This window comes from Megascapheus bottae, unplaced genomic scaffold, assembly GCF_031878675.1.
Source record: "Megascapheus bottae isolate mThoBot1 unplaced genomic scaffold, mThoBot2.hap1 HAP1_SCAFFOLD_40, whole genome shotgun sequence".
NCBI classification, from domain to species: Eukaryota; Metazoa; Chordata; class Mammalia; order Rodentia; family Geomyidae; genus Megascapheus; species Megascapheus bottae.
The window spans coordinates 2,407,911-2,552,089 of NW_028327715.1; the positions used below are offsets into that span (position 1 = coordinate 2,407,911).

A 144,179-nucleotide genomic window follows, 5' to 3' on the forward strand; every position below is an offset into this window, starting at 1 on the left:
TCTATGCATAATTAAATGTATGTAAGTTCAGTCACACATTAAGGATAGTGTCTGAAATGAAAGTGATTAGGATTACAGAACTTTATTTTACGTATTGATGACACTGCAGGGCCTTTGATATATTTCTAAGATTCTGGGGCTGTAATATCTGTAGATAACTTTCTAAAATCTTAGGTGTTTTCAAGAAGAAATATCAAGAATTCTTTTTGTTCCTAATTTAGTGTGGTGGCCAAAAGAAATTTAGTGTTTTGTTGTAAGATTCAGCAGGTTAAACGTTCTGGTGACTCTGTTGTTTCTAGTTAGAGGATAAGACAAGTTAAAGGTGGTCTCTCTGTCTGTTTGTCTGTCTGTGTGCCTGTCTGTGTGTCTGTCTCTGTGTGTGTCTGTTTGTCTCACTCCCTCTCTCTCTCTCTCTTTCTCACACACTGTCTCTCTGTCTGTCTCTCTGTCTGTCTGTCTCTCTCTCTGTCTCTCTCTCAATGAATGAGTAAAGGCTGATCATTAGGGGCTTTTTAATTTGTTATGTATTTTCCTAAAATGCTTTACTGATAAGGTGCGTTTTTGGCCCCAATCAAAAATTTGCCCAATTATGTGATGGATGTCTATCTCAAGCGATGATGATGATGATGAAAAGACCAGCAAATCTCTTCCTGCCCATGTTCATCCTTGATGTGTCTCATTTCATTGCTGTGAGAAGGAGGCTGGCTAAAATAGAATGACTTAACTAGGTTTTCAGATGTTCATGGGAGATGTGACAGCTGAAGAAAGCTCCCTCATAGCATTTGTGATTTATTTAGGGAATGAGAAGTCTTTTACCATCAAGTCAGGGTTGGAATTTTATGTGAAAGGCAAATATTACTAAATAGCCAAAGCATGTCTCTGTGTTAGTTTCCACATATATTCTGTAGTTTAAGGTGAATAACTTATGAACTACCAATCCTATTATTAATCAGAGAGGCTGGACAGACAGAGGAAGCAAGGAGGGGAGAGAGGAAGCAGAAATGTAGATGGTTAATCAGCTCCATTTCCTTCATAGCAAGGGAAATGGAACATCAGGAAACCCAAGAAAACAGTGTAAACAGTGCTTTAGGGTCATAGGAAAAGAACTCCTTGTGAATCTTGCATAAGTTTTTATTTAGCACAGGTAATCATTTCATTGGAGAGAGAGGCCTCATTTCTGGGAAATACCCCCTTACATATGTAGTATATGTAGAGTTCGTTTTCTGGGTATTATAGCAATTTGAGAAGAAAAGTCTCTTTAGAAACTTCCATAGTATTTGACTGTGCATAATTTAATGGTTCATGTTGATAATGAGGAGTAGAATACACATACATTGACAGATGAGAGCGATTTGTTGTCAGATACTCAAATGTAGACCGATTTGTGTAGAAAGCTGTACAGAGACTAAATACCATGTGTGTGGGAACCCTTTGGAAGGTCAGGGAAGTGAAATTTTTCTGTGCCATTCCGTGTTTTCACAAATTGGGTAAAGAATTGAGGCTCCTGTAAGGAGAGGGAATTGTCAATGTCCTGGTGAACAATGAAGTGTTCTCTCTTTCTGGCCTGCCACCCATTGGTCTAATCTGAGAGTAAGTCAGTAAAGACATCTAGGATTACTGAAGGTAATGAGGGAATAGAAGGAACAGAGGAAGCAGAATATTACCTATGATCTCAAGTTGAGTTCCCTTGAAGAGTATTGTATTGAAATTCATACATGATGTCAAGAGGTACTATGGTAGGGGTACTGGGAAAAATTCTTCTACCTTGCATGAAACCGGTCCATATTTAATTTCCTGAACAGATTCAACTGTATTTCTGTTGTATTACTGTATTACTGCTTTTCATTTGGTTCTGGTCTCTTTGTTCACACCGGAGTACCAGAGCAAAGAGGGAACAGAGGAGCTGGAGATGGAGCTGTAGCTCAAGTGGCAGAACCTGTTCCTAGGATGAATGCAGTTATGGTTTTAGTACCCAGCCTGCAGAAAAAGTTTGATTTCCTCTACAGTTTCCAACTCAATTTTCTGTGTCTTTTTTTTTACTTACATTTTAGGGATGACACAACCTTAACTGCCATTGCGGTTTGTGACTCGAGCATTAAAATTTGGTGAGTTACCTGTCATCTGAATGTAAATTCATTTGTGGTGTGAGTTTAGTACACAGTCTATATGACGGCTGATCATTGTCTTCATTATTCCTCCTCCTGTATTGAAACTAAATAGAAAATGACAGCATCTGGCAGCAGATACTTGGTCATGGTCTACTGTGAATTCAAACATAGCAACCGTATCTTTATTTACCTATTCTCTACCTTATTTACTTATTGCCTACATGCAACTTTTACTGAGCCAATGGAGGTAAGAATCACAGTCAGGCACAGTGAGGTGGTCTCCGTGTTTCTGAGGTGAAAGAGCTGGTGGGCCTCTTTCATTCTCCAGAAATCTGATACTTGGCCAGGCCCACTGACAGTTATGATGAGAGTCCAGCTTCTAGGCTGTTGTTCCTTGTCCTTTGGTGAGAAGCAGTTAAGAATACAGCCAAGTATGTGAAAAGAAGGAGGGAGAAGAGCAGACTGAGAAAGCTGAAAATCACATTGTATAGTGGATTGATTTCTTCTGAAGTGAGTTACATGTACAAATGAACTAACGCATACCAATAAACTGTGTGTTAGGTTTACTAAGAGAGAAAAATTATTTGACCATGCATAAAAGCTTTCTTTTGTAGAGGTAAAAATATAAGTTCCTGCAAAACGAATTTCCTTTCTAGGGAAAAAAATGGAAATACCTTGTTCCTTTAGCTAAATATGTAAAAGTTTCAATTTCTACAAATTTGTCAGTGTTAGATTAACTTACTACCTTGAGTAAAAAAGTAAAACTATGATTGCACATGGTATTTGACTGTATATAATTGAATTCTCTTTAGCTTGGATAAGAATGACCCAACAGAATTTGGGACAGAAGAATTCAAGCAAAGGTCAGATATCTATAAATAGAAAAACATACATAAATATATATGTTATGAAACAGACTGATCATTTCTGGGTAGTTTCCAAATATTGTCAGTGTACCTTCTGTCTGTCATATTACTCCTTTTCATTTTGATGAGTAAATGAGAAATGAGTTCCACAAAATGTTTTGCTATTTTAGGTAGCAGTGAAGGAAAACCCCTAACCCCCCCACTCACATTGCCAGTGTATAAGATCCTACTACAACTGGTTGTGTTCCTTTGGTCTGGTGGCAATGAAATATAATCCTTTGCATTTATTTCGTGCCATAACAGTTTCTTCACAGGTGAAGAAATACAAGTGTCAGATCAAAGTGACTACAAGTTTGTTCGGGCCTTTCCATATTTTATTGGCTATGTCCAGTTCTTTGATGGGTATACTCTTTCTCCATATCTATTCTTTTCATTGTGACCTTCAAGCCAACTTTTCAAAACTGTGGTTCTAAGGTTTGTGACACTGTGAATACTTTATGGACACCATTTATATTGTATAGACAGATGACTCCACGGCGTTATGACAAGCTCCTTACTGCTCACACCTGTGAATACAGGGTTTGTGAATAAATTTATGTTTGCAATGAAAGAGATAGGAGACTAAGAGAGAGAGTGTGTGTCCACATGTGTGCTTTAGGTAAAGGGTCTCCAAATCAGGTTTCTAGGATTAATCTATTTTCTTGCTTATCATTGGGCCTCTGCTTCTTGATCCACACATGAAGTGCACCCTTTTGTTGATTCAGTGGAGATGTACTTCTGCAGAAAGGAATACCCTGGATGGCTTTCTATTGCTAACCTGTCATATTTTCCCCATCTGTAAACCAAAGGTCTGCACATCTATCTAAAATTCTGTTGAAAGCTTAATGGGAAGGGTCATTGATCAGGCAAGCCTCGGCATGAAGGATCAACATGCCATGATCATGGGAGTAGCAAGGACAGTGCTCTGAGTTCTGACCTCAGGAAAAGAAGGGTTGACAGAGACAGAAGACCTAGACACATAGTACATTTGACAGACCACCTGTGTAGAAAAACAAGGCCACAGTTTTCTAACCGAGTAGTGTTAGAACATTGTATCATTCCCTCCCACATTTTCCCACTTAATTTTTATATGTTTTGATATGTCCACAACAAGGACAGCAACTTAACAACTGTTATTGTTCCTTCAAATGAAGACATAAGTAGTGTGCGAACTGATTTTTTTTTTTTGGTCGTGACAAGGTATAGAGGGGTTACACTTACATTCGTCAGGTAATAGGAAGATTACTTGTCACAAATTGATTCCTCTTTTTCATGTTTTTTCCCAGTTCTTTTCCCCACCCCCTCCCAATCATCTTGTCTTCCCTCCTTTCCTTTCCTATTTCAAATAACCAAATAAGAATATATACAATATACCAGATAATAAAGTCAGATACAGTCCCAATAGGAAATTAACCATAAAGAGGAAAAAGGAAAAGAGAAATAACATAGTACCTTAAAAACAACAATCACACAAAATAAAGCTCTTGGTTCCATTTTTTAAAGTTCCTTTCATTTAGTGTGAATTGATTTTTTTGTCATCAAGTGATAAATCAGAATTGGACAGTGGTGACTTTTCAGGATACAAAGGACTACCTATGAATATCATATGTAATCCAGATGTGTTTTGAAACTAAGCAGGATATGAAGAGCAGATCAAAAGAGAGTGGTTCATGGAGTGCTGTGATGTCAAGAACTAGCACTTAGAATCCCTAGGTGCCTGTCAGCTACTCACAATGAGCCAAGGTTGCAGGGAATCCTTTTCTGAAACAAAAAGGTACTCTCAGTTGTCTGTAGTTCCCAGGAGGTAAGACACTGATAAAACACCAGCACAATGCAAGGGACATTTCACAATCCCTCTAACCTCACTGGCAATGCCTTATCTGAATACTATTTCATCTTACATATCTGGAATGTCAGCTTGACTACCACATCAAAGTTAGTGTGTTTTGCAATACTATCAATTTTTTCCCATTTCCTTTAAGTAAGTTAAACTTTCTTTCTTGGTTTATCAGTCCTCTGATTGATCAATTACTTATCAGTTAACTTTCATATCTTACTATAATCTCTAATATCTTTAGTATTTTTGTAGCTCTATGTCCTTAAATAAGATACACTGCTGCTGTCATCCTAGCTACTCAGCAGGCAGAGATCTGAGGATCACAGTTCAAAACCAGCCCTGGCCTGTGAGACTCTTTGAGTCTCTTACATCCAGTTAACCACTAGCAAAACCATAAGTGGTGCTGTGACTCTAGGGACAGGGTAGTAGTAGCCTTGAGCTGAAGAGCTCATAGAAAGTGCCCAGGCCTAGTGTTGAAGCCACATGAATTGAAAAAAGTAAGATACACTTTTGATTTCAATTTTGTTTTTTGATTTCTTCAGACTAGGTTAGTAGCTCAGCATCTGATCTTCTGATAGAATATATATTCTTCAGCTAAAAGATGAAATGTTTTCAAGTGTCTTCTAAACAAATTTGGACTGTAGTAAACTTTGATGTTTTTTGATTGATATTTTTTGTCTAACTGATCTTTCCTTACTAGCAATGGATAGAATGCATCTAATGTCATTCAAGTGTATGTCTCCTTGAAGATTTCATGCTGTTGGTTTTATAGAAGAGCAGTTTCCTGCCCTATATACCTATATTGTTACAATGACTATTCATGGTTGTTGTTTTTTTGTCGGTCCTGGGGCTTGAACTCAAGGCCTGGGCAATGTGCTTGGACTTTCTCAAGGCTAGAGCTCTTCCACTTGAACCATAACACCATTTCTGGCTTTTTTCTATGTACATGGTACAGAGGAATCGAAACCAAGTCTTTCTGCATGCTTGCCAGCACTCTACCACTAGGCTAACCTCCCTTCCCCCCCCTTTTAATACACTTATTTGAAATAGAGAAGAGGAGGGGGAAAACAAGATGGGGTTTCTATTTTTGTTAGTTTTATATATTTTAACCTGAGTTCTCCATAAAGAAAGTCTAGAGACAAGAACTTATGACTAATTTCCTTCTTTGGGAATAACACCTCAGAAAAGCAGAAATCAGGAGATATCTGTGCTGCCATGGTTGTTTATTTGATATAGTTCACAAAATTTCCTGCCAGTCTTGATACTTTTCCACTGTTTACTGCGCTTTTCTTTTAACTGTGTAACAAGAATTTTCTGTCATTGCTTACATTTGATTGTTTTCCAGAAATAAATTCCTCCATTCCATACTCACTCATGAAATGCATGTTTAGTGGGCAGTGTATCATTGAGTCAAGGTTAAATTAATTATATTTTAACCATTAAAACCTTTGGCATCTTTCATTAAAGAGAATAGTCCGTATCACCCAAATTCTGCTTGATCATAAGAGACATATTGCTCACATTTCTTTTTCTTTACTGTATCCTTGTTTCTTTCCCCCTTTGTTGTTTGAAGAAAGTGTAGAGAAAGTTTTATTCTCTTCTTCTTTGTGTATCTGGCCTATCAATTTACTCTTTACTACTGGCAGTAGTTAACTTAATGAGCAACAGGAAGCATATGGTAAAAGACTTAATAATCAGTAAAACCTGTGTGGGTGCAGTATTTACACTCTAACTTTCCAAGTGATACATGCCTTCATGTGCATATATGGTAATACTAAGAAACTGTTGTTGAGGGACAGTTCCACTATTAGTAATCATTAACAGCATACTTTCATTTGAATCAAACTGATGACCTAGCTTCATTTATCTACTGATTTTAATTACTTATATGTATACTGAAGTATGAAGTATCAGCGTTATAGCAGTAGAGAAAATTGATCACTTCATGTATAAAGTAGGTAGCTATTTGACTGAAATTGTATAGTATAGTTGTGCCTTATGATGATACTTTCTTATCCTGGAAGAAGTGTCTGTAGAATGTTATGTGGGATCTAGAATTGAAATGTGAGTTCAAATCTAGGAAGACTCTCTGAATATATATATATATATATATATACATATACATATCCACACATATTTCTAAAGGTAGCATGAAGGAAAGAAATATATTTGTGCATACACCAATAGATGTCAAAATGTGAAATAAGAAATATGGGAAGCAACCAAAACACAGGCATGGCAGCCCAGCTACTGAGAGACAAATGCACATCTTTCTTCCTTCTTTATAACAACTAGGGTAAGAGAGGAATAGGTCATGGGGAGAATTTCTTCTAGTCATTATGTCAGCTACACTTCACAAGATGTTACAAATGCAGTCAACCAAAGGATAGAATCCTTTCTGGAACAAAGCAGTGGCATTCTAAATAGGAATATCGGCAGGAAACCCTATGAGATTCTTATCCAGTTTACTTCCCGAAAGCCAGAAGTATGGCTCAAGTGGTAGTGTATTCGTCTTAATAGAGAAAGCTAAAGTAGAACACCCAGGCCCTAAGAGGAAACCCAATAGTACCTGCAGAGAAACATAATAAGAAAGAGAAAGAAGGAAGTCCACCTCCCTAGCAGAGACAGTCACATGCTTGATGTGAATGGATGGAAAGAGATATTCCAAGAATGGCACCCAAAAGGAAGCAAATGTAATTGTACTCCTATCTGGCAAAGAAAACTTGAAAGTATTACAACATGAAAGTCATTTCATTTTGCTAAAGACACTGCAATGATTAACAACAAAAAGGCAACTAATCCTCAATGCACCCAATTTGACACAACAGACATCGCTGAACATAAATGAGTTGATGGATCCCAACCATATTAGATCCTTTCCAAAGAATCCACAAGAAACCAGATTTAACTGAAGACCCAGAGCCAAAGGTAGCACATATCTGCAGAATATTCCATCCAGCAGTCCCAGAATAAGTATCATCCAGGCAACCCCAAGCTTTCCCCTAAGGAAATAATATTTAGAGCATAGAGGCAGCATTATTCTCTTTTTTCCTTTTCCTTTCTCTAATACTCCTCCGTAGTAATTATTCAAAGAGGTTTCTTGGCAGAGTCTAAAGGAAGTCTTAACAGGACATATAAGAAAAGATAATATTACCATGTGCTATCATACTATGGTGGAATTCAACTAGAAATAGACATGGAAGTAAACAATAGAAAAAATTAAAATACATAGAAATGGAACAAAAATCTGAATGTTTAATGGGTTATGGAAGAAAGAAAGGAGGGACATGTAATCAAATGTAGAAAATCATGGGAGCCTCTGACTATATATTTTGGTTTCATTCTTTAGCGATACTTTATCTGATACCTCAACTGAACTTGACAAAGGAACCAACAATGAAGGGAAAGGTCCAAATAAACATACAATGTCACCCATGTGTATTTATGCATATTTACATGTATGTAACTACAGTCATCCATGAAAGGACAGTCACAGAAAAGAAAGTAATTGAGATTAAGGACCTGTAAGTATAGATGACAATTGAAGGTCTTTGATATTTTTCTAATTTACTTTGGCCATAATATCAGTAGTTCCTTTCTAAAATGTTAGCTATTTCTAAGAAGAAATATCAAGAATGTTTCTTGTTCCTAATCTATTTTAATGGCCAAAAACAATTTAATGTTTTGCTGTAAGATTTAGCAGGTTAAGAAACTTCTTTCTATTGAATTTGTTTTCTCTAGCTAGAGGATAAAACAACTTAGATGTGTTTTCTCCCTCTCCCTCTCTCTCTTCCTCCCTCTCTCCCTCCCTCCATTCCTCCAGAATGAATGAGTAAAGGCTGGTCATTACTGGGTTTTAATTTGATATGTATTATCCAAAAATGCCTTACCTCTAAGTTCACGTTCAGGCCTAAACAAAAATTTACACAGTTATGTGCTGGATGTCTATTTCAAGAGATGGTGATGAAAATACCAGAGAATCTTTTCATGCCGTATTCATCCCTGATGTGTCTCCTTCAATTGCTGTGGGAAGGAGACTGGTTAAAACATAAGGGCATATAATGTGAAGCTAATTGAAAGGACCACCAGGATAGTGAAACAAAAGCCATATAATGAATGATTGTTGTCCTTAATGTACTATGTTGTCTCTCATCTCCTTTGCTGTCCCTTGGTTATCTCATATTGGTATAGTATCTCACTTTGTTATCTGATATATTGAATTTATTAGTATTTGGATATTTGAAATTTGATAGGGAAGGGGGGAAAACCAACACGGGTGGGGGGTGTGGGGGGGAGGGAAATGGGTACCAAGACATGTGAAAGGGTATCAATGTATGTGAATTAATGCACCTTCTATCTGGAAAATATCATGTAACCCTTTCACTAATTACAATAAAAAAAGAAAATAAAAGAAAATAAAATATAATGACTAGGATATCAGATGTTCATGGGAGACGTGACAGCTGAAGACACCTCCCTCATACCATTTGTGATTTATTTAGGGGATGAGAAGGCTTTTACCATCAAGTGAGGGTTAGAATTGTATGTGAATGTGAAATAATACTAAATAGTAAAAGCATGTCTGTGCAATCATTCCAACATATATTCTGGATATTAATATGAATAACTCATGAAATACAAATCCTTTTTATCACTCAGAGAGGCTGGATGGATAGAGAACAATAGTGCCAGCATGGAGGGAAGAGAGAAAGCAGAAATGTAGGTGGTAGATCAGCTTGATTAATTCCAAAGCAAGGGAAATGGAAGATAAGGAAACCCACAAAACAGTGCTACCAGTGGTTTAGGTTCATAGGAAAAGAATTTGTCAGTCTTGCATAAGTGATTGTTTAGCACAGGTGAACATTTCATTGAAGTGAGAGGCCATATTTTTAGGAAAGCACACGAAATACCCCCTTGCATATACAGTATATGTAGTTAGTTTTCAGGCAGTTATAGCTATTTGGGGAGAAAAAGTAGGTTTTGGAATTCTCACAGCATTTGACTGTGTGCAATTTTGACTGTGTGATGTTGATAATAACTAGCAGGGTGCACATGGATGCACACAAGCAGCCCTAAGTGGTCAGATACCCAAATGTCGACAGACTTGTGTAGAAAGCTGTACAGAGACTAAGCACCATGTTTGTGGGAACCATTGGGAAAGTCAGGGAAGTGCAATTTTTTGTGCCATTCTTTCTTTTTTCAAATTGGGTGAAGGATTGAGATTCCAGTAAGGAGAGGGAGTTCTCACTGTCCTGGTTAGCAGTGGAGAGTTCTCTGCTTCTGGCCTGCCACCCATTGGTACTCTCTGCAAGTAAGTCAGTAAAGACATCCACGATTATTGAAAATAAGAAGGGAATAGAAGGAACAGAGGAAGCAGAATATTGGCTGTGACCTCCGGGTTGAACTCCCTTGAATTGCATTGCATTGAAAGTCATACAAGATGGCATTAGGTACTGTGGTAGGGGGAACAATTCTTCTATCTTGTGTGAAAACTTTACTTTTCTAAGTTCCATATTTAAGTTCCTGAAGAGATTCAAATCCATTCTATTGTAAAATGGAAATACTGCTTTTCATTTAAGTACAGGTCTCCTACTTCACACCATAGTACCAGAGCAAATAGCTAGAGGGAACAGAAGAGCTGGAGATGGCGATGTAGCTCAAGTGGCAGAGCATGTTCCTCAGATGAACACAGTTATGGTTTTAGTACACAGCCTTGTAGAAATAGTTTGATTTCTTCTAAATGTTCCAACTGATTTTCTGGGGCTGATTTTATATTATTTTATTTTTTAGAGATGACACAGCATTAACTGCCATTGCAGTTTGTGACCCAAGCATTAACATTTGGTGAGTTAAAATTTTCTGTCATCTGAGTGTAAATTCACTTCTAGGGTGAGGTTAGTACCCAATCTATATGATAGCTGATCAGTGTCCTCATGTATTCCTTCTCTTGTATTGAAACTAAATTGAAAATGATAGCGTCAGGCAGCAGATACTTGGTCATGGTATACTGTGAAGTAAAACATAGTAACCGTACCCTTATTTACCTATTCTCTCCCTTATTTACCTATTTCCTACATGCAACGTGTACTGAGACAATGGAGGAGAGAATCCCAGTCAGGAACAATGAGGTGGTCTCAGTGTTTCTGAGGTGAAAATGTTGGTGGGCCTCTTACCTTCTCTAGAAATCTGGTACTTAGTAGACAGGCTCATTTTCAGGTCTGATGAGAGTCCAGCTTTTAGGCTGCAGTTTCTTGTCTTTTGGTGAGAAGCAGTTAAGAAATCAGCCAAGTTAGTGAAAGGAAGGAGAGAGAAGAGCAGACTTAGAAAGCTGAAAATCAGATTGTATAATGGATTGAGTTCTTCTGAAGTGAGTTGCATGTACAATTAAACTACATGATACCAATAATCAGTGTGTTAGGTTTAGTAAGAGAGAAAAATTCTTTGACCGTGCATAAAAGCTTTCTTTTGAAGTGATAAATATGTAAAAGTTTCCATTTCTACAAATTTGTTAGTGTTAGGTTAACTTACTACCTTAAGTAAAAAAGTAAAACTATGATGGCACTTGGTAGTGGCTGTATATAATTTAATGCTTTTAGCTTGGATAAAAATGATCCAGGAGAATTTGGGACAGAAGAATTCAAGCAAAGGTCAGATATAGACATATAGATCAACGTGTATAAGTATATGTTAGGAAACATATTGATCATTTCTGGGAAATTTCCAAGTATTGTCAGTGTATCTTCTGTCTGTCATATTATTCCTTTTTCATTTTGATGAATAAATGAGAAATGAGTTGCACAAAAGTGTTTTGCTATTGTAGGGAGCAGTGTATTAGGTTTACTAAGAGAGAAAAATTCTTTGACCATGCATAAAAGATTTCTTTTGAAATGATAAAATGCAACTCCCCTACGCCAAATTAAATTCCTTTGTTCATTTAGCTAAATATGTAAAAGTTTTGATTTCTACAAATTTGTTAGTCTTAGATTAACTTACTACACTGAGTGAAAACGTAAAACTATGATTGCACCTGATATTTGATTATCTATAATTTAATTCTCTTTAGCTTGGATAAAAATGACCCACCAGATCTTGGGACGGAAGAATTCAAGCAAAGGTCAGATATCTACAAGAAGATAAACATACATAAATATAAATGATATGAAACAGATTAATCATTTCTGGGTAGTTTCCAAATATTGTCGGTGTACCTTCTGTCTGTCAGATTGCTCCTTTTCCATTTTGATGAATAAATGAGAAATGAGTTGCACAAAAGTGTTTTGCTATTGTAGGGAGCAGTGAAGGGAAACGCCTAAAACCCCCCACATTGCCAGTGTATGAGATCCTACTGCAACTGGTTGTGTTCCTTTGGTCTGATGGCAAAGACACAGAATCCTATGCATTTATTTCCTGCCATAACAATTTCTTCACAGGTGAAGAAATACAAGTGTCAGATCGAAGTGGCTACATGTTTGTTCGGTCCTTTCCATATTCTGTTGGCTATGTCCAGTTTTTTGATGACTATAAACTTTCTGTAGGCCTAGACCTTAAATTATACATATTATTTTCATTGTGCATTAATGCCAACTTTTCAAAACTGTGGTTGTAAGGTTTGTGACAGTGCGAGTACTTTATGGGCACCATTTCTATTGGATAGACAGATGGCTCCACAGCATTATGTCAAGCTCCTTACTGCTCACATCTGTGAATACAGGTTTCGTGAATAAATTTATGTTTACAATGAAAGAGGTAGGAGACAGAGAGATAGAGATCGATCATGTCCACACGTGTGTGGCAGAGTCGCAATACTCTGATACTATGGCTTCAAGTCAGGGCTCCAGGAATATTTTACTTTCTTGTTTATCACTGAATCTCTTCTTCCTCATTCACACATGCAATGCATTTTGCTCATTCAGTGGAGATGGACTTCTGCCAGAAGGAATACTCTGGATGGCGTCATATTGCTGTCCTCGGCTGTTCACCCCCACTGTAGACAGAATCATACCTGTGAACCCAAGTCTACACATCCATCTACCATTCTGGTGAAATCCTAAGGGGAAGTGTCATTGAACAGGCAAGCCTTAGGTAGGAGGGATCACCATGCCATCACCATAGGAGTTGCAAGGACAGGGCTCTGAATTCAGAGTTCAGTACTGGAGAGAAGTTTTGGCAGAGACAGAGGAGATAGAGGCATAGTACATTTGACAGAGCATCTGTGTAGCATGCACAAGCTATAGTTTTCTAACCTAATATTGTTATAAATACAACATTCCTTCCCACATTGTCCTACTTAGTTTTTATATGTTTCAATTTGTCCACAGCAAAGGCAGCAACTTAACCACGGCTGTTGTTCATTCAAACGAAGACATCAGTACTGCGTGAGTTAATTTTTTTTTTATTTTGGGGATCATGTATAGAGTGCTTACACTTATTTTCCTCAGATAGTAGGTGAATTTCTTCTCACACATTGATAGCCCTGTTTATGTTTTCATCTCATTTCCCTTCCCCTACACCTTTGCAATCAACTTGCTTTATCCCCTCCCTCTCCTATTTCAAATAAACATATGTAATATTCCAGGTAACTTTTCAGATTCAATAACAATATGAGATTAACAATTAAGGGGAAAAAGGAAAAGAGAAATAACATAGTACATTTAGAACAACTATCACACAAGGTAAAGCTCTTGTTTCTGTATTCTAGAGTTTTTTTTTCATTTATTGTAAGTTGATTCATTTTTCATCTAATTGATAAATCATTTTGGAAAATGATGGCTTTTCAGAGCACAGAGGACTGCCTGTTCATATCACACAAAATCATGACATGTTTTCAAACTAAGTAGAAAATGATAGAGCAGATCAAAAGACAGTGGTTCTTGGTGTGCTGTGAAGACAAATCCTAGCACCCAAAACCCTTAGATTAGCATTTCTCATTATAGGCCCTAATTGTCACCATACCATGAACAAAGGAGTAGCAAGGACAGGGCTCTGGGGTGAGATCTCAGTAGTGGCAGGAGTGGCAGGGACAAAAATGTTAGAGATGAAGCTCTGTTGGCAGCATTTTTGTGTTGCATTCACAAGACCTTAGTTTCCTAACTTAATGTTCTGGAAAAAAAATGCATGATTAATTCCCACATTTTCCCAGTTAATTATTGTGTGTTTTTAATATGTCCACAGTGAGGATAGTGGCTTAAGAGCTGTTATAGTTCATTCCAATGAAGACATCAGTAGTTGGTGAGTTGATTTTTTTTGTCATGTACGTTATCACTTACTCGTTTTGCACAATGATATCTTCAGGGTACACAAGCACTGCTTATCAATATTGAATGTAATCATGATGTGTTTTGAAACTCAATAGAAATGATAGAACCTGTCCAAAGACACTCGCTCATGGTGTGCTATGAAGGCAACGACTAGCACCCAAATTCTTAGATTATCACGGTGCCTGTCAGCTACTCCGAATGTGGCAAGGGACTTGGGAATCCTTTGCTGAAACCAAAAGGTAGGCCTAGCACCAGTAGCTAAGAGGTGATCCTTCCTTCTTTTGAATGCTTAAACCCTGAAAAGCCCACATTCATACTGAGAGGGAGCCTTACTTCTAGACTGCTTTTTCTTATTCCTATCTGAAGAGCAGGAGCAGCAGCAGGGAATATTAGCTGATAATTAGATGATATGTAAGTCTTGAGTTCTTCTGAAGTGAGTTGAACCTGAACAAGACGTCATTATCTACTAGAGTAGGTAGATTTGTTGGGTTATGGTATACTTTTCTTTCTCCATCTCTCTCACTTTTTATTTTTTATTTTTTATTTTGGTAATTCGTTGGCTTGAACTGGGTGCTGTTCCTAAGTTCTTCAGCTCAGGGCTATTAGTGCTCTACCGCTTGTGCCACAGCGCCACCTTGGGTTTTCTGGTGGTAAATTGGACATAAGAGTCATGGATTTTCATGGCTGGGTTGGCTTTGAACCATGGTGCTCAGATCTCAGCCCCTGAGAGATTTGTGGATCACTTTCTTTTCTAATACCATTGAAGCGTTGGAGAAAGACTCAGTCATGACAATATGCTTCAAGTACATTGTTAACATTAGTAACATATTCCTCTAGAAAACATGACGTTTCCAACTTGTGAGTCTGTAATTGATTGGACCAAAGGAGCAGATCCGATGTGCAGAAAAGTAAAAGAAACAAAAATAGAGGCTACCGAGTCTGCACAGAACTGCATGTATAAGATCAAGATCATGCATGCATCCCTGATAGTTCAGAGCCCTGTCATTGTGAAATTAGTGTCTACAATGGCACTGTGTCTTGCTCTGCCACCATGCAAGTCTTGTTCTTATCCAAGTCTGTTACACACTGAAAAGGCTCGACCTCATGCCACACATAGTATTCGAGCAAGGTAGATATTTATAATGATGGCAATAAAAAGTTGGCACAAGGAGTGGAGAACCTGGAACTTAACTAGGAAGAAAGAGGAAATTTGGACTGAGAAAACAGAGGGCCATTAGGCAGAAAACACAAAAATGTAAGAGCACTGCTTTCACTTAGTTGTAAGTCCCGAACATAAAGATTTTGTTCTATCTACTTGTCTCAGATTAAATTTTTCCCTTCCCCTCATACTCACACTTATTTGCATGGAAAAGTGGTTGATAAGTTTCAAAGTGATGGATTGACATGGGAATAAATGTTCAATAGAGGGACTACACAAAAGTTCCTTGCTCCAACAGTCACTCTGATGATTTCCCCAGCATGTGAATGGAGGACACTGAAGTTTTCAGAACAGAAATGAGTCTGTAGCTACTTTTTCTCATCTAACTGTAGTTACTTGGAAAAACTGGAGGTTTTGATTAGATGTGAGGAAGGTCATGGATAGTCGAAGAGCCCGCCTTCCCCTTAGTGATTTGAGGCCAAATTTCTTTGGTGGCTTGGTGAGTAATGTGGTTGTTTTCTCTTTTGGAGATGACCTTGCACCTGTCCTCCTTAATGACACACTGAACTAGAAACACACTCACTCCCAGAATGCCAGTCATGCTAACTGTCATTTTTGTGTCATCAAGTGTATTTCTTCATGGTCTGAAACTGTAAGGTTGCATTTATTTCAAATCAACGTGAGAAGAGAACCAGTTATAGGGAAAAACAGTGCATGAATGTAGGACCTGCATCAGAATTTGACCCAGAATTTGAACTCCTCCGTATTCATGTGATATGTGACCATAGGTGTTTTTGTTACTTTAGCACAACTGCACATGATCCTTGTCCAGCACCTGATGATGGCAATGAGACAAAAAGGTAAGATATAAACCAAGACAAGTGTAGAGGTGGAAGTTTATGTTCATATTATATATATATATATGTACAGACACATGTACTCATAAGTATGCACATACACATGGCTGGAGCTGAGCACTTGGACACAAAGAAACACCAACACCATGAAAGGACTGGTGGTAGGCGTGATGCAGCGCATGGCAGAAAGTAAAGATCCTGTGTTGGAACACCAGTGCTGCTAGGAAAATGAAAGAAGCATACATCAGGAAGGGTCAGCCTGTCACACATGCCTCTCACATGGCTGTGTGGTGAGTGGAAGTTGGATGTGATCTCATTTAGAAGCCTGCTTGGGAAGGCACTTATCTCAAGCCGTATCATTTTTATTCTAATTAAATGGTGACCCAATTCACTTATCTTCTGATTTTAGCTACTAATATGTATGGTGTCATATGAAGTAGCAATATGACATGAGCAGTGAAAATCGATTGGTTCATATGTAATCAGTTTTTTGACTGAAAGTTTATGCTAAAAGAATCCTTTGTGGAGCAAAGTCGAGGATCACACATAAGCTCTTCTTTAACCAGTCCTAGGTCATCTTGTGAGCCTGTCTGCCTAATTCCACATTATGGTGAGATTTTTATGAATATGACGACACTTTTTCTTCCTATGGCATTTTGTCATCAGAGTCATCTAGTTTGGTTTCTCTTCAGATTGTATAAATCTTTCACTTTTTAATAAAGATACTTTTATAATACTATTTTCTGAGGTCCTCATTGCTAGCCTATAAAGTCCTATTGTAGTAAAAATAAGAAGTTCAACAATACATCTTTCGGCATTTTGCTGCTGCTGTTAATCCATGGTCTCAAGATACTCTGAGCTCTCCTGGAATGATCTTTCTTCTCCTGCGTTCAGTGTGCATTGATTACAGGCATGCAGAACTATAACCAGGTTGAAATCTTCTGTCTTCACAGGCCTGATATGATCAATTAGAATCATTTTCTAGAATAGATGACATGGTAGATTGCTACGTGCAAAGATTAGAAGATCAGCTTGCTAGTTAAACATTAATTATAACTAACTTGACCCAAACTGACATGGTTTCTTTTGCATTCCTTTTTATTCTTTAGCAAAACTGAAGTAGAAACCAAAAGAGTACCTACAAGTGGATTACCAAATAAAATGTAAGATAGAAAATAGAGTGTGTATGTGTGTGTGTGTGTGTGTGTGTGTGTGTAAAGAAGCAAACACGGAGATCACTGTATTGGCATCCAAGTGTCCATAGATTCCTTTTCAACACTGTTCTTAAAGTCTTCTCACAATTAAGATTTTTTAAAGAATTATTCTTTATTTTTCAAAGAATTTTATTTTGAAAAGGTATACAGACTTGTTTATTTGCCTCATATTCAGAACAAAAAGAGCCAGGGCCCCACCCACTGATGCTGGCTGAGATGGAAGTGTAGCATTCCTGCCATTCTTACTGGCCCACAGCAATGGGAGAAAAGCCTGCTGTCAGGAGCTATAGCTCCTTAGTGTTCTGAGGCAGGTAGTGGCATAGGCTTTCTCATGTTTTCTGGGGTTCCGTGTCTTCACACTTGGTTATTTTTAAATTAGCTGCACTGCTCCAGAAGCAATCAGAGGAACAATACTGGATCGAGTGTTGGGAGTCCTCATCCAATCCATCTGCTCATCTTATTAGGGTTCTACCAAACTATTTTATTGCTGTTCTTTTACTCTCAGAAACACATACGAGTCTGGATCTAGTTTGGTAACTGCCCTCTAGAGGTCCACCTTCTGTAAGTTGGGAGGCATGTGCTTTAAGGTGACATTTTTAAGATAAGTGTCCTTGTGAGCCATGTGCTCTTTGGTGAAGGGAAATTCCTCTGGAGAAAGGCTGCAAGGTTCCCCTTCAGGATCCTGTCTTCTCCTTCTCTAGAATGTGAGGGAAAAACTTCTCTATCATTGTGAGTCAATACTGCAAACAGCTGCTAAGGACATAACGGCTTCTTTCCATCTCCATTTGACGTATACTAACTTTCAGATCTCCCTTTTTGGCTCTTTTGAGATTTTCTTCCATGTGATCCAGCTGTTCTGTGATGCATTCTACAATTTCACACTTGCTTTCCAGAAGTTCAGGAGCAAATTTTGCATCCTCCAGGCCTGCTCCAGCCTTTCAATGAGCTCTGCAAGAGTTAGGACCACCTCCTCACTGAGTCTTGCCCTATGAAATCCAGTTCCTCTGTCATCTTCTCTGAAACCAGGAACCTCACCTCCCGCCATCCAACTCCCGCATTCCTGCACCAAGATTTTGTTTTTAACTTTAGACTCTAGATATATTTATGGCTATTTTCCCCATATATTTATATATCTTAGTTTACTCTAGAACATGACAAGACAGCTTCCCCCCAGTAAAACCCTGTCCTAGGTAAATTTGCTTTACTTAGGTAGCAAGAGGATAACATTAAACATGGAAGCTTTAATTTGTGGCACTGAATGATGGCCTAAACAGGGCACCCTTCAGAAGGTACAATTAATGACCCACCTAGCTTTTCAGCAATACAAGCATGTTGAGGTCTTCCAGCCCATTTGCTTGACATTCGTGCTTTATGCCTTGAAGCTTCTTTGTAATGGCATGGAGTTCACACAGATCATTTGACTTTTTTTGCTCCCACAAAAATATCAACTCTTCTAGAATTTGTGGTTTCAAAGCTTGCATCATACAAAGCATAGTGACAACCTGTTTCAGGAAGCACTCCCCCAAAATGCTTGAAAGGATCAGTTATGGTAACACCAACATCTCCATCCAAAATTACTTTGCCTTCTTCAACAATGATGTAAGTTTTGTCTGCAATGAGACAAAAAAGGACAACCTTCTTCCTTTTCTTGCTTTATTCTGGTGTGGAGAATTTTTAAACTTCCATGTCATAGAAAATGTGACACACTTAAGCAACTTGCACTCTAGAGGCCATCTTGGCTGGGGTGGTCACAGGGACTGGAAGGGCTGGGAAGGGAGAAGGCCAGTGTCTAGACTTCAGAGCATTTTCCTCACTGAAGCGGGCATTACGATCTTTACAGACTATTCCTCTGTCTTTGGTTTGAGATAGGATATGTGTAGCAAGTCATTTAAGTGTCTAGCATGGGCAAGTTCTTGGGTCCAATCCCCATTACAATGCAAGAGAAAGACAATTGGACAAAGGGAAGACATAAAGGATGAAGACACAGAAGAAAAAGAGTAGGGGGAGAAAGTGGCAGGAAGAGGAGAAGAAGGGGGAGGAGGGCAGGGGGGAGTGATTTTCTTATTGAGGGAATCATCATTCCTACATTTGTCACTTAGATACTTCATGTGGACTCTCTCAGGGAGATTAAAGTTCTCTTAAGTTTTACAAAGCAGTAGTGATTTAATTATTTTATTTGGAGGTAATAGGATGTAGGAGGCTCCACTGTTTTCTGAAGACTCTTTAGCAGAAAACAATGAAACTAAAATCCTAGAAGTATTCATTATCCTGCCAGAGTGCTTCTGCTATGGTGCTTCTACCAAGTGAAGTGAGGGCCACAATTCTAATCCCAAGGATCAAGCTCCTGCCTCAGGACTATGGTTTCTGAATCCTATCTGAGACAGAAGCTTCAAGATGATGCTGAAGAATGGATGAGATGAAGGAATCAGCAAACTGGGAGGATTGAGGGCATTTACACCTCCAAACTGCAGCTGATTGAAAAGACAAATCAATGTTGTCACTGACATTTGATTTGATTGTGAATGCCACAACTCAAGTCTTGAGTCATCTCACTTTACAGTTAATGTATTTCATTAAAAAATTATCAAGTATCACTGAGTGCCATTAGCTGACCCCTGCAATCCTAGCTATTCAGGAGGCTGAGATTTGAGGACTGCAGTTCAAAGTCACCAAAGCACAAAACTCCAGGAGCCTCTAATTAATCATCAGAAAACTGGAAGTGCAGCTATGGCTCCAGGAGCATAGCACAAGCTTTGAGCTGAAGACTTCTGGGAGAGCAACCAAGCCCTGAGTATAAGACTCTGGACCAACGCCCACCGCATTCTCCCCAAAAATCAAGTATCAAGCCAGGTGAAGGAAAAAGAAGGAAAGAAAAAAGACAGACAGAGAGAGACAGATAGAGACAGACAGAGAGACAGAGACAGAGAGATGGAGAAAGGGAGGGAAGAAGGAAGGATGGAAGGAAGGGAGTGAAACTAAGAAAGAAAGGAAATAAACGAAAAAAAATAAACAACTGGTCTGAGTGGGTGGTCTACTATTAGATTGCCTATCTAGCACACAGGAAACCCTAGGTTTGATTCCTAGGTACTACATGCACATAGAAAAACTCAGAAGTGCTGCTATAGTGGTAGGTTGTGGTAGAGGGATAGATTGCAACAGCTCAAGGACAGTGCCCACACCCTGAGTTCAAGACCCAGGACTAGAAGGACAAAACCAACTAAACAAAGCAAAACAGCCGAAAAACTCAATGTTCAGTGTTTCATCTCTGTGAAGACATATCGAGACTTTATAGGGCTGTGAGAGAAGCTCCATCAGGAATGATGAAGGAACTTGTGAAGGCCTGGGGCACCCACCTAACATAGAGACAACACTACCTGAGAGGGAAGAGCACTTGTAGGATTCTTAGCTTCACTGAACTTTCTGAAGTCACCTCTGCTTCCTGCCTACCACTACCTCATGCTGTTCCAAATGCGATTGTCTTTATGTAGCCACCACAAGAAGAGTCTTATATCTAAACAAATGATAAATTCCAGGAGACAGGAGACTCACCTAAGAATTCTCCATGTGTGTGTTTTTATATATACATATATATATATATATATTTATATATTGGCACTGCTTTGCTGAAATTATGGAATCATATATACTATGTACCTCATGAATACTATACACCTGGTACTTTTTACCTCAGTCAAGGTAGACGACACAGATTCTGGGCAATGGTGTCTCATGCCTGTAATGATCAGTACTGTTGAGATCTCATGAAGACCATGGTTCAAAGACAGCATAGGCAGGAAATGTATGAGATTGTGATTTCCATTTAACTTGCAAAAAGCTGAAAGTATGGCTCAAGTGGTAGAGTACCAGAATTGATAGAAAAACCTAAGGAAGAGCAACCAATCCCTAAGATGAAGCCCTAGTAGTTCCAGCACAAAAATATCCTCAAAAGAAGTTCACCTCCTTAGCAAAGACAAGTACAGGTTGAAGTGAAAGGATGGAAAAAGGTATTCCCGGAATGGAGCTGAAAAGGAAGAAAATGAAAATGTATTTCTATGTAACAAAGAAAACTTGAAAATAATACAAGATGAAAGTGACTTCATGTGGCTAAAGATACTGCAATGATTAGCAACAAAAAGGCAGCTAAGCCTCAATGCACCCAATTTCACACAACAGACACCGCTGCACATAAATGAGGAGATGGATCCCAACCATGTTAGATCCTCTCCATAGAATCCACAACCGATTCAACCGATGACATATAGCCAATGGAAGCACATATCTGCCTAATATTCCACTCAACAGTCACAGAATAAGTATCATCCCAGCACTCCTCAAGCTTTCTCCAAAGGAAATATTTACAGCACAAAGGCAGAATTGTTCTTTTCTTCTCTATTACAATGTAATTATACAAATGGTTTTCTCTCTAGAGTATAAAGGAAGTCTTAATAGATACACATAAGAAATGATTGGGGGAGCTCTGTTTAGTCTTTTGAAGAAATGCCATACTGCTTTCCGTAGTGGTTGAACGAATTTGAACTCCCACCAACAGTGGAGTAATGATCCCTCCTGTCCACATCCTCTCCAGCATCTGTTGTTATTAGATTTCTCAATCACGGCCATTCTAACTGGAGTGAGGTGGAACCTTAGAGTTGTTTTGATTTGCATTTCTTTTATGGCCAGAGATGTCGTGCATTTCTTCATGTGTCCATAGGCCATTCATATTTCTTCTTCAGAGAACACTCTTAAGTCTTTGGTTCGTCTGTTTACTAGATGGTTGTTTCTTTGTAGATTAGTTTTGAAATGATTCATTTCTTTGAGCTGTTGATACATTTTAGATATGAGGCCTTTGTCTGTTGCATGGTTAGTGAAGATCTTCTCCCACTCTGTAGGTTGTCTAGTTAATTTTCTAGCTATGTCCTTTGCCATACAGAAGCTCTGCAGTTTAACGCAGTCCTACTTATCTAGACATAGAGCTCCCCTATGATCCAGCAATTCCACTACTTGGCATCTGCCCAATCGTCCAGAAACAAGGACATACTAAAGTCACTAGCACAACGATGTTCATTGCAGCACTAGTTACCATAGCAAAGAATGGAACCAACCCAGATGCCCCTCAGTTGATGAGTGGATCAACAAGATGTGGTATTTATACACAATGGAATTCTATGCTGCTGTCAGGAAGAACAACATCGCCCCATTTGGAAGGAAATGGAAACACTTAGGAAAAAATCATATTAAGTGAAGTAAGTCAGACTCAAAGGAACATAGGCTCTATGGTGTCCCTCATTTGTCATAATCAGTAGAAACCTTGAGCTCCCCTAGTAGAGATATACAATAGAACAAAACCTAGATACATAAGCCCATGTTGTATGACACTAAATGAAAGGACCTCCAGGATATAGAAACAAAAGCCATATAATGAGTGATTGTTGTCCTTAATGTACTGTTATCTCTCATCTCTTTTGCTGTACCTTGGTTATCTCATATTGTTACAGTATTTCACCTTGTTATCTGATATATTGTATATACGTATATTAGGTTATTTGAAAACAGATAGGGAAGGGGGGAAAACAAGATAATGTTCCGGGGGGAGGGGAGGGAAATGGGGACCAAGACATGAGAAAGGGTATCAATGTATGTGAAGTGATGCACCTTCAATCTGGTGAATATAATGTAACCCTTCCATTAATTACAAAAAATATATGGGAAAAAAGAAATGATTGTATTACTGCATGCTATCATCCCATGATGGAATTCCAGTAGAAATAGACAGCTAGATAAACTACAGAATATATTGAAATACCTAGAAGTAGAACAAAACATTTTTGAACGGTTGGTTGATGGTTATTGGAGAAATATGGGGGGATATGTAATCAAGTCTAGAAGATACCTGACAATGTGCTTTGTTTTCATCCTGTAGCGATATCTTGTCTGACACCACAACAAAACGTGATGAACTTAACAACAATGAAGGGTATGTTCTGAACATATATGCACCACTCACCTAGGTATACTTATAGATATTAACATGAATGTAGGTACAGACACACATGTAAGTATAGTCAAAGAAAGGAAAGTGATTTAGATTAGAGAACTTTCTTGGAAGTATTGATGACAATACAGGATTTTTGATATTTTTCTAAGATGCATTGGATGTAATATCTGCAGCTACCTTTCTAAAACCTTAGCTGTCTTAAGAATAAATATCAAGAATTCTTCTTATTCCTAATCTATTGTAGTGGCCAAAGCCAATTCAGTGTTTTGATGGAAGCCCCAGCAGGGTAAGAAACTACTCTGCAGGTGCTCCATTATCTCCAGCTGGAGGATACAACACCACCATTGATCCTCCTCCTCCTACACCACCACCTCCTCCTCTTCCTCCTCCTCTTCCTCCTTCTTCTTCCTCTTTCTCTCTCTCTCTTTCCCTCCCTCCCTCCCTTCCTCCCTCCCTCCCCTCCTCACTCCCCTCCCTCCCTCCCCCCCTCTCTCTCTCCCTCCCTCCCTCCTTCCCTCCCCCCCTCTCTCTCTCCCTCCCTCCCTCCCCCCCCTCTCAGAATGAGAAAAGACTAGTCCTTAGGGAAGTTTTAATTTGAAATATGTTTTCCTATAATGGCTCACCTCCAAGGTGTATTTCAAGCCTTAAACTAAATTCTGCCCAACTACGTGTCAGATGTCTATATCAAGAGATGATGCTGAAGACACGAGAATCTTTTTGGACCCTTGTTTATCCCCGATGTATCTCATTTCATTGCTCTGGTAATTGGGTTGGCCAATATATAATGACTTGACTAGGTTTCCAGTTGTTCATGGAGAACTGACAGCTGAGGACAGGCCACTCATATCGTATGTGCTTTATTTAGTGGATGAAAAGTCTCTTACCATCAAGTCAGGGTTAGAATTTTATGTGAAAGGTAAATATTACACTAAAGATTCAAAACTTGGTGTATGGTATGTGTATGTTTGTTTCCTCATATATTCTGGATGTGAAGGTGAAAAACTCATGAAACATAAATGTAAATATTTTAGTTGTTTATTAAAAGCATTTCATTATAAAACTGGTGTAGAATATCCCTTTAAATTGATATTATACAGGACTTTGGTTTTGGTTAATCTTGTACAATGCATGCACTTTTGTTTGGATTTGCACCAAAGTTTCGGTTCCTAAGACCAACAGATTACTATTTTCCTAAAAAGGTAACAAAGCCATATGAAGAGAGACAAAATGTGACTGATTTTTTTTATTCACATTTTACAGCAACCACATGAAGAAAATTGCAAATAAAATTCTACTGTCTCTATCATTCAGGTGGGTAAGACTGTAGAAATACAAGCAATGAAGTATGTATATAAAATATAACATCAATATTTGAAGTGAAAAGAATCTAAGAAAGTCCAAACTGAGCAACAAGAGTTTCTACTGTTAAGATGTTGAAAAATAACCCGTGTGTGCCTTCATACTATAATCCAATTGATCTTGGAAAATTGTCTTAAGCTGGTCTTATAACTCAGAAAAAAATGGCATTTAAGCAAGTCTATGTAATGACATATGGCTATGTGTTTTTCTACTCATGAAAGTAAGTAAATATAAGTTGGGTGCTGGTGGCTCACATCTCTAATCCTTGCTGAAAGCTGAGGATTACCACTGGAAGCCAGCTTGGACAGGAAAGTTCTTGAGATTCTTATCTCAAATAAATGACCCAGAAAAAGCCAGAAGTGGCATTTTGGCTCAAGTGAGTTTGCTAGTCTTCAGCAAAAGCAGCTCAGGGACAGCACCTAGAGTACAAGGCTCAGGAATGGAAAAGGAAGAAGGAAAGACAGAAATACTGGAAGAATGAGAGGAGGGGTGTGAGGGAGAGGGAGAGGGAGATTGCGAGGGAGAGGCTGTGGGAGAGGGAGAGGGAGTGCAAGGAAGGAAGGAGGAAAGCAAGGAAGGAAGGGAAGTAGGAAAGAAGGAAAGAGGGAAAAGTATGGAGGGAGTGAGGAAAGAAGGAAAGCAAAAATAAAGGAAAGAGTAATAACGAAGTGTTAAACTTTTGGAAGTATAGGTTGTATTCTAATAACTCCCTTATTTATGTGATTCCTCCATTCTGGAAACACGTTCCTTAGGCTTCCACTCTACATATGAGAATAATTTTATACTGTGCCTTAGAGTACATAAAAATTAATAGTATTTTCATTTGAGTTTCAGTTTTAAAGACTTTGAAATCTTCTCAATTCATCATCATAACTACATAAACGATACAATCAACCAATGGGTAGTTCGTTTAAAATATGTGACAGAAAGGCTTCAAAGCACTTAGAGTTCAATTCCATAAATATGTATGGAATTGAATTCTTTTTCATGTGTACATAGCTACGCAAGGAGTACCCCCAAATAAATAATCATATACATGTTAAAATCCTCAATAAAAATCTTAGGATCCAAGTGGGCATTAATTGTTTTAGGGCCTCATGCTTCCTGGACAGGCATTTTACTGACTGAACTAGACTTCTAGCCCTTCCTACTTTCTTATTTCTGAGATAAGGTTTGGCCTTTTTCTCTGACTGGCCTGGACTTCAGTAGGAAGATTGAAGTTGCCTTACTGACCTGGCTGGGACAAGAGGCTCACATCATCACACCTAGCTTGTCTTGTTGAAGTGGGTTTGTGGAATTTCTTTGCTGGGGCTGGCCTTGACCTGGTATCCTCCTCAGTCTCATGAGTAGCTAATATCATAGCTATGAACCACCGCACACAGGCAGGTAGTCCTTCAAGCGCTTAAGTCAGTTATGCCTTCACTGAGCTTTAACTATTACAGTCTGACAAAGATTCAGATTGATGATTTTTTATGTGCTAAAAGAAACTGATAGATTCATCTTCAGAATTTATCAATATTTAAAGAGTTTATACTGACAGACTAGTCATTTCATTTCCATTTTTGTTCTAGCTTGCAGTTATTGTGTGGTTTCTACATACCCTCCAGTATACTGTTTAGGAGGGAATGTGGTTCACTATGCAGTGCTTCTATTGGATAAAAACTGAACAATGTTTTTGGATAGGAATGCACTAATTCTTCATACCATTGGCCACTATAATCTTAAATAATGTCTTTTTAGCATCTGACATATAGTTTTAGGAATTGTTGAAATGTGGTGCCAAACTCTCATTGTCTCTATTTATTTTAGGATTTTGGCAATACTACTGATTTTTGTCGATCTTGGTCTAATGGCAACAGATATTATAGTTACGACCAGCAAACTACATATTCCATTAGAGTATAGAACACTTTCCCTCGTGATTGCTATATTTTTCCTTTTGGATGTTGTTCTACAAGTATTTCTGAAAGGGTAAGTTTTATTCTCTCTGAAGTCTAAATCTGAAGAACCCTACTGAGACTGGCTACTCCACCAAGTAGCTCAGGCTCACTATTTCCCTTAACTGTGTGCTTGAAACTCCCATTTATCTCCTTGATTTACACAAAATAACATTTATTTGCCAGTCCTGGTGCTTGAACTCAGGGCCTGAGCACTGTCCTTGGACATTTCTCAAGGCTAAAGAACTACCACTTGAGCCACAGCACCACTCCCAGTGTTTTTCTATATATGTGGTGCCAAGGAATTGCACCAGGTTCTTGGTGCATGATAGCAAGCATTCTACTAGGACAAATGCCCAGCCAAATTTTTTTCAGGATACTAAATTAATTAGAAGATCAATCCAAACAAATGTGTGCCTCTTGAAAAGCATTTTGAAGCCAAGGCCCAAACCCAGATTTTCATTGAATAGCTTTAATTAGTTTTATATTGCTTGAGACACTCTCATGGAGTAGTTGAGAAAAGTCTTTGAACAGATAAAGCTTAAAGGGATTTACCAAAAGGGACCAGGTAATTAATATGTCAATGTGTATGTTAAGAAGGCGAAGTATGAGTGCCAGGAGTCTGTCCTCATGGTGGAATGCCTGCCAACCATGCAGAAAGACCCAAGTTCAATTCCTCGGTTCCACATATAGAAAAAGCCAGATGTGGTGCTGTGGCACAAGTAGTAAAGCTCTAACCTTGAGAAAGTCCAAGGACAGTGTTCAGGCCGAGTTGAAGCACCAGGACTTGAGAAAAAAAAAAGAAGATAAATCTGGGCCCAGTGTCTCATGACTGTAATCCTAGCTACTCAGGAAACTGAGATCTGTGAATCACAGTTCCAAGCCAGCCCAGGTGCTAAAGTCTGTGAGATTCCTATCTCCAGTTAACTACTAGAAAACCAGAAGTGTTTCTCTGGCTCAAGTGTTGCATGGTATCTTTGAGCTAAATAGCTCAGGGACAGTACCCGGTCCCAGAGTTCTGCCCCATGACTGTTAAAAATTAGAAGGAGAAGTATATACTTGAGGTCTATAGATCAATACTTTGATTCTGACTGGAATTTCAAGTAACGTTTGATAGTATGTGAAATACTAGATACTGCACTCTAAATAGTCCCGAGTTCATTGAAAGGAAAAGTTTCAATGAAAGCATCTGCAGGTGATGTGGAGATTGCTTATCTCATTAGTGAGATGTAGCAAGAAAGAAATAGATTGCTTCCCTTTCCTTCTTGCTGGTTTTCTGAAAAGTAGGATGGGTGAGGCAAGCCTTGGGGATGGGCTGCTGGGCGAGTCAGGCACTGGGTTTCCTAGCCTCCCTTTCTCCAAGTCATTTCAGAAGGCAGTGTATGTTCTTTCCTGAGGGCTTGTTCTCCTTCTTCTCTTGAGCAAAGCAGAGTTATTCACTGCCAGGTTAGTCTGATCCTGACAGACTGCCTCAGAGTGTGAAGATGCTTTTCCTGGAGGACTAGTGCTCACCTCTGCAGGAGTCAGTGGTGGAAAGGAGTCTGGTAGATGGATGTCAGTCTTTGTCCTTTTAAGGACACAGCAGTCCCTTGGGATTCCATTGTGGGTGCAAGGACAGATTATGAGTTCAGAAGCGCAGTTCATACCCATCTCATATGATACTCATATATTGATCTGGGGATAGTATGATGTACTGAAATTGTTGCTCAACAGAACTGTTGCATTTGTCTTCTTCCAACTCCACTGGAGAAGGCAGTGCATACCTCTTGTCCAATGGCTGGGGCAGATGGCTTATTCATTAAGCTTTGATTGTCATCAGGTATGCAAGTATGTAATAATACAAATTTACTACTTGAATACCTTCCACCAGTATTATGTTTTCTCTTTCCCAAATCCAGTCCATCCATTTCATAGAATCTATTACAATAACAATTTTAATGAAGTTGAGTCAAGTACTTTTTGCTCTAAAGATTTTCCTCTATCCTCTTAAAGAAGATAACCATTTTTTTTACTTTCTCTTACAGGAAAAAGCATTATTTTTCAGATTTCCTCAATATTACAGATGCTGCCATCACTATCATTATTTTATTTATGGACATCACATACATATTCTTTAATGCTACATTTTTTAAAGATATCCAAAGGTAGGAAGCCCATGACTTAACTGTCACACTTTTCTTTCATTTGTTCCTTAATTTGTACTTATTCTTGGCTTAAATTGTGTATATTGAACTGATTTCTGTTTAAGTTCTGAACCTGATACATTTTTTGAAAATAAAATATTAGGGAAGACGACATGGATTGAGTGGTAGAGGCCTACTTAGCAAGTGTAAGAACCTGATTTCAAGGGACTGTAACACAAAAATGGAAGAACAAATGAAGAGAAAATGATACATTTTCATACCCTTGAGATCTAAAAAAAGACAGCATTTAAGGCCAGTTAAAGGTGTCTTCACTAAAGTACTTCCATTGGATATAGGAACTGGAACATCATTTTGTAATCCCCCCTTGATGATCTACTAATCTGCTTTTCCTAATATTGCAAATGTATTGACTTGAACATGTATGAAGTTTCAGTGGCTCTAGTTATACTTCTCTAAAAAATAGCCGATGGAAACCAGGAAGTCACGTATATGGCAACCCAGATAATGGATTTTTGCAATGGCAGTTTGGTAAAACGAAGAATGTTAAGGCAAAGTTAAAGCAGTAAGGGATTACTAAGTAATATGTGTATGGGTGTGGCTGTCTGTCTGTATCTGTGTCTGTGTCTGCCTCTGTCTCTATCTCCCTTTCCCTAAATGAGATAGAAAAATACCAATGTACATTGGAGGGCTAATGTTAGGAGGCTTTTAGCTATATTCATTAGAAGTCAAAGAAATAGATTCTTTCTTACCAAAATTTCTGAGAGGTCCAGTGTGATCCCCAAGTAAATATTGCTTTGGCTAGGGTTTGGATCTGGAAAATAACCTCAGTCCATATGGTCCTTCAATGGGCAACCTCAACACCACTTGAGACCTTGGTAGCAAGACAACACTTGAGGTAGCAGCTACAGCAGCTGAATCAAGATGGATCGGAGTCAGAGTCGTGGTCATGGCCAGAGGTAGCAAGAAGGATGATAAGGACAAGAAAAGGAAATATGAAGCACCTGTACCAACTAGAGTGGAGAAATAGAAGAAGAAAATGAAGTGACCAGATGCTGCCAGCAAACTGCTACTGGTGACACCTTAAACTCAGTGTCGCTTGAAATAACTGAAGTTAGAGATAATTAAAGATTATCTTCTCATGGAAGAAGAATTTCTTAGAAATCAGGAACAAATGAAGCTATTAGAAGCAAAGCAAGAGGAGGAAAGATGAAAGGTGGATGACCTGGGGGGGACCCTGATGTCGGTAGGCACCTTGGAAGAGGATCACTGATGACATTTGTGCCATGGTGTCCACATCTGTGGGCTCTGAGCACTGTGTCATCATCCTTTCCATCCTGGACAAGAACCTGCTGGAACCAGGCTGCTCAGTCCTGCTCAACCACAAAGTGCATGCGGTGATAGGGATGCTAATGGATGACACGGTCCCCCTGGTCACAGTGATGAAGGTGGAGAGGCTCCCCAGGAGACATATGCAGATATGGGTGGCTTAGACAACCAAATCCAGTATATTAAGGAATCTGAGGAATTGCCGCTCACTCATCCTGAATATTATGAAGAGATTGGTATAAAACACCCATCATTCTCTATAGGCCACCTGGCACAGGTAAAACTGTTGGCTAAAGCAGTAGGAAATGAAACATTGGCCACTTTCTTGAGAGAGGTGGGCTCACAACTTATTCAAAAGCACCTAGGCAACGGGCCCCTACTTGTATGGGAATTGTTTCGAGTTGCAGAAGAACACGAACCATCCATTGTGTTTATTGATTAAATTGATGTCATTGGCACCAGAATGTAAGATTTGGACTCTGGAGGTGAGAGAGAAGTTCAGAGAACCATGTTGGTGCTGTTAAGCCACTTGAATCGTTTTGATTCAAGGGGGGATGTGAAAGTGATCATGGCCCCAAACCAGATAGAAACTTTGGATCCAGCACTGATCAGACCAGGCTGCATTGACAGAAAGATTGAGTTCCCCCTGCCAGATGAGAAAAAAAAATAAGCTCACCTTCTACATTCATAAAAGCATGACTGTCCTGGCAGACAACGTGACTCTAGATGACTTGATCAGGGCAAAGATGATCTCTCTGGGGCCAACAATAAGGCAATCTGTACGGAAGCTGGGCTGATGGCCTTGAGGGAACACAGAATTAAAGTAACAAATGTAGACCTCAAAAAATCTAAAGAAAACCTTGTTTATTAAAAACAAGAAGGCACACCTGAGGGGCTCTATCTCTAGGAACCACAACTGCCTCAGGAAAGTGATGGGAGTTTTCCTAGCTCTCCACTGGGAAGCCATTAGTGCCTGCCCAGTGGAAACCATGGGTCAGATGATTTTACTAAAAATTCCCCTTTGTTTTAGGAAATGTGGCTTGTAGGTCTCACATCTGGCAATCTCTGTTGTCTATGCTGTGCAGCACTCTGCTTCCCAATAAAGTGCGTTTTTTAGAAAGAAAGATAGAAAGGAAGAAATGAGGAAGGAAGGAAGGAAGGAAGGAAGGAAGGAAGGAAGGAAGGAAGGAGGAAAAGAAGAAAGAAAGAAAGAAAGAAAGAAAGAAAGAAAGAAAGAAAGAAAGAAAGAAAGAAAGAGAAAGAAAGAGAGAGAGAGAAAGAAAGAAAGAAAGAAAGAAGGAAAGAGAGAAAGAAAAGATGAAAGAAAGAAAGAAAGAAAGAAAGAAAGAAAGAAAGAAAGAAAGAAAGAAAGAAAGAAAGAACACATCAGCCTCTACCCTGGACGACTGAATTGGAAACTCTGGGATCTGTGAACCATGGTTGAAGCAGTTCTGCCAAATGAATCTTGTTGGACATGTCCACACCTTTGTGTTTCTGAATGGAGGAGAAACACCAGCCAGTATGGTTGGGAAGTATTGCAACCTGTTCCCTGCCTGATATGCATGTACTAGCTGTAGGGAGCCTCTGTTACTAAAAGGAATAACACCAATGTACAAACAATCAAAGTTCATTTGGGGGGAAGATGAAAACTAAAATAGTCTATAAATCTGAATGAACTCATTACTGTTTGTCCAGACAGTAATTTCTCAATCTCAGCATTACTGATATTTTGAGAAGATAGTTATTACTTGGGTAGGGAAGAGAGGACAAAAACATCCTATCATTCTTCCTAGATTCATATTTATTGTAGGGTGTTTAGCAGCAGTCCTAGATGTGATTAGCACCTGCATCCATTTGGTTGTGACCACCAAGTATGTCCATGTGTTACCCAGTGTCCTCTGGGATGAGGGGTATAGCTGACTGTTAGAGCACTAGAGCAGAACGTGGAGGCCATGGGGGTGGTGCAGAGCAATGTAACATATGTACACAGATTTAAACGTATGTATTGATGAACTCTTCTCTTTCTGAACTAAAAGTATGTATCTATAAATTTTTAGAATGATTGTATTCTTTCGGCTTCTGAGGCTGATAACACTTATGAGGATCTTTCACCTTGCAACTCAGAAAAGACATCTAGAAAAATTAATCAGAAGACTGGTAAGTGGGCAGGACATGTTTGCTTCCCATCCTGGTAAAAGTTTTAGGTAGCAATATCAAATTCTTTGTGGTTGACTTCTGTTTTACAGCTTCATCATTTTTGTTCCTCCCAGGTGTCTGGCAATAAGAGAGGTTATGCCAAGGATGGATTTGACCTAGATTTAACTTACATCACTGGTTTGTGAAACTTAACTGTTAATTGACTTCTCTTAATTATAGTACTGTTTTTTGAAACTTGTCATGTGATTGACTTATGTTTAATCCACATTTTCCTTTGAAGTAAGAATATTCCCTTTGATTTTCCCAAACTACAATGTTTTTTATCTAAGGCACATTGGTTTATGCTTTTTGTTTTTGATTTGTTACTACGTTGGCTTCTTTGGTGGTTCTGGGAAAAGAACTCAGTCTCTTGCTTGCTTGGGAGGCTCTACTACTTCTGCCACACCACTAGCACTTTTTATGTAATTGTTATTTTCAAGGTAGGCTCTTGCTTTCTGTCCCAGCTTTTCTGAGCTACAGTTCTTCTACTTGTATACCATTGTACCAAGCCATTTATTGAGATGAAGTCTTTCCATGTTCCTCAGATCTTTGCCTCCTGAATAGCTGATTTCCAAGATTGAGCCAAAAATGCCTAGCTTTTTTGCTTTCTCTCTCTTCGTTTTTGTTTCTCTTCTTTCTTCCTTTCTCTGTCTCGCTTACCTTCTCTTCTTTCTTCTTTCCTTCCTTCCTTTCCATACTCTCAAAGTATTTTTCTCAATGATTTCATAGGCTACTGTGTTATGGTAATATATTGGTAGATTACATCTGGGCACAGGTAATCTCATTCATTTCAAACCAAGACTCCCTGGTGGTTAGACAGTAAATACGATGCAATTTCAAGTGGCTCCATTAAAATTTCACTTATTATTTATTCAGTTTTGTTAGCTATCTAAGCATCCAAGAGAAAGAGACCTTAATCTTCTAAAATCCCAGAGAACAAGTTCATTATCCATGAGGTCAGGTTTGCTAAGGGAAGACGGCTTCAAACACTAAGTTCCTGTTGAGCCTAAGGATATTATGATATTGCATAACTTATTTATTTACTTTTGTATTGTATTGTCAGTCCTGGGGCTTGAACTCAGAACTTGATAACTGTCCTTGAGCTTCTTTTGCTCAAGGCTAGCACTTTACCAGTAGAGCCACACTGCCACTTCTGGTGTTTTCTCTTTATGTTGTCCTGAGGAATCCAACTCAGTGTTTTTGCATGCAAGTCAAACGCTCTGCCACAAAATCACCTCCCTAGACTTCTATTGCTTCATCTTAATGCATCATCTTGGTTATGTCACTATCATATCAACTCTTCTTGTACTCTGAGAAAAGAACCTGGATAGATGTACAAATAATTTTTGTTATTATTGTTGTTCCCATCTGTACTGACTTTCCTAATAGGGATTCTTTTGCTTTCCAGACCGTCTTGTCGCCATGTCATTTCCATCCTCTGGGATATATACATTCTATAGGAATCCAATGCAGGTAAGCATATTTGTGCAGCACAGAGTGAACTCTATAGACTCAAGAGCTTAGTGTTGACCCAGGCAAAGCAGTGTTCTACCATTTTATTCTTTCTGGTGAAAAATCATAAAAGCATGGTATCAACTTGCTTTTGTTTATGCAAAGCCCTGGAGGTCCTACTGATTAGTAAGAGCACCCATTTATTTATCTCAAGATAGAGTGCTTTGAACATTTGGATGGGGCTTAATGGAGTGGTTCCAATGATTAGGTACAGGACTGGCTACTTCACTGGGCTGATCTGGGCATCTCTGATCAGTTGCCGCTCCTCTGAGGACTGGCTAATCTGAATTGGCTTTTCTGATTGCCTCTCTGTTATTATGTCTCTTCTCCCAGGCAGCTAGATCTTGGGGACCATTGAGATGGCCTTAGGAACAGCAAGCAAATGAGTGTAATTACATTAAGACTAAGTCTTCAAGTGAGTGTGAGTGGCCTTGAATTCATTAGCTAAGACAAAAATGAATTACAAAAGCAGTCTGGATTCAAGGATCAGAAAATAGGCTCCATCACAGTATGAGAGGAATTGTGTCCCCATATGTAGTCTTTTAGGGAGAAGAAAGCCATGTCTAAAAATATATATGTTCTTTCACATAGATTCCCTGATAATTAAATAAGGGAAATCCCACTTTTGGCTCTGTAAGTGACTAACTTAATTTTAAGCCCCTTGAAGCTCCTTACTAAGAAAGTACATAAAATTTGGGGTTAGGGATATATGTATGTATGTATTCACATACAGGGAATTCCTGTAGTAATTCCTACTGTTTTTCCTTAATGAAATATAATTGGAGATCTGTGTATGGGTTCATATATAACGTATTTACATTCAGTGGTCAATGACAGGAAATGCTCTGATGGGTGATCACTCAGTGTGTGAACATCAATGAATGTACTTGAAGTAAGTTCCTGGAATCCTCAGCAGCTTCATCCCATAAGAGTACTGTTGTGTAAGCTGGGCATCAGTTATCCAAGCATAGCCTCAGGACTACAGGTCTCTTTCCCCACACAAGGCAAATAATAAATGCTCCACAACTCTTATGAGACAAGCAAGCAAGTCCTAGTAGGAGAGTGCTTTCCTAGTATGCATGAAGCCCTGGGTTCCATTCCTTGGGATCACATTCACAGAAAAAGCCAGAAGTGGTGCTGTAGCACAAGTGGTAGAGCCCTAGCCTTGAGAAAATCCAAGGAGAGTACCTGGCGCTGAATTCAAGCCCCAAGATGGGTAAAAAAAATAGTGTAAGAGAAAATGTAGAACCTCACTCATCAACAGAAAAATGCAGGTGGAAACCACAATGTGATAGCACTGCAACATTCCACAAGCATGAAAATTATTGAATAGTTAAGAGGTAACACATGCTAGTAAACTGTGGAGAAAGATGGCCCATGGCAAGATATTGATGATATCAATTAGCATAAACATTCAAGAAAACAGTGTGAAGATTCTCAAACAAATCACACTTCAATGATCTTGGGATCCAATCATACCTCGACTGGGTATTGATGCGACTTAAAGAGAACATTATGTGGCAGAGACATATGTACCCCTGGTTAAAAGCTCACTGCTCAGCAGTGAATAGCCAAGGGATGAAATTCACCTCTTAAGTTTCCATTCCAAGATGAATGTTGTGGCACCTCTACATGATAGTGCATTGTTTACTCCTGCAAACAACTGTCTTTGTCAATAACACAAAAGGAGAAGTGATATGTTAATCAAATAAGCCAAATGGCAAGTATGGAATATGTGAAATAAAAAAAACATTGATCTCAATGAATGTGAGCCTAGACTAGTGAATATCAGAAACTTGGGTGAGTCAGAAGGAGGAAGGTTTGGACAAAGGTTGATCAATGAGCAAGAGATTATAATGACATAAGAGGTAACTTTTCGCTGAGCTGTTACACAGTAGATTGATTACACACAACAGCATTGTGTTATATATTATTAAAGAAGAAAGGATTTTAAAGTTTCACTATGATGTTATCTAATGCTTGACATAATAGTTGTATTAAACCTGATTTATGTACATGTATGTATGTGTTTTTGTATGTGTATACGCATATACATGTGTGTGTCTCAAAATCTCATGTGATACTTAGTAATCTGCATGACATTTATTCTTCCGTATGTATCAATAAAGAACAATACGGTACCACATACCTAGAAAAAAGCCGGAAGTGGTGCTGAGGCTGAGGTGGTAGAGCTCTAGCCTTGAGAAAGTCCTAGGACAGTGCTTAGGTCCTGAGCTCAATCCCAGGACTGGCAAAAAACAACAACAACAAAAAAAACAATTGGTGTTTAACTGAAAAACCATCATTATGTAATGCATGCTTATATAAATAAACCTTTACTGATGCAGACTCCACATTGCCCTCATCTTACATTTGTCTGTTAACGCAATTATGTATGAGGTCATGCAATGAACACCACTAGCAAATTGTTGACTATGTTCTGGCATTTATAATCACTTTTTAAACACTGAAAGTGTTCTTTTGATTTTTGATTGCCATAGATCAGTTTTAATGTTTCTTGAGTTTCTCATAGAAGAATCATATGGTACGTCTTTTGTAACTGAGTTTCTACCAGCAAAAGAAATTCTAGTTTTGTGCCCTGATTGTTCTTTTAAAAATAGGATTAATATTTATGGATCTATGGAAAATGCACGCACAGAAAGTATAGTGTTATATACTGCTCCAAAGTGTCATGAAATGCATTATATTCTGCAAATCCATTTGGTAGAAAGGAAAACATGCAACTATGACAAAATAAAGCTGGAGGAAGAGATGTAAATTTGGCAGCTGGAAGTTTTTGAGTGGACATTTTATAGCTCATATGACTTTAAATATTTGAGTTTGAAAACAATGAGGGTAAACATTGTACTTTGTGTTGATCTGTACATCATAAACATAACACTGAACAAACTTAATTCCTGAGGAGGCTAATCAGGTCATATGTTCCTGCTTGTCCTTCAAAGGGAAGAAGGTTTCAGCATTGTATTTTGAACAACACTGAATATAGAAAGAAAAGGGTCAGAGTGCAGATGCGTGGAACACAGCCACAGTTACTGGAGAAACAAACACAGTGAGGAAGCATCAACAAGTCTGGCCACTTCTGTATGCAGTCAGACCATGTCCCTTTGCCCCTAAGTCAAGTAAAAGCTACTTTTGCTGGAAAATACAATGTGTTCTTGATCTTAGCCATGCTCTCTTGTAGTCACTTCATAGATATCTAGGGATCCAGGAAGAACAGGATTTATAAAACTGCAAAAGGCAGACTGCTTTCCAAACACAATGCCTTTTCTTGTCATCTTGAAGAGAAAAATCCAGAACTATAAACACTGGCCAGGCCTCCAGACACAAAGGCTAAGGGCAGGTCATTCAGACTGAGACTTGGACAGATTTAACATACCTACCTTAATGCCTCCAGCACCTTCCTGTTTAATCTGAGGGTCTATCTGGAGATAGACAAGGATTAGAAGGCATGAATGTTTGGCTGCTTTGTCCTTCAGAACAAGGGGGGAGCTAGTGTATACTCTTAGGTCAAAAGAAGCATTTCGCAGACTTGAAGAAGAAGAAAATCAGAAGATTAAAGCTGTGACAAAAGCGTTTTCCAAAGTAGAGAGCATGTTTTACTAGTATCTTTAAGTAGTTGTACAAAGGAGCCGCCTTCAACAATATAGTTTATGAATGTATTTATCTTTTTTAGGAAGTGGCTCGTTTCTTCAACACCAGACATCCTGAGCATTATTTTGTATACAACCTTTGTAGTATGTATATCACTTTAATATATTTGCTACTGTAGATATGTAAGAAAGTCACCTTGGGTATCTTTCATTTAATTGTAAATATTATGTAGTAAGAAGTCAGATCAGAAATCTCTGTATTGCGCTGGTGCTGTGTAGTAGGAAAAGTGAGCTTGGCAGCACAACATTCCCTAAGAAATAGATGGGCCAGTGAGAGCAAAGAGGCAGACTTACAGAGGAAGTGCTCAGGAAAGATCTGCTCTTATGCTCAATCAACTCTTCCTGCCTTTAATGCCAGATTGTATCACAGACAATTCAGCAAGTATGTTCCATGATCCACCAGAAAGGGTTGGTGATGAGAACAAGGCATGTGATGAGAAACGACAAAAGAAAACAGAAGAAAGAGAAGAATGTGCCCCCAGTTTCTCTGCTGTGTCTGTCTTCAGTTTTTCTCCTGTCTAGACATTAACACCTGTCTAGATTTTTTTATGGTGGTGTGGGGTTTTTTTGTACTTTATTTAGGGTTAATGTATAGAAGGGTTGCAGTTAGATTTTTTTAGGTAATGGTTACATTACTTCTCAAACCGTGATACCCCTTCTCATGTTTTTGTCTCCCTTTCACTGTCCCCTGATTTCCCAATCATGATTTTTAGGTACATTTTTATTGCATTTTATTGTCAGAATAAACATTTAATGATATTTTCAGGGACTGAGCATTTAGACAGCACCATTAACCTCTACTTAGTGGTACCTATGTAGTATGATAGAATAAGCAGTCTAGAAGATAGAATAAGCAGAATGCAGGATGATAGGATATGCAGTCTAGAAGATCGAATAATCACTCTGTTAGAAGGTTAAAGGTAAGGAATATGAAGCATGAGTTGATTTTAAATTACTTGGGATGAAAAAGTCTTTAAGGACAAGAATCTGTCCCTAACGTCCTTCATGTCTCTTTGGCTTTTTTGTCCACTGGTCTGCCTGTGCTGGTGATGTTAAAAATCCTTTTAGAACAATGGAAAGGAGATAAGAATTCCTAAGAGAAATTTTAAACTTCGTTCCTAACTTTCATGTCAGTAGGCATACAGCTCTGACACATATCTCATTTCTTTCAGGCGAACGGTCTTATGACCCTAAGTATTTTCATCACCATGTGCATAGAATAATGATAGAGGATCACAATGTCCCCACTCTTGAGTAAGTCTGATGCCACACGGATGGTCAGAAAAGCACTAAATTCACTGGGCTTGAAATTTGGGAATGAATTTTAATTAACTAAAAATTTTTGTTAAACCAGAGAGATGGTTTCATTTGCTAAAGAAGTCATTGCCTGGTTATCCAAGGATCCTCACAACATCATCATAATTCACTGCAAAGGTGGAAAAGGTAATGATGCTTTCCTTTCTGTCTCCTTTGTAAAAAGATAGTTGAGAATAAACATTGATGGGCAGTAGGAAGATACCTACTGCTACTCCTCAGAGAGATTCATCATTGCTAACATATTAATATTGTGTTTAAAGGATGAAAGAAGCAAAGAATACTAAAAGGAAAATAGAGAAGGGGAGGGAAGAACAAAGGAAAAACTAATGTAAAGAAGGGAGGACAATGAGCTACTTCCCTTAATTGCTGATTATATGGGTTTCTTCCATTTTGGTTTACCCATGTATACCTGCCTCCCCCAAACAGTGTTCAACTTCAGGATGGTATTGCATTTGTATCTCATTTGCAGTGATGCCTTTTTCTTCTTTAGCTGACAGTGCTGCACTTATGTATCATGTAAATGTAATACTTTCCTATTTATATACAATGTGGAATGCTGAATGAAGCTAGTTAACAAATGCATTCTCGCCTTGGGCTTTTAAGATGCTCTTCCCTGTTACCTAGTGACATTGAGAATTGTTTCACAAATCTGTTGGCCACTTTAAGGTTTCGTTTTCAGAAATGTCTTTCCAAGTACTGTGTCCTACCACACTGCCTTTTGATTCTTGGGAGTGTGGGGTGATTTTGTATTGTTTCTTGGCATTAATATGGTCGGAACCCAAGGCCTCACACGTCCTGGGGCCCTTTACTACTGGAGCCACTTACATTCCTCATACCTGTTTGCTTTAGTCATTATTCACATTGGTTCTCACTTTTCATCCTGAATCCAGAAAGGCCTAGACTGTGACCCTCTTTAACTTTTTCACACACTTGGGTTCATGGATACATACTGTGATGCTCTACTTTTTACTTGAGAAGAATTCTTGTATAGATTTGGGCTTGCCTTGAATGACAAACCTCCCCATTGTCTATATGTGAATAGCTAGTAATACAGCCACTACGGCTGGCTGGCTTTGTGTTTTGTGAGCATTTGTTTGGTTTTGATTGAGTCAGGATTTTCCTATATAGTCTCAAGCTTGTTATCTTCCTGCCCTTGCCTCTGTGTGCTGAATGGCAGAAATGGCCACCATACCTCCCTCTTTGTCCTGCTTTAGGAAAGGTTAATGTATTGTCTTGCTATTTGTGTTGTTTCTTAACCCATTTTTGAGATTCTCTGGTTCCATAGCATATACCTCTTTGCTCAGCTGATTATCTACTTTATTTTTAAAAATTTAATGTATAGAGGGGTTACAGTTATATTTGCCAGATAGAACGTGCCAAACTTCTCACACATCTATATACCGTCTCATGTTTTTGTCCCCATTTCCCTCTGCCCAACCCCTCCCCTGATTTTTCCCCTCTTTTATCAAATACACAAGTAAACATCTAGATAATATACCAGGTAACAAAGTGGGATACTGTAACAATATGAGATTAACCAAAGGGCAACACAAGAGTAGAGAGAAGAACATGATACATTACAATAACAGTCACTTATAATTAAGCTGTTGTTTCCATGTCCTGGTAGTCCATTAATTTGGCCTCATCCTATATGGCATTATGTGTGTAGGATTTGAGCTACTGTGTTCCTCAGCTAGGGGCAAACTAGATGTGTACTAATTATTACAAATGGGAATCCATTGAGCCTATGTTTCTTTCAGTACTTCACTTAATATGATTTTTTCCAAGTTTTTTGCATTTCCTTACAAATCGTGTAATGTCGTTCTTTCTGATGGTGGCATAGAATTCCATTGTGTATAAATACCACATCTTGGTGTTTCAATCTCTACTGAGGAGCATATGGGTTGGTTGCATACCTTTGCTATGGTAAATATTGTGGCAATGAACATTGTTGTGCTAGTGGCTTTAGTATGTCCTTGTTTCTGGACTATTAGGTAAATGCCAAGTCGTGGAATTGCTGGGTCATGGGGTGATCTATGTTTAGCCCTTTGAGGGACTGCCACACTGCCTTCCATAGTGGTTGAACGAGTTTGCACTCCCACCAACAGTGTAGTAATGATCCCTTCTGGCCACATCCCAGCCAGCATCTGTAGTTATTGCATTTCTTGATCATGGCCATTCTAACTGGAGTGTGGTGGAATCTCAAAGTTGTTTTGATTTGCATTTCTTTTATGGTTGGAGAGGTTGAGCATTTCTTCATGTGTCTATAGGCCATTCTTATTTCTTCTTCCGAGAAGACTCTAAGTCTTGACCAATCTTTTTATAGAATGGTTATTTCTTTGGAGCTTAATTTTGGAATGATTCCTTTTTTTTAGCTACAGGTATATTTTAGATATGAGGCCTTTGTCTGTTGTATGATTAGTGAAGATCTTCTCTTACTCTGTGAGCTTTCTATTTAACCTGCTACCTATGTCCTTTGACCTACAGAAGCTCTACAATTTAATGCATTCCCCTCTGTCCTAGCTATATTTAATTTTTTGTGCTTGTTTGGTCTTTATTAAGAAAGTTTCGATCTGTGCCAGGGGGACTTAGTGTATCTCACATTCCTTCTTGTAAAGTTTTTAAGATCCATTTGGAACTAATCCTAGTATAGGGTGACATAGAAGGTACCAACTTTAATTTTCTGGAGGTGCTTAACCAGTTCTGCCAGCATCACTTGTTGAAGAGGCTGTGTTTCTTCCATTCTATTTTTTGGGCTCCCTTATCAAAGATTAAATGGCCATAGGTTTGTGCGTTGATTTTTGGGCCTTCAATTTGATTCCATTGGTCCTCTGCCCTATTCTTGTGCCTGTATCAAGTTGTTTTGATTACTGTAACTTTGTAATAGAGTCTGAAATTTGATATGGATATTCCTTCAGAGTTGCTCTTTCTGCTATATAGGGTCTTTTATTATTCCATATGATATTGTGGATTTCTTCTTCAATTTCATTAAAGAATGACATTGGGCTATTGATGATTATTGCATTGAATTTGTACATAGCCCTTGGCAGGATTGCCATTTTCATGTTGTTAATTCTTCCAATTCAGGAGCCTGGGAAGTTTATCCATTTCTTCAGATCTGCTTAAATTTCATTTTTCAGGTTTTTAAAGTTTGCATTATAAATGTCCTTTACATTCTTAGTTAATTAATTCCTATGTATTTTATTTTCCTTGAGGCTATTGCAAATGGAGTTGCTTTCCTGATTGCTGCCCCAATCCCCTCTTTGCTGGTATACAGGAAGGCTGTTAATTTTTGAGGGTTAATTTTATACCCTGCTACCTTGCCAAAGTTTCAAATCAGCTCAAGCAACTTGCAAGTAGAATCTATAGATTTCTTTAAATAAAGAATCATGTCATTTGCAAAGAGGGCAAGTTTCACTTCCTCTTTCCCTGTTTGGATCCCCTTTCTACTTGCTTCTTTTCTTATTGCTCTGGCTAGGAATTCTATACTATGTTAAAGAGAAGTGGAGAGAGTGGGCATCCTTGTCTCATTCCTGAATTTAGTGGAAATGGCTTTAGCTTTTCACCACTAAGTATAATGCTAGCTGTGGGTTTGTCATACACAGCCTTTATTATACTGAGGAATGTTCCATGGATTCCTAGTTTCTCCAGAGCTTCTAGCATAAAGGGGTGTTGGATCTTGTCAAATGCCTCTTCTGCATCTGTTGAGACAATCATGGAATTCTGGCCCTTGCTCCTGTTGATGTGTTGAATTATAGGAATTTACTTGCATCTATTGAACCAGCTTTGCACCCCTGTGCTGAATCCTGTTTGAGCATAGTGTATAATTTTTTTTCGTAGTGTATAATTGTTTGAGGAGTTGCTGAAGATGGTTGGCCAGTATTTTGTTGAGCAGTTTTGCATCAATATTCATCAAAGAGATGAGTCTTTCTTTGATGAGTCCCTATCTGGTTTTGGGATGAGTGTTAGGGTGGCTTTGTACAATGAGTTTGGCAGAAGAGTGTTCACTTTCAATTTCATTGAAGAGCTTGAGGAGTATTGGTGTTCTGATGACCTCATAGAATTCAGCTGTGAATTCATCTGGCCCTGGGCTTTTCTTGGATGGGAGGTCTCTTATTGCCATTTCTATTTCGGGACTTGACCTAGGTCCGTTTATTTGGACTAGGTCTTCTTGGTTCAGCTTGGGTATGCTAATATTGGCGAGAAATTCATTCATCTCTTTTAGATCCTCAAATTTGTTGGCATAAAGTTAGAGATGTATTCCATTATGATGTTCTGTACCTTGGTAATTTCTGCTGTGATATTTGCATTCTTGTCTATGATTTAGTTTAATTTTGTTTTGTTTTGTTTTGTATTTTGGGGACCTCAAATCTAAAATATATCAGCAGCTCAAAAAATTGAATGACTCCAAAACTAATCTCCAAATTAACAACCATCCCATTAAAAGATGGGCCAAAGACTTAAAGAGAGTCTTCTCTGAAGAAGAAATAACAATGGCCTATAGACACATGAAGAAATGCTCAATATCTCTGGTCATAAAAGAAATGCAAATCAAAACAATTCTAAAATTCTACCTCACTCTAGTTACAATGGCCAGGATCAAGAAATCTAATAACAACTGATGCTGGAGGGGATGTGGCCAGGAGGGATCACTACTACACTGTTATTGGGAGTGCAAACTTGTTCAACCACTATGGAAAGCAGTTTGGCAGCTCCTCAAAAGACTAAACATAGATCACCCCATGATCCAGCAATTCCACCACTTGGCATTTACCCAATTGTCCAGAAACAAGGACATACTAAATCCACGAACCCAACAATGTTCATCGCAGCACTATTTACCATAGCAAAGATATGGAACCAAACCAGATGTCCCTCAGTTGATGAGTGGATCAACAAGATGATGTGGTGTTTATACACAATGGAATTCTATGCTGAGGTCAGAAATAATGACATTGTCCCACTTGTAAGGTAATGGAAAGACTTAGAAAAAATCATATTAAGTGAAGTAAGCCAGACTCAAAGGAACATATGCTCAATGGTTTCCCTCATTTGTCATAATCAGTAGAAACCTTGGGCTCTCCTAGCAGAGATTTACAATAGAACAAAATCTAGTAATCACCTCCAGGATGTAGAAACAAAAGCCATATAATGAGTGATTGTTGTCCTTAATGTACCATGTTATGTCTCATCTCTTTTGCTGTCCCTTGGTTATCTCATATTATTACAATATTTCACCTTGTTATCTGATATATTTTATATATACTTAACTGGTCATTTGAAATTGGATAGGGAAGGGAGGAAATCAAGATGAATGGGGGAATGGGGGAGGGAAATGGGGACCATGACATGAGAATGGTATCAAAGTTTGTGAAGTAATGCACTTTTTATCTGATAAATATAATGTAACCCTTCTATCAATTACAATAAAAGATGTATGGAAAAAAAGAATCATGTCATCTGCAAAGAGAGAAAGTTTCACTTCCTCCTTCCCTATTTCAATTTCCTTTATGTTTGGCTCTTGCCTTATTGCTCTGGCTAGGAATTCTAATACTGTATTGAACAGGAGTGGAGAAAGTGGGCATCCTTGTATCATTCCTGATTTCAGAGGAAATGGCTTTACCTTTTCTCCATTTACTTTTATGCTAGTTTGTAGGGTGGTCGTGTAAGATTATACTGAGGAATGTTCCATGATTCCTACTTTCTCCAGAACTTTTTGCATCAAGGGGTGTTGGATCTTGTTAAATGCCTTGTCTACATCTATTTAGATGATCATGTGATTGTTGTCCTTGCTACTTTTCATTTGATGAATTATATTAACCCACTAGCATGTATTGAACCAGCTTTGGATCCCGGTGATCAGTCCTGTTTGATCACAGTGTATAATTTTTTGATGAGTTGTTGAAGTTGATCGGCCAATATTTTGTTGAGCAGTTTTGCATCAATATTTATTAAAGAACTGGGTCTCTGGTTCTCTTTCTTTGATGAGTTCCTGTCTCATTTTGACATGAGGGTTAAGCTGGTTTCATAGAATGTGTTTGGTAGAGAGCCTTCACTTTTAACTTCATTGAAGATTTTGGGGAGTATTGGTGTGAGCTCTTCTTTGAAGGCCTTAGAGATTTCAGCTATGAATCCTTCAGGTCCTGGGCTATTCTTGGATGAGAGGTCTCTTATTGCTTTTTTGTTGTTGTTTTTTATTGTAATTAGTAAAAGGGTTACATGATATTTGCCAGATAGAAGGTGCATTAATTCACATACATTGGTACCCTTTCACATGTCTTGGTACCCATTTCCCTCCCCCCCCACACCCCCTCCCATCTTGGTTTTCCCCCCTTCCCTATCAAATTTCAAATATCCAAATACAAATAAATTCAATATATCAGATAACAAAGTGAGATACTATACCAATATGAGATAACCAAGGGATAGCAAAGGAGATGAGAGACAACATAGTACATTAAGGACAACAATTATTCATTATATGGCTTTTGTTTCAATATCCTGGAGGTCCTTTCAATTAGCTTCACATTATATGGCCTTATGTATCAAGATTTTGCTCTATTGCAGATCTCTGCTAGTAGAGCCCAAGGTTTCTACTGGTTATGACGAATGAGGGAAACCATTGAGCCTAAGTTCCTTTGAGTCTGGCTTACTTCACTTAATATGACTTTTTCTAAGTCTTTCCATTTCCTAACAAACGGGGTGATGTCATTCTTTCTGACAGCAGCATAGAATTCCATTGTGTACAAATACCACAACTTGTTGATCCACTCATCAACTGAGGGACATCTGGGTTGGTTCCATATCTTTGCTATGGTGAATAGTGCTGCAATGAACATTGTTGTGCCAGTGGATTTAGTATGTCCTTGTTTTTGGATGGTTGGGTAAATGCCAAGTAGTGGAATTGCTGGGTCAAAGGGGAGTTCTATGTTTAGCCTTTTGAGGCACTGCCACACTGCTTTCCATAGTGGTTCAACGAGTTTGCACTCCCACCAACAGTGTAGTAGTGATCCCTCCTGGCCACATCCCCTCCAGCATCTGTTGTTATTCGTTTTCCTGATCCTGGCCATTCTAACTGGAGTGAGGTGGAATCTTAGAGTTGTTTTGATTTGCATTTCTTTTATGACCAGAGATGTTGAGCATTTCTTCATGTATCTATAGGCCATTTTTGTTTCTTCTTCAGAGAAGACTCTCTTTAAGTCTTTGGCCCATTTTTTTAATGGGACGGTTGTTACTTTGGAGATTAGTTTTGGAGTGATTCAATTTTTTCAGTTGTTGATATATTTTAGATATGAGGCCTTTGTCCGTTGTTTGGTTGGTGAAGATCTTCTCCCACTCTGTAGGCTTCCTGATTAGTTTACTAGCTATGTCCTTTGTCATACAAAAGCTCTGCAGTTTAATGCAGTCCCACTTATCCAGCCTTTCTCTGATTTGTTGTGATTCTTGGTCCTTATTAAGAAAGTTTCGACCTGTGCCAAGGAGGCCTAGTGTATCTCCTATTCCTTCCTGTAATGTTTTCAGTGTGTCAGCTTTTACCTCCAGGTCTTTGATCCATTTGGAGTTAATTCTAGTGCAAGGTGACAACGAAGGATCCAGCTTTAGTTTTCTGCAGGTGCTTAACCAGTTCTGCCAGCACAACTTGTTGAAGAGGCTGTCTTTCTTCCATTCTATTTTTTTGGCTCCCTTGTCAAAGATTAGGTGGCCATAGGTCTGTGGTTTAATATCTTGGTCCTCAGTTCTATTCCATTGGTCTTCAGGCCTGTTCCTGTGCCAGTACCAAGCTGTTTTGAGAACTATAGCTCTGTAATAGAGTCTAAAGTTTGGAAATGAAATTCCTCCAGCGCTGTTCTTTCTGCTAAGAAGTGTTTTTGCTATACAGGGTCTTTTATTATTCCATATGAAATTTTGGATTGCATTTTCTATTTCTTTAAAGAATGACATTGGGATATTGATGGGTATTGCGTTGAATTTGTAGATAGCTCTTGGCAAGATTGTCATTTTCACAATGTTGATTCTTCCAATCCAGGAGCATGGGAGGTTTTTCCATTTCCTTAGTTCTGCTTTAATTTCCTTTTTTAGGGTTTTAAAGTTTTCGTCAAAAAGGTCCTTTACATTCTTAGTTAAGCTAATTCCTAGGTACTTTATTTTTTTATTTTTTATTTTTTTATTGTAATTAGTAAAAGGGTTACATGATATTTGCCAGATACCCTTTCACATGTCTTGGTACCCGTTTCCCTCCCCCCCCAACACCCCCCACCCGTCTTGGTTTTCCCCCCTTCCCTATCAAATTTCAAATACCCAAATACAAATAAATTCAATATATCAGATAACAAAGTGAGATACTATACCAATATGAGATAACCAAGGGACAGCAAAGGAGATGAGAGACAACATAGGTACTTTATTTTTTTTTGAAGCTATTGTGAAAGGAGTTTCTTTCCTGATTATTGCCTCGTTCCTCTCACTGTTGGCGTAAAGGAAGGCAGTTGATTTTTGAGGGTTGATTTTATAGCCTGCTACTCTTCCTAAGTTTTGAATCAGCTCAAGGAGCTTGGGAGTATAGTCTATCCCACTTTGCAGATGACATGATTCTGTATTTAAAGAATCCTATAGACTCTTATTGCTTTTTCTATTTCATTACTTGAAGTGGGTCTGTTTAGTAGATTTAGATCTTCATGGTTTAGTTTGATTATTTCAATATTTGCTGGAAATTCGTCCATCTCTTCTAGATTTTCAAATTTGTTGGCATGAAGATTTGACAAGTAATCCCTTGGGATGCTCTGGATATTGGTAATTTCTGTTGTTATATTGCCCTTCTTGTCTATAATTTTGTTTATTTAGGTGTTCTCCCTTCATTTTTTGATCTGATTTGGTAAGGGTCTGTCAGTTTTGTTAATTTTTTCCAAGAACCAACTCCTTGTTTGTGGATTCTGGGGTTTTTTGGATTCTTAATTCATTTGATTCTGCTTTACTTTTAATAATTTGTTTCCTTCTACTAGTTTTGGTTGGGTTTGGTACTCTTTTTTCCAGCATTTTAAATTGTACCATTAAATTGTTGGTTTGAGATTTTTCTGTAGTAAAACGTATGAAACACACACACACACACACACACACACACACACACACACACACACACACACACAGCACACACACACAGAGCTCACCACATCCAAAGTCACAAACAAGATATTCTATAAAATGAGAAGTTACCTTGTAACTTATAAGACCTATAAAACTTACAAAGTAAGTCTATGATTAGTGTTTTGAAGAAGACCCTCCATACTGATTTCTCTAGTGGATAGACTAATTTCAAACCAACCAACCGTATACTAATATAGTTCATTCTCACCTTTCTGCTCCATACTTGCCAGCCTTTGCTATTGTTTTATTTTATGACTTCCATTCTGCCTTGGTGTGATGAAATCAGCACAGATTCTATTTGTATTTTCTTTATGGTTAAAGAAGTTGAACATTTCTTTAAGTATCAATTAGCCATTTGCATATCTTCTGAGAACCAGACCTCAACATGAATGACTTCTCACTTGGCATTTAAGATACTTTGTTTTTGCCCTTGTGAAAGTTTCAACCAGGCACTGGTAACCCATGCTACTCAGGAATGTGAGATTTGTGGCAACCCAGGCAAAAAAAAAATCCCTAAGATGGTTGTCTCTGTTTAACAAACAAAAGGCTAGAAGTAGAGATAATATGACTGAATTGGTAGAGTACCTTCTCTTGATCAAAAGAAGCCAAAGGAGTTCATGAGTTGAAGCTCACGATGAGATCCATCCTCACTGGGAAGGCACGTCCTCAGTCCAAAATATGTGACTCAAATTGGCAAGCTGGAAAAGGCAAAGGCTAAGGAACTGGCTACTAAACTGGGTTAGATGTGCAATGTTGATTTCTCTGTACATGAAGATAATAAATCTGTTCTTCCTCCAGTGGAAAAAAATGTTTAAAGAATAGATGAAAAATGTGTACTTTTCAGGTGAAAGGGTATGTTAAAAATTAGATTATAAGGATGAATATAGAAAGAGAAAAGAACACATTTTCAAACTTAAATTTTGTAGGACAAAACTAAGATAAAAGTAGAAGGTAACAGAAGAGACTTAGAGGATGAGTGATTTGAAGCAGGAAGAAGTCAAGGATTTGCTATAATTGTCAATATATTTGCTACAAAACACTATCACACACACACACACACACACACACACACACACACAGGCAGAGGCAAAGAGAGAGGGAGAAGAGAGAAAAGCAGGCATGTAAGCTGAGGTAGAAAGTAAGCAAGAACACTACAGCAAAATACTTAGAATTATATAATCTGAGGAATAGGAATATGCGTATTCATTATGCTTGTCTCTCTACATTCTTATGTTTGCAAATGTTCACAATACAATTCAAATAATGCAGTTACATAGGGACTACAATTCTAGTTGGTAATGTGGGTTCCTGCTTGCATTTGCACTCAGCACCTGGCACGTGCTTGGCCAGCATTCTCCCACTTCAGGTATATGCCCAGCTCTGTTTTGCTTCAATGCTTTTTTTAGAGAAAGTACCTCCTACATTTTCCTGAGCTGGCATCAGTCTGAAACCCATTTCTATGTCTCCCACCCAATGAGGGCTGTAGATGTGAAGCACCCGGCCCATCTTGCTGGTTGAGAATGAGGTCCTGTTTATTTTGCCTAAGCTGGTTGGAATCACAACCATCCTGATCTTCCCACCTGGGAATCTGGAATTATACATGAGGGCCAGCGTTCTTTTCATTACATTAATGAAAAATAAAGTCTTAATATTTCTCAATTGGAAATTTTGAGACAGCAACACTTCAGAAGAAACAGTACCAATACCAAATGAGTATTTGTGAGTGTATTTTTACACTGGAACAAAGGTTTCTTGAACTCATTTCTGCTCTTTTCTAGGACGAACAGGCACAATGATATCTATTCTACTTCTTGCCACTGGCACGTTTTTAACCGCAAAGGTAGGAAAAAGGTTTTGATACTTAGTCTTTTATATGTATTGAATTTGCTAGTTCTGAAGCATTCATGGTACAATATTAAGGAAATGCTTAGCTCATGGTGATTAAGTGAAAGTGAAAGCCTGGATTAATGCAGCCTTGTTTAATATGCAGTTATTTACTGGACTTGTACCCTTGTATTCTTGTTCTGGGCCAAGCCTATAGTGAGAGCAGTGAGACACAAATGCGAGGGAATGTCCAAATTCAGAATTACTAAGAAGAACAGCATTTTAAGGTATATTTTTTACCATCTATAAGTAGTTGCCATTCAAAAAAGCAGTTTGAGAATTCAGTGCATTGTGAGTAAGGTCACTCGTTCATCATTCTCCTCCCTCCATCTCCACCCACTACTTCCTTCCTACCATTTCTTTAATGTTGTAGGATATAGACATGACTTTGTAATTCCGTATTTAAGAAATAAGAATCAACGTTTTCTAAAAAGCTATATCCTCATTAACTGACTTATGTAATTGTAGCCTCTCTGTACAACACCTTTATAATGAGTTTTAAAAATATTTTTTATTGTACTTAATAGGAGGGTTACATTACTTTCGCCAGATAGAAGGTGCATTACTTCACATACATTGATACCCTTTCTCAAGTCTTGGTCCCCATTTCCCTCCCCCCACTCCCACCCTCATCTTGTTTTTGCCCCTTTCCTATCCAATTTCAAATAACCAAATAGGCATATATACAATATATCAGATAACAAAGTGAAATACTATAAAAATATGAGATAACCAAGGGACAGCAAAAGAAATGGGAGATAACATAGTACAACAATCACTCATTTTATGGCTTTTGTTTCTATTTCCTATAGGTCCTTTCATTTAGCGACATACTGTATGTCCTTATGTATCTAGGTTTTGCTCTATTGTAAATCGCTGCTAGGAGAGCCCAAGGTTTCTACTGATTATGACAAATAGGTGAAACCATTGAGTATATGTTCCTTTGAGTCTGACTTACTTCACTTAATATGATTTTTTTCTAAGTCTTTCCATTTCCTTCCAAATGGAGTGATGTCATTCTTTCTGACAGCAGCATAGAATTCTATTGTGTAAAAATACCACATCTTGTTGATCCACTCATCAATCGAAGGGTATCAGAGTTGGTTCCATATCTTTGCTATGGTAAATAGTGCTGCAGTGAACATCGTTGTGCTAGTAGCTTTAGTATGTCCTTGTTTCTGGACGGTTGGGTAAATGCCAAGTAGTGGAATTGCTGGGTCATAGGGGAACTCTATGTTTAGTCTTTTGAGGAGCTGCCATAATTCTTGAATGAGTTTGCACTCCCACCAACTGTGTAATAATGATCCCTCCTGGCCACATCCCCTCCAGCATCCTAATATATATATATATATATATATATATATATATATATATATATATATATATATATATATATATATATATAGAAATTAGGCACAATAAAAATGTGTGATGGAAAAATATAGTCTTTTCAATAATTGGTATTAGGACTTCCATATGTAGAAAATTATTATTGGATCCTTGTTTATCACCATGCACCAATATCAACTCAAATGAATTTAAAGACCTCAAAGTCAGGCCTGAAACATTGAAACTATTGCAAGTTGGAGTAGGAGAAATATTAGAACTGATAGGCATAGGCAGGAACTTTTTGGAAATAGTGGCAAGGCCACAGAAAGTAGGAGAGACTTGACAAATGTGATTATATCAAAATAAAAATTTTCTGCACAGCAAAGAACATAGGTGCTAAACTAAAAAGACAGCCAACAGACTGGTAGATCTTTACCAGCAATATATCTGACAAAGTCCTAATATCCAAAATATACAAGAAGGTCAAAAATTAACATCTCCCCAAAACTAATGAGCTAATCAGTAATTTGGCAAAGGAGCTAGAAAGACCTCTCAAAAAATAATAAAGTAATTTTTAAAAGAATCAAAGGAAAGGTGGGCATTGTAGACTTGTGCCTGTAATCTTAGCCACTTAAAACCTAGGAACTAAGAAAGTTCATAAGTAGCTCTGTCCAAAGAGGACAGATAAGCACTGTGATTGTATTAACCCCTTTTCTGTAGGACAGCCTTGAATACTTCAGGGAGCGCAGAACTGACAGAAATGTGAGCAGTCAGTTTCAAGGTGTAGAAACTCCTTCCCAAGTAAGTTTCTCTTTTCACAAAAAGTTATTTATGGGGAGATGTTAGTGGCACATTTAGCCTGGTCGCATCTGTAACCCTTCTTTAACAATCAATGATGGCAGAGGACTTGTGACTCCTAACCATTTCCTGATCTTTGGAGGCCCACATCTGTAGTCTCATAGGCTACTTGGCTTGGTTCTCTGCCGGGGCCTACCGGCAGCAAATTGGGGTTCCTGAAATACGGGGCAGGGACTGGAAAAAATAGAAGAGAGACAAACACATGGGGTTGGTAGGTCTGCAGCCCAGGTAAAGACTGCAGCCCCGTTTATCCTCAACTCAAGGCTTATATCCCTTCTTGAAACCAGGGAACTTCCAGGTGTTACATTCATATGGTAAATCTCAGGTCATTTAAACAGAATAAGGCCAGAAAACCATAAGACAATAAAGCAATTGTCTGATGCAAATCAAGGTACAGTTTGATTCCACTCTGGCTCCCAACAGTTCTCAACAGAGCATCACACATTCCATTTCTTATTCTTTATTCCCTACAGCTTCTGGAATTGAGTCCCCTCCCAAAAAGGAAGGTCAAATATCTAAGGTTTTCTGATGCCTGAAGATGATCTCTGGCTAGTAGATGATCTACTAGCCATTGGTTTCCCTAGAAAGAGAGATTGGATCCTTCACCAGTTTTTGCTAAGGCAATGAGCAATTCAAGGTCTTTAGAACACTGCCAGGATGGTTTTGTGATGACCCCAGTGTAGGGGAAAGAAGAGTGCAGAGAAGAGAAAGAATGAGAGATCCTCAGACCAAGAATGAGAGATAAAGACACACAGAGATAATGGGAGTATGAAAGAAGAAAACAGAATGAACTGGGAAAATAAGTATTTTACAAATCTTGTTCCAGCAGACATTATCATATTCTTTCATTCCATATTCTTAACATTGTTTAAACTATCCACTGTTGTCCTATTTTCCTCTGATAATACTTTATTATGAAAATATGAAAAATCCCAATTATATTGGATTGGAGTATTGGTCACTATAAAAAAAAATAACTGACCAAAGAACTTAAAGTGGGGAAAGATTCATTTAGGCTCACAGTTTCAGGATTTCCTTTAAGGCCACTTGATCCCATTGCTTTGGGCCTACACTGACACTGAACAATCATGTCATGGAGGCGGGTATTGTGGAGAAGGATTGCTCACCTCAAGGTTCCAAGGAAGCTGAGGAGAAGGAAGGGTTTGCGACATGATCCATCCTTCCAGTGACTTCTTTGGTTTCATGAGGCCCCAACTCCTAACATTTTCCCCACCTCCTACTAATGCTTTAAATTTAGGAAGCCCTCAACAAATGAATCTGTGGATAAAGTCAAAAGCCTCATAATATAATTACTTCCCCATACCCATCTCTGAACGCTGCTGGTATACTGGGGATCAAGCCTTCCATCTATGAGCCTTTTAAGTGCACATTTCATATCCAAATTCTAACACACAAAGATGGAACCATACAGTGTATTCTGCAATAATCATCCCAACCTACAGTAATGCTTTGTTTATTCCTTCCCCACTCTTCTCAAACCCTGGGTCACCCTTCCTACTCTTCTTTCCTCAACCAGGATTACTTTGAAGGAAATTCTACTCATCAGGTCCTTTTACCTCACAAGAAGTTTGGCATGACACCCAACATATGCACTCTTAAAAAAAAATCCAACAACTGCAAAGCATCTACCCGACACTGATGACTGGCACCTGTCTGTATTTCTAGATACAGGCTGAGATTTGAGAATGGTGTTTCAAAGCCAGCCCTGGCAGGAAATCCTTTCATTCTTAGTTCTAATAAAGAACCAAAACAGCCTGAGTTGGAGATGCGAAGTGGTACAGCACTGCCCTATTGCATCTTGCATTGCCCTATTGCATTTTCAGGCATCTTTCTCACTATTGCCCTTTCATTGTTTGCCCATCCTGGGGCTTAAACTCAGTGGCCTGGTGCTCAGTAGGCTTGAACTCTTCACAAGTGGCACTTTACCAGGTGAGCTAGATCTCTAGCTCAACTTCTGGCTAAGTATATAGAGATGGATTATCTCAAAGTTTTCAGCCCTGGCTGGCATTATTCTTCAGTCCTCTCAGCTTCTGCCTCCTGAGTAGCTTGGATTACAGACATCAGCCACTCGCATGCAGTACAAGTGCTTTTGCTAATTGGAAATGTGGCAGTTCACTTTATGAACTCTTCTCAGTTGGTTCATCATCAGACATCTGGAGTTTCTCAAAGAGAATTCTAAGAAATCCTCTTTGAGCAACTTGCTAGGAGCCAGAGTATTGAAAGGTTCCCTTACCAAAAAAAAAAACCTATTGGAGAAAAAGGTAGATAAAGAATCTCTTCTCTGTAGAGGACCCCTAACTAATGGTACAGAATCATCTAGTGCAGCTAAGTGGAGATGTCATTCCTCCTGATGAGGAACTATCTCCCAAACCATAGTCCTTTCTCTAGTGCATGACAACAGATTTTGTCATCGCTGTTTCAGCACCTTCACTGTTCTCATGGTCATAAGCAAGCCTAGAAGCAAGGGCTTCTTCTTTCCATGTTACTGTCTGCAAGTCTCAGCTGGGCTCTTTTTCCACAATGAGGAAAATACATAAGAATGTTGATAATGTAAGGGCTCATTCTAAATGTTGTCTTCCTTTCTTTTTTTTGCCAGTCATGGGCTTGAGCTCAAGGCCTGAGCACTTTCTCAAGGTTAGAGCTCTACCACTTGAGCCTCAGCACCACTTCCGGCTTTTTTCTATGTATGTGGTACCGAGGAATCGAACCCGGGTCTTCATGCATGCTAGGCAAGCACTTTAACCACTAGGCCAAACTCCCAGCCCTAAATGTTGTCTTCCTTTCTTACTGCTGTTCACAAGCTGAAAAAGAGAAGGAGATTAGGATACTGACTTTACATCTGGCATTCCCACTAAAGTGGAGGCTTTTGTTGCTTTACAGAGTCGCTATGTCCACTACTTTGACATCTTGAAGAATGTGTTGAACTGGGAAATGCCAGTGAAAAAACCTCTTAAAATTGTGAAATTTGTGATTTACTCCATCCAAGGTAAGTGCTTTAGAAAGGAAGGAGAAGACAAGAGGATGTGCGATCCACTATTTGGGAGGGTTTTGCTTATGTTATGCAAATGATCCTACATCACAGCTAAGTGTCAATGCATGTGACCTTCTCCCTCTTGAGCTCTCCTTAGATGCCTCTCTTATTCCCTTGCCCATTTCCACTTGAGGGGAGGTTCTACCCCTTGCGTTCTGTTCTCGATGTTCTTGTCTCAACCTAGGATAGATTTTTTTCATAGAAGAGAAGATTAAAGAACCCAGTAGAATCCTTCTTTCTCAGACTCATTTCTCCTTCATGGTTCATCTCAGCATTGCTGGCCCTGCCTCATTTTCTTGGCCAGTCCTTCCAGCGGCCCTTTCTTCTCAGAACTATAGTCTTTTCTCTCTTTCCTCCTCCTCTAAGCATCTCCTCACTATCTTCTCCATCAGGATGCCTTATTTTATTTGTTGCCACCTTTGGCCAGGTCATATGCTAGCATTCAGCTGGGGTTGTGAGCAGAAAAGACAAATAAGTGCTTAGATTTTAAAAAACCAACTACAATGCAGGGGTTCTCAAGGCTCTTTACCTAAAAGCCTCCTTACTGAGAAGGCTGACATGTGGAGGACCACAGTTTGAAGCCATCCCAAGCCACTCTGAGTCTCCAATTGCAACCAAAAAAAGCAAAATGGGGGCATGCCTCAAGTGATAGAGTGTCAGCTAGACAAGCTGAGCAGGTTCAAGACCCAGACTTCAAACTCTGCTACTTACAAATACAAAAGTTAGACTCTGTTGCAGGCCAGGTTTAGGTAGTACAGACAAGGTTCCTAGAGGGCAGCACTTTGATTCCCCTGATCGCCCTTGTTTGACACTCACACCTGAATCTCCATGGACATAGAACAGGTTTGGAGAACTTGTTCTTCTACTAGACTCCTCTAGCAACTGCCAAGTTGGTGCTGTTTCCAAGAAATCAGACTGTCTAGATTAGACTTCCCAATATTGCTGGAAAGACTGGCACAGACCACCCAGTTCTCCAAAGTTTTCCCCTGGGTTCTCCATCTCAGTCTTCCCACAAGTGGGACTACAGGCTTGGGCCGCTCTACTCTTTTCCTAGATGAAGTCTCTCTTTACACAGGCTGGCCTAGAAAAATAGTGAAAGAGGTTATTTATTTAGAGCTAGAAACCTAAACATGTAGAAGAAGGTGAGACAGAGAATTTTCACTTCATTTTGTCTGCATTTTGTCGGTGGGTGCATGGGGGGATCATGGGTTTCCAGCCCAACCTGTGAGTTGTACCTGAACTCTTCAGCTCAAGGCTACGACCCTACCCCTCTTCCTGGGTGTTGTCCCTAAGCTCTGCAGTACCCTTGAGCCAAGCCCCACTTCCTGTTTTCTGGAGGTTAGATGGAGATAAGAGTCTCGGGTCCTTTTGTGCCCAGGCTGGCTTTGAACCTTGATCCTCAGATCTCAGACACTAAGGAGCTATGGTTACTATGGAAGCCACTGAGCCCAGCTTTGCCTGTATTTTTCAAGGATGAAATTCCTTTGTGTGATGTAAATTGTTTAAATGTGAGGAAAATAAAGGCTTAGCACATTGTACTTGTGCATTTCAGTGGCTTATTGTTAGAGGATATCAGTAGAAAGCAGTTGGACAACTGGAACAAGGGAGAGGAGAGTGCAGCAAAAGCCATGTTTCCATCAGAAATCTTTCTGATGATAGTGTTTGTTCCATGAAATTAAGAGACACCAAAACAAGGCAAGATGAAAACCCAATCAGACATGCTTCATGTTAATATGAAATAGGCAAGGTTGAAAGGAAAAATTCATTGTGGACTCTGAAACCAGATCTTGGAGGAAAGGCTAAAGGAAGAGGGGCCATTTGAACTGAGGAAAAGGTCACACACCCTGGGTTCACGTTGGTTATCCTAGCTACTTAGGAGGCTGAGAACTGAGGATTGTGGTTTGAAGCCAACCCAGATAGAAAACACTTATCCCCAATTAATTATAAATATTCCAAAGTGAAAGAGTGTCCCATCCAGCAGGACATCAACTAGGGCCAAGAACCTAGAGGGAGGAATGAAAGGGATAGGAGACATGAAGAAGGCAGCAAGACAAGCATCCTGATCAAGCTGCCAATTTTATTTTTCACACAAGGGTTTATATGCCTCTTCAGGAGAGGGATTGGGGTATAGGAACTGCTCGGGGGAGGGGGTCCGGTAGTAGGATGTTTGCTTGGGGTAGAGGCCAGGTAGTAGGATGTTTGCATATCAACGCAAGCAGGCATGTGTTGCTTAGTGACCTACTTACAAGATGCAAGCACATTCTTACAGTAAGAATTCAGGGAGGGGGAGAATGACCCCGATCTCCTCCCGTCATCTTGAAATAAGTGAGGGGCAAGGATTTAGGCAATATCTGAATTATGGTAGGCATTAACCTGAGAGGGGGGACAGAGGCCCTGATTCCTAGAATGGAGGCCATGTTGAGCAAGAAGCAAGACCCACTGGCTCATGTATCTGTCTATCTGCTGAGGCCAAGCATCTATTTGCGGGGGAATGGTTTTCATAGATGCCAACCTCCATGCTATTGGGCGTGTCCCTCAGGAGACCCCGAGACTGATGGCTGTTTAGGCTGTCTCCTCGCAGTCTTAGCTGCACCTCATGCAAATGCTTACACCTGTCAACGGTAGATGCATATCCCTCGGGTGGGGATTATGGTTCCTCTGGGGGACCCATAGTCCTCATACCCATTTAGCATCTCCCTCATCTAGGCTGTTCAGCACTGAATGGAAAATTCACCCATCCAGAGTCACCATAATGGCTGGAACCAACTAGGGGACTTTGAGTTTAGCACAGAATGTCCCATCACCAAGAGTTTTTGGTTCCAGTCCTCTCAGGAAACGGCTGTGGGGTGGTGGTAGAATCAGGCAGAACAGAATATGTGGCAGCAGTTTCATCTCTCAGTAACTCCAATGGAATGTCACACCTCCTGCTGGGTTGCCTGCAAATTTCTGCACAAACTGGTTAAAGAAGCTAAACCTAAGGCCTGACTTCGGTGAATTTTCCCAATGATTCCCTGGTTGCTTTTCCTGAGCACACTCATTTTGTCAGGCTGACAACCCATTAGTTTTTTTTTTAACCTTTTCTTTTTTTAAAAAAAAAGAATTTATTAACGTTGATTTTTACATCATATTTTAAATGACAAGTTCAACATACAAGTGTTCAAGGAGGCAATCTTTATTTACAGTCACTGGGACTTAGTATTTAGAACTTAATCACAATGAAGCTAAGGTTTGTATGTCATAGAAACACATTAATTTATGAAATAAAACATTATGTCTATAGAGTCATAGGTTTTTATGTCTATATAGAGGAGGAATTTAGATTAATGTGGAGAGAATAGGGGAATGCAGCCATAATATTTAACAACATATATCCTATGAACCTAGGGAAATGGAGAAGATAGGATAGGGGTTGATATATCCATCAAGATATATTGTACTTATAAACTGATTGGTTAATGTAAACCCATTTGTGTAACCACCTAAGATACTAAAAGTATAAGTTAAAATGGCATAGAACTATTTGTCTCTAATGTACACAAACAGAATTGTTTGGGTATACCTGACCAATATTATCCTTGATATTGATTTATAAATTTGACTTAGAGAAAATTAAATTTAGATTATTATTATAGAACTCTAAAGGTAGCATTTCATAAGCAAGGAATTCTGGAAGCTCCCAATATTTTTTTTTTCCTGGAATGGTGATGTAGTAAGAATTTATCTTGTAGAAGATTAAGATATAATGATTTTTCTCTTTCTTTGCAATATTGTGAACTGCTTTAAGAGGCAGAAACCATTTGTAAAGGACAAATTCTATGCAAGATCAAATGATTAACTAAACCCACAACCTTAGATGGCCAATATTTTCTCTCTTTATTCTCCATTGAGTCAACTGGCAAGACATTTTGCTCTGTACTCTAACAAACATATACGTTTTCTTTTTCACTTTTATGCAGGAGTAGGAGAAGGTAATGGAGCAGACCTGAAAATTGAAATAATAATGCAGCACAAGACTGTATTTACTTGTACTCGCCAAACCTGCACGGTGAGCCAAAGCTCATAAATGAGAATTCTCATGTTTGTTTCAAAGCTCCCAGTCAAGTGGCATGATGGTCTTCCCCAAAGTAACACTCACCAAAAAGAGACAGCTCTTGCCCTCTGTCACCATTCCAGTTGGCATTGCTTAGTTCAGATGCAAAGCAGAGCCTTGTTCCAAACAGGTTCTGAAAGATATTGTCAAATGTGCTTCAGTTTACTGCTGCTTCGAATTCACTTGTGCCCACAAATGCTAAGAATGTCCCCAGGAATTACTCGAGGCTTTAAATACATACATCATGTCAGTATTTGCCATATGATCTTCCTTTTGATCATTTTGATCATGTATTACAAAGCTCTGATTCTCAAATGCAGTGTTCTTGAAGGTCACCTTGGCACTTGTGGAAGTGGAAAGTCATAGGTTCAAAGAGTGATGCAGAATCTGTCCACTCAGCAATGGGCTCAGTGACTGTCATTGAGATGTTTTGTTGGCTGTCACCTTGAGATCAGTAGAGACAGCATATGGACTGAGGAGATGCCTCTTTACCAAAGCCATTTCTGAAATGTTCAAGAAATTCTCAAGACTGTGCACCTTTTGTAGGAGAAATTGGCAAATTTCCTTTTTAATCCCAAAGGAAGCTTTCAGAATGATTCCCAGGTTCCTGTTGTAACTTCTGTACATGCACACAAGTGTAGTGTGTTGTGAGGTTTAGGTAATATATTTGAATTTAATCTCTAATCTATGAGTTATCAAATCAGTGTAAAAAGTGACCATTTTCAAACCACTTTGTCACATAGGACACTGATCCCATCAATTCTTAGCCCATATTTATTCTTATTTTCCTGGATTTTAAGCTCTGAATACATAACAACCCTAGTGTAGCCAAGCTATTTCCATCAATATCTGGACCTACAAATTCCCATTAGAGAAGACTGACTCATCTGTTTGGCACACGGAATAAAATTCTCAGTTTCATTGATATTTTTGCTGGTTTCTCTTCTCAGGCCTATATTATTCCTCCTTTATTAAAATCCTCCAATGACCAACTGAAATTCTACTTTCTAGAATATGCTTTGTTATTCAAACTTTCTGCTGTATACTGCCCTACCATAGGACACACTTGCACACTTCCTTATAAAGCTTGAAAACAATATATTATTTTCATATTGTTCTGTATGTAGAAAACTTCCTGAAAACTTGAAAATCATGTGAGAGTCTTCTGTGGGTATGTTTCTTGAAGCCTAGCATAGCTTTCTTCTTATTCTATGATGGTATATGAATATCAGAGTAATACATGGGATGATTTCATAGTTGTTAATCCCCAAACTTGACCTGTTTGTGCTCATTGACCTCATCAGCAACATAATATTTGTCATGAAAGTGGGGTCAATTATTCATTGCTTCTTGAACATCAATATACTGTTTCAGACTGAAGTTAAAAGCGCATCCTTAAAAGAATATAAAAATCGGATGATTCACATAGAACAGTAATGTGTATTACATTAGAAACTCCTGGTCATATAGGATGAGACTAAATGAAAGGATCTCTAGGATATTGAAACAAGAGCTTTATCTTGTGTGATTGTGGCTCTTAATGCACTCCGTTATTCCTCTTCTGTTTAGTTTCCTTCTGGTTAATCTCATATTGTTACTGTATCTGACTTTGTGACCTGGTATATTGTATGTATGTTTATTTGATTATTTAAAATAGGAAAGAGAAGTGGGGAAACAATATGATTGGGAGAGGTGTTGGGGGAGGAAAATGGGGACAAAACCATGAGAGGTGGTATCAATGTGTGAGAAGTAAGACACCTACTATCTGGTGAATATAACTGTAATCCCTCTATACATTACAATAAACAAAAAGACACTTGTCAAAAATGAATACTTTGCTTCTCAAGTGCAGTCTTAAGATAGCTATCAAACATTTGGAGCCCAGTACCTTTACCACTTCAGAAAAAATTACTGCTATTTTCTATATGAAATTACCGAGCTATGAAATTATGAGTATATAATGGATTAAGGATGATTTCATGAGTGAAAAAGAATACTAATCGTTGGCAACACTTTGAGTTCCTAATTCCATGTGTTCATTAACAGGTTGTCCATGATATTGATACAAATAGAGCAATCTTTTTGGTGCCCAACTGTCCGGACTTATGTGATGATGTAAAAGTAAAATTTTCTTCTTCGGTGAGTCCTCAAGTATCCTGCATGATTGTATGCTCTTTTGTTTGGTCTGGGTTTGCGATTTCCTTTGCTGCAGTTCCCTACAATAGAAAGGACAGATAAAAATGCATGTCTCGGGAAGGGGAGGAAAACACAAAACAAAGTCATCAGGATTTCTTGTATATATTTAAAATATTTCTGATCACTTTCTTCTGAATTGTAAGCAACTGATATCTGTTACTTATCAAATGAGAAAAGTATGAAAGCAAAGATGCTAAAAAGAAACCGACATTGTTGACTTTCCATAAGAGTAATTACAGTTATCTTGTCTATCCTTTAAACACGCCATGATCAGTGTGTTTACCAAATGTGAGGGAGATTTTACTTTCCTGTCCATAATTATCTATTGACTTGCTATCATTAGTATGACTGTGTAATTTTAATGGATCAGCCGTACATGTCATGTCTGAGTGTCATATATGACTGTAATGATTTTCTATGAAATCATCTATTCCTACTCTCAGTAAGAACTTCCATGTGTTCTGTATGCCCTCCTTCATTACCTGCTTGCTCACTGCTGAGCAGTCTTAGGTACTGAGATGTGAATGTGAATGTTGAAGCAAGTGACCACCGGGGAAGTCTCTCCATTTCAATGTTTCCCCTTGGATAACAGAACCACTGTGAATTCTTGCTTAGCTAGTGTCTCTAAACAAACACTGTGGTTTTTTCCCCTGGTGCAGGGGGTCTTGATGAGAGCTAGTTTTGTGATTATTAAGGGTTAAGATGGGATGGCATGCTTGTGAAAAATGAGGAAATTATTGATTACTGGTTTGTTTTGTTTTTGGCCATACTTTGGTTTGGATTTTTGCTTGGTTTACTTGCTTGGCTAAACATCTATCACTCAAGTCATGCCTCCAGCCCTGTTTGTTTGCTGGTTAACGTGGAAACAATATTTTACTTTTTGCCATGGCTGACTTTGATCCTCCAGATCTCAGCTTCTTGTGTAACTAGCCATCACCAATATTGATGCCTAATTATTCAAACTAGCTGTCAGTTATGGAAATAGATGTGAGTTCTATGTCTTTGGGCTGACTCTCAAGGACTCTGTCTCTGGACAGGACCATACATTCCAGCTTTGTTGTGATGGAGCTCCAGGTGAAATGGCTGTGGATGCTGTACAGTGTGTCTTTCACAGGATGATTGTTTACCCTGGTGGGGAGTGGCTTCATGTCTAATTGTCCCACTGGTGACCATGGATCCTCCTCACAGGAAACTTGTTTGTACTGACAGATGACCTATAGCTGCTGTCTGACTTGTTGTGTTTTGACTTTCTACCAAATTAATCACTCTAGGAAAACCCTGAATAGAGCAGGTTGTATATGCTTATTACATAAGTCACCAACAAAGCATGAAAACACAACACAGTGAATAAGAGAAGCAGTTTATGACAGAGAAGGGAAAGGCAGCACATCTTGCAGGGCCAGTGGATGGAGGGGAGCCATCCAGGGGAAACTGATACCTGACAGTGGAGGGACACAAGGCAACCTTAGAAGCAAATAACATTCTCTTGAGGGCCAGGTGTGACCTTAGCAGGTTTTCCATGGGAGGTTTCATTGTGGTATCCATTTTATTATACAAATCACCTCTTTCTTTAATCATGTGTTTTTAGAAGCTTCCTAACTATTATGATGACTGTGCATTCTTCATGTGGTTCCATACATCTCTCATAGAGAAAAACAGGTAAGGACAGATTGTAAGACAGATTGGCAATTCCTTTGCCTACTATACTAAGCTCATTTTCTACAAAAATAAAGAATTGCTTAAGCAAACATTTCCTATCCCCTACCACAAGGCAATGTGTCAGTGAAGAGGCAATTACCCAGATCATAGTAATGATCAAGTTCTCTCACAAAGTGTACATCTACCCGGTTCCTGGAATATAGAAAGGTCTAGGTGGATGTCACTTTATTAGGTCATGATTGGTGGGATTAGTCTAAGGAGGCTTTAGCTGGCTTTCTTCTGCTGTAGGCACATTTCCATGTAGGACAGAAGTTTTAAGGCCTGAGAAGTATTAACAATTTCAAAAGCATTGTTTGGTTAACCTCCCCTTTGAAAAGGTTTTCTCATGACTGAATGATGTATTATTGCTGAGAACCTACTACTTTATCTAGAAACTCATTCCTGAACCTACAAAGACTCAGTTTTCAGGAGTATTGACCTGTGGTGGTAAAAAGAAAAACACTTTTTAGATCACTCACATCAAGGCAGAAATGACTGTTGCCATGTCATCATAAAAGTGTGAGGATAGATATGAAGACCTTGGAGCTGGGGGAGGTGGCTCAGGCCTATTATCCTAGCTACTCAAGAGCCTGATCTGAAGATTAAGGCTCAAGGGCCGGGATTTTGGCCTAGTGGTTAAAGTGCTTGCCTAGCATGCACGAAGACCCGGGTTCGATTCCTTGGTGCCACATACATACAAAAAAGCCGGAAGTGGTGCTGAGGCTCAAGTGGTAGAGCTCTAGCCTTGAGAAAGTCCAACGACAGTGCTCAGGCCCTGAGCTCAAGCCCAGGACTGGCAAAAAAAAAAAAGATTAAGGCTCAAAGCCACCCTGGGCACTAAAGGACCTAAGACTCTTATCTCCAATTAACCTCTAGAAAAGGGAAATAGGGGTTGAGTTAAGGGTAGGGTGTTATTCTTGGGTTGTAGATCTCAGGGACAACACTCAGGCCCCATGACCCACCAAGAGAGAGAGAGAGAGAGAGAGAGAGAGAGAGAGAGAGAGAGAGAGAGAGAGAGAGAGAGAGACAGAGAGAGAGAGACAAAGACAGAGAGACAGAGAGAGACAGAGAGACAGAGAGAGACAGAGAGAGACAGAGAGAGAGACAGAGAGAGACAGAGAGAGAGACAGAGAGAGACAGAGAGAGAGAGAGAGGAGAATGAAGACCTTGGGCCATGAGTTTGTCCTAGTGTGAGAGTGCTTGTCTAACATGCACAAAGACCCAGGTTTGATTCCTCGGTACCACATACATAGAAAAAGCCAGAAGTGGTGCTGGATAGTATTGGTTACATCCAGTGCCAGACTTCTCTTGAAATCTGAACTGGGCCTGATAATACCTCAAATCTATTAAGACAACAGCAAGAAAGCCTCATTTCTACAGATTTGTAACTCACATACAATTTGATTTTGGAAAGAGTAAACTCTGCATTTAAAGGAAAAATTCTATCAATTTTCCTACGTGTCCAGCTGTCTCTTGAGCAAAGTCCTCGACAAAGGCAGGGTGTTTACTTGTTGCTTCTTGTCAAACTGGTTCTTGCTAAAGGATAGCTTTGTCCTTTCCCCCACCATCACCTCATTGGAGATTATAAGAACATTGGATCCTCCTTTTTGTAGTCATTTCTGGAAAATTGGTATCATTTTTTCCTTGCTTGATAAATCTTTTTTACACTGATGAGATTGTGGCTTAGACAAAAACATCATTTCACCGATTCAGGGCGATATAGCTGGGCACTGGTGGCTCAGTGACCTGTCATTCTAGCTACACAGGAGGCTGAGATCTGAGGAACACAGTTTGAAGCTAGCCTGGGCAGGCATGCCTATGTCACACTTATCTCCAATGAGTCCTTGAAAAATCAGAAATTCAACTGGAGCTCAAGTAAGAGAGGGTCAGCTTGAGCAGAGAAAGTTTATTGAGAACTCAAGGTCGTGAGTAGAAACCCCACTACTCACATTAGGAAAACAAAACAAAAAATACAAAAAAACCCCAGAACACTAATTACTAGGTTTCATTATACACCCAATTATGTCTTGGTAATTGTTGTGCCAGTCCTGGGGCTTGAACTCATGGCTTGAGCACTGTCCTTTGGCCTTCTCAAGGCTAGAGTCCTACCACTTGATCCACAGCACCACTGTCAGCTTTTCCTATGTATGTGGTACTGAGTCATTGAATCTGGGTCTTCATGCATGCTAGACAAGCACTCTTACACTAGGCCAAACTCCCAGCTCCTTGGTAACTTTTGTCAATTATAAACACTTAGAATATATGTTTGTTTGTTTATTTGAAGTAGGGAAAGGGGGGAAACAACATGATTGGAAGGGGGTGGGTGGAGGGAAACAGGGAGAAACACATGAGAAGGTGTATTAATGTGTGAGAAGACCTGCACCTCCTACTACCTGACAAATGAAATTTAAAAAGTTTTACAAAACACTTAGATAATATGCTCAAAGTGGGTGTCAGTAATTCTCTAACAGGCACGTTGTGACTGATCAATTTGTTTCTGAAGATTAAGGCCTTTTATGTCATTCCAAAGAGGCAGAATGGGCTAAGTAGTGAAGACAAGTAGGACTTAAATCCTGGTTGCAGCCAGCAAGTCTCTTTGTAAACAAGGGTGTGCTATTGGATGACTCTTCTGTTTTGGTTTTATTGTTCTTTTTTTAATGTCGGGAGAATGTAAAGATGGATTACAGTTATATTCGTCAGGTAGTAGGTGCATTACTTCTCATATAATTGTACCCCTTCTCATGCTTTTGTCCCCTCCTCCACCTCCCAGTCCTCTCTTTTCCCCCCTTCCCTTCCCTGTTTCAAATAAACAAATAAATGTGTATACAATATACCAGGTAGCAAGTCACAGACAGTAACAACATGAGAAAAACCATAAGGGCAAAAAAACGAGAAGAGAAATAACATAGTACATTAAGAACTACAATCACATACTGTAAGCCCTAAAAGAAAATGTAATGACTTTTTTTCCTGTCCTTAGACTTTATTTAACACGAGCTGACCTGGACAATCCACATAAAGAAAAGACATGGAACATATATCGTCCAGACTTTGCTGTAGATATATTCTTTGAAGAAGTCTTTCAGTGACAAACACACTATATACCCATCACAGTTTAACTTTTCTGTATGTTTATTAAATAAATTATATATTGGTAATAGTAACCTCTCTTCAGAGTGTGTATGTTTCTATGAACTCATCAATGCATGTATACATATGTACATACATCATAATCTTGAATTGGCTAGTTTATGAATTTACCAATTGTATGTCTCCACAACTACTGGCCTTCTTCTCTCAACTCATTTTCTTTCTTCCCTTTGTATCCATTTTTCAGAATTGCTGGAGTGGTGGCTCACTCCTGTAATCCTAGCTACACAAGAGGATGAGATCTGAGGATCTGGGTTCAAAGCCAGCCAGGGTACTAAAGACCATGAGACTCTTATCTCCAATTAACCACTAGGAAAACCGGAAGTGGCCCCTGGCTCAAGGGCCAGGGCAATAGCCTTGAGCTGAAGAGCAAAGGGATAGTGCCCAGGCCCAGAGTTCAAACCCCATGACCAGCAGAAAAATAAAAAAGTACTGCTAGAAAAATATGCATATAATTTACATCATTCTACCTCTAATACTCTATAGTGAAAATAATTTATTTCCAATACACTATGTTACAAGCTCTTTAAATTTTAAAAAGAGTTTTCAGGTAAGATAGGTATTTAGAACTACTTATGTTCCAGCAGTAACCCTCTTGGGAATTTATCCAAAAGACTGAAAGTCAGTATACAATAAAGATATATATATATATATATATATACCTCCATGTTCTTTGATGCACTAATTACTATACAACCATGTTATGGAAACAGCTCAGATGCCCTACATCAGATTGATCCAGAGAGAGAGGAAGGGTGAGGAATTTTATATCAAAATGGACCTAGGTAACTTGAGAAATGGAAAAGATTGGGAGAAATTGGGAAAAATGTTTGAAGGCGTGGCATGGATCAACATGCATTGCACTCAGAAAGTGACATGTTCAATTGAAACCACTAATTAAATATAATGTACTAATTAAATGTAATGCAGAAAAGATTTTCCAAAGATGTTTCAACTGGGAGATAATGCCTCATGCCTGTAATCCTAGCTACTCAGAAGGCTAAGATTTGAGGATCACAGTTCAAAGACTGCCTGGTCAGAAATGTATGTGATTCAGATGTCCAGTTAATCACGTCCCCAAAAAAGTAAGAAGTGGATTAAGTGGTAGAACACTACACTAGAGCCAAAAAGCTCATCACAGTGCCCGGCCCTGAGTTCAAGCACACAATGGGCACATACCCAGGTACATTCCCGCATGTATGGGCTCTCCCCCTCTCTCTCCCTCTTTCTCTCTCTCTCTCCCTCTTTCTCTCTCTCTCTCTCACACACACACACATACATACATATGCACACGTGCACACACAAATTTTAAAAAGGAAAATAGACTTTTCAATATCATAGAAGAGCAAAGTTATTAGTATACTTCCGTAGCTACTTTAGAGAGTTATTCATGATAATTCTAAAAATAGTAACATTTATGGAGTCCAATCATAATAAATCGCACTGCTTAGAAGCACTTCAATAGTAAATTCATTTAGTCCTCATAATTCAAGTGCTATCATTACTTCTATTTTCCTGGGAAATTAGAAGTTTGGACAATTAGATATATCAAAAAATTAGTAAAGTAGCAAATTCAGGATTTACACCCAACATAGTAATCTAATACCTTGGATAGCACGCCAGTAAGGGAATAGCTTTCTCTATTTTTTCTTATTCACTTGGTATCATAATGATGGACAGTTGTGGAGCAAAAACCAAGAGAATCAAACAGGCAAATCAGAAATGATATTATTGAATTTTTCACATAAATTTCCACTAGAAATGTCTTCCTCCATTTCTGCTAAGTATCTTAAGAAATTGTGTGTGTGTGTGTGTGTGTGTGTGTGTTTAAATTTGTCTTCTGTTGCTAACTGCAGAAAGGAACTTAAATGACATAAATAAAAAACATACTTTTATTTCTAAATTGTTGCTATGGACTACAGTATAAAATTAAAATTGTGGGCTGGGAAGGTGGCTTAGTTGTAGATTGCTTGCCTAGCATGTAAAGCCCTGGGTTGGAATTCCCAGTATCACACATACATGCAAAAAGCTGGGAAGTTGCAGAGAGCTAACCTTGAGTAAAAAGAAGCTCAGAGACAATGCTCAGGCACTAAGTTCAAGCCCCAGGACTGGCAAAAAAAAGCATTATTTATTTATTTATTCATTGATTTACTTTTGTCTTCCTGCCTCAGGTTTATTGGTAGAATTGCCACAGGCCACACCCCACCCTCTAGATGGCAGCCAGGGAGCCACAGCAGTTCACCTGTCATCACACTGGCAGACAAAGGTCTTCTCTGTGGGGCCTTCACATGGCCTCCAGCTTAGAGGCTGGAGTCAGCGCACCCTTAGGAGGCTGTGGCCTGAGCACCCTTAGGAGCTGGGGCCTGGGCCTTAGCTGGCATTGCAGCTGGAGTCTGGGCCTTGGGTTGTGCCCTAGCCAAGGCCTGGGCCCTGGCCTTGGGCCAGGTGAGCCTAAGACCTTTGGAAATGTAGGAATGGATGCAATTCCCAAGCTTGGGGTGGGCGATGTAGGCAAGTTGCTGGAGCTTGCTGGTAGCCTGCTGTGGAACTTGTGTTTGTTGCTTTGGGCTTCTCAGGGTCTGATGGCATTGGGCCACGTTCTCATGGCCTTGGCATCGTTGGCCTTCATCTTCTTAAAGCCCTTCTTGTTGTGCTCCTTAGCAACACGCATGTTCCTCAGGAACTTGGGGTCCTCCCCTTCAGAGATGCGTATCTTTGTGATCTGGGTGTCCTGACGCCATTTCTGTGCCATTTCCTGGACTGTTGTGTGCAGTGTGGTTCTTGGACGTGGCCATGTCTATCTGAACCGCTAACCCGCCGGAGCTGATGCACCTGGACTCAGGAGGGAAAATTTGTTGTTTAAAATTAAATTTTGTACAAGTTTCTCGTTAGGTGAAAAGACAACAATAGTAATTTATACAGCAGCCCAAAGAACTGAGCTGAGGGACACGAGAATATATCATGATTCCTGGCAGCTGCTCAGCGGGCTCAGCTATGAAGACCACAGTGGATAGCCAGCCCGGAGAGATGACCCTGAGAGCCTGACTGCCAATAAACCATGAAAGGGCGATAGGAAAGCTGTGACTCATGTCGTACAGCACCAGCATTGAGCAAAAACAGCTAAAGGAAAATACATTCATCCAGTACCAGCACAAACACACACAAAAACTTAAAATTTAAAATATACCTAGAAGTAAACCAGGGTGGTGGTTAATAGCCTGTGATCTGGAACTAGACTGCCATGTTTGATCTCAGTCTTCCCTGCTGGCCTCTCTCACTCAAATTCACTGGGCCCCTAACTCTGCTATTAACAGTTGACAGTAACAGATCCTATTCCATTTGCAAGGCCCTTGAAACTGTTGGCTCAAGCAAGTGCTCCTTATGTTAGCTGCTGTTCCTATTTGCACAGTATACTTAGACACAAGTGAAGCTATTAGATAGCAAGATACTCTAGGTTTATGGCTACTGTCTAGACTGTAGACCAAACCTAAGTTAATTCTGTTGAAAAGTGAATTGTTCATTCTGAAGACACGGTCCAGATTTCAGGGTCTCCTCCAAGGAGCTGAATCCAATATAAGAGCACAAGAGTCCTTATTGCAAGCTCGAGCCTGGACTCAAGACTGACACTGACACAGCAGGTCTGAATTGAGAGGCCTGACTTCCTGTTGTACACGGTTTCTATAGGGTTAGCTCACAGGGTTGATGTATTATTAATTGATTGGCTACTGCTAGGGGATATGTGCCGAGCTGCAGGGCAGCTGAAGGGCAGCTGGCCAGGGTATCTCAATGGTTATCACAGGATGTTTCGATGGTTATTTTATCCTGGGGCCTCAAATCACCGGGAGTAGGCTGTAATTTATTACTTTCTTTGAAACTGCTATCTCTGCTGGTTTAGAGTTAGTTCAGAGTGACCTTCCGGTGGGGCCTGCTAAAAAATACCTTTTTGCTGAAGTTCATACAACTTCAATATTAACTTAGGCTTCCCAGTGGTACACTGACACAGCCTCTGCTTAGCAAGTGCTGGGTCTTAGGTTTGATCCCCAGCACCAGGCACACATACACACACAAATACTTCTTGGAAATGTCCCTTTCAGACAACCTTCCCATAAGTATCACGTTTAGACTCCTACTGGCCTTTGGTAAAGTCATGATTGGCATTTACTAACATCTGACCAAATCTGAGCCCCAGTACCTGACACCTATAATCCTGGCTACTTAGTATGTGGAGCTGAGAGGATCAAGGTTCAAAGCCAATCAAGGCAGAGAAATCCATCAAACTTTTTTCTGCAGTAAACCACATAAAAAAAATCAAAAGTAGACCTGTGCTTAAGCGATAGAGCATCAGCCTTGCACAAAATAGCTAAGCAACAGCACGCAATCCGTGAGTTCAAACCCAGTATCATCAACATACACACACACACACACACACACACACACACACACACACACACACACACACACACATGCACTCTCGCACACAGGCACCACAAACCACCAGTTTATTCACACAAAATTGCATAGAATGCATGCAATTGATAGAATAAGATTTTATTCATGTGCTAATTCCAAGAACTAGACATACTTTGATTACTGTGCTGTTAACACAATCCTCTTGCATTACTCATCACCCATTGTCTTGCCTGTCTGGCCAGCTGCAAAGAGCCAAAGTTGGCAGTTGGAAGGGGAGCTCCTGTCACAGGTAGTGGGGTTGGAGAGAGGCCAAAGTCAGAGGAGCTAGATAGCAGGAGGACTAGTGGTAGGCAATTATAGTAGTGGGGAGTGTTGTGCTTTATTTAATTTTTGTTATGTTTTGGTGTGTGTGTGTGTGTGTGTGTGTGTGTGTGTGTGTGTGTGTGTGTTTGTATTTGCCTGTGAGACTGTCCTGGGATTTGAACTCAGGGCGCGGGCATTAAACTTATACTTTTTTTGGTTCAAGTTTTGTTCTTTGTGCCTAAAGCCACAAATCCACTTGTAGATTTTTGGTTGTTTCTTGGAGATAAGAGTCTCACTGACTCAGTACCAGCTTTCAGTCACAGTCGTCATATCTCAGCCTCCTGAGTAGCTAGGAGTAGTGGCAAGAGACACAACAACCTGGCTATCTGAAGTTTTAACAAGGACTACCTCGTGTAGTTTTCCTCAGAAAGACTACAATGTAGCAACTGGGAAATCCATATTAGACATTTGGAAACTGAGGCTCAGAGGAGGGAAGTTCCAACCCAGGGGGCACTGCCACATAGGCACTCATAGCTTTGCTTCTCTGAAGTCCTGTCTGTGGCTTTCTGACCAGGCTCTTGATTGAGCTATGGGTTTCTGTTGCTGCACACCCTCTTGTGGGGTGTCCCCTGAACACTGAGGACACTGGGGTGGGATCATCCTCTGGGATGTTCCTCATGAGCCCCACTGTGTGTGCAACGTCAGCCAGGGCCACCACCTTCTTCATGCCAGAAGTACCTACTCCCACGTGCAGTAGCCAAAATGTACTGTCTAGAAGCCCCCCCTGCTTCTGCAGTCAGGGCAGTCCGCTGCCCTGGCATCTGGTGAACACCACACATTAGCCTACCTTCCTGGGGTGGCCACACAACAGCCCAGGGGAGAAAGAAGTGCTCTCCCTTCTGCTTATCCATGCTACACTGACAATATTTGCTCTCCTGGGTGCCAGGGATCAATAATCCTAACTACACAGGGGGCTGAGATCTGAGGATTGTGGTTGGAAGCCAATCCAGGTAGAAACACCAGTCCATGAGACTTACATGTAATCAACCACAAAAAACCACATGTAGAACTGTGGCACAAGTACTAAAGCACACTCCCCTTGAAAGATAAAGCAAAAGAACAATGCCAAAGGCCTGAGTTCAAGCCTCAGTATTAGCAAAATCATAAATAGGGAGAGAGCAAGACAAGTACTATGTGTCTTGCCTATAATCCTAGCTACTTTTGCAACTTAACACCTTTGTATCTCAGCTTTATAAAAGCAATAAAAATTTTTATAAATGCTCTCTAAAAGGATGATGGAGAGGAGGGTAGTGACAGGAGGCAGAGGTCAGCTGTGTGTGGGTCTGGCAGATCCCTGTGCGGTGCTCAAGTGCTGTGTTTTCTTTGCCCAAAGTAGAGGGGGACCCCCTTAGCATAGGGCAAAATGCTAGGTATTGAAGGTCTGTCTTTGGAAGGTTCTAGAGACACTGCAGGGAGCATGTGTGTGATTCTTGGGATTGGATGTGGTGGCTGCTGTCCCTCTCTGTTCCAGAGCCTGTGGGCCAATAGCTGTCCTAGCCTCCATGTGCTCTCAGTTGTCCCCAGTGCCACTCAGTCACAAACTCTAAATCCAAGTGAACAGGGAACAGATTTACTAGATCCAAAGCAGATCTTGGTATGTAAGATGCAACCTTTTAGATGTTTTTGCCAGGCTTTGTGAATTCACTGAATGGCCTCCTATCTGGATATCAACTATTCTGTGCTGCATTCTTTCACAATCACCTTTGGGCACCAGGAGGAAATAAAGACTCCCTGAGAAGCATCCTGTGTGGAAACAACAGCCTTAAGATGCGTCTTAGCAGATGAAAACCAATGGCCCAAATCTCAGGAGATAATTTGGTCCCTGTTTTGTTCCTGTAATCAAGTGATAACAACTTCCCTGGAATTCTTCTAGGGACAATGTCTGAGCTCACTAGTGGTCAACCAGGCCACCGTGGGATTTGGGACTATTTTTTGTATGCAAGCTCTTCTCCCTGCCTTCCCCTAAGCCTCCCTATTTAACCTAAAATCCATATCTGTACCTCTGAAGACAGCTGAAGAAGTAGTGCTATCTTCCTAAGCCTGCTATAAACTAAATATCCTTTACCCACACTTCACCATATCACTTTATTTGGCTTCTCTAGGTGAGTGGCTGGACCTTTTGTGGGTAGGACTCCTTGATTTGATGGCTGGAGTCTAAATTCCCAGTTTCAGGTATAATAATGGTGCAGACAGTTTCATACTGGGTTTCTGATTTCAAAACTGGGCCCATATGGTTCTTCCTCTCATTAACCAAGAAGATAACAAGGACTTTCAATTAGTCCAGCACAAGGTGGCTCACGCCTGTAATTTAGCTACACAGGAAGCTGAGATGTGAGAATCAAGGTCCAGAGCCAGCCTGGGCAATCAAATCCAAGAGAACCTTATCTCCAGTCTTCCAGAAAAAAAGACAGAAGTGGAGCTTTGGCTTATAAGTTTTCTGCTTCAAGTAGAAATAGTTAAGGGAGAGCATAAGGCTCTGCTTAAAACCCTAGTACGAACACACACAGTCATGTACATATGCACATATGGAGGCACACACACACAGAAACACACACACACACACACACACACACACACACACACACACACACACACCACACACAAAGATTTCATAAAAAATAATAGCAAACTGATCACCAGGAAAAAGAGACAAGAGGCTGCTTTTTTTTTCCTTTCCTCTTTCTCTTTTTTTTTCTCGTATGTCAGCATGCTTGACCTCAAGGCCTGGGCCTTCTGTCTAAGCTTTTCATTCAAGGCAGGCATCCCACCACTTTGAGTCATAATGCTACTTCCAATTTTCCAGTGTTTAATTGGATGTTAGAAACTGAAAGGTTTTCCAGCTTGAGCAGACTTGGAATTGCAGTCCTCAGTCTCCTGTGCAGCTGAGATAACAGGCGTGAACTACTGGCCTCTCACATTTTTTATTCCCCTTTCTTTTCATCCGGTGTTCTCATTCTATATCCTTGGAAGAATGGGGGGAGGAATGGTGGGAGAAATGCAGCAGTGGTATTCTCTGGATATTATATTGAAAATAATCTCTAAAACTTGTAGGTGGGAGCTGGGCACCAGTGGTTCTAAACTATAATCCTGGCTTCTCAGGAGGCTGAGATCTGAGGATCATGATTCAAAGCCATCACTGGCAAGAAAGTCTGTGAACTCTTATTTCCAATAACAATTCAGGAAAAGCTGGAAGTGATGCTGTGGCTCAAGTGTAGAATACTAGCCGTGAGCACAGAGAGGCTCAGGGACAAAGCTCAGACCCTGAGGGCAAGCCTCAGGACTGGCAAAAACCAAAAACTTGTGGGTGGGAATAGAGGAAAAAACTGGGAGATAGTGAGGAAATGGATGCCACTGTTTCAACATCAATATACACATGACCTGACTGTTGACATAATCCCGCTGCATATCATCTTTCTATAATCAGTAAGAAAAATAAAAGAATGTAAATTGAATTTTAAAAATTTATAGCTGTTCAATTGCCTATAACGTGTAGCTTTATGACCTCTCTGCATTCCCTCCCCCATCACTCAGCTTCCCTCAGTAAAAGAGGGTTTTCTTTTCTATTCCCCCTCCAGAGCTTTAAAATCTGCCAGAATCCTTGGGCCCCATTGTTTCTAGTCCAAGTCTCTGTCTCCTCAAAGGCCTGGGTCTGGCTAGCCCAGAGATACCTGTGCTCACAAATGGCTCTGGGCCAGAGCACCCAGAGTTCCCTGGGCCAACCTATTCTTATTAACCCAGGGAAGCTGTGTTTAATGTTTGCTGTTATGGTCTTGTGGTCTAGGTCTCTCCTAGGCCCTGGATTGGAGGAGGGCTCTCTGAGCACCAAGCAACAGAGCAAAGTTGGGAGCATCTGAAGCTAAGAAATAATGGGTAAGGTACCATCTTCTCAACACCATACCCTAAAGCTACTACAAGCAAACTGGACTACTAGTGGCTGAGCAGTAAAGGAAGGAACCCAGAGACAACAGTAAGGTAGATATTACAGGCAATTAAAAGGCTGTTTTGTATTCTATTTTATTTTTTGCCCAAGGCCTGGTATTTGAACTCAGGGCCTCATGTTCTCCCTTACCTATTTACACTCAAGGCTGCCACTCTACACCCTGACCCACAGCAATTTCCTGCTTTGTTTCTGGTCAATTGGATATCAGAGTTCAGAGGCTTTTTTGCTTGGCCTGCCTCAAATTGCAATCCCAGTCTTCAGCCTACTGAGTAGCTACGACTGCAGGCCTGAGCAACCATCTTCTGATGATTTTCTGTTTTTGTTTCTGTTTTTTTCATGGGCCTTTCTCTTGAGAAGGGGACATAATTCACCAACAGTTTATTGATTTAACATAGCTTAGCAGAATTAACACAGTTCCTGTATTCTAGTCCTAACTTGCCTAATTTTAGCCTGCCTATCCAGTGCACATGCTGGACCCACCACTCTGACATCTCTTAGTTTCTAAGTTAAACAGGGCCTGCCAGTCAGTTGGTAGATGCAGTTCCCAGTCCTGTCATGGTATGAGCTATGGGGCCCCATCAGTCCTCATCAGTCCTCTCGGCTCAAGAGTAGCTCCTGTAGAGCAAAGATCCTCAAACCACAGTCTTGGTTAAGGCCAGAAGAATTGCTGACCCTCATTTTTGGTCTTTTGGTTATATTGGGCATTGGCTGTTCCTCTCTGGCCCAAACTCCTTCTTGTTTATTTTGCTTGGTTAGGGCCCAGAAAAGTCTCTTTTCAATTAGTTGTGCCCAGGGGTGTGCTGGGTTCTTACCTTTTCTCCTATGGCAAGGTGTCTGGTTCTTAGCCATTTGCAATTACTCTATCCCGTGTGCCTGGATGCTGGCAGTTTCCATCGTTACTGCCCCATTCCCTGTTCTAGTGGTTTTATCTCTTATGGCCATATGCCTTTAGATACAAGTTGGCATTAACAATATACTTCTAGAAGTAGTTTAGCTACATTTCATCCCATTGTTCTTTCATTCTAATCATATTCATTATATTAGTATGTTCACATCATATTCATCTAGTATTTTCATAACATATTCATTATTCTAGTATTTTCCCATCATATTCATTATGTTAGTATTTTCACATTATTACCCCCTGTTCTACCTTCATATCTTTATGGTCAAAACAGCCTTGAACTCAAGGCCTGGACCCTGTTCCTGAGCTTTTTCAAACAAGGCTAGTGCTGTACCACTTTCTGTCACAGCACCACTTACTGTTTTCTGATGGGTAATCGGAGAGATGAGTTTTTATTGACATAATTGCCAAGGTTGACTTGGAAGTCCAGTGCTCAGATCTCAGCTTTTCAAGAAGCAAGGATTACAGGTGCATTTGCTGCCTGTTTATTAATTGTAATCTTCAGACATCCAAGCCTATACATCTGGTATTTTAGCCTTTTTTTTAGGGGAAACCTAGGACTCACCTGGGGACATGAGTGAGCACATGGTGATGGCCAAAATCGGGACAGGAGTCCAAGGTGACCAGAGGGGTCCAGCCAGGTTAGGAGTCAGGCACAGACAAATTGGTCCTCTATGCCGAGGACGTGCCATGCTTCCTGGGCCACATGTTCTGGTCATCTGAGACATCACAGGAATCCAGCATGCTCCTGGCCACTGTGTGTGTGTGTGTGTGTGTGTGTGTGTGTGTGTGTGTGTGTGTGTGTGTGTGTGTGTGATTATTGGTCCTTAAACTCAGGGCCTGTGACCTAGTCTTTGGAGAAAAATTAAGAAAGATGAGCAAGCAAGAAGGAAGGAAAGCAGGCAAGTGGGAGCTCCAGTGGTAGAGAAGTACCCTGGCTACCACGGCCCCCACTCCGGGGCCAGGGCCAGGGGGACCTGCCGGGGCCCCGGCAGCAAACCAGGGTTCACAGATTGGGGTTCCTGAAATAAGGGGCAAGGACTAGGAAAAAATAGAAGAGAGACAGACACACCAGGTCCGGGATGTCTGCAGTCCAGGTAAAGACTGCCCCATTTATTTTCCACTCCAGCTTCTTCCCTTCTTCAGACCCAGGGAACTTCCAGGTGTTACATTCATATGGTAATTCTCAGGTCATTTAAACAGAATAAGGCCAGAAAACAATAAGGCAATAAAGCCATTGTCTGATGCAAATCAAGGTTCAGTTTGATTCCACTCTGGCTCCCAACAGGGACCCATGTGGGGTTCTGCACTTCACATAGGACAAGGAAGGCCATAGGCCTGAGGGGCCCTGAGGAACTGAACTTTGCCTGGTCCTACCTTGTGTAGAAGGGAGCAGCGTGACAGGGAAGACAGGGCATCCTCCCAAAGCTCCCAAGCACATCCACTATCCAGAGAGCAGAGCAAGGAGGTTTCCAGTCAAGGAACCCAAGGCCTCATCTCCCACCCTGCCCTGTGCTGAGTGGGTGTGCCCCAGAGTGTAGAATCAGTAAGGCCCAACATGTAGTTTGGAATGAACAGATAGGTCTTTCCCAATGCAGAGTAAGTTCTGTTGGTCGGCACCCCAAATCACCATAAGGCAGGAATTCCCAAATTGTTCAATTGCAATGAGATATTGTGCATGGATATATGATGGTAAGAAGCAGTGCTATGGGCTGAGGCAGAGATGTGTGGTAAAGACCACCCAGCATACACAGGCCCTGGTAGGTCCTCAGCACTGCCAAAAATTGAACTATGTAACCCATCTATACATTACCCGACAATAAAAATGAAAATAAAAACGGAACTAAAAAACCAAAGGCAAACTGTATGTTAATTTCGGCACTTACTGTTTTGTTAAGTATATTTGAGGTTAATGAACATGTTCATTCATGTGTTCATCCATCCATCCATCCCACATAACCATCCCTCCACCTATCCTTCCATGTCACTCAACCATTCATCCATCTCTCCAACATCCGTCTTTCTACACATTCGTTTGTCAAAGACATGTCACAAATACATAAGAGATAATAAGAGCTACCCAGGTAGATGCAGAAAAGGGAACAATCTGTGTTATTTAACATGATAGCCACCAGACACAGATATCTGTTTCAGTACATTTCAATTGGTTCAGATGTGATCAAATGAAAAGTTACCACTAGCCACATTCCTAGAACCTAAAGTCACATGAGACTTCTAGGATGTACAGTATAGAACATTTCTGCTATCACAGAAGGTCAACTAAAGAATTGGACAAAATACGAACTTATTCAATTTAGACTATTGGAAATAATCTCAGAAAGTATCTAATAGTTACATTACTTTCTCCAGTAACCCTTCTATTAATTACAATAAAAAATAACTGTCACTAAGTCCCAAATGATGATCTAAAGAACCATTAGTAAAATTATATTATTACGGTAGTTTCTTCTAAATATCAGATGGTCATATTATAGACTCATTCAGACTGTTGAAAATCAAATGAATATTATACTTGTATGCATTTTTCAAAATGGTAATTCTCCACTTGTTCCAATCAGTTGAATTTACTGAGCTAGGGAATAGTGGGAACATGAGGGGAAATGGTGGTTGTCTTGATAATTGCATTGCTCTAATAGTAGACCTGAGTGAGAAAACTGTATTTGAAAAGTAAAAGTCTGTCATATGGTTCTGGAGGCTGCAGGGTCACAGCCCAAGGCTGTGTATCCAATGAGGACAGATGCATATCCCACGTGGGTAGTGGATAGAGAGGCAGTGAGGAAGGGAAGGAACCCAACTTACATTTTCAGGAGGAACTCATTCTTAAGGTCCTTCAGCTGTAGCACTGGCATTTGCTCATTCTTTAAAGGACCAGCTGCCTAGGGTAGTTTACCAATTTATGCCTAGCATATGTGGACTCAAATGTGTTCAGAAAAGGGCTTGGCATTGAGGTAGAAATACACGAAAACACGACAGAAAACTACCTGTTATTCACACATACTGCAGGCGAGTGATAACCTTACAAAACAGAGGACATCAGAAAGGTTTTCCATAAGCAGGGGAGAATTAACCCTCAATAAACCCTGTCCTGAAATAGCTAACAATTTATAAAACCAAGAGAAAGAGATCCGGAAGTTTGGCCTTGTGGTAGAGTGCTTGCCCGCCATGCACGAAGGCCTGGGTTTGATTCATAGGTACCACATACATAGTGAAAGCCAGAAGTGCTATTGTGGCTTAAGTGGTGGGGAGACGGCCTTGAGAAAGCCATCATGTTCAAGCCCCATGACTGGCAAAAACAAAAACAAAAACAAAAAACGAAACAGCAAAGCCAAACAAAATAAACAAACACAAATCCTAAGAGTAGGAATCAATTTGTTTATAAGTGACTAAAATGTTTCCACAATTAGAGCTAAAAGGAGCAAATTATGTAGTACTCATATAAATGATATAAATCATAGAGAAAGTTGGTAAGAATTACTAAAGTTACCCATGTGTTAACCTCCTGTGTCTTATCTGAGTAGTCCTAACTGTAAGTGATACATTTTCCTTTGACATTGGGGTGAACTTAATAAAAGAAAGAAATCACATGCTGATACACCTGGTTGCCAGTAGCTCATAGGTATAATCCTAGATACACAGGAGACTCAGAGGTTTAGGGTTCATAGCTACCCGAGACAGGTAAATACTTAACCAGTAAAAAGGAAGAAAGTGGAGGGTCAAGTGTAGTGATACAAAACCAGTCATAATCAAATGCCAAGCATTTGAGCCTCAGATTTCTAGCCTTACTATACACAGACACACACATACAGACGTTACCAGATTCCCCACACTACTAAGCCTAATTAGCTTTCTATCATATTCATACTGTATATGCTATATGTACTTGGCTTCATTGGATTGCCTCCATTTTGATGAAGCTCAGTATTAAGTGTAAAATAAATGTATGCCATCATCAATTAAAATGTGATACGCAAATCACTACACTTCTAGTAGGAGAGATAAAATTTAAAAAGCCAAAACCACATGGGATCACCAAGGAATAGAGCAAGGACTGGATGTGCTCACAGCAAAGGTGGAAAACGCAGCCCGCAAGTTGGAAGCCATGACAAACTCGAAGCAGAGCATTGCGAAGAAGATCGATGCTGCTCAGAATTGGCTTGCAGATCCAAATGGTGGACCCGAAGGGGAAGAACAGATTCGAGGGGCTTTGGCTGAAGCTTGGAAAATAGCCGAATTGTGTGATGATCCAAAAGAGAGAGATGACATTCTGCGTTCCCTTGGAGAAATAGCTGCTCTGACTTCTAAATTAGCAGATTTACGAAGACAGGGTAAAGGAGATTCACCAGAAGCTAGAGCACTGGCCAAACAGGTAGCTACGGCCTTGCAGAACCTGCAGACCAAAACCAACAAGGCTGTGGCCAACAGCAGACCTGCCAAGGCAGCTGTCCACCTGGAGGGCAAGATTGAGCAAGCCCAGCGGTGGATTGACAATCCCACAGTGGATGACCGGGGAGTCGGTCAGGCTGCCATCCAGGGGCTTGTAGCTGAAGGGCATCGTCTGGCTAATGTGATGATGGGACCTTATCGCCAAGATCTTCTGGCTAAGTGTGACCACGTGGATCAGCTGACAGCTCAGCTGGCTGACCTGGCTTCTCGAGGGGAAGGGGAGAGTCCTCAGGCCAGAGCACTTGCATCACAGCTTCAAGACTCTTTAAAGGATCTGAAAGCCCAGATGCAGGAATCCATGACTCAGGAAGTGTCAGATATTTTCAGTGATACCACAACTCCCATCAAGCTTTTGGCAGTGGCAGCTACTGCCCCTCCTGATACTCCTAATAGGGAAGAGGTATTTGATGAGAGAGCATCGAACTTTGAGAACCATTCAGGAAGGCTTGGAGCCACAGCAGAGAAGGCAGCTGCTGTTGGTACTGCTAATAAATCAACAGTGGAAGGCATTCAGGCATCAGTGAAGACAGCCCGAGAACTCACACCCCAGGTTGTATCTGCTGCTCGCATCTTACTTAGGAACCCTGGAAAACAAGCTGCTTATGAACATTTTGAGACTATGAAGAACCAGTGGATTGATAATGTTGAAAAAATGACAGGGCTGGTTGACGAAGCGATTGATACCAAATCTCTCTTGGATGCTTCTGAAGAAGCCATCAAGAAGGACCTGGACAAGTGTAAGGTAGCCATGGCCAACATTCAGCCACAGATGCTGGTCGCTGGAGCAACCAGTATTGCTCGTCGGGCAAACCGAATCCTGCTGGTTGCTAAGAGGGAGGTGGAGAACTCTGAGGATCCCAAGTTCCGTGAGGCTGTCAAAGCCGCCTCTGATGAACTGAGCAAAACAATCTCTCCGATGGTGATGGATGCCAAGGCTGTGGCTGGAAACATCTCTGACCCTGGCCTGCAAAAGAGCTTCCTGGATTCAGGATATCGGATCCTGGGAGCTGTGGCCAAGGTCAGAGAAGCGTTCCAACCTCAGGAACCTGACTTCCCACCGCCTCCACCAGACCTTGAACAGCTCCGTCTAACAGATGAACTTGCTCCTCCCAAACCACCACTGCCTGAGGGTGAAGTCCCTCCACCCAGACCCCACCTCCAGAGGAAAAGGATGAAGAGTTCCCCGAGCAGAAAGCTGGGGAGGTGATTAACCAGCCAATGATGATGGCCGCCAGACAGCTCCATGATGAAGCTGGTAAATGGTCCAGCAAGGGCAATGACATCATTGCAGCAGCCAAGCACATGGCTCTACTGATGGCTGAAATGTCTCGGCTGGTAAGAGGGGGCAGTGGTACCAAGCGGGCACTCATCCAGTGTGCCAAGGACATCGCCAAGGCCTCAGATGAGGTCACCCGGTTGGCCAAGGAGGTTGCCAAGCAGTGCACAGATAAGCGGATTAGAACCAATCTCTTACAGGTATGTGAGCGAATCCCAACTATAAGTACCCAGCTGAAAATCCTGTCCACAGTGAAGGCCACCATGTTGGGCCGGACCAACATCAGTGACGAGAAGTCTGAGCAGGCCACAGAGATGCTGCTTCACAATGCCCAGAACCTCATGCAGTCTGTGAAGGAGACTGTGCGAGAGGCAGAGGCTGCTTCAATCAAAATCCGAACAGATGCTGGATTTACACTGCGCTGGGTCAGAAAAACTCCCTGGTACCAGTAGGCACCTAACCAAACCTGGCTGTACAGAAATCCCAACTAAAGAAGAGAATAATCTGAATTCCAGAAGTCATCCAGAAAGGCTGGGGATAGAAAGCCACATCCTAGCCTGGTACTTCAGAAAGAAATAGGGGCCCTCTTTATATTAGAAAACATTTGTATGCTTTTGCCATGCACACTTTGAAACATGTTTCCACGTATACCTTGTATTCCCAAACACAGTTGTAGTTGTGCACACACTCTCCCAATAGGCAGACTGTTCTAGCCTATGAATTTCATGTAAACTCAGAATCTAAGGATGAACACTAGCCAGAAACCCTGCTCTGTCCCTACTCATTGTGGGACATTTCCTTATGTCTCCCATTCACTGGCTCTCATTTTCCTCTGTAAATTCCCAAGACCTAGGGCCCAAGCAAGTCAGTTAAGAAAATCATTGTGCGTCCAGAAATTGTTTTAGGTTTTCTGTGTTGCTGCTGACCTCGCCTATTTTTCTTAGGCTGTGCTGCCTTCATCCTTTTCTAAAGTTGGTTTCACTGCTGCAGGAAAAAGTGGCCTGTTGAGGAGTCTGGCATATATACCCCAGATTCATTTCCTATCTCTCCACATTTAATCCTTCTAGTTTCCCACTAAAATAATATCCAAGTCAGGAGGAAATCCCAGAATCACATGGTTCTGTTTTTTGCTTTTTTTTTAAAACCAAGTCCCAGAGCAGTGTCTATAGTAGGGAAACTTCCAATCCCATCTCCTTCCGAGGTAACTGTCCCACAAACACTGAGTGTCTGGTGCTCTCTGCCACTGGAGGGGCAGAGGAGCGAAGGGTGTGGTTGTGCCCATCCTCCCAGAGGGCCACTCCCGGGGCTCTATGCTTTGTCACTGCCTGCAGAGTCCTGTGCTAGGCTTTACTGTTCACAGCTCATAACTGTTTTTCCTTTCCTTTTTTTTTCCTGAGCTGAAATGCTGCATTTAATTTTTAATCAAATCATGGTATTTGATGTTAGGCCTTTGTTGTCTTCTATTATCCCTTACTAAATAAGCTTTTAAAGATACCTAGGTGTGTGCTTGTCAGTAATTTTTTTTTGAGATTGGGGTTCTTATATTGCCAGTGCTGGTCTTGAACTCTTGTACTCAAGTGATCCTCCTGAGTTAGCCCCCCAAATAGCTGGGACTACAGGTGCACACCACCATTCCTAACTGTCTTACCATTTTAGAAGATTCTTTCTCCTTTTGAAATTCAGCCCTAAGAATTAGTACGTGGTCTCCAAGAGCATTTAATGGAAAGGTATCCTTTTTTGAAGGACACTTTCTATCTAAGGAAAAGTGGTATTTACAGACTAGAATTCTGGTGCTGCTGTAGATAATCGATGAGAAATGCTCTACAGTTCCTACCTCCCTTCTACCAAGTAAAAGCCGAGTCCCTACAATTCTTCAGGAGAATAATGAGTTTCTCTCCTAAATACAATTGTTCAGAGACTAATGAGTTTATTTTAACTACCACCATAGTAGTTTCCTTTTAGGCAAAGTCAGATGGAAGGTAACTTTTCCTTTTTCTTACACTCTCATTGCTAAGCATTCCCCTGCACATAAAATTATATTTATTCCCAAACCCAGAACCAAATGGCTCCTTCCTACGCCCAGTGTGTTCGATTCCAACACCGAATGTGTAAATGCTGTCTTAAGTTGGTCCTGTACACTTGGGCATTCTCTATTTTTTTTTAACTATTTTACCCCCACGGCCCTCAGCATACTTTCCATAGTTGCTTACCTGACATAAATGCAATATTAATGCCTTTAAAGTATGAATCTATGCCAAAGATCACATTTTGTTTTTACTGAAAATTACTTAGAAGAAATAAGAAAACCATTTGCTGTTCATATTCTTCCAGTGTTTTGAGACACTGGTTTACGCTTTATGCCAGCTGTTCTTTTCTCTAATAGCAGTGCTCAAGATACAGTGAAGGAAAAGAAAAAAAGAAGAAAAAAAGCCCCCGAATGACTTTGAGATATCACCACTAAAAAAATCTACATTTATAACATAGGATTTGTTATATGCAAATATTTTCTGCCTCTTTTGTTTTCTTTAAACCAATACAATGCATTTATATAAAAAAAAGCCAAAACCACATGGGATCACCAAGGAATAGAGCAATTGGAACATCATACATCACTTTGGATGTAATGTTGGGAAAATCTGACATTTTCATAAAATTAACATTTATGTGTTATGAGCTAGTAATGATTTTCTAGAATATTTCCCTGAGAAAATGCAAGTGTTATTCTAAACCAAGACTTCTATGGAATGTGTAGTCCAGGCTCAGTGGCTCATACCTCTAATTCTAGCTACTCAGGAGGCTGGAATTGAGAGTATCTCTGTCCAGGGCCAGACCAAGCCAAGTGCTTGCAAGCCCTCATCTCAACAATAAATAGCTGGGCATGGTGACTCATGCCTGTCATCCCAGTTCTGGAAGAAGCCAAAGTAGGGGGCTAGAGGTCCAGGATGGTCTGGGATAAAGAAAGGACCTATCTGAACAATAACCAAAGTTAGCCAGAGGTATGTTTCAACTGGTTAAAAATTAATCAACCCTAAACCTTCCCTGGCAAGCACAAGCCTCTGAATTCACTCACTCTAAGCATACCAAAAAGAAGACACAACCGTAAACAGGAAAAAGAGAGAATATCTGTAACAGTTGTAGGTTTCACAGCCAAAAAGTACAAACACACCTGATGTCAATGAATAGAATGAATGAATAAAATGTAATGAGGTACTATTCCAAAAGACAAAAAAGAATGCAAAGAGTTTATGTAATAGTTTAAATGTATTTTTTTTCAGAATGAAAGAAGTTTCATATGGAACAGTGCTTTGTGCATTGTTACATTTATATGAAGTTCTTGAAAAAGGAATAAAACTAAACTATGGTAGGAAAGAGTAAGTATAGCTCCGGTATGGTGAAGCTTATCTGTCAGCAGCTCCTAGGAGGATGAGACAGAAGGATCTGGAATTCAAGGCCAACTAGGCTATCCCTCAGACCTGGTCTCAAAAGAAAAAAGATGAAACAGAGAGTAGGGGAGGAAGGGTGGAGGGGAAGAGGAAGGAAGGTGAACAGGAGGGAAGGAAAGAAGAAAGAGAGGTAGTGAGAGATGGAGGAAGGAAGGAAGGAAGGAAGTTAGTTGGGTATGTTGGCACATGCTTTTAATCTCAGCCCCTTTTGAAGTAGATGGAGTGTGAAGAAAATGCTAATATTTACCACATTGAGGAATTAAAAAACAAAAGTACAGGAAAAGTATTCAATCTACATGAATGAAAATAATGATACTTTCAAAACTGAATATAATTCAAAGAATGGAGAGTTGGTATGAGAGCAGAAATGGAATTAAAGTGTGCATGTCTGATGCTCAATTTATCTCTATTTTATTTTCTTTGAACAGTAGGTAGACAAATGAAATTGGAAAGAGCATTCCCAAAAGATCATCCTGAACTTCAGATAAGTTTTCTAAGCCAGGCAGAGTGGCTCATGGCTGGAATACTAGCTAGTCAGGAGGCTGAGATCTGAGGATCTGGTTCAAAGCCAGCCTGGGCACAAAAGGACCTAAGACTCTATCTCAAATTAACTTCTAGATAAGGGGAAGTGAGGCTTGGCCCAAGGGTAGGGCGGTAGCCTTGAGCTGAAGAGCTCAGGGGCAGTGCCCAAGCCAACTTCAAGCCCCATGACTCACAATGCACAACAAAAAGAAAAGAAAATAAGTTTTTCTAATGAGGAAATGTTAGAATTTCTAAATTTTTGCAGAAAGCATGTATTTTAAAATCTAATATATTATATATATTGTTCTATCGTTCACTGAAACTTCAGTTGTATTTTGTACTTTATTTTCTACTGCTACATGTATTTAATTGCACCAGTTATTTTAAGACAGGGTTTTGGTTTTTGCCCAAGGTGTATGTGGACAATGACTCTCCTATTTCATACTCTGCCACAGATGATAGGAGCATGGCGCCTGAGAGACTCTTATCTGCAAGTAACTCTCTTTAAGAGCTGGATGTGGAACAATGGCTAAAGTGATCATGTACTAGCCTTGTGCAAAAAGCTCATGGACAATGCTCAGGTCCTGAGTTCAAGTCTCAGCACTGGCACACATGCACAAGTATTAGGACAAGATAAATAGGTGATAGTTAGGCACTAGTTTATTGGAATTGGCTAGGTAAATCTGTGAAAGCTTTTTAGTGCTTGATACATGTCTTACTAGGTCAACACACGGTGTTCTAATGCTAGATGTTTTGAGTCCATTTTCCACTCATGAAACAAAAACCTGAGAAAGAACGTCTAATCAAGAGAGGTTTAAGCAGGGCATTATTGGTTCTGACTTGTAATTCTAGCTGCCCAGAAGGCTGAGAACTGAGGATTGCAGTGCAAATTGAGCTTGGTTTGCAAAGGGTATGAAGCTCTTATCTTCAGTTAACAAGAAGATGGAAAGAACCAAAAAAAACAGAAATCCTGGCCAAGTTTGAGAGATCAGTGCTGCAGCTGCAAGAGCTATTTCCTGGTAACCAGCTGGTTTTCACCCATCTTCTTCCAGATGGTTTAGCAGAGTTCGGCTGGCTCTTGCTCCACTGACCTTCCCTCAGAGCTCAGTGAGGATGCCCCTAGCAGCTGGGCTGGCAGCCTGCAGGTGGACTGCAGTCCATCCAAGCCCCGCCCCGCGGCCCCACCCACCCGCGCTTAGACACACCCCTCCTGCCCAGAGGACCATGGGAGCTGCTTGCCTGGAATCCCTGTGGAAAGCACAGTTGGAGGCCAACGGACAGGGGCTCTTGGTAGACCTACTAAAGGAGCATCTGGAGTTTGTCGTACATTGACTTTACCTTAAAATATGTACTTTATTTATAATTTAAACGTTTATTTATATATAGTTTACTTATCATTAAGAAGTTGTTCGTTTATTTCGTGGGGAGTGAGTCCTGAACTGGGTTGGGGAAAGGTCTGGGTTTCTTGGGCACGGTTAGTGCTATACCATTTGAGCCACACTACTTATGGCTTTCTGGTGGTAAATCGGAGATAAGAGTCTCCTGGACTTCCCTGTCTAGGTTGGCTCCAAACGGTCATCCTGAGATCTCAGCCTGCTGAGTAGCTACGGCGAAAGATGTTTGCCACTAACAACCAACTACAAGTTTTCTTAATAATAACATTGTCATTTTCCATATATTCCAGTTTCACTCAAATAATAACTTACAAAAAGTTGTTAGGAAGTACAGAGAATATTGATCTGGCAATTGTAAGTTAAGTTGATGGAGAGGTCACCACTGAAATTTATATATCACCTTTTTCTCTCATAAAAGTTTAAAATTGCTGGATAAGATGAAAATTTATCCAAGTTTTCAAGATAGTCAAGCCTTGTTTGTTACAGTTTTAGGTATAGAATATTAACATTTGCATCTAAGCTCTGTACTTGGGCACTTCATTCCTGTAATTCTAGCTAGTCAGTAGACTAAGAGCTGAGGATGGTGGTTTGAAGCCAGGCCACGCAGGAACGTCCATAGTTAACCAGTGAAAAGTGGAGGAGAGTGGCTCAAATAGTAAAGCACAACCTTTAAGCTAAAAGCTACAAGGCAGACTTAGAGACTGAGGTTGTGTCTGTGCCAGTACAGTCCCCAAAAAGGCCACCATAAAATACAAATTGTATGGCATCTGCTTACTATAGGAATGTCACACTCATGATTCTTCTGCCTCCAGAGTAGCTGAGATTAAAAGCATGTACCATCACACTCAGTTTCTCCTTCTTGTCCTTCTTCCTTCCTTCCATTTACTGTGCTGCTTCTTTTGGGACAAGGTCTGAGACAAGGAGAGCCTAGTTGGCCTTGAATTCCAGATGTTTCTGTCTCAGCCCTCTGGGAGCTGTTATTACACATAAGCTTCACCATAGCTGACATATTATTGTTTCCTACCATAGTATAGTTTTTGCATTTTTTAGGAACACTGCAGAACGCACCATTTCATATAAAATTTGTTTCGTTCTGACATACTTACATTTATTACATAAACACTCTGCATTATTTTCTTGGTTTTTATTTTTTTCCTTGTTACACTTAGTGAAGTTTGAACTCAGAGGCTTGTGCTTGCCAGGTAGTTTGGGGTTGATTTTATTTTAACCATTGAGCCATACCTCTTGTTAGCTTTGTGCTTGTGATTGTCTGAATAGGGCCTTCCTTTATCCCAAGCCGTCCTGGACTTCTATCCCCCTATTTATGCTTCTCACAGAACTGGGATGACAGCATGAATCACCATGTCCAGCTTTTTATTGTTGAGATGAGGGATTGTGAGTACTTGGCTTAGTCTGGCCCTGGACAATGATATTATCAATTCCAGTCTCCTGAGTCGCTAGAATTAGAGGTGTGAGCCACTGAGCCTGGGCTACACATTCTATGGAAGTCTTTCTTCAGATGCATTTATTTTTCTGAGGGAAATGTCTGGAATATAAGTGCTAGCTCATAAAACGTAAGTGTAAATTTTATGAAAATGTCAGATTTTTCCCCAATAATGTATCTAAAATAATGTAGAAGTGTAAAAATTGTTCTGTATCCTTGATGATCCCATGTGTTTTGGACTTCTTAAATTTAATTTCTCAGGCTAACAGTGTAGTGGTTTTGGCCTTTCATTTTAATTGTTGATGATGTACATTTATTCTACACTTCCTCCGGGGCTTCATCAAAATTCAAGTCATATGAAGCCCTGTATATATAGTAATTATATTATGAATATTACATGGAGCTATTGGGTTAGTAGTTTGTTCATACAATCTGAAATGAAAAAGTATGAAATATTCAGAACTGGTAAATCCAGAGAGCAGAATGCTTTCCTAGGTAGGAGCAGGGAATTAGTCTGTCCAAAAGATTGTAAATGATATAGCATTTGAATTAAGGATTACTCCTTGACAAAAGAAATGTAGCTTCATCATGTACATAGTGTGTATGAAGCCTTTGCCTTCAGGTCTCAGCGTCAATTTAAAGACAAAAAGAAAAATAGCATTTTTATACCAATAATACGTTTACATTGCCATTTTTCCACAGGTGCAGATGGTATACAAAATGCCCTTGGCACCAGAGATGTAATCACACCATCTAATATATTTATGAACATTACTGGGACTATGATACTGAGGGAAAAAGCTCAGTCTAGTTGTTTTTTTTCTGTGTTGATCTTTTGCTCAATGGCAAGACATATGTATAAAGATTTTCTTTGAGCTAGGCACCAGGGACTCATGCCTGGAATCCTAGCTACTCAGGAAGCTGAGATCTGAGGATCAGATTGAAGCCAGTAGTGGCAGCAAAGAATCAGAAGTGGAGCTATGACTCAAGTGGTAGAACGTTAGCCTTGATTGAAAAAAGGAAAAGGATAACATTTAGGCCCTATGTTTAAGCTCTAGTATTGTGCTAGAAAACAGGAGAAGGCCAGTTTGCATTTCAATGTAATCTGCTTTTTCGCCTTAAGTAAGCAGATTTAAAAACATAGAAAAGTGTTATTAGTGAAGAGACTAATTCTCAGCAGTGCTATTAATTGGAACAAAAGGAAAGATCATAAGAAAGAACATGTATAGGAATGTAGGGTTATGTGCTTTCTTCAGCAATAGATATTTGAATATCATAAGTAAAAAGACTGTGATTAGCTGAAGATACATGAGGCTAGTTTTATAGACTCTGGGTTAGAAAGGTGAACTATTTATTTTTTCTTTTAATTGTTACACAGCATTTCACAGAAAAATTCTGAAGCGATGAATAGTGATGAATATAAAGATAAAAACTAGTCATAGAAACTGTCACCACACAAAAAGTTTCAAAATTATCTCCTAGACTTCCATAACCATTTAGTTTGCTGATGTTTTTGAATATTAATATGTTCAGATAATTCCTCCCTGAATACAAGTACCTATGTGCAGATATGATTATACAATCTATCATCTATAAGTCTGTCTTTTCTATCTGTCATTTATGTACTTCCTGGTATTGGAATTGGGGCTTGAACTCAGGACTTGTCCTCCTGCTTTTATTCCCAATAAAATCCTGGTGGAACTATGCACCCTAGCTATCACTCTGTGTGTCAGGAAGTTGTGACTGGACATAGGAGTTTGGATTCCTGGTCAATGGCTCTACATCTTAAAAAGACATACTGGCCATACAAGTTGTGTATCAGCCCCTGTATTCATGATCTTTCATGTCATATACATGTTTCTCACATTTTCCTGTCCCATTACTGCTAAGAGAGGGGGAAAAACAAGATGAGGGGCAGAGCGGAGGGAGGGAAATGGGGACCAAGACATAAGAAAGGGTATCAATGTTTGTGAAGTAATGCACCTTCTATCTGGTGAATAAAATGTAACATTTCTAATAATTACAATAAAAGTATATGAAAAAAAAGAAATAGCTCTTCTTACCAGAAACTTCTCCTTTAGGTAATCAAAAGCCTGGGATTTGGTAGGTCCATGTTCAAAGCCAACCCATCACGAAATTCTGGGAGACTCCCTGTTCACAATAAGTAGCATTAAAGGAGGCAGGCAGTGTGCCTTATGAGATGAGGTTGAAGCCAGACATGGTGTAGAAAGTTGAGCAAGAGTTAAGAGAAGCCCTAAGTTTAAAAGTTGACATGGTCAGAATCTGAAATCGAGAGAGAGAGGGGGAGGGGGGGGAGCGCATAAGCAGTAAGAAATTGTCCTTTTAATTTCTTTAAGCTTATTATACTTTTTTCTTCCTAAGGGGAATTTTATATTGTGGTAAAATTTTCAGTATTTAAAACTAACACACTGAATATAATTCCATTGAGTTTTCTTGTTAGTGAATGCTTTTTCTTAACGCATAGATCAATATACTCTTGTGTCCTTGTGCATCTAGGAAAATACTCTTTCCTTTTCTATTGCTGTTGATCCTAGGACTTCAATTGAGGGCCTGGGCACTGAGATGTTTTTCTTTTTTTTTTTCTTCTTTCTTTTTTTCTGTGCCAGTTCCAAGGCTTGTATTCATAACTGGGGCCCCGAGCTCAGGCCCCAAGTCTAGCAAAAAAAAAAAAAAGAGAGAGAGAAAGAAAGAAAGAGGCATTGTCCTTGCATTTTCACAGGCTAGTGCTCTACCACTTAAGGCACAGCACCACTTTTAGCTTTTTCTATGTATGTGGTACCTAGGAATTGAACCCAGGGTTTTGTGCATGCTGGACAAACACTCTACCACTAGGCCATGCTTCCGGCCCACTGAGGTGTTTTTGCTCTTGGTTACCACTCACCCATTTGAGCCACAGCTCCACTACTGAATATTTGAAGGTTTATTAGAGATAAGTCTGTTAGACTTTGATTCCTAAGCAGATTTCAAATATGGATTCTGAGATCTCAGCCTCCTGAGAAGTTAAGATTACAGATGCAAGCTAGTAGAGCCCAGCTCACCATTACCTTTTCTTTTGCTTAATTCAGTATTAGGATCCTTCTTATCATACAAATATCATCTTTTGATACATAAGCAAATTCTCTCCTGGAAAGTGTTTCTGTATTTTATTACTATCCTAGTGAAAATATTTGTATTTTAAAAATATGTATTTGATACCCTATCCTCCAAAGATTATGGGATGTGCAAGGTTGCTTTCTGTGTTCTTGAGTTAATTGCTTGCTGAAATATTCTCACCAGCCGTACTTCTGTATATCTGTAAGGTTTTTCTATAGTCACATGCTTGAATGACATGAACAATGACCTGACAACAACCATGGCCGCAACAACAGTGGTTTCACATGAAAATCAGAAGAAAAGAGCTCAGTGATAAAAGACACTGAAAACAACAAAGTTAATTTTTTACGAATTCAAACATTTTTACTTAATTAATTTTGAATACTAATTAAGGAATAGTAGCCATGAATTATAGCTGAAATAGGATCTTTACATCTTTATCTTATGCATTTGCTTTTTAATTTTTCCTCTAACCTTTAAGAAGCAAAAAGAACTCCAGGTCTGGTAATGAATAATTATCTCATTTGTATATTTGATGTATGGGATTGAATGTATTTTCTGAAATACATATACATTTTGAAATACTGTTATTTAATTTATAGATCACACATCAAATAAATGGAGCAGATGATTCTAATGTCTTCTCTCAGTTGTCTGAATTGGTCTCAGAGGAGTCTGCCTTGCCTCATGATGAGCATTTCTCCATGTAAAATACCACTGAATACCTCTAAGGAGTTCTTTATTGACTAAGAAAATGCTGGTATTTGTCCTTGGCAAACTTCACAGTACTGTGGACAGCATGAAGGAGGCCATTGAAGGAATTTCCTTGGTGATTGCACACTCTCAGTCTCTTGCCCATACTCCTGTCACAAATCCTACCAGCGAGGGGTCTTCTATGAAAAAACTTCCACATGATGAAGAATTGAAGGGAAGTTTCCCTCCTGGAGAAAACCATGTGACTTCTTCAAATGCATACACTTCAGTTGAGAGCCTGGACCAGTAGTACCTGAGCAGGGTCAGTTGCATTTCAATATGTTCCACTGGTTTGCAAAGTTTGAATGATTACACTTCATTTTTTGACATCCTGACTTGTTTGACTGCCTTGTGTTCAGTTAATATTGCTATCATTCAGTGTTCATAATAGAATTGGAGATCTGGGTATTTTTTTTTAAACTTCAAGCTCTCATTCTGAATGTCTACAGATTTGGGGTTGTTTTTATTGGAATAACTTTGTTGTTTACAGTGGTGCTTCCAGTATCCTCCATACATGTGCTCTCCACACTCGGAATAATTTCAACCGTTGCTCTGACTTTATCAGATAGTATACTGAAGAGCATTTTATATATGTCCCATACCTTCTCCTGTCATGTCCTCACTCCCCACTGCTGTCCTTCCCCCAAAAAGTCCTCTTGTACTTTCCCATTATTCATCTTTAAATCTAAATTTACAAATGGAGAGAAAAATGTGACATTTAGCTCTCAGTGTGATATATTTGGCTTAGCATGCTGAGTTCTCTTATCCATTTTCCTGATAATGATATCATTCCATTTTTAGAGCAGACTCGTTCCTCATTTTGTCCACACACAGCAGTTTTATATGTACTCATTGGTGAATAGGTAGCTTTTGTTTTTTTGTGGGTCATGGGGTTTTAACTCTGAGCCTGGGCTCTTTCCCTGAGCTGTTCTGCTCAAGGCTAGGGCTCTAACACTCTGAGTTTCAATGCCACTTCCGTTTTTCTCATGATTAATTGGAGATCAGAGTCTCATGGATTTCCTGCCTAGGCTGGCTTTGCATCGTGATCCTCAGATCTCAGTCTCCTGAGTAGCTAGCATGGCAGGCGTGAGTCACCAGTGCCCAGCTTCAGCTCTTTTGAATAGTGCTAATATAAGCACAAAGGTACAATGAGAAAAGATACATTTTTGTGTTTCTTGACCCCATAAGTATATTGGAAATTGAAATATTTTAACTTTCTGTGGAAGCTGCGTCAGATGCAATAGCCCTTAATGCTTTAAAGCAGCTTCCACAAAATAATGAAGTAGAAGTAAGGCAACTTATTGGAACTAATCAGATAATTTTGAAACAGAAAGTAGGTATAATTCTGAATGTTTTTTTAATAGCAATCAGTGACATGTGACTAAGCTCACATAGAAATGCCAACGATACATTCAGATCACTACACTTAATTTGCAATGGTCAAAAAGCATAATGTAGCTAAAAAACTAGAAGAAAGACAATGCTGTCTTTTAACATGTTATACATTTATCCAACTAAATCAGAAGGGTACATCTCATGCTACAATGAACATGCAAAAATGCTGACAGTGATATCTGTACTGCAGTTTTTATATATGAACTTCCCCAATGCAAATTCCACATTCTGAGTATTTTGTGTGTGAATATATACTACATATGCTTATATGTACCGTATATATAGTAAATATGGTTTATATTAGGTATTACATATAGCATATCTTATATAATACTGTAATCTGTGTTGTGGGTATAATATGTATAACATATACATAGATAGAGGCTCATGTATGAAAATGTACATACATATCCAAAGAAAAACACAAAGATACATATGTCCACACATATTTCATATATATGTGATTACAACAAATTAGTATTAACCCCCTTGTATCTATGCATATTAGGTGCTCATTTATCTCCAACCTTTCATTTTACTGGGAAAAGTAAAGATTTGACTAATAACCTTTTACACTTTTTTTCAGAGAACTCCTAAAGATACAATAGTGCAAGCATATACTACAATATGACTATGCAGAAATAAAGACAGTGACACTCTGTGTAAGATTAGTCCTCATTATGGTCTTCCTACATGCCAACTTCTGGCTTTCTTTGTGTGTATTCAGTGGGCCACAGACATACTTGCCTACATATATACACATATATACATATATATATACATATATACATATAAACATATGTACATGTGCATGTACACATGCATATACACACACAAGCCTCTTTACAGGTAGTATGGATTTCTACTTGCCCATCATGATTTTCCACATGTCTTTTGTGAATATTACTATCCAATCTTTCCCATTCAAAAATATAAGAATGCAATATTGTTATGTAATTAAAAAGTACATATGACTCTTGACATTATATGACTTCCTAGATCATACATTATGGTTAGTATTTCTCTACAGCTAAATGATTAATGCGATTTGTTCTCATATAAAGTAGTTGCTTATAATTTTTTCATCATTTTTCTATGTCTTTGTGTTTGACAGATTTGTGATAGACCCATTTAGTTTTGCAACATCAGTTCAACAATGGAACCTTTCTGTTTAAGTGTTTAGAGTGGCAGCTTTTTGTGTTGTGCTTTCTTGCTGCTTTTGCAATTTTCTTTTTATTATATAGGTGATATACAGAGGGGTTACCATATCACCAGTCAGGTAATGAATATATTTGTCTTTAGATAATGACATCCCCTCCTTTATTCTCTCCCATATTTCACCTCTGTTCCCTTCCACGAGTTATATAGTTCATTTTCTACATGATTTCTACTGAATATCACTACTTCATTTGTTCACTCTCTGTCCTTCCACTTTTGTGTACCTCCCTTATCCTCCCCATAGACAGAAGCAGAGAGGCTCTTTGTTCCTCCTCCAAGAGTGCCTGCTTTGGTCTAACGATATATGATTGACCAGAGTCCTCTATGACTTATCATGTCACCATGTATTTTAGATTTATTCTCTGTCTATGTGTCATTTGTCTTTCTGAACTTGACTTATCTTCACTTAATATGATTTGTTCTGGGCCCATCCATTAACTCGCAAATGACAGATTTTTTTTTTGCCATTCCTGGAGCTTCAGTTCAGAGCCTGGGCAGTGTCCTTGGGATTTTTGAGGCTAGCACGCTACCGCTAGAGCCACAGCACCACTTCCAGCTTTTTTCTAATATGAGATACTAAGGAATTGAACTCAGGGCTTCGTACATGGTAGGTGAACACTCTACCACTAGGCCACACTCCAGGCTCCCAAATTACATTCTTTTATTTTATTTTTTGGTCAGTCCTGTGTTTGAACGCAGGGCCTGAGCATTGTCCTTTGGCTTTTTAATCAAAGATAGTGCTCTACCACTTGAGCCATAGCACCACTTCTGGCTTTTCCATATATGTAGTACCAAGGAATTTAACCCAGGTCTTTGTGCATCCTGGGCAAGCATTCTACCACTAGGCCAAACACCCCACCCAAATTACATAATTTTTAATGGCAGTGTAAAACTACATTGTGTATCAGTATTGCATCACTTGGATCCACTCACCACTGTAGGCCATCTGGACTGTTCCCATAACTGGGCTATTATGAATATTACAAAAATGAACATAGAGGTGCAACTGTATTTACAGTGTTCTGGCTTGTGTTTTTCTGAATAGATGCCCTGAAATGATATGGCTAGGTCACAGTTAAGGGATTTTTTGAGGAACCTCTAGACTGCTGTCCAAAGCGGTTGTATTAGTTTACAGTGAAATAGGATTCCTTTTCCCTCAAATCCCCCCAGCATTTGTTGTTCTAACTCCTAATGTTGGGCAATGTAACTGGAATAAGATGGAATCTTAGAGACATTTTGATTTGCATTTCCTTTATGGCTAGGGATGGTGGATTGCACATCCTCTTTTTCTTTGTCATTCTTACCTCTTCCTCTGAGAAGGTGTCTGCTCACTGTTTCTCATTCATTCACAACAGCTGCACTGCTATGACTTTGAAAATAGTTCCTTGGTCTCTACATATCTTTATACACATGTGTATTTATATGCAGATATCTAGCCTTTGATGGAAGACTTCACAAGTATGGTTCATTTTTGTTTCATTAAGTCATGGGCCTTGAACTCATGGCCTGGGTGTTGTCTCAGTTCATCAGCTCAAGGATAATACTCTATTGCTTTGAACCTCAGCATCATTTTAAGTTTTCTGATGGTTTACTGGAGAAAAGTCTCTCAGATTTCTTGCCTGGTTGTTTTGAACTCTGATCCTCAGAGCTTAGGCTCCTGAGTAGATAGGAGTGCAGTCATGAGCCATCAGTGCCCGGCTGTTCATTTTCGTCTGTGCTAAATGATTAAACTATACACAGTCAAGGACCATGTGAATTCATAGACTTAGTTTTTCATTGATGTTTGCAATAATTCACCTAATACCAACTTTACATACTGTAAATGCAAAGGGTATTTCCTGCTTTTGTCTAGAAATGAAGCTTCTTCTAGCAAAAGTTAAAATGTAAACTCTCCAAAACAAAGCTTTTATGCAAGATTGAGACATATTACTTTCCTAGCTAACCTAATTCAGTGTTCATTGTGCTTTTGTTGCTTTATGTATTTTGCATTTCATGTGCTAATAGGAGTTCAATATGATATAACATCTAAATTTCTGCTTCTATGTCTTCTCTATTTCTTGTTTGCTCTAGTGTTGGCTGTCTGTCCTGCTGCTCTGATGGATAAAAGCATCTGCAGGTGGAATGCAGGACTCCATCCAAAGTGATGCTTAGCATTTCAAGCTGCAGAGTCCTGGGGTATGAGGGATTGACGCAAGGTCAAATAGCTCTTCCTCATCTGAAATCTTTGTCACGTCCCAGGACTTACTGTGAGTGGCATACACAGACTGTGATCATCTGACTAAGCATTGTGGTTGCAAGTACTTGACATCACAACGGAAAATGTCTTTGACTTTGTCTACTGTTTCTGTTTCATTTCAAAATTGAACATAATTGCATCCCTGAGCAAGATATGGACAGGATTTCGAGTATACTATGTATTGTTATATTCCAGAATGGCTTAACACTCAGAGGACAAGTACATGGATATGCCAGGTATTTGGCTGGGCAGTTCAGTATATGATAATATTTGTGAGTATATTGTCCACATTTTCAACATTGCAAATACACAAAACGTTAATTTGGACAATATCAGAGAAATCACACTTTTTGTCTACAGTGCTGGGTATTGAAGGCATGGCCTTGTGCATGCTAGGCATGTGGTCTGCCAGTTGAGCGACATCTCCAGCTTAGGTTTCCCCTCTACCACTTTTCTCCGGTGGTGAGATATGAACTCAGAGCCTTGAACTTTCCAATTAAATTTCAAAATAGAACACGAGGACATGGTGATACCAATACTCTGTCTTGTATACTGGTATTGTCACAATATTCTAAAGCACTCAGATGACAAGGACATGGACTCATCAGGTGTTTAGGTCCAGACACCAACTGAGGACATTACTCCTTGGAGACCCGTATCCCCCAGTGCTGTGATGTAAATTGTTAGTGCATAGGCTCTTATTTGGTGATTATTTGTTCTTGTACTCTAGAAAATGCATACAACCCCTCGAATTGGGTTTCATACACAGGTGGTTTGATGAGGATTTTTTAAGAGTTCTCTTCTCTGCTCAGTAGAAGAAGAACTGCATCTCCTCACTGGTGTCTCAGTCATTCACCCAACTTGTCAAAGGGCAGAATGGCACAGACAAAAGCTGCACTGCTGTGGCCTTCAAACTAGTTCCTCACAATCTTGGTGCTTGTTTTCAGTGCATCTTTATACACATTCTATCTATATTCAGGTGTCTGAACTTTTTTGGCTGACTTCTCTGGATGTATGTGTACTCTGCTCCTTATTATCAGCACTGAATTGTTGAATTCTACACAGTCAAATACTATGTGAATTTCTACACCTACTTGTCCTTCCCAAATGCCTATAATTCACCAAAAACTGACTCTACAAGGCTGAATTTCCTGCCTTTTCCTAGAAATGAGTTTTCTTGCTCCATTTAAGTGTTCACCTCTGCTAAACAAAGGTTTTATGAAAGGATGAACAAGAGTTCATGCCTTATGAATCTACACCAGTGCTTCCTGTGGTTTTGTGGGTTATTTTCTAGTTCACTTGCTATGTGGGATACAGTTCAAGACTTCAAGCATTAATTTCCTTTTTCAGGGTTTTAAAGTTTTCATCCAAAAGGTCCTTTACGTTCTTAGTTCAGGTAATTCCTAGGTACTTTATTTTCATTGAGGCTATTGCAAAAGGAGTTGCTTTCCTGATTGTTGCCTCATTCTTCTCACTGTTGGCGTAGAGGAAGGCAGTTGATTTTTGAGGCTTAATTTTATACCGTGCTACCCTTCCAAAGTTTTGAATCAGCTCAAGGAGCTTGGGACCATCTCTCTGGTTTAATAAGGATTTTTAGTTAATTAAAATTCATTCCCAAATTTCAAGCCCAGTGAATTTAGTGCTTTTCTGACCATCAGTGTGGCATCAAACTTACTCAAGAGTGGGGACATTGTGATCCTCTATCATTATTCTATGCACACGGTGATGAAAATACTTAGGGTCATAAGACCGTTCGCCTGAAAGAAATGAGATATGTGTCAGAGCTGTATGCCTACTGACATGAAAGTTAGGAACAAAGTTTAAAATTTCTCTTAGGAATTCTTATCTCCTTTCCATTGTTCTAAAAGGATTTTTAACATCACCAGCACAAAGGTCCTGAGAGGAACACAGGCAGACCAGTGGACCGAAGAGCCAAAGAGACATGAAGGACGTTAGGGACAGATTCTTGTCCTTAAAGACTTTTTCATCCCAAGTAATCTAAAATCAGCTCATGCTTCATATTCCTTACCTTCAACCTTCTAACAGAGTGCTAATTCTATTTTCTAGACTGTATATCCTATCATCCTGCATTCTGCTTATTCTATTTTCTAGACTGCTTATTCGACAATACTACATAGGTACCACTAAGCAGAGGTTAATGGTGCTGTCTAAATGCTCAGTCCCTGAAAACATCATTAAATGTTTATTCTGACAATAAAATGCAATAAAATGTACATAAAAATCATGATTGGGAAATCAGGGGACAGTGAAAGGGAGACAAAAACATGAGAAGGGGTATCACGGTTTGAGAAGTAATGTAACCATTACCTAAAAAAATCTAACTGTAACCCCTCTATACATTAACCCTAAATAAAGTACAAAAAAACCCCACACCACCATAAAAAATCTAGACAGGTGTTAATGTCTAGACAGGAGAAAAAGTGAAGACAGACACAGCAGAGAAACTGGGGGCACATTCTTCTCTTTCTTCTGTTTTCTTTAGTCGTTTCTCATCACGTGCCTTGTTCTCATCACCAACCCTTTCTGGTGGATCATGGAACATACTTGCTGAATTGTCTGTGATACAATCTGGCATGAAAGGCAGGAAGAGTTGATTGAGCATAAGAGCATGAGCAGATCTTTCCTGAGCACTTCCTCTGCAAGTCTGCCTCTTCGCTCTCACTGGCCCATCTCTCTCTTAGGGAATGTTGTGCTGCCAAACTCACTTTTCCTACCACACAGCACCAGCACATTCCAGAGATTTCTGATCTGACTTCTTACTATGTAATATTTACAATGAAATGAAAGATACCCAAGGTGACTTTCTTACATATCTACAGTAGCAAATATATTAAAGTGATATACATACTACAAAGGTTGTATACAAAATAATGTCTGGTGTTGAAGAAACGAGCTACTTCCTAAAAATGATAAATACATTCCTAAACTATATTGTTGAAGGCGGCTCCTTTGTACAACTACTTAAAGATACTAGTAAAACATGCTGTCTACTTTTGAAAACACTTTTGTCACAGCTTTAATCTTCTGATTTTCTTCTTCTTCAAGTCTGCGAAATGCTTCTTTTGACCTAAGAGTATACACTAGCTCCCCCCTTGTTCTGAAGGACAAAGCAGCCAAGCATTCATGCCTTCTAACTCTTGTCTATCTCCAGATAGACCCTCATCTTAAACAGGAAGGTGCGGGAGGCATTAAGGTAGGCATGTTAAATCTGTCCAAGTCTCAGTCTGAATGACCTGCCCTTAGCCGTTGTCTCTGGGGCCTGGCCAGTGTTTATAGTTCTGGATTTTTCTCTTCAAGATGACAAGAAAAGGCATTGTGTTTGGAAAGCAGTCTGCCTTTTGCAGTTTTATAAATCCTGTTCTTCCTGGATCCCTAGATATCTATGAAGTGACTGCAAGAGAGCATGGCTAAGATCAAGAACACATTGTATTTTCCAGCAAAAGTAGCTTTTACTTGACTTAGAGGCAAAGGGACATGGCCTGACTGCATACAGAAGTGGCCAGACTTGTTGATGCTTCTTCACTGTGTTTGTTTCTCCAGTACCTGTGGTTGTGTCCCACACATCTGCACTCTGACCCTTTTCTTTCTATATTCAGTGTTGTTCAAAATACAATACTGAAACCTTCTTCCCTTTGAAGGACAAGGAGGAGCATATGACCTGCTTAGCCTCCTCAGGAATTAAGTTTGTTCAGTGTTATGTTTATGATGTACAGATCAACACAAAGTACAATGTTTACCCTTATTGTTTTCAAACTCAAATATGTAAAGTCATATGAGCTATAAAATGTCCCCTCAAAAACTTCCAGCTGCCAAATTTACACTTCCTCTAGGTTTATTTTGTCATATTTGCACATTTTCCTTTCTACCAAATGGATTTGCAGAATATAATGCATTTCATGACTCTTTGGAGCAGTATATAACACTATATTTTCTGCGTGTGCATTTTCCACAGATCTATAAATATTAACCTATTTTTAAAAGAACAACCAGGGCACAAACCTAGAATTTATTTTGCTGATAGAAACACAGTTACAAAAGAGCTACCATATGATTCTACTATGAGAAACTCAAGAAACATTAAAACTGGTCTATGGTAATAAATACTCAAAAGAACACTTTCAGTGTTTGGAAAGTGATTATAAATGCCAGAACATTGTGAACAATTTGATAGTTGTGTTCATTGCACGCCCTCATACATAATTGCATTAATAGACAAATGTAAGATGAGGGCAATGTGGAGTCTGCATCAGTAAAGGTTTATTTATATAAGCATGCATTACATAATGATGGTTTTTCAATTAAGCACCCATTGTTTTATTGTTGTTGTTGTTGTTTTTTGCCAGTACTGGGATTGAGCTCAGGGACTGAGCACTGTCCTAGGACTTTCTCAAGGCTAGAGCTCTACCACTTCAGCCTCACTACCACTTCCGCCTTTTTTCTAGGTACCGTGTTGTTATTTATTGATACATACAGAAGAATAAATATCATGCATATTAATAAGTACCACATGAGATTTTGAGACACACACATGTATATACATATACACACACAAAAACACACACATACATGTACATAAATCAGGTTAAATACAACTATTATGTCAAGCATTAGATAACATCATAGTGAAACTTTAAAATCCTTTCTTCTTCATTAATATATAACACAATGCTGTTGTATGTAATCAATCTACTGTGCAACAGCTGAGTGAAAAGTTACCTCTTATGTCATTATAATCTCTTGCTCATTGATCAACCTTTTTCCAAACCTTCCTCCTTCTGACTCACCCAAGTTTCTGGTATTCACTAGTCTAGGCTCACCTTCTTTGAAATCAATGCTTTGCTATTTCGCATATTCCATACTTGCCATTTGGCTTATTTTTTTTAACATATAACTTCTCCTTTTGTGTTGTTGACAAAGATATTTGTTTGCAGGAGTAAACAATGTGCTATCATTAGAGGTGCCACACCATTCACGTTGGATGGACACTGAAGTGGTGCATTTCATCCCTTGGCTATTCACTGCTGAGCAGTGAGCTATTAACCAGGGGTGCATACGTCTCTGCCACATACTGATCTCTTAAAGTCGCATCAATACCCAGTCGAGGTATGATTGGATGCCAGGATCATTGAAGAGTGATTTGTTTGAGAATCTTCACACAGTTTTCTAGAATGGCTATGCTAATTGGTATCCCCCTCAATAGCTTGTCAAAGGCCATCTTTCTCCACAGGTTTACTAGCATGTGTTACCTCTTATCTATTCAATAATTTCCATGCTTGTTGGAATGTTGCAGTGATATCACATTGTGGTTTCCACCTGTATTTTTCTAATGATGCGTGAGGTTCTGTATTTTCTCTTAAACTATATATATATATATATATATATATATATATTTTTTTACCAATCCTGGGGCTTGAATTCAGTGCCAGGAACTGTCCTGGCAAAAGAATCCCTATTAGGAAATTCAGTACAGATGGGAACAACAATAACAAAAATTATTTGTACATCTATCCAGGTTCTTTTCTCAGAGTACAAGAAGAGTTGATATGACAGTGACATAACCAAGATGATGCATTAAGATGAAGCAATAGAGGTCTAGGGAGGTGATTTTGTGGCAGAGCGTTTGACTTGCATGCAAAAACACTCTGAGTTGGATTCCTCAGGACAACATAAAGAGAAAACACCAGAAGTGGCAGTGTGGCTCTACTGGTAAAGTGCTAGCCTTGAGCAAAAGAAGCTCAAGGACAGTTCCCAAGTTCTGAGTTCAAGCCCCAGGACTGACAATACATTACAAAAGTAAATAAATAAGCTATGCAATATCATAATACCCTTAGGCTCAACTGGAACTTAGTGTTTGAAGCCCTCTTCCCTTAGCAAACCTGACCTCATGGATAATGTACTTGTTCTCTGGGATTTTAGAAGATTAAGGTCTCTTTCCCTTGGATGCTTAGATAGCTAACAAAACTGAATAAATCATAAGTGAAATTTTAATGGAGCCACTTGAAATTGCACCGTATTTACTGTCTAACCACCAGGGAGTCTTGGTTTGAAATGAATGAGATTATCTGTGCCGAGATGTGATCTACCAATATATTACCACAACACAGTAGCCTATGAAATCATTGAGAAAAATACTTTGAGAGTATGGAAAGGAAGGAAGGAAAGAAGAAAGAAGAGAAGGTGAGCGAGACAGAGAAAGGAAGAAAGAAGAGAAACAAAAAAGAAGAGAGAGAAAGCAAAAAAGCTAGGCATTTTTGGCTCAATCTTGGAAATCAGCTATTCAGGAGGCAAAGATCTGAGGAACATGGAAAGACTTCATCTCAATAAATGGCTTGGTACAATGGTGTACAAGTAGAAGAACTGTAGCTCAGAAAAGCTGGGACAGAAAGCAAGAGCCTACCTTGAAAATAACAATTACATAAAAAGTGCTAGTGGTGTGGCAGAAGTAGGAGAGCCTCCCAAGCAAGCAAGAGACTGAGTTCTTTTCCCAGAACCACCAAAGAAGCCAACGTAGTAACAAATCAAAAACAAAAAGCATAAACCAATGTGCCTTAGATAAAAAACATTGTAGTTTGGGAAAATCAAAGGGAATATTCTTACTTCAAAGGAAAATGTGGATTAAACATAAGTCAATCACATGACAAGTTTCAAAAAACAGTACTATAATTAAGAGAAGTCAATCAACAGTTAAGTTTCACAAACCAGTGATGTAAGTTAAATCTAGGTCAAATCCATCCTTGGCATATCGTCTCTTATTGCCAGACACCTGGGAGGAACAAAAATGATGAAGCTGTAAAACAGAAGTCAACCACAAAGAATTTGATATTGCTACCTAAAACTTTTACCAGGATGGGAAGCAAACATGTCCTGCCCACTTACCAGTCTTCTGATTAATTTTTCTAGATGTCTTTTCTGAGTTGCAAGGTGAAAGATCCTCATAAGTGTTATCAGCCTCAGAAGCCGAAAGAATACAATCATTCTAAAAATTTATAGATACATACTTTTAGTTCAGAAAGAGCAGAGTTCATCAATACATACGTTTAAATCTGTGTACATATGTTACATTGCTCTGCACCACCCCCATGGCCTCCACGTTCTGCTCTAGTGCTCTAACAGTCAGCTATACCCCTCATCCCAGAGGACACTGGGTAACATATGGACATACTTGGTGGTCACAACCAAATGGATGCAGGTGCTAATCACATCTAGGACTGCTGCTAAACACCCTACAATAAATATGAATCTAGGAAGAATGATAGGATGTTTTTGTCCTCTCTTCCCTACCCAAGTAATAACTATCTTCTCAAAATATCAGTAATGCTACGATTGAGAAATTACTGTCTGGACAAACAGTAACGAGTTCATTCAGATTTATAGACTATTTTAGTTTTCATCTTCCCCCCAAATGAACTTTGATTGTTTGTACATTGCTGTTGTTCCTTTTAGTAACAGAGGCTCCCTACAGCTAGTACATGCATATCAGGCAGGGAACAGGTTGCAATACTTCCCAACCATACTGGCTGGTGTTTCTCCTCCATTCAGAAACACAAAGGTGTGGTCATGTCCAACAAGATTCATTTGGCAGAACTGCTTCAACCATGGTTCACAGATCCCAGAGTTTCCAATTCAGTGGTCTAGGGTGAGGCTGATGTGTTCTTTCTTTCATCTTTTCTTTCTCTCTTTCCTTCTTTCTTTCTTCCTTTCTTTCTTTCTTCTTTCTCTCTCTCTCTTTCTTTCTTCTTTTCTTCCTTTCTTCCTTTCTGTCCGTCCTTCCTTCCTTCTTTCCTTCCTTCCTTCTTTCCTTCCTCCTTTCTTTCTTCCTTTCTTTCTTTCTATCTTTCTTTCTGAAAAACAGCATAGACAACAGAGATTGCCAGATGTGAGACCTACAAGCCACATTTCCTAAGACAAAGGGGAATTTTTAGTAAAATCATCTGACCCATGGTTTCCCCTGGGCAGGCACTAATAGCTTCCCAGTGGAGAGCCAGGAAAACTCCCATCACTTTCCTGAGGCAGTTGTGGTTCCTAGAGATAGATCCCCTCAGGTGTGCCTTCTTGTTTTTAATAAACAAGGTTTTCTTTAGATTTTTTGAAGTCTACATTTGTTACTTTAATTCTGCGTTCCCTCAAGGCCATCAGCCCAGCTTCCGTACAGATTGCCTTATTGTTGGCCCCAGAGAGATCATCTTTGCCCTGATCAAGTCATCTAGAGTCACATTGTCTGCCAGGACAGTCATGCTTTTATGAATGTGGAAGGTGAGCTTATTTTTTTTCTCATCTGGCAGGGGGAACTCAAACTTTCTGTCAATGAAGCCTGGTCTGATCAGTGCTGGATCCAAAGTTTCTATCTGGTTTGGGGCCATGATCACTTTCACATCCCCCCTTGAATCAAAACGATTCAAGTGGCTTAACAGCACCAACATGGTTCTCTGAACTTCTCTCTCACCTCCAGAGTCCAAATCTTACATTCTGGTGCCAATGACATCAATTTAATCAATAAACACAATGCATGGTTCGTGTTCTTCTGCAACTCGAAACAATTCCCATACAAGTAGGGCCCCGTTGCCTAGGTACTTTTGAATAAGTTGTGAGCCCACCACTCTCAAGAAAGTGGCCAATGTTTCATTTCCTACTGCTTTAGCCAACAGTTTTACCTGTGCCAGGTGGCCTATAGAGAATGATGGGTGTTTTATACCAATCTCTTCATAATATTCAGGATGAGTGAGCGGCAATTCCTCAGATTCCTTAATATACTGGATTTGGTTGTCTAAGCCACCCATATCTGCATATGTCTCCTGGGGGAGCCTCTCCACTTTCATCCCTGTGACCAGGGGGACCGTGTCATCCATTAGCATCCCTATCACCGCATGCACTTTGTGGTTGAGCAGGACTGAGCAGCCTGGTTCCAGCAGGTTCTTGTCCAGGATGGAAAGGATGATGACACAGTGCTCAGAGCCCACAGATGTGGACACCATGGCACAAATGTCATCAGTGATCCTCTTCCAAGGTGCCTACCGACATCAGGATCCCCCCCCCAGGTCATCCACCTTCCATCTTTCCTCCTCTTGCTTTGCTTCTAATAGCTTCATTTGTTCCTGATTTCTAAGAAATTCTTCTTCCATGAGAAGATAATCTTTAATTATCTCTAACTTCAGTTATTTCAAGCGACACTGAGTGTAAGGTGTCACCAGTGGCAGTTTGCTGGCAGCATCTGGTCACTTCCATTTCTTCTTCTATTTCTCCACTCTAGTTGGTACAGGTACTTCATATTTCCTTTTCTTGTCCTTATCATCCTTCATGCTACCTCTGGCCATGACCATGACTCTGACTCCGATCCATCTTGATTCAGCTGCTGTAGCTGCTACCTCAAGTGTTGTCTTCCTACCAAGGTCTCAAGTGGTGTTGAGGTTGCCCATTGAAGGACCATATGGACTGAGGTTATTTTCCAGATCCAAACCCTAGCGAAAGCAATATTTACTTGGGGATCACACTGGACCTCTCAGAAACTTTGGTAAGAAAGAATCTATTTCTTTGATTTCTAATGAATATAGCTAAAAGCCTCCTAACATTAGCACTCCAGTGTACATTGGTATTTTTCTATCTCATTTAGGGAAAGGGAGATAGAGACAGAGGCAGACACAGACACAGATACAGACAGACAGCCACACCCATACACATATTACTTAGTAATCCCTTACTGCTTTAACTTTGCCTTAACATTCTTCGTTTTACCAAACTGCCATTGCAAAAATCCATTATCTGGGTTGCCATATACGTGATTTCCTGGTTTCCATCGGCTCTTTTTTAGAGAAGTATAACTAGAGCCACTGAAACTTCATACATGTTCAAGTCAATACACTTGCAATATTAGGAAAAGCAGGTTAGTAGATCATCAAGGGGAGAATTTCAACATGATGTTCCAATTCCTATATCCAATGGAAGTACTTTAGTGAAGACACCTTTAACTGGCCTTAAATGCTGTCTTTATTTAGTTCCCAAGGGTATGAAAATGTATCATTTTCCCTTCATTTGTTCTTCCATTTTTGTGTTACAGTCCCTTGAAATCAGGTTCTTACACTTGCTAAGTAGGCCTCTACCACTCAATCCATGTCATCATCCCTAATATTTTATTTTCAAAAAAAGTATCAGGTTCAGAACTTAAACAGAAATCAGTTCAATATACACAATTTAAGACAAGAATAAGTACAAATTAAGGAACAAATGAAAGAAAAGTGTGACAGTTAAGTCATGGGTTTCCTAGCTTTGGATATCTTTAAAAAATATAGCATTAAAGAATATGTATGTGATGTCCATAAATAAAATAATGATAGTGATGGCAGCATCTGTAATATTGAGGAAATCTGAAAAATAATGCTTTTTCCTCTAAGAGAAAGTTTAAAAAAATGGTTATTTGCTTTAAGATGATAGAGGAAAATCTTTAGAGCAAAAAGTACTTGACTCAACTTCATTAAAATTGTTTTTGTAATAGATTCTATGAAATGGATGGACTGGATTTGGGAAAGAGAAAACATAATACTGGTGGAAGGTATTCAAGTACTAAATTTGTATTATTACATACTTGCATACCTGATGACAATCAAAGCTTAATGGATAAGCCATCTACCCCAGCCACTGGACAAGAGGTATGCACTGCCTTCTCCAATGGAGTTGGAAGAAGACAAGTGCAAGTGTACAGTTCTGTTGAGCAACAATTTCAGTACATCATACTATCCCCAGATCAATATGTGAGTATCATATGAGATGGGTAGGAACTGCGCTTCTGACCTCATAATCTGTCCTTGCACCCACAATGGAATCCCAAGGGGCTGCTGTGTCCTTAAAAGGACAAAGACAGACATCCATCTACCAGACTCCTTTCCACCACTGACTCCTGCAGAGGTGAGCACTAGTCCTCCAGGAAAAGCATCTTCACACTCTGAGGCAGTCTGTCAGGATTAGACTAACCTGGCAGTGAATAACTCTGCTTTGCTCAAGAGAAGAAGGAGAACAAGTCCTCAGGAAAGAACATACACTGCCTTCTGAAATGACTTGGAGAAAGGGAGGCTAGGAAACCCAGTGCCTGACTCGCCCAGCAGCCCATCCCCAAGGCTTGCCTCACCCATCCTACTTTTCAGAAAACCAGCAAGCAGGAAAGGGAAGCAATCTATTTCTTTCTTGCTACATCTCACTAATGAGATAAGCAATCTCCACATCACCTGCAGATGCTTTCATTAAAACTTTTCCTTTCAATGAACTCAGGACTATTTAGAGTGCAGTATCTAGTATTTCACATACTATCAAACGTTACTTGAAATTCCAGTCAGAATCAAAGTATTGATCTATACACCTCAAGTATATACTTCTCCTATTTTTTAACAGTCATGGGGCTTGAACTCTGGGACTGGGTACTGTCCCTGAGCTATTTAGCTCAAAGATACCATGCAACACTTGAGCCAGAGAAACACTTCTGGTTTTCTAGTAGTTAACTGGAGATAGGAATCTCACAGACTTTAGCACCTGGGATGGCTTGGAACTGTGATTCACAGTTCTCAGTTTCCTGAGTAGCTAGGGTTACAGGCATGAGACACTGGGCCCAGATTATTCTCCTTTTTTTTTCTCAAGTCCTGGTGCTTCAACTCAGGGCTTGAACACTGTCCTTGGACTTTCTCAAGGTTAGAGCTTTACTACTTGTGCCACAGCACCACATCTGGCTTTTTCTATATGTGGAACCGAGGAATTGAACTTGGGTCTTTCTGCATGCTTGGCAGGCATTCCACCATTAAGACAGACTCCTTCCACTCATACTTCTCCTTCTTAACATACACATTGACATATTAATTACCTGGTCCCTTTTGGTAAATCCCTTTAAGCTTTATCTGTTCAAAGACTTTTTCTCAACTACTCCATGAGAGTGTCTCAAGCAATATAAAACTAATTAAAGCTACTCAATGAAAATCTGGGTTTGGGCCTTGGCTTCAAGAATGCTTTTCAAGAGGCACGCATTTGTTTGGAATGATCTTCTAATTAATTTAGTATCCTGAAAAAAATTTGGCTGGGAGTTTGTCCTAGTAGAATGTTTGCTATCATGCACCAAGACCCTGGTGCAATTCCTTGGCCCCACATATATAGAAAAACACTGGGAGTGGTGCTGTGGCTCAAGTGGTAGTTCTTTAGCCTTGAGAAATGTCCAAGGACAGCGCTCAGGCCCTGAGTTCAAGCACCAGGACTGACAAATAAATGTTATTTTATGTAAATCAAGGAGATAAATGGGAGTTTCAAGCACACAGTTAAGGGAAATAGTGAGCCTGAGCTACTTCGTGGAGGAGCCAGTCTCAGTAGGGTTCTTCAGATTTAGGCTTCAGAGAGAATAAAAAGTACCCTGTCACAAATACTTGTAGAACAACATCCAAAAGGAAAAATATAGCAATCACAAGGGAAATTGTTATGTACTGTAATGGAATATGTAGTTTGCTGGTCGTAACTATAATATCTGTTACCATTAGACCAAGATCGACAGAAATCAGTAGTATTGCCAAAATCCTAAAATAAATAAAGACAATGAGAGTTTGGCACCACATTTCAACAATTCCTAAAACTATATGTCAGATGCTAAAAAGACATTATTTAAGATTATCGTGGCCAGTGGTATGAAGAACTAGTGCATTCCTATCTAAAACCATTGTTCAGTTTTTTATCCAATAGAAGCACTGAATAGTGAACAACATTCCCTCCTAAACAGTATACTGGAGGGTATGTAGAAACCACACAATAACTGCAAGCTAGAACAAAAATGGAAATGAAATGACTAGTCTGTCAGTATAAACTCTTTAAATATTGATAAATTCTGAAGATGAATCTATCAGTTTCTTTTAGCACATAAAAAGTCATCAATCTGAATCTTTGTCAGACTGTAATAGTTAAAGCTCAGTGAAGGCATAACTGACCTAAGCGCTTGAAGGACTACCTGCCTGTGTGCGGTGGTTCATAGCTATGATATTAGCTACTCATGAGACTGAGGAGGATACCAGGTCAAGGCCAGCCCCAGCAAAGAAATTCCACAAACCCACTTCAACAAGACAAGCTAGGTGTGATGATGTGAGCCTCTTGTCCCAGCCAGGTCAATAAGGCAACTTCAGTCTTCCTACTGAAGTCCAGGCCAGTCAGAGCAAAAAGCCAAACCTTACCTCAGAAATAAGAAAGTAGGAAGGGCTAGAAGTCTAGTTCAGTCAGTAAAATGCCTGTCCAGGAAGCATGAGGCCCTAAAATGACTAATGCCCACTTGGATCCTAAGATTTTTATTGAGGATTTTAACATGGATATGATTATTTATTTGGGGGTACTCCTTGCGCAGCTATGGACACATGAAAAAGAATTCAATTCCATACATATTTATGGAATTGAACTGTAAGTGCTTTGAAGACTTTCTGTCACATATTTTAAACGAACTACCCATTGGTTGATTGTATCATTTATGTCGTTATGACGATGAATTGAGAAGATTTCAAAGTCTTTAAAACTGAAACTCAAATGAAAATACTATTAATTTTTATGGACTCTAAGGCACAGTATAAAATTATTCTCATATGTAGAGTGGAAGCCTAAGGAACGTGTTTCCAGAATGGAGGAATCGCATAAATAAAGGAGTTATTAGAATACAAGCTATACTTCCAAAAGTTTAACACTTCTTTGTTATTCTTTCCTTTCTTTTTGCTTTCATTCTTTCCTCACTCCATACTTTTCCCTCTTTCCTACTTTCCTTCCTTCCTTGCTTCCCTCCTTCCTTCCTTGCACTCCCTCTCCCTCTCCCACACCCTCCCCCTCGCAATCTCCCTCTCCCTCTCCCTCACACCCCTACTCTCATTCTTCCAGTATTTCTGTCTTTCCTTCTTCCTTTTCCATTCCTGAGCCTTGTACTCTAGGTGCTGTCCCTGAGCTGCTTTTGCTCAAGACTAGCAAACTCACTTGAGCCAAAATGCCACTTCTGGCTTTTTCTGGGTCATTTATTTGAGATAAGAATCTCAAGAACTTTCCTGTCCAAGCTGGCTTCCAGTGGTAATCCTCAGCTTTCAGCAAGGATTAGAGATGTGAGCCACCAGCACCCAACTTATATTTACTTACTTTCATGAGTAGAAAAAACATAGCCATATGTCATTACATTGACTTGCTTAAATGCCATTTTTTTCTGAGTTATAAGACCAGCTTAAGACAATTTTCCAAGATCAATTAGATTATAGTATGAAGGCACACACGGGTTATTTTTCAACATCTTAACAGTAGAAACTCTTGTTGCTCAGTTTGGACTTTCTTAGATTCTTTTCACTTCAAATATTGATGTTATATTTTATATACATACTTCATTGCTTGTATTTCTACAGTCTTACCCACCTGAATGATAGAGACAGTAGAATTTTATTTGCAATTTTCTTCATGTGGTTGCTGTAAAATGTGAATAAAAAAAATCAGTCACATTTTGTCTCTCTTCATATGGCTTTGTTACCTTTTTAGGAAAATAGTAATCTGTTGGTCTTAGGAACCGAAACTTTGGTGCAAATCCAAACAAAAGTGCATGCATTGTACAAGATTAACCAAAACCAAAGTCCTGTATAATATCAATTTAAAGGGATATTCTACACCAGTTTTATAATGAAATGCTTTTAATAAACAACTAAAATATTTACATTTATGTTTCATGAGTTTTTCACCTTCACATCCAGAATATATGAGGAAACAAACATACATATACCATACACCAAGTTTTGAATCTTTAGTGTAATATTTACCTTTCACATAAAATTCTAACCCTGACTTGATGGTAAAAGACTTTTCATCCACTAAATAAAGCACATACAATATGAGGGGCCTGTCCTCAGCTGTCAGTTCTCCATGAACAACTGGAAACCTAGTCAAGTCATTATATATTGGACAACCCAATTCCCAGAGCAATGAAATGAGATACATCGGGATAAACACAGGCCCAAAAAGATTCTCGTGTCTTCATCATCATCTCTTGATATAGACATCTGACACGTAGTTGGGCAGAATTTTGTTTAAGGCTTGAAATACACCTTGGAGGTGGGCCATTATAGGAAAACATATTTCAAATTAAAACTTCCCTAAGGACTAGTCTTTTCTCATTCTGAGAGAGAGAGAGAGAGAGAGAGAGAGAGAGAGAGAGAGAGAGAGAGAGAGAGAGAGAGAGAGAGAGAGAGAGGGGGGAGGGAGGGAGGGAGGGAGGAAGGGAGGGAGGGTGGGAGGGAAAGAGAGAGAGAGAAACAGGAAGAAGAAGGAGGAAGAGGAGGAGGAGGAGGAGGAGGAGGTGTTGGTGTAGGAGGAGGAGGATCAATGCTGGTGTTGTATCCTCTAGCTGGAGATAATGGAGCACCTGCAGAGTAGTTTCTTACCCTGCTAGGGCTTCCATCAAAACACTGAATTGGCTTTGGCCACCACAATAGATTAGGAATAAGAAGAATTCTTGATATTTATTCTTAAGACAGCTAACGTTTTAGAAAGGTAGCTGCAGATATTACATCGAATGCATCTTAGAAAAATATCAAAAATCCCGTATTGTCATCAATACTTCCAAGAAAGTTCTCCAATCTAAATCACTTTCCATTCTTTGACTATACTTTCATGTGTGTCTGTACCTACATTCATGTTAACATCTATAAGTATACCTAGGTGAGTGGTGCATATATGTTCAGAACATACCCTTCATTGTTGTTAAGTTCATCACGTTTTGTTGTGGTATCAGACAAGATATTGCTACAGGATGAAAACAAAGCACATTGTCAGGTATCTTCTAGACTTGATTACATATCCCCCCATATTTCTCCAATAACCATCAACCAACCGTTCAAAAATGTTTTGTTCTACTTCTATGTATTTCAATATATTCTGTAGTTTATCTAGCTGTCTATTTCTACTGGAATTCCATCATGGGATGATAACATGCAGTAATACAATCATTTCTTTTTTCCCATATATTTTTTGTAATTAATAGAAGGGTTACATTATATTCACCAGATTGAAGGTGCATCACTTCACATACATTGATACCCTTTCTCATGTCTTGGTCCCAATTTCCCTCCCCTCCCCCCGGAACATTATCTTGTTTTCCCCCTTCCCTACCTGTTTTCAAATAACCAAATATACGTATATACAATATATCAGATAACAAGGTGAAATACTGTAACAATATGAGATAACCAAGGGACAGAAAAAGAGATGAGAGATAACATAGTACATTAAGGACAACAATCACTCATTATATGGCTTTTGTTTCTATATCCTGGAGGTCCTTTCATTTAGTGTCATATGACATGGACTTATGTATCTAGGTTTTGTTCTATTGTATATCTCTGCTAGGGGAGCTCAAGGTTTCTACTGATTATGACAAATGAGGGATACCATAGAGCCTATGTTCCTTTGAGTCTGACTTACTTCACTTAATATGATTTTTTCTAAGTGTTTCCATTTCCTTCCAAATGGGGCGATGTTGTTCTTCCTGACAGCAGCATAGAATTCCATTGTGTATAAATACCACATCTTGTTGATCCACTCATCAACTGAGGGGCATCTGGGTTGGTTCCATTCTTTGCTATGGTAAATAGTGCTGCAATGAACATCGTTGTGCTAGTGGCTTTAGTATGTCCTTGTTTATGGATGGTTGGGTAGATGCCAAGTAGTGGAATTGCTGGATCATAGGGGAGCTCTATGTCTAGATAAGTAGGACTGCGTTAAACTGCAGAGCTTCTGTATGGCAAAGGACATAGCTAGAAAATTAACTAGACAACCTATAGAGTGGGAGAAGATCTTCACTAACCATACAACAGACAAAGGCCTCATATCTAAAATGTATCAACAGCTAAAAAAAATGAATCACTTCAAAACTAATCTCCAAAGAAACAACCATCTAGTAAACAGACGAACCAAAGACTTAAGAGTCTTCTCTGAAGAAGAAATATGAATGGCCTATGGACACATGAAGAAATGCTCGACATCTCTGGCCATAAAAGAAATGCAAATCACAACAACTCTAAGGTTCCATCTCACTCCAGTTAGAATGTCCGTGATTGAGAAATCTAATAACAACAGATGCTGGAGAGGATGTGGACAGGAGGGATCATTACTCCACTGTTGGTGGAAGTTCAAATTCGTTCAACCACTATGGAAAGCAGTATGGCATTTCTTCAAAAGACTAAACAGAGCTCCCCCAATCATTTCTTATGTGTATCTATTAAGACTTCCTTTATACTCTACAAAGAAAACCGTTCGTATAGTTACATTGTAATAGAGAAGGAAAAGAACAATTCTGCCTTTGTGCTGTAAATGTTATTTCCTTTGTAGAAAGCTTGGGGAGTGCTGGGATGATACTTATTCTGTGACTGTTGAGTGGAATATTAGGCAGATATGTGCTTCCATTGGCTATATGTCATCGGTTGAATCGGTTGTGAATTCTATGGAGAGGATCGAACATGGTTGTCATCCATCTCCTCTTTTATGTGCAGCGGTGTCTGTTGTGTGAAATTGGGTGCATTGAGGCTTAGCTGCCTTTTTGTTGCTAATCATTGCAGTATCTTTAGCCACATGAAGTCACTTTCATCTTGTATTATTTTCAAGTTTTCTTTGTTACATAGAAATACATTTTCATTTTCTTCCTTTTCAGCTCCATTCTGGGAATACCTTTTTCCATCCTTTCACTTCAACCTGTACTTGTCTTTGCTAAGGAGGTGAACTTCTTTTTGGGATATTTTTGTGCTGGAACTACTAGGGCTTCATCTTAGGGATTGGTTGCTCTTCCTTAGGTTTCTCTATCAATTCTGGTACTCTACCACTTGAGCCATACTTTCAGCTTTTTGCAAGTTAAATGGAAATCACAATCTCCTACATTTCCTGCCTATGCTCTCTTTGAATCATGGTCTTCATGAGATCTCAACAGTACTGACCATTACAGGCATGAGACACCATTGCCCAGAATCTGTGTCGTCTACCTTGACTGAGGTAAAAAGTACCAGGTGTATAGTATTCATGAGGTACATAGTATATATGATTCCATAATTTCAGCAAAGCAGTGCCTATATATATATATATATATATATATATATATATATATATATGTATAAAAACACACACATGGAGAATTCTTAGGTGAGTCTCCTGTCTCCTGGAATTTATCATTTGTTTAGATATAAGACTCTTCTTGGGGTGGCTACATAAAGACAATCGCATTTGGAACAGCATGAGGTAGTGGTAGGCAGGAAGCAGAGGTGACTTCAGAAAGTTCAGTGAAGCTAAGAATCCTACAAGTGCTCTTCCCTCTCAGGTAGTGTTGTCTCTATGTTAGGTGGGTGCCCCAGGCCTTCACAAGTTCCTTCATCATTCCTGATGGAGCTTCTCTCACAGCCCTATAAAGTCTTGATATGTCTTCACAGAGATGAAACACTGAACATTGAGTTTTTCGGCTGTTTTGCTTTGTTTAGTTGGTTTTGCCCTTCTAGTCCTGGGTCTTGAACTCAGGGTGTGGGCACTGTCCTTGAGCTGTTGCAATCTATCACTCTATCACAACCTAACACTATAGCAGCACTTCTGAGTTTTTCTATGTGCATGTAGTACCTAGGAATCAAACCTGGGGTTTCCTGTGTGCTAGATAGGCAATCTAATAGTAGACCACCCACTCAGACCAGTTGTTTATTTTTTTCTTTTATTTCCTTTCTTTCTTAGTTTCACTCCCTTCCTTCCATCCTTCCTTCTTCCCTCCCTTTCCCCATCTCTCTGTCTCTGTCTCTCTGTCTGTCTCTATCTGTCTCTCTCTGTCTGTCTTTTTTCTTTCTTTCTTTTTCCTTCACCTGGCTTGATACTTGATTTTTGGGGAGAATGCGGTGGGCATTGGTCCAGAGTCTTATACTCAGGGCTTGGCTGCTCTCCCAGAAGTCTTCAGCTCAAAGCTTGTGCTATGCTCCTGGAGCCATAGATGCACTTCCAGTTTTCTGATGATTAATTAGAGGCTCCTGGACTTTTGTGCTTTGGTGACTTTGAACTGCAGTCCTCAAATCTCAGCCTCCTGAATAGCTAGGATTGCAGGGGTCAGCCAATGGCACCCAGTGATACTCGATAATTTTTAATGAAATATATTAACTGTAAAGTGAGATGACTCAAGACTTGAGCTGTGGCATTCACAATCAAATCAAATGTCAGTGACAACATTGATTTGTCTTTTCAATCAGCTGCAGTTTGGAGGTGTAAATGCCCTCAATCCACCCAGTTTGCTGATTCCTTCATCTCATCCATTCTTCAGCATCATCTTGAAGCTTCTGTCTCAGATAGGATTCAGAAACCATAGTCCTGAGGCAGGAGCTCGATCCTTGGGATTAGAATTGTGGCCCTCACTTCACTTGGTAGAAGCACCATAGCAGAAGCACTCTGGCAGGATAATGAATACTTCTAGGATTTTAGTTTCATTGTTTTCTGCTAAAGAGTCTTCAGAAAACAGTGGAGCCTCCTACATCCTATTACCTCCAAAGAAAATAATTAAATCACTACTGCTTTGTAAAACTTAAGAGAACTTTAATCTCCCTGAGAGAGTCCACATGAAGTATCTAAGTGACAAATGTAGGAATGATGGTTCCCTCAAGAAGAAAATCACTCCCCCCTTCCCTCCTCCCCCTTCTTCTCCTCTTCCTGCCACTTTCTCCCCCTACTCTTTTTCTTTTGTGTCTTCATCCTTTATGTCTTCCCTTTGTCCAATTGTCTTTCTCTTGCATTGTAATGGGGATTGGACCCAAGAACTTGCCCATGCTAGACACTTAAATGACTTGCTACACATATCCTATCTCAAACCAAAGACAGAGGAATAGTCTGTCCCGCTTCAGTGAGGAAAATGCTCTGAAGTCTAGACACTGGCCGTCTCCCTTCCCAGCCCTTCCAGTCCCTGTGACCACCCCAGCCAAGATGGCCTCTAGAGTGCAAGATGCTGAAATGTGTCACATTTTCTATGACATGGAAGTTTAAAAATTCTCCACACCAGAATAAAGCAAGAAAAGGAAGAAGGTTGTCCTTTTTTGTCTCATTGCAGACAAAACTTACATCATTGTTGAAGAAGGCAAAGTAATTTTGGATGGAGATGTTGGTGTTACCATAACTGATCCTTTCAAGCATTTTGGGGGAGTGCTTCTTGAAACAGGTTGTCACTATGCTTTGTATGATGCAAGCTTTGAAACCACAAATTCTAGAAGAGTTGATATTTTTGTGGGAGTAAAAAAAGTCAAATGATCTGTGTGAACTCCATGCCATTACAAAGAAGCTTCAAGGCATAAAGCACGAATGTCAAGCAAATGGGCTGGAAGACCTCAACATGCTTGTATTGCTGAAAAGCTAGGTGGGACATTAATTGTGCCTTCTGAAGGGTGCCCTGTTTAGGCCATCATTCAGTGCCACAAATTAAAGCTTCCATGTTTAATGTTATCCTCTTGCTACCTAAGTAAAGCAAATTTACCTAGGACAGGGTTTTACTGGGGGGAAGGTGTCTTGTCATCTTCTAGAGTAAACTAAGATATATAAATATGTGGGGAAAATACCCATAAATATATCTAGAGTCTAAAGTTAAAAACAAAATCTTGGTGCAGGAGTGCGGGAGTTGGATGGCAGGAGGTGAGGTTCCTGGTTTCAGAGAAGATGACAGAGGAACTGGATTTCATAGGGCAAGACTCAGTGAGGAGGTGGTCCTAACTCTTGCAGAGCTCATGGAAAGGCTGGAGCAGGCCTGGAGGATGCAAACTTTGCTCCTGAACTTCTGGAAAGCAAGTGTGAAATTGTAGAATGCGTCACAGAACAGCTGGATCACATGGAAGAAAATCTCAAAAGAGCCAAAAAGGGAGATCTGAAAGTTAGTATACGTCAAATGGAGATGGAGAGAATCCGTTATGTCCTTAGCAGCTGCTTGCAGTATTGACTCACAATGATAGAGAAGTTTTTCCCTCACATTCTAGAGAAGGAGAAGACAGGATCCTGAAGGGGAACCTTGCAGCCTTTCTCCAGAGGAATTTCCCTTCACCAAAGAGCACATGGCTCACAAGGACACTTATCTTAAAAATGTCACCTTAAAGCACATGCCTCCCAACTTACAGAAGGTGGACCTCTAGAGGGTAGTTACCAAACTAGATCCAGACTCATATGTGTTTCTAAGAGTAAAAGAACAGCAATAAAATAGTTTGGTAGAACCCGAATCAGATGAGCAGATGGATTGGATGAGGATTCCCAACACTTGATCCAGTATTGTTCCTCTGATAGCTTCTGGAGCAGTGCAGCTAATTTAAATATAACCAAGTGTGAAGACACAGAACCCCAGAAAACATGAGCAAGCCTATGCCACTACATGCCTCAGAACACTAAGGAGCTATTGCTCCTGACAGCAGGCTTTTCTCCCATTGCTGTGGGCCAGTAAGAATGGCAGGAATGCTACACTTCCATCTCAGCCAGCATCAGTGGGTGGGGCCCTGGCTCTTTTTGTTCTGAATATGAGGCAAATAAACAAGTCTGTATACCTTTTCAAAATAAAATTATTTGAAAAATAAAGAATAATTCTTTAAAAAAATCTTAATTGTGAGAAGACTTTAAGAACAGTGTTGAAAGAAATCTATGAACACTTGGATGCCAATACAGTGATCTCCGTGTTTGCTTCTTCACACACACACACACACACACACACACACACACACACACACACACACTGTACTTTCTATCTTACATTTTAATAGGTAATCCACTTGTAGGTACTCTTTTGGTTTCTACTTCAGTTTTGCTAAAGAATAAAAAGGAATGCAAAAGAAACCATGTCAGTTTGGGTCAAGTTAGTTATAATTAATGTTTAACTAGCAAGCTGATCTTCTAAACTTTACACGTAGCAATATACCATGTCATCTGTTCTAGAAAATGATTCTAATTGATCATATCAGGCCTGTGAAGACAGAAGATTTCAACCTGGTTATAGTTCTGCATGCCTGTAATCAATGCACACTGAACGCAGGAGAAGAAAGATTATTCCAGGAGAGCTCAGAGTACCTTGAGACCATGGATTAACAATAGCAGCAAAATGCCAAAAGAGGTATTGTTGAACTTCTTATTTTTACTACAATAGGACTTTATAGGCTAGCAATGAGGACCTCAGAAAATAGTATTATAAAAGTATCTTTATTAAAAAGCGAAAGATTTATACAATCTGAAGAGAATCCAAACTACATGACTCTGATGACAAAATGCCATAGGAAGAAAAAGTATCATCATATTCATAAAAATCTCACCATAATGTGGAATTAGGCAGACAGGCTCACAAGATGACCTAGGACTGGTTAAAGAAGAGCTTATGTGTGATCCTTGACTTTGCTCCACAAAGGATTCTTTCTTTGGCATAAATTTTCAGTCAAAAAACTGATTACATATGAACCAATCGATTTTCACTGCTCATGTCATATTGCTACTTCATATGACACCAAACATATTAGTAGCTAAAATCAGAAGATAAGTGAATTCGGTCACCATTTAATTAGAATAAAAATGATACGGCTTGAGATAAGTGCCTTCCCAAGCAGGCTTCTAAATGAGATCACATCCAACTTCCACTCACCACACAGCCATGTGAGAGGCATGTGTGACAGGCTGACCCTTCCTGATGTATGCTTCTTTCATTTTCCTAGCAGCACTGGTGTTCCAACACAGGATCTTTACTTTCTGCCATGCCTGCCACCAGTCCTTTCATGGTGTTGGTGTTTCTTTGTGTCCAAGTGCTCAGCTCCAGCCATGTGTATGTGCATACTTATGAGTACATGTGACAGTACATATATATATATATATATAATATGAACATAAACTTCCACCTCTACACTTGTCTTGGTTTATATCTTACCTTTCTGTCACATTGCCATCATCAGGTGCTGGACAAGGATCATGTGCAGTTGTGCTAAAGTAACAAAAACACCTATGGTCACATATCACATGAATACGGAGGAGTTCAAATTCTGGGTCAAATTCTGATGCAGGTCCTACATTCATGCACTGTTTTCCCTATAACTGGTTCTCTTCTGATGTTGATTTGAAATAAATGCAACCTTACAGTTTCAGACCATGAAGAAATACACTTGATGACACAAAAATGACAGTTAGCATGACTGGCATTCTGGGAGTGAGTGTGTTTCTAGTTCAGTGTGTCATTAAGGAGGACAGGTGCAAGATCATCTCCAAAAGAGAAAACAACCACATTACTCACCAAGCCACCAAAGAAATTTGGCCTCAAATCACTAAGGGAAAGGAAGGCTCGTCTACTATCCATGACCTTCCTCACATCTAATCAAAACCTCCAGTTTTTCCAAGTAACTACAGTTAGACGAGAAAAAGTAGCTACAGACTCATTTCTGATCTGAGAGCTTCAGTGTCCTCCATTCACATGCTGAGGAAATCATCAGAGTGACTTGGAGCAAGGAACTTTTGTGTAGTCCCTCTATTGAACATTTATTCCCATGTCAATCCATCACTTTGAAACTTATCAACCACTTTTCCATGCAAATAAGTGTGAGTATTAGGGGAAGGGAAAAATTTCATCTGAGACACTTAGATAGAACAAAATCTTTATGTTCGTGACTTACAACTAAGTGAAAGCAGTGCTCTTAGCTTTTTGTGTTTTCTCCCTAATGGCCCTCTGTTTTCTCAGTCCAAATTTCCTCTTTCTTCCTAGTTAAGTTCCAGGTTCTCCACTCCTTGTGCCAACTTTTTATTGCCATCATTATAAATATCTACCTTGCTCTAATATTATGTGTGGCACGAGGTCTAGCCTTTTCAGTGTGTAACAGACTTGGATAAGAACAAGACTTGCATGGTGGCAGAGCAAGACACAGTGCCATTGTAGACACTAATTTCACAATGACAGGGCTCTGAACTATCAGGGATGCATGCATGATCTTGATCTTATACATGCAGTTCTGTGCAGACTCAGTAGCCTCTATTTTTGTTTCTTTTACTTTTCTGCACATCGGATCTGCTCCTTTGGTCCAATCAATTACAGACTCACAAGTTGGAAACGTCATGTTTTCTAGAGGAATATGTTACTAATGTTAACAATGTACTTGAAGCATATTGTCATGACTGAGTCTTTCTCCAACGCTTCAATGGTATTAGAAAAGAAAGTGAGCCACAAATCTCTCAGGGGCTGAGATCTGAGCACCATGGTTCAAAGCCAACCCAGCCATGAAAATCCATGACTCTTATGTCCAATTTACCACCAGAAAACCCAAGGTGGCGCTGTGGCACAAGCGGTAGAGCACTAATAGCCTTGAGCTGAAGAACTTAGGGACAGCACCCAGTTCAAGCCAATGAATTACCAAAAATAAAAATAAAAAATAAAAAGTGAGAGAGAGGGAGAAAGAAAAGTATACCATAACCCAACAAATCTACCTACTCTAATAGATAATGACTTCTTGTTCACATTCAACTCACTTCAGAAGAACTCAAGACTTACATATCATCTAATTATCATCTAATATTCCCTGCTGCTGCTCCTGCTCTTCAGATAGGAATAAGAAAAAGCAGTCTAGAAGTAAGGCTCCCCTCAGTATGAATGTGGGCCTTTCAGGGTTTAAGCATTCAAAAGAAAGAAGGATCACCTCTTAGCTACTGGTGCTAGGCCGACTTTTTGGTTTCAGCAAAGGATTCCCAGGTCCCTTGCCACATTCGGAGTATCTGACAGGCACCGTGATAATCTAAGAATTTTGGGTGCTAGTAGTTGCCTTCATAGCACACCATGAGCGAGTGTCTTTGGACAGGTTCTATCATTTCTATTGAGTTTCAAAACACATCATGATTACATTCAATATTGATAAGCAGTGCTTGTGTACCCTGAAGATATCATTGTGCAAAACGAGTTATCACTTACATGACAAAAAAAATCAACTCGCCAACTACTGATGTCTTCATTGGAATGAACTATAACAGCTCTTAAGCCACTATCCTCACTGTGGACATATTAAAAACACACAATAATTAACTGGGAAAATGTGGGAATTAATCATGCATTTTTTTCCAGAACACTAAGTTAGGAAACTAAGGTCTTGTGAATGCAACACAAAAATGCTGCCAACAGAGCTTCATCTCTACCATTTTTGTCCCTGCTACTCCTGCCACTACTGAGATCTCACGCCAGAGCCCTGTCCTTGCTACTCCTTTGCTCATGGTATGGTGACAATTTGGGCCTATAATGAGAAATGCTAATCTAAGGGTTTTGGGTGCTAGGATTTGTCTTCACAGCACACCAAGAACCACTGTCTTTGGATCTGCTCTATCATTTTCTACTTAGTTTGAAAACATGTCATGATTACGTGTGATATGAACAGGCAGTCCTGTGTGCTCTGAAAAGCCATAATTTTCCAAAACAATTTATCAATTAGATGAAAAATGAATCAACTTACAGTAAATGAAAAAAATTCTAGAATAGAGAAACAAGAGCTTTACCTTGTGTGATAGTTGTTCTTAATGTACTATGTTATTTCTCTTTTCCTTTTTCCCCTTAATTGTTAATCTCATATTGTTATTGTATCTGAAAAGTTACCTGGAATATTACATATGTTTATTTGAAATAGGAGAGGGAGGGGATAAAGCAAGTTGATTGGAAAGGTGTAGGGAATGGGAAATGGGATGAAAACATAAACAGGCGTATCAATGTGTAAGAAGAAATTCACCTACTATCTGGGGAAAATAAGTGTAAGCACTCTATACATGATCCCCCAAATAAAAAAAAAATTAACTCACGCAGTACTGATGTCTTCGTTTGAATGAACAACAACCGTGGTTAAGTTGCTGTCTTTGCTGTGGACAAATTGAAACATATAAAAACTAAGTAGGACAATGTGGGAAGGAATGTTGTATTTATAACAATATTAGGTTAGAAAACTATAGCTTGTGCATGCTACACAGACGCTCTGTCAAATGTACTATGCCTCTATCTCCTCTGTCTCTGCCAAAACTTCTCTCCAGTACTGAACTCTGAACTCAGAGCCCTGTCCTTGCACCTCCTATGGTGATGGCATGGTGATCCCTCCTACCTAGGCTTGCCTGTTCAATGACACTTCACCTTAGGATTTCACCAGAATGGTAGATGGATGTGTAGACTTGGGTTCACAGGTGTGATTCTGTCTACAGTGGGGGTGAACAGCAGAGGATAGCAATATGAAGCCTTCCAGAGTATTCCTTCTGGCAGAAGTCCATCTCCACTGAATGAGCAAAATGCATTGCATGTGTGAATGAGGAAGAAGAGATACAGTGATAAACAAGAAAGTAAAATATTCCTGGAGCCCTGACTTGAAGCCATAGTATCAGAGTATTGCCACTCTGCCACACACGTGTGGACATGATCGATCTATCTCTCTGTGTCTCCTACCTCTTTCATTGTAAACATAAATTTATTCACAAACCCTGTATTCACAGATGTGAGCAGTAAGGAGCTTGACATAATGCTGTGGAGCCATCTGTCTATCCAATCGAAATGGTGCCCATAAAGTACTCACACTGTCACAAACCTTACAACCACAGTTTTGAAAAGTTGGCATTAGTGCACAATGACAATAATATGTATAATTTAAGGTCTAGGCCTACAGAAAGTCTATAACCATCAAAGAACTGGACATAACCAACAGAATATGGAAAGGACCGAACAAACATGTAGCCACTTCAATCTGACACTTGTATTTCTTCACCTGTGAAGAAATTGTTATGGCAGGAAATAAATGCATAGGATTCTGTGTCTGCCATCAGACCAAAGGAACACAACCAGTTGTAGTAGGATCTCATACACTGGCAATGTGGGGGGTTTTAGGCGTTTCCCTTCACTGCTCTCTACAATAGCAAAACACTTTTGTGCAACTCATTTCTCATTTACTCATCAAAATGGAAAAGGGGCAATCTGACAGACAGAAGGTACACTGACAATATTTGGAAACTACCCAGAAATGATCAATCTGTTTCATAACATTTATATTTATGTATGTTTATCTTCTTGTAGATATCTGACCTTTGCTTGAATTCTTCCGTCCCAAGATCTGGTGGGTCATTTTTATCCAAGCTAAAGAGAATTAAATTATAGATAATCAAATACCATGTGCAATCATAGTTTTACGTTTTCACTCAGTGTAGTAAGTTAATCTAAGACTAACAAATTTGTAGAAGTCAAAACTTTTACATATTTAGCTAAATGAACAAAGGAATTTAATTTGGTGTAGGGGAGTTGCATTTTATCATTTCAAAAGAAATCTTTTATGCATGGTCAAAGAATTTTTCTCTCTTAGTAAACCTAATACACTGCTCCCTACAATAGCAAAACACTTTTGTGCAACTCATTTCTCATTTATTCATCAAAATGAAAAAGGAATAATATGACAGACAGAAGATACACTGACAATACTTGGAAATTTCCCAGAAATGATCAATATGTTTCCTAACATATACTTATACACGTTGACCTATATGTCTATATCTGACCTTTGCTTGAATTCTTCTGTCCCAAATTCTGCTGGATCATTTTTATCCACGCTAAAGAGCATTAAATTATATACAGCCACTACCAAGTGCAATCATAGTTTTACTTTTTTACTTAAGGTAGTAAGTTAACCTAACACTAACAAATTTGTAGAAATGGAAACTTTTACATATTTATCACTTCAAAAGAAAGCTTTTATGCATGGTCAAAGAATTTTTCTCTCTTACTAAACCTAACACACTGATTATTGGTATCATGTAGTTTAATTGTACATGCAACTCACTTCAGAAGAACTCAATCCATTATACAATCTGATTTTCAGCTTTCTAAGTCTGCTCTTCTCTCTCCTTCCTGTCACTAACTTGGCTGATTTCTTAACTGCTTCTCACCAAAAGACAAGAAACTACAGCCTAAAAGCTGGACTCTCATCATACCTGAAAATGAGCCTGTCTACTAAGTACCAGATTTCTAGAGAAGGAAAGAGGCTCACCAACATTTTCACCTCACAAACACTGAGACCACCTCATTGTTCCTGACTGGGACTCTCTCCTCCATTGTCTCAGTACAAGTTGCATGTAGGAAATAGGTAAATAAGGTAGAGAATAAGTAAATAAGGATACGGTTACTATGTTTTACTTCACAGTATACCATGACCAAGTATCTGCTGCCTGACGCTATCATTTTCAATTTAGTTTCAATACAAGAGAAGGATACATGAGGACACTGATCAGCTGTCATACAGATTGGGTACTAACCTCACCCTAGAAGTGAATTTACACTCAGATGACAGAAAATTCAACTCACCAAATGTTAATGCTTGGGTCACAAACTGCAATGGCAGTTAATGCTGTGTCATCTCTAAAAAATAAAATAATATAAAATCAGCCACAGAAAATCAGTTGGAACATTTAGAAGAAACCAAACTGTTTCTCCAAGGCTGTGTACTAATACCATAACTGTGTTCATCTGAGGAATATGCTCTGCCACTTGAGCTACATCGCCATCTCCAGCTCTTCTGTTCCCTCTAGCTATTTGCTCTGGTACTATGGTGTGAAGTAGGAGACCTGTACTTAAATGAAAAGCAGTATTTCCATTTTACAATAGAATGGTTTTGAATCTCTTCAGGAACTTAAACATGGAACTTAGAAAAGTAAAGTTTTCACACAAGATAGAAGAATTGTTCCCCCTACCACAGTACCTAATGCCATCTTGTATGACTTTCAATGCAATGCAATTCAAGGGAGCTCAACCCGGAGGTCACAGCCAATATTCTGCTTCCTCTGTTCCTTCTATTCCCTTCTTATTTTCAACAATCTTGGATGTTTTACTGACTTACTTGCAGAGAGTACCAATGGGTGGCAGGCCAGAAGCAGAGAACTCTCCACTGCTAACCAGGACAGAGAGAACTCCCTCTCCTCTGGAGTCTCAATCCTTCACCCAATTTGCAAAAAGAAAGAATGGCACAAAAAATTGCACTTCCCTGACCTTCCAAATGGTTCCCACAAACATGGTGCTTAGTCTCTGTACAGCTTTCTACACAAGTCTGTCGACATTTGGGTATCTGACCACTTAGGGCTGTCTTGTGTGCATCCATGTGCATCCGGCTAGTTATTATCAACATCAATAATTAAATTGCACACAGTCAAATACTGTGAGAATTCCAAAACCTACTTTTTCTCCCCAAATAGCTATAACTGCCTGAAAACTAACTCTACATATACTGTATATGCAAGGGGGTATTTCGTGTGCTTTCCTAAAAATATGGCCTCTCACGTCAATGAAATGTTCACCTGTGCTAAACAACCACTTATGCAAGACTGACAAATTCTTTTCCTAAACCACTGGTAGCACTGTTCTTATGGGTTTCCTTATCTTCCATTTCCCTTGCTATGGAATTAATCAAGCTGATCTACCACCTACATTTCTGCTTTCTCTCTTCCCTCCATGCTGGCACTATTGTTCTCTATCCATCCAGCCTCTCTGAGTGATAAAAAGGATTTGTATTTCATGAGTTATTCATATTAATATCCAGAATATATGTTGGAATGATAGCACAGACATGCTTTTACTATTTAGTATTATTTCACATTCACATAAAATTCTAACCCTCACTTGATGGTAAAAGCCTTCTCATCCCCTAAATAAATCACAAATGGTATGAGGGGGGTGTCTTCAGCTGTCACGTCTCCCATGAACATCTGATATCCTAGTCATTATATTTTAACCAGTCTCCTTCCCACAGCAATTGAAGGAGACACATCAGGGATGAATACGGCATGAAAAGATTCTCTGGTCTTTTCATCACCATCTCTTGAAATAGACATCCAGCACATAACTGTGTAAATTTTTGTTTAGGCCTGAACGTGAACTTAGATGTAAGGCATTTTTGGATAATACATATCAAATTAAAACCCAGTAATGACCAGCCTTTACTCATTCATTCTGGAGGAACGGAGGGAGGGAGAGAGGGAGGAAGTGAGAGAGGGAGAGAGAGATAACCATCCTCTAGCTAGAGAAAACAAATTCAATAGAAAGAAGTTTCTTAACCTGCTAAATCTTACAGCAAAACATTAAATTGTTTTTGGCCATTAAAATAGATTAGGAACAAGAAACATTCTTGATATTTCTTCTTAGAAATAGCTAACATTTTAGAAAGAAACTACTGATATTATGGCCAAAGTAAATTAGAAAAATATCAAAGACCTTCAATTGTCATCTACACTTACAGGTCACTAATCTCAATTACTTTCTTTTCTGTGACTGTCCTTTCATGGATGACTGTACTTACATACATGTAAATATGCATCAATACACATGGGTGACATTGTATGTTTATTTGGACCTTACCCTTCATTGTTGGTTCCTTTGTCAAGTTCAGTTGAGGTATCAGATAAAATATCGCTAAAGAATGAAACCAAAATATATAGTCAGAGGCTCCAATGATTTTCTACATTTGATTACCTGTCCCTCCTTTCTTTCTTCCATAACCCATTAAACATTCAGATTTTTGTTCCATTTCTATGTATTTTAATTTTGTCTATTGTTTACTTCCATGTCTATTTCTAGTTGAATTCCACCATAGTATGATAGCACATGGTAATATTATCTTTTCTTATATGTCCTGTTAAGACTTCCTTTAGACTCTGCCAAGAAACCTCTTTGAAGAATTACTACGGAGGAGTATTAGAGAAAGGAAAAGGAAAAAAGAGAATAATGCTGCCTCTATGCTCTAAATATTATTTCCTTTGGGGAAAGCTTGGGGTTGCCTGGATGATACTTATTCTGGGACTGCTGGATGGAATATTCTGCAGATATGTGCTACCTTTGGCTCTGGGTCTTCAGTTAAATCTGGTTTCTTGCGGATTCTTTGGAAAGGATCTAACATGGTTGGGATCCATCAACTCAGTTATGTTCAGCGATGTCTGTTGTGTCAAATTGGGTGCATTGAGGATTAGTTGCCTTTTTGTTGTTAATATTTACAGTGTCTTTAGCAAAATGAAATGACTTTCATGTTGTAATACTTTCAAGTTTTCTTTGCCAGATAGGAGTACATTTACATTTGCTTCCTTTTGGGTGCCATATTGGAATATCTCTTTCCATCCATTCACATCAAGCATGTGACTGTCTCTGCTAGGGAGGTGGACTTCCTTCTTTCTCTTATTATGTTTCTCTGCAGGTACTATTGGGTTTCCTCTTAGGGCCTGGGTGTTCTACTATAGCTTTCTCTATTAAGATGAATACTCTACCACTTGAGCCATACTTCTGGCTTTCGGGAAGTAAACTGGATAAGAATCTCATAGGGTTTCCTGCCGATATTCCTGTTTAGAATGCCACTGCTTTGTTCCAGAAAGGATTCTATCCTTTGGTTGACTGCATTTGTAACATCTTGTGAAGTGTAGCTGACATAATGACTAGAAGAAATTCTCCTCATGACCTATTCCTCTCTTACCCTAGTTGTTATAAAGAAAGGATTCTATCCTTTGGTTGACTGCATTTGTAACATCTTGTGAAGTGTAGCTGACATAATGACTAGAAGAAATTCTCCTCATGACCTATTCCTCTCTTACCCTAGTTGTGTATTTGTCTCTCAGTAGCTGGGCTGTCATGCCTGTGTCTTAGTTGCTTCCCATACTTCTTATTTCACATTTTGACATCTGTTGGTGTACGCACAAATATATTTCTTTCCTTCATGCTGCCTTTAGAAATATGTGTGGATACATATATGTATATGTATATACATATATATATATATTCAGAGAGTCTTCCTAGATTTGAACTCACATTTCAATGCTAGATCCCACATAACATTCTACAGACACTTCTTCCAGGATAAGAAAGTCTCATCGTAATGCACATTTTCAGTCAAATAGCTACGTACTTTATACATGAAGTGATCAATTTTCTCTACTGCTATAGCGCTGATACTTCATACTTCAGTATACATATAAGTAATTAAAATCAGTAGATAAATGAAGCTAGGTCATCAGTTTGATTTGAATGAAAGTATGTTGTTAATGATTACTAATATTGGAACTGTCCCTCACTTAACAACAGTTTCTTAGTATTACCATATATGCACATGAAGGCATGTATCACTTGGAAAGTTAGAGTGTAAATTCTGCACCCACACAGATTTTACTGATTATTAAGGCTTTTAACCACATGCTTCCTCTTGCTCATTAAGTTAACTACTGCCAGTAGTAAAGAGTAAATTGATAGGCCAGATACACAAAGAAGAAGAGAATAAAACTTTCTCTACACTTTCTCCAAACAACAAAGGAGGAAAGAAACAAGGATACAGTAAAGAAAAAGAAATGTGAGCAATATGTCCCTTATGATCAAGCAGAATTTGGGTGATATGGACTATTCTCTTTAATGAAAGATGCCAATGGTTTTAATGGTTTAAATATAATGAATTTAACCTTGACTCAATGATACACTGCCCACTAAACGCGCATTTCATGAGTGAGTATGGAATGGAGGAATTTATTTCTGGAAAACAATCAAATGTAAGCAATGACAGAAAATTCTTATTACACAGTTAAAAGAAAAGCGCAGTAAACAGTGGAAAAGTATCAAGACTGGCAGGAAATTTTGTGAACTATATCAAATAAACAACCATGGCAGCATAGATATCTCCTGATTTCTGCTTTTCTGAGCTGTTATTCCCAAAGAAGGAAATTAGTCATAAGTTCTTGTCTCTAGACTTTCTTTATGGAGAACTCAGGTTAAAATGTATAAAACTAACAAAAATAGAAACCCCATCTTGTTTTCCCCCTCCTCTTCTGTATTTCAAATAAGTGTATTAAAAGGGGGGGAAGGGAAGTTAGCCTACTGGTAGAGTGCTGGCCAAGCATGCAGGAAGACTCGGTTTCGATTCCTCTGTAACATGTACATAGAAAAAAGCCAGAAATGGTGTTATGGTTTAAGTGGAAGAGCTCTAGCCTTGAGAAAGTCCAAGCACATTGCCCAGGCCTTGAGTTCAAGCCCCAGGACCGTCAAAAAAACAACAACCATGAATAGTCATTGTAACAATATAGGTATATAGTGCAGGAAACTGCTCTTCTATAAAACCAACAGCATGAAATCTTCAAGGAGACATACACTTGAATGACATTAGATGCATTCTATCCATTGCTAGTAAGGAAAGATCAGTTAGACAAAAAATATCAATCAAAAAACATCAAAATTTACTACAGTGCAAATTTGTTTAGAAGACACTTGAAAACATTTCATCTTTTAGCTGAAGAATATATATTCTACCAGAAGATCAGATGCTGAGCTACTAACCAAGTCTGAAGAAATCGAAAAACAAAATTGAAATCAAAAGTGTATCTTACTTTTTTCAATTCATGTGGCTTCAACACTAGGCCTGGGCTCTTTCCGTGAGCTCTTCAGCTCAAGACTACTACTACCCCGTCCCTAGAGTCACAGCACCACTTATGGTTTTGCTAGTGGTTAATTGGAGGTAAGAGACTCACAGAGTCTCACAGGCCAGGGCTGGTTTTGAACTGTGATCCTCAGATCTCTGCCTGCTGAGTGGCCAGAATGACAGCAGCAGTGTATCTTATTTAAGGACATAGAGCTACAAAAATACTAAAGGTATTAGAGATTATATTATATATGAAAGTTAACTGATAAGTAATTGATCAATCAGAGGACTGATAAACCAAGAAAGAAAGTTTAACTTACTTAAAGGAAATGGGAAAAAATTGATACTATTGCAAAACACACTAACTTTGATATGGTAGTAAAGCTGATATTCCAGATGTGTAAGATGGAATAGTAGTCAGAGATAAGGCGTTGCCAGTGTGGGTAGAAGGATTGTGAAATGTCCCTTGCATTGTGCTGGTATTTTATCAGTGTCTTACCTCCTGGGAACTACAGACAAATGAGAGTACCTTTTTGTTTCAGAAAAGGATTCCCTGCGACCTTGGCTCATTGTGAGCAGCTGACAGGCACCTAGGGATTCTAGGTGCTAGTTCTTGACATCACAGCACTCCATGAACCACTCTCTTTTGATCTGCTCTTCATATCCTGCTTAGTTTCAAAACACATCTGGATTACATATGATATTCATAGGTAGTCCTCTGTATCCTCAAAAGTCACCACTGTCCAATTCTGATTTATCACTTGATGACAAAAAAATCAATTTACACTAAATGAAAGGAACTTTAAAAATGGAACCAAGAGCTTTATTTTGTGTGATTGTTGTTTTCAGGGTACTATGTTATTTCTCTTTTCCCTTTTCCTCTTTATGGTTAATTTCCTATTGGGACTGTATCTGACTTTATTATCTGGTATATTGTATATATTCTTATTTGGTTATTTGAAATAGGAAAGGAAATGAGGGAAGACAAGATGATTGGGAGGGGTGGGGAAAAGAAATGGGAAAAAATATGAAAAAGAGGAATCAGTTTGTGACAAGTAATCTTCCTATTACCTGACGAATGTAAGTGTAACCCCTCTATAACTTGTCACGACCAAAAAAAAAAAATCAGCTCGCACACTACTTATGTCTTCATTTGAAGGAACAATAACAGTTGTTAAGTTACTGTCCTTGTTGTGGACATATCAAAACATAAAAAAATTAAGTGGGAAAATGTGGGAGGAAATGATACAATGTTCTAACACTACTTGGTTAGAAAACTGTGGCCTTGTTTTTCTACACAGGTGGTCTGTCAAATGTACTATGTGTCTAGGTCTTCTGTCTCTGTCAACCCTTCTTTTCCTGAGGTCAGAACTCAGAGCACTGTCCTTGCTACTCCCATGATCATGGCATGTTGATCCTTCATGCCTAGGCTTGCCTGATCAATGACCCTTCCCATTAGGCTTTCAACAGAATTTTACATAGATGTGCAGACCTTTGGTTTACAGATGGGAAAAATATGACAGGATAGCAATAGAAAGCCATCCAGGGTATTCCTTTCTGCAGAAGTACATCTCCACTGAATCAACAAACGGGTGCACTTCATGTGTGGATCAAGAAGCAGAGGCCCAATGATAAGCAAGAAAAGAGATTAATCCTGGAAACCTGATTTGGAGCCCCTTTACCTAAAGCACACATGTGGACACACACTCTCTCTCTTAGTCTCCTAGCTCTTTCATTGCAAACATAAATTTATTCACAAACCCCGTATTCACAGGTGTGAGCAGTAAGGAGCTTGTCATAACGCCGTGGAGTCATCTGTCTATACAATATAGATGGTGTCCATAAAGTATTCACAGTGTCACCAACCTTAGAACCACAGTTTTGAAAAGTTGGCATGAAGTTCACAATGAAAAGAATAGATATAGAGAAAGAGTATACCCATCAAAGAACTTGACATAGCCAATACAATATGGAAAGGCCCGAACAAACTTGTAGTCACTTTGATCTGACACTTGTATTTCTTCACCTGTGAAGAAACTGTTATGGCACGAAATAAATGCAAAGGATTGTATGTCATTGCCACCAAACCAAAGGAACACAACCAGTTGTAGTAGGATCTTATACACTGGCAATGTGAGTGGAGGGTTTAGGAGTATTCCTTCACTGCTACCTAAAATAGCAAAACATTTTGTGCAACTCATTTCTCAATTACTCATCAAAATGAAAAGGAGTAATATGACAGACAGAAGGTACACTGACAATATTTGGAAACTACCCAGAAATGATCAGTCTGTTTCATAACATATATATTTATGTATGTTTTTCTATTTATAGATATCTGACCTTTGCTTGAATTCTTCTGTCCCAAATTCTGTTGGGTCATTCTTATCCAAGCTAAAGAGAATTCAATTATATACAGTCAAATACCATGTGCAATCATAGTTTTACTTTTTTACTCAAGGTAGTAAGTTAATCTAACACTGACAAATTTGTAGAAATTGAAACTTTTCATATTTAGCTAAAGGAACAAGGTATTTCCATTTTTTCCCTAGAAAGGAAATTCGTTTTGCAGGAACTTATATTTTTACCTCTACAAAAGAAAGCTTTTATGCATGGTCAAATAATTTTTCTCTCTTAGTAAACCTAACACACTGTTTATTGGTATGCGTTACTTCATTTGTACATGTAACTCACTTCAGAAGAAATCAATCCACTATACAATCTGATTTTCAGCTTTCTAAGTCTGCTCTTCTCCCTCCTTCTTTTCACATACTTGGCTGTATTCTTAACTGCTTCTCACCAAAGGACAAGGAACAACAGCCTAGAAGCTGGACTCTCATCAAAACTGTCAGTGGGCCTGTCCAAGTATCAGATTTCTAGAGAATGAAAGAGGCCCACCAGCTCTTTCACCTCAGAAACACGGAGACCACCTCACTGTGCCTGACTGTGATTCTTACCTCCATTGGCTCAGTAAAAGTTGCATGTAGGCAGTAAGTAAATAAGGTAGAGAATAGGTAAAGAAAGATACGGTTGCTATGTTTGAATTCACAGTAGACCATGACCAAGTATCTGCTGCCAGATGCTGTCATTTTCTATTTAGTTTCAATACAGGAGGAGGAATAATGAAGACAACGATCAGCTGTCATATAGACTGTGTACTAAACTCACACCACAAATGAATTTACATTCAGATGACAGATAACTCACCAAATGTTAATGCTCGAGTCACAAACCGCAATGGCGGTTAAGGTTGTGTCATCCCTAAAATGTAAGTAAAAAAAAAGACACAGAAAATTGAGTTAGAAACTGTAGAGGAAATCAAACTTTTTCTGCAGGCTCAGTACTAAAACCATAACTGCATTCATCCTAGGAACAGGTTCTGCCACTTGAGCTACAGCTCCATCTCCAGCAACTCTGTTCCCTCTAGCCCTTTGCTCTGGTACTCCGGTGTGAACTAAGAGACCAGAACGAAATGAAAAGCAGTACTTTTATTTTACCACAGAAATACAGTTGAATCTGTTCAGAAAAATTTCACTTCCCTGACCTTCCAAAGGGTTCCCACAAACATGGTACTTAGTCTCTGTACAGCTTTCTACATTTGAGTATCTGACAACAAATGGCTCTCGTCTGTCAATGTATGTGTATTCTGCTCCTCATTATCAACATGAACCATTAAATTATGCACAGTCAAATACTATGGAAGTTCCTAAAGAGACTTTTTCTTCCCAAATTGCTATAATACCCAGAAAACGAACACTACATATACTATATATGTAAGGGGGTATTTCCTAGAAATGAGGCCTCTCCCTCCAATGAAATGATTACCTGTGCTAAATCAAAACTTATGTAAGATTCACAAGGAGTTCTTTTCCTATGACCCTAAAGCACTGTTTACACTGTTTTCGTGGGTTTCCTGATGTTCAGTTTCCCTTGCTATAAAGGAAATTGAGCTGATCATTCATCTACATTTCTGCTTCCTCTCTCCCTTCCTTGCTTCCTCTGTCTGTCCAGCCTCTCTGATTCATAATAGGATTGGTACTTCATGAGTTATTCACCTTAAACTACAGAATATATGTGGAAACTAACACACAGACATGCTTTGGCTATTTAGTAATATTTTCCTTTCACATAAAATTCCAACCCTGACTTGATGGTAAAAGACTTCTCATTCACTAAATAAATCACAAATGCTATGAGGGAGCTTTCTTCAGCTGTCACGTCTCCCATGAACATCTGAAAACCTAGGTAAGTCATTCTATTTTAGCCAGCCTCCTTCTCACAGCAATGAAATGAGACACATCAAGGATGAACATGGGCGTGAAGAGATTTGCTGGTCTTTTCATCATCATCATCATTGCTTGAGATAGACATCCAGCACATAATTAGGCAAATTTTTGATTGGGGCCAAAAACGCACCTTATCAGTAAAGCATTTTAGGAAAATACATAACAAATTAAAAAGCCCCTAATGATCAGCCTTTACTCATTCATTGAGAGAGAGAGAGAGAGAGAGAGAGAGAGAGAGACAGACAGACAGACAGACAGACAGACAGGCAGACAGACAGACAGACAGACAGACACAGACAGGCAGACAGACAGACAGACAGACAGACAGACAGACAGACAGAAACAGAGACAGAGAGAGACAGTGTGGGAGAAAGAGAGAGAGAGGAGCGAGACAAGCAGACACACACACAGACAGACACACAGACAGACAAACAGACAGAGAGACCACCTTTAACTTGTCTTATCCTCTAACTAGAAACAACGGAGTCACCAGAATGTTTAACCTGCTGAATCTTACAACAAAACACTAAATTTCTTTTGGCCACCACACTAAATTAGGAAAAAAAGAATTCTTTTTTTTCATATATTTTATTGTAATTAATAGAAGGGTTACATTATATTCACCAGATAGAAGGTGTATTACTTCACATACATTGATACCCTTTCTCATGTCTTGGTCCCCATTTCCCTCCCCCTCCCCCCGCCTCTCATCTTGTTTTCCTCCCTTCCCTATCTGACTTCAAATAACCAAATATGCATATGTACAATATATCAGTTAACAATGTGAAATACTGTAATATGAGATAACCAAGGGACAGCAAAATAGATGAGAGATCACATAGTACATTAAGGACAACAATCACTCATTATATGGCTTTTGCTTCTATATCCTGGAGGTCCTTTCATTTAGCATCATTCTATATGGCCTTATGTATCTAGGTTTTGTTCTATTGTAAATCTCTGCTAGGAGAGCCCAAGGTTTCTACTGATTATGACAAATGAGGGAAACCATTGAGCCTATGTTCCTTTGAGTCTCACTTACTTCACTTAATATGATCTTTTCTAAGTCTTTCCATTTCCTAACAAATGGGATGATGTCATTCTTTCTGACAGCAGCATAGAATTCCATTGTGTATAAATATATTTTGGTTATTTTTGCAAAAACCTTTTTAATCTATATCCTTTCAATTCCTACATAAACTGTGAAATATGTTTGCTTATTTCTATGTAGAAGTATAGAAATTGCAACGTAAGTGTAGATAAACCTGATGAAAATTAACTGCTTGTCACGATTATATCATTGAACATTTGAACATGGGTTATTTCTCCTTATATTTCAGTTTCCCTTTAAGATTCTAAGGAATCTTTAACAGATTTTAACATGTGTATCATATTATATACTGCATATATTTTATTATTTATTCAACTACCATATTTCAGAATCTATAACTTGATTATTTCTTGTGAGTATAAAGAAGTAAATGTTATTTTTATTCTAATATTATATAATGAATCCCATGCAAATTCACTTAAATTTATTTGCTCTTCATAGACGTCTTAGATTGCTTTTAAAGACTGCTTATATCTTTTCTTTAAAAACATATGTATACTTTGCCTCTTTCCTTATACTGTTGATGAGAATCTCCTGTACAAGACTGAATAGCTTAAGATTAGAAAATTGAGTGTTGCTAGATAATTATAGGTTGCTTTGTAATATTTTCTACTCTTTCATATGTAATTTATATATGCATATATAAATTTATTTAATTTAGAAATATTAATGTCTTAAGGATTTTGATGCATTTTGTCTTATTGTAAGAAAACACTGTGCTTTCAGGAGCTGATATTAAAAGGGTGTTGACTGAAATGTAAAGTAATGGAACCCTGATCCTCAGAACTCAGCCTCCTGTGTAGTTAGGATTACAGTTGTGAGGCACTCTGCCTAAATATTTTCTTTGTATGTGGTACCGAAAAATCGAACCCAGGTCTTTGTGCATGGTAGGCAAGCACTCTACCAGCAGGCCATACTCCTAGCCAGGATCTAATATTCTTTTCAGGCAATAATGCCTGGCATATAGTAAGTAAGGCCATAGTACAGTATTTAAATCAAAGCATACATTAATTACTAATGCCATGTGGAAGGACTTTGATATTTTGAGCCTACATTATTAAAGAAGATGAAACGAACAGTTCTAACAGGTGCACTTTATTTTCACCGATTTTCCAAGCTCAGGTGTGTCTTTGAGTTCTGCTCCTGTTGATCATGCTGCTGGATCACCAGGAACTTTAGCCTACCTGCAATCAAAATAATCATATGTCCTGCCCTGAACATTGTCTTGTATAAATTAGAAGAAAAAGCATTTTATCTTCATTACTTTTTAATACTCAGACTATGATTTTCACAGGCTATCTCAGTGTCTTTCTCTTTTTTTAAATTTTTTTATTGTAATTAGTAAAAGGGTTACATGATATTTGCCAGATAGAAGGTGCATTAATTCACATACATTGATACCCTTTCACATGTCTTGGTACCCATTTCCCTCCCCCCCACACCCCTCACGCGTCTTGGATTTCCCCCCTTCCCTATCAAATTTCAAATATCCAAATACAAATAAATTCAATATATCAGATGACAAAGTGAGATACTATACCAATATGAGATAACCAAGGGACAGCAAAGGAGATGAGAGACAACATAGTACATTAAGGACAACAATCATTCATTATATGGCTTTTGTTTCAATATCCTGGAGGTCCTTTCAATTAGCTTCACATTATATGTCCTTATGTATCAAGATTTTGCTCTATTGCAAATCTCTGCTAGTAGAGCCCAAGGTTTCTACTGATTATGACGAATGAGGGAAACCATTGAGCCTAAGTTCCTTTGAGTCTGGCTTACTTCACTTAATATGATTTTTTCTAAGTCTTTCCATTTCCTAACAAATGGGGCGATGTCATTCTTTCTGACAGCAGCATAGAATTCCATTGTGTACAAATACCACAACTTGTTGATCCACTCATCAACTGAGGGACATCTAGGTTGGTTCCATATCTTTGCTATGGTGAATAGTGCTGCAATGAACATTGTTGTGCTAGTGGGTTTAGTATGTCCTTGTTTCTGGGTGGTTGGGTAAATGCCAAGTAGTGGAACTGCTGGGTCATAGGGGAGTTCTATGTTTAGCCTTTTGAGGCACTGCCACACTGCTTTCCATAGTGGTTGAACGAGTTTGCACTCCCACCAACAGTGTAGTAGTGATCTCTCCTGGCCACATCCCCTCCAGCATCTGTTGTCTTTCGTTTTCCTGATCCTGGCCATTCTAGCTGGAGTGAGGTGGAATCTTAGAGTTGTTTTGATTTGCATTTCTTTTATGACCAGAGATGTTGAGCATTTCTTCATGTGTCTATAGGCCATTTTTGTTTCTTCTTCAGAGAAGACTCTCTTTAAGTCTTTGGCCCATTTTTTAATGGGATGGTTGTTACTTTGGAGGTTAGTTTTGGAGTGATTCAATTTTTTGAGTTGTTGATATATTTTAGATATGAGGCCTTTGTCCGTTGTTTGGTTGGTGAAGATCTTCTCCCACTCTGTAGGCTTCCTGATTAGTTTACTAATCTGTAGGCTCACAGTTCAAAGCCAATTAGGGCAGAAAAGTCTATGCCACTCTTCTCTCCAATACAATATTCAAAAGAAGCCAGAAGTGGTGCTGTGGTTCAAATGGTAAAGTGTTAGCCTTCAGCAAAAGAAGCTCAGACACAGAGAGTGGGCCATGAGTTCAAGCCCCTGCACTAGCACAAAAACTAAAAAGTCTCATTTACTTGCTTGCAGAGACTAATTTCAAACTGCAATCTTCAGATCTCAGTTCAAGCCCCAGGCCTGGCAAAAAAAAAGAAAAAGTAAAAGAAAAAGTCTTCTAAATGATAGAAAAAAGAATTCAAGTCAGCTGCAGATTTTCAGGTTTCTAGTACAGTAGGCAATGTGACTAAGTTCAATTTCAGTACCATAAGCTTCAGTAAAAATCTACCAGAAAAGGCATACAGTTCAAGCAGAGTATTTGGCTCAAGGTTTAAGAAATTAAGGTTTTGGGTTCCCAAGTGAAAGCTTCATTTCACCAACCATCTATTTCTCATCATCCAAGCTCCCACTTTGCTACTTGTCCAAATATGCCACCCAAATCATCCACAGACAGATGGCCCCCGCCACCTCAAGAAATGCCAGCACTATTACCTAGGGGTACCAGCACCTGGACTTGCATTCCTGTCACAATGCATCACAATCCAGCATGTAGAGAACAAGGAGCCTTTGCTGGATCTTAGCCCCACCTGCTTCATGCTTCCTGGTTAGCCCATCTGCAGTTTCTACATCCACACACCACAATATTTCTTCTCAACCAAAGATAGCAATCTAATGACGTGCAAAGACTCTTCAGTGACCTGGTAGAGGAACATCTGTTTTGAAGAACAAAGTATCACTGGATAGCTTTAATGATTAGAACAGAAGTGTTGCATCTGTCTTTCTCCTCCCACCTCTCCAGACGAACAGAGCACAGTTAAGACAATTACTGAGCTTATACGACACCTAGTACCTTCCAAATGTGGTACAAGTATACAAGGAATTCGATTGGGGGGATTCAGGGAGGCTTTGAATCATTAAGGACAGGTCAGTGAGCCCTTCTCTGGGCAGAGCCCATGCTCCTTCAGCTGCATGTGCTATACAGTTTAGACCTCTATCTTACAGGAAGAGCCTCCCTCAACCTACCCTAGAAGCAAGTTTTTCTGTGTGCATGTGTGTGTGCATGCCTGCCTGCGTGTGTGTGTGTGTGTGTGTGTGTGTGTGTGTGTCTGTGTCTGTGTCTGTGTCTGTGTGTGTTTTGGGTCTCGTTGTTGGGCTTGAACTCAGGGTCTGGGCACTGTCCTGAGCTCTTTTGCTCAAGGCTTGTGCTCTATCACTTTGAACCACAGCTCTGATTCCAGTTTTCTGGTGGTAAATTGGAGATGAGTCTTATGGACTTTCTCATGTGGGTTGGCATTGAATCATGATCCTCAGATCTCAACCTCAGGAGAAATTGATGGCTGGTGACGCAATCCCTCAGGAAGGCTCTTCTCACATATACCGTGGCCTCACAGTAATGCCATCATATTCGAAAAATTAAAGAAGTGATCAGTCCATGGATTAGCCAAGTTCCTGGTGCTCTAATTGTCTTTGGAAACACTGTAGCAGACCTACCATGAGGTACTTTATTTGTGGATGTACCTGAAGCACCTGGAGTGATAAGGGGGGAAGGGGATACATACCTATCCAGCCAAATGTGCCAAATCAGACCTGCTGATCAAGGCAGTGACAGGTCACACTGAGGTTGCCCTCACATCCTTTCATGATTTATTTTTACACCAGTCTTCATCCAGAATCAATCCACCCAGTTAGGGTGGGGGCAGTGGCAATTCTAATTACTTGAGAGGTTGAGATAGAAGGATAGCAGTTTGAAGCTAGCCCAGGAAGGAAACTTCATGAGACCCTCATTTCCAATTAACCAGCAAAAATAGCCAGAAGTGAAGCTATGGCTCAAGAGGGAGAATAGTAACCTTGAGCCAAAAAGCTCACAGATATCTCCCAGGTCCTGAGTTCTAACCCCAGGATTAGGACAAAGAAGAGAAATCAGCGGGCCACAGGTTAATATGGAAAGAACTTCCCAAATTGGTGTTTGGTTCAATTACCTTCTATCTCATAGACTTCACTCTGTTGTACTTGAGGATACAGTTTGAAATTGATCTATTTTAATACTTTCTGCAGAAGGAGCTAATATAAAGATTAGCCTTCCAAGAAATGGAAATTCTTTCACTCCATGAAGCAGACAAGATGGTACTCATGACTTACTCTTAAACATCATTTCTGAGCTTAGGTCAAACATAAAAGTGAAATACAATTTTCCATTTGATCTATTTTAGAATCCCAACAGTGGGGACAACCTTGAATACTTTTGTTTTCTTTTAGAAAGTGGTCTGCAATGACAAATATTTGTGAAGATCAAAGTCACTTGCAATTCTGTGGGGAGTAATAGAGATACCCGGAGCTATTAGATTATAGCTCCTTGAATAGTTTATCTTTCTTTATTTGACCTTCTGTGAACTCTTTCTTAATGTCCACCAACTTTTCTCATCATCATCTTCCAATTAAAGCCATACAAAACCATACGATGGAGAGATAATGCTGAGGGAGAGAAAGGGAAAGACAAGAGAACACTCTCAAGGATAATGCCTGTTTTCCTTGTAAACACTCAGCCATGCAACTTCCCAGTCTGCTACTTTGACTTACAAATATTCTTTTCAAAGACAATCAGTTTTCAGAGTATATTCCACCATTTATGAGATCACCTGCAAACTCCAGTCCCACTAATTGGGAACCATGTTAAGGCAGCCCCCACTGTAGTGAAACAGAGTTGACCTCTTCCTTAGTGGAGGGGGTGGGGGGCAGGCCCTTCCCTTCACTCAAGTACTGAGGGTGGCAGCCTTCCCTATTCATACATAAAGTCATAGGCATCCTGTCAGATGGAAGACTGTCTCTGTAACATAGAGATAAAAGAAGAAAAGCACAAGGACCAGAGCAGAGAAAAACAAGAACTTTAATTAAATGTGAACATTCAAATCTAACTTATCTTTCTGAAAAACCCCTCCAGTCGCATTAGTATTTTACTTTCTGACATGTACACAAATATTCATTGTAAATAAATCATATACAGAGCAAGGGCCCATGCTTCCTGAAATTCCAATCTTCAGTGGTCTCCAATGTCTGTGGTACTGCTCTGTGAAATGATGTTTGCATGACCTTGACGTGAATGATGGGCCAATGAGTCTGCATGTGTAGAATGAGTTCTGAGGCATTTTCCTCCACACCACAGCTCTGCAGTGTGTGGTTTCCATCCCTTGGTGAGTCTCAATCAAGCCTCATGGCAGAGGCTTGGATTTTGGTGTAGCCTAACAAAGATTAGAAAGGCTGAGGGTGGGGAATTGTCCTTTGGTGAATCTTTGAAGAACAGAACTACGATTTTGGGAGTGGAAGAGCCAAGTGCACAAGTGGTGGTGACCTGTAGTAGAGTCCAAAATGTCAGGTGATAGTGTGGTGGGTACAGTTGTCCTGTGATGGCACAGGGTGCCCTAGGCACTCAGGGAGTCCAAGGAGGGAAGGGGAGTTTGGCTAATGCAAGTAGCCTGGGCACAGCAGGGTGGTTTTGTAGGTGGAGTCTGGGTATCCTGGGCTGGAGTAAAAGAAGGTGCAGGGTGGCCAGGGCCACTCAAGTCATCATGGTCAGTAGGACCCAGGGAGGCATGCGCACGTGGAGCTCTCCTTAAGCCTTGCTTCCCCTCCTCTTCCTGTGGAAGAGGCTGAAGCTGGATCTCTGCTTGGCAGGTGTCCTCCAGGGGAAGGTGTACTTCCGCAGCACCACATGGTAGACGTCCATAGTCTTCAAGGCATAGAAAACGTTGGCATCATCAGGAATCCTCAGCTCTGGTGGAAGAGGGACACAAACCTTAGCTGTCCAACCTGGGGCTGAGACCACTGCCATTCCCATGCACTTAGAGATCAACTGTGGGTTAGGACCCCAAATGCCTCCAATCTCTGATTCCTGCATGGGAAAGAACTGCTGAAAACTCCTTTCTCAGAGGACAACTTTGGACTTCAGGTCCTGCCAGGTCAGGGTGAAGGAGGCACAAGCTAATCCCGTTCTGATCTCGCTGCTGCCTTATCAGCATCACAGACACAACAGGCTTTGCAGTGTGCAAACCAGCTCTCCTAAGATTGTCCTACAAACATGGACCCTCAGGACCACAAAAAGCAAGGCCTAATTCAGGCTTCTTGCAGTGAGTTCCAGGGTCCTCTAAGACCATGTGCCCCAAGTGGACTGTAAGTCCTGCCTTTGGCCTTGAATTTCTCCCCAGTCTCCTCTGTCCTGCACTCTTTGTGAGAGGAAAACCCCATGCTGTGAGAGGGAAAACCCCATGCTGCCAGCATAGTGGGAATGGTCCCAGAGGTAGGAAGGAATTCAGAACACATCCTTCATGGAACTTGTAATCTGTAATCAATGCTGGTCAACCCCACAAAGAACTGGACAGATTCTGCACCTCATTGCAAAGACAAGACAGCAACACTACTGTGGCTCATTACCATTTGTGTTCCAGGTGTACATGAGTCTTACATGAGTCTGACTCCTCTTACCATCTGTGAGTCTGTCTCTGTCTCTTTTTTCTTGCCGGTCCGGGTCCTTGAACTCAGGGCCTGACCACTGTCCTTGGGCTTTCTCAAGGCTAGAGCTCTATCACTTAAGCCTCACCACCATTTCTGGCTTTTTTCTATGTATATGTGGTACTGAGGAATCAAACCCGGCTCTTAGTGCATGCTAGGCAAGGACTCTACCACTAAGCCAAATTCCCAGCCTGTCACTGTCTCTTTTGCTACTTCAGTCTCTGTCCCTATCCCTGTCTCTCTGTCTCTGTCTCATCTACCTAAACTTTTGGCTAGCTTTTCAACTTATATCTTTTATGAGTAAGTCAAATTTTGGTTCACTTATCTAACTCAGTGACTCGGTTCTCCCCCTGACCTGTTTGTTCAAGATAAGTGTTGTGCCACTGGCGCCATATGATTTTTCCTGCTTTTACTGTGGTTGATAGGAAGAAAGAGAATCACAGACTTCTAACCCAGGCTGGCCTCCAACCTAGAGCCTCAGTTGAGCCTCCTAATGAACTGGGTTTTTAGGCTGAGTCCTAGGCACCTGGCTTCTAACTCATTTGGAAGAAAAACACATAGGTAGGGAATATTGGGAAGTTGCCCATGAGTTCTCAATAGCTCTTTCAGGGCTTGTATTAGTCCATGATATAGGGTAAGTGGTGTTTGGAGGCATAGTTTTAATGGTGTGGGAAAAATGCAAGGGTCTCAGGAACTCTGGGCACACACGTTACAACTAAGTGACACTCAAGTGTCAGGTATTTTCTGAAGCCATGTGTTCACATTGGAGAATGACAAAGTCCGTTCTGGGAGCAAGCCAGCCATTCTGTCCTATGAGCTGTATTGTCTCCAGTCCTCACGGATGGTCTCTGCACTGGCTACTTCCTCCTTAGCCAGGGCAAGAACAAGCATGTCCATGAGGGCAATAGCTGTGCAGCAACCAGGGCTGGCTTGGGCCTGGTGTCTAAGGCTGCCCTTATGCTGCCATACCCTGATGGGAGGGGTTGGTGGGTGAGGACACTCTCTCCTGCCAAACTTCTTCTTTTTTTGCTAGACCTTGGGGCTGAAGTCAGGGCCTGAGTACTGCCTTGGGGCTTTCTGAAGGCTAGAGTTCTAACAGCACCACTTCTGGCTTTTTTACTTTTTTTTTTGTTTTGCCTATGCATATATTTCCAAGGAATCGAACTCTGGTGTTCTTGCATTCTAGATGAG

General features: G+C 39.6%; 3 protein-coding genes, 2 long non-coding RNA genes and 4 pseudogenes across 5 annotated transcripts in view; 5 read left to right on the forward strand and 4 right to left on the reverse strand.

Annotated features, from left to right (window-relative positions):
• Positions 1-13,174: 13,174 nt before the first annotated feature.
• On the forward strand, positions 13,175-16,126 carry LOC150039329 (uncharacterized). The gene is made up of 3 exons (XR_016534386.1): positions 13,175-13,225; positions 14,022-14,078; positions 16,073-16,126. It is a non-coding gene; the product is annotated as an uncharacterized LOC150039329 (long non-coding RNA).
• Positions 16,127-17,707: 1,581 nt separating this feature from the next.
• On the reverse strand, positions 17,708-18,348 carry LOC150039330 (DNA replication complex GINS protein SLD5 pseudogene; annotated as a pseudogene).
• Positions 18,349-18,603: 255 nt separating this feature from the next.
• Positions 18,604-19,071, reverse strand: LOC150039331 (destrin pseudogene; annotated as a pseudogene).
• A 4,192-nt stretch (positions 19,072-23,263) lies between these two features.
• Positions 23,264-32,377, forward strand: LOC150039332 (phosphatidylinositol 3,4,5-trisphosphate 3-phosphatase TPTE2-like). Its single transcript, XM_090327845.1, has 5 exons — positions 23,264-23,311; positions 24,593-24,643; positions 26,501-26,662; positions 28,653-28,772; positions 32,156-32,377. The coding sequence occupies exons 2-5, from the start codon at positions 24,600-24,602 to the stop codon at positions 32,304-32,306; spliced, it is 477 nt and encodes a 158-aa protein (XP_090183971.1). The 5' UTR covers positions 23,264-23,311; positions 24,593-24,599; the 3' UTR covers positions 32,307-32,377.
• A 1,339-nt stretch (positions 32,378-33,716) lies between these two features.
• Positions 33,717-66,161, forward strand: LOC150039333 (phosphatidylinositol 3,4,5-trisphosphate 3-phosphatase TPTE2-like). Its single transcript, XM_090327825.1, has 11 exons — positions 33,717-33,767; positions 37,501-37,561; positions 38,650-38,731; positions 38,832-38,920; positions 49,714-49,775; positions 51,869-51,949; positions 54,908-55,013; positions 59,015-59,103; positions 61,195-61,287; positions 62,933-63,003; positions 66,023-66,161. Exons 1-11 carry the CDS (start codon positions 33,717-33,719, stop codon positions 66,129-66,131), a joined length of 894 nt encoding a protein of 297 aa, XP_090183951.1. The 3' UTR covers positions 66,132-66,161.
• Positions 66,162-76,382: 10,221 nt separating this feature from the next.
• Positions 76,383-82,302, forward strand: LOC150039334 (vinculin pseudogene; annotated as a pseudogene).
• A 35,439-nt stretch (positions 82,303-117,741) lies between these two features.
• LOC150039335 (DNA replication complex GINS protein SLD5 pseudogene) lies at positions 117,742-118,349 on the forward strand (annotated as a pseudogene).
• Positions 118,350-124,138: 5,789 nt separating this feature from the next.
• LOC150039336 (uncharacterized) lies at positions 124,139-133,745 on the reverse strand. Its single transcript, XR_016534418.1, has 5 exons — positions 133,677-133,745; positions 132,813-132,863; positions 127,445-127,498; positions 125,402-125,455; positions 124,139-124,183 (listed from the first exon to the last, which is right to left on the reverse strand). It is a non-coding gene; the product is annotated as an uncharacterized LOC150039336 (long non-coding RNA).
• A 7,870-nt stretch (positions 133,746-141,615) lies between these two features.
• Positions 141,616-144,179, reverse strand: part of LOC150039337 (ral guanine nucleotide dissociation stimulator-like) — a 4,295-nt gene continuing 1,731 nt past the window's right edge. The window contains exon 4 of the mRNA XM_090327874.1: positions 141,616-142,253. Within this exon, the coding sequence (XP_090184000.1) occupies positions 142,093-142,253 (161 nt within the window). The 3' untranslated portion in view covers positions 141,616-142,092. The remainder of the gene's footprint in view (positions 142,254-144,179) is intronic.

What these genes read in the sequence shown, in the direction of transcription:
- LOC150039332 (XM_090327845.1), top strand. Translation starts at nt 24,600, where the DNA reads ATGAAGAAAATTGCAAATAAAATTCTACTGTCTCTATCATTCAG. An exon ending in CTACTGTCTCTATCATTCAG is followed by an intron (nt 24,644 to 26,500) that starts GTGGGTAAGACT and finishes TATTTATTTTAG; the next exon opens with GATTTTGGCAATACTACTGA. An exon ending in TTTTTTAAAGATATCCAAAG is followed by an intron (nt 28,773 to 32,155) that starts GTAGGAAGCCCA and finishes ATAAATTTTTAG; the next exon opens with AATGATTGTATTCTTTCGGC.
- LOC150039333 (XM_090327825.1), top strand. Translation starts at nt 33,717, where the DNA reads ATGTCATTTCCATCCTCTGGGATATATACATTCTATAGGAATCCAATG. An exon ending in TTTTGTATACAACCTTTGTA is followed by an intron (nt 37,562 to 38,649) that starts GTATGTATATCA and finishes CATTTCTTTCAG; the next exon opens with GCGAACGGTCTTATGACCCT. An exon ending in TGTGATTTACTCCATCCAAG is followed by an intron (nt 55,014 to 59,014) that starts GTAAGTGCTTTA and finishes ACTTTTATGCAG; the next exon opens with GAGTAGGAGAAGGTAATGGA.